The 122,227-nt window shown below is 40.4% G+C and overlaps 1 protein-coding gene, 1 long non-coding RNA gene and 1 other non-coding gene across 4 annotated transcripts; 2 read left to right on the plus strand and 1 right to left on the minus strand.

Annotated features, from left to right (window-relative positions):
• The first annotated feature begins 3,532 nt into the window (after window positions 1–3,532).
• Window positions 3,533–10,877, plus strand: LOC137150848 (uncharacterized). Of its 2 annotated transcripts, none has more exons than XR_010919097.1 (3): window positions 3,533–3,623; window positions 9,059–9,360; window positions 10,596–10,877. It is a non-coding gene; the product is annotated as an uncharacterized lncRNA (long non-coding RNA). The 2 variants fall into 2 exon arrangements; XR_010919096.1 differs by having other exon boundaries at window positions 3,581–3,623; window positions 8,938–9,360.
• A 5,620-nt stretch (window positions 10,878–16,497) lies between these two features.
• On the minus strand, window positions 16,498–120,577 carry DCDC2C (doublecortin domain containing 2C). The gene is made up of 13 exons (XM_067544883.1): window positions 120,279–120,577; window positions 117,361–117,412; window positions 103,381–103,457; window positions 97,982–98,113; window positions 93,532–93,669; window positions 85,781–85,826; window positions 63,781–63,946; window positions 58,957–59,057; window positions 47,091–47,153; window positions 42,888–42,929; window positions 31,902–31,971; window positions 19,356–19,490; window positions 16,498–16,624 (listed from the first exon to the last, which is right to left on the minus strand). The coding sequence occupies exons 1-12, from the start codon at window positions 120,575–120,577 to the stop codon at window positions 19,396–19,398; spliced, it is 1,281 nt and encodes a 426-aa protein (XP_067400984.1). The 3' UTR covers window positions 16,498–16,624; window positions 19,356–19,395.
• On the plus strand, window positions 39,693–39,795 carry LOC137150867 (U6 spliceosomal RNA). The gene has a single exon (XR_010919103.1). It is a non-coding gene; the product is annotated as a U6 spliceosomal RNA (small nuclear RNA).
• Window positions 120,578–122,227: the final 1,650 nt, after the last annotated feature.

Here is a 122,227-nt window from a genome sequence, read left to right on the forward strand (position 1 = left end):
AAGCGTAGAGGTCACCCCAGTCACTAGCCCTGAAGAGCCCAGACTATCAGTTGGAGCCCCCAAGACCCAAACATTTACTCCTATTGCTTTGAACTGTAATTGCTTACTTTTCTGCCAGCCTAGTAAAATACCCTTACACTTAGCTACGTGTCTGAGTGGTTACTGGGACCCACCAGGGCTAGTGCCTACAAGGCCTAGCTGCTGAAGCACCAACAGTGCTTCCTCTGAGTCATGGAACACCTGGCAAGCAACTGGAATCTTAGGAGTTTGGTGTATGGAGCTAACCTAATAATTACAATTTTTTACTCATGATTTTTGAGCCCTTGGTGTTGGCAATACTGGCTATTTATCCACAGGACAGAATCAAGGCCACTGCATTATTTCCACAGCATCCCATGAATCCACATGATGTAGACAAATACTAAACATTGCATGTAAATCAGATTTTGCATTAATTTATGGACATAATTTGCCTTTTTTCCTCAACAGTATCACACCAAATAATGGGGGATAAGGGGAGATTTTCTAATTCTAGACACATGTTCACATCACATCCATTTGGGAAATTCCGATAACTCGCAAATGGAGAACACGTAGATCTTGTTGGGGGGTAGGAACATACCAGACACTCCTAATTTAGCATCTGGCCCTGCACCTGAGAAAATTACTGAAATTCAATGACATAACAATTATACACAGTCTCATTGAAGCTAACGGTTATTGCAGAAATGCATAATCCCAATAGAAGGCTGTACCAGCAGACGTTGTACTAAATCTGCAGATAAAGCATTGTTTTTATACCTGTACTAAAATCTTTTAAATAAATGTGCAGCTTGTGAGATCAGAAATGAGCATTTTGAATGCTGGAGTGACAAATGGAAGCCTCATTGTTAAAGCCTGGGTCAAAGAGACAGTTCACCACAATCGTCATCCCAATTACTATCACACACGGCAGTACTCCCAGCCTGATAGATAGACAGAACAAGCTGCAAAGTGTGAACAATCATTTTCTCGAATGAGGCATGTCCGAAATTGGCTGAAAGAAAAAAAATTCCTCTCAGTTATATTACCTTTTTTCTAATTCTGTGCAGTATACCGAAACTGAACTATCACACAATAGACTCTGGACAACATGGCTATTATTGAAAAGTACAAAGATAAAGAGCTCAAACTTCCCTTTAAATTAACTTTTGTCACTTTGGGAATGAGCACTGTCAAATGAGATTCTGTTGTAACATGAATTTTAAAGTAAACTATATCATATTTTCTGAGGAAAAAACAAGGCACTCAGAAAGTTCTAAATAAAATCTTGTAGTGTAGTTTCAGGTTTTCAAATAAAATGGTAGTATACCCTATTTTACCATCACAGATTTTACCACCTCATATTCTCCCATAGTTTAGTATACACAGATCAGCTAACAAATCTATAGACAAGTGTTTCTCAATTGGTTGATCGTGACCCTCAGGAGATCACTAAAGAGTGTTGAAAATTGTATTACATTCTAGAGCAAAGAAAAATCTCACTTTTCTATTCCCCTCACACTTTTATCCCTCAAGGTCAATATTCTGTCATCCTCTTGAAACACACACAAATTATATAGGCCTGTCATTGACACATTTTTTACTCTTACATTTACAGTAAACCTTTTCAACACTCTTTAGTGATCTCCTTACAGTAAATGTAAGAGGGTCATGAACATTTTTGATTTTGAATAAGGGATTGCCAGCCTGAAAAGGTTGAGAAACACTGCAGTAGACCATCTCTATTATGCCTATATTTCTGCAGCTTCCAAATTCCTGCATTTTCTCTTAGTCACTGAAACTAAAAGATAAAAACAGACTAGTACTTACCAGTATGAATTTTTCCTGTGTATGGAATGTGGGAACCTCATCAAATGTGACATGACACAGTAATTTTAAATATAAATTCTTTTCAAGTAAAATACCATTACTATTACATTTTCATTCTGAAACCTTATTGGTTTGACATGTTATCTAGATAAAAGAAGAGGAAACAAACCAGTCTGGAAAAAAACGGCAACTTCTGAAACCAGATGTGTTGACTGCTGCAAGTATGGAAATAAAGTGCTACTCATGCAGTTCACTAATTATGTTAGGTATTAAATCTCATAAAATAGTAACGTGTAAACTGAGGCTAGAGAACAAAAAGAAAAACATACTTGCAAAAAGAGATGGTAAAAGCAAAGTTAATTATAAGCAGAAGAAATATATAAGGTCTCTGAGAATTTTTATACCTCATTATATACAAGTGAAAGCCAAAATAATAAAGATCAGATCAACATGTGCTAATTTACCTACTCTCTTACTAAAGACCTTGGATGAGATCATCAACCCCATCCCCTCAGCCCTTTACACCACCTTAAGAGGGCCAAAGCAGCATAAATGTACCTGAGGTGAAGCACAAAATCTCAGACCTAGAGAAAAGCATAGATAGACCTGATGCAAAAGAGATTGTAATAACTAAGACCCCAAAATGATTAGTTATTGCTATTTTAGAATTGGCCGGGCATCCAGGCTTTTTAGAAAAGATAGGACAGAGAGCAGAGAGAATAAAAAAATATCAAATCTAACAGGGTTTCTTCAGACTTTCCAAATAGACCAAGACTCAGAGTTTCTGCAGCCTTTCACAAGAGTGTACTACCAGTGCAACTAAAGAGACTTTCCTTTTAACCTGCATGTGGATGAATGAATTGAGATATAAAAATATTAAGATATTATATTATGTTGCCAAATATAGTAAAGGGAAAAATAGGGAACCAGGCTGAAGAAACAATTGTGATTAAATGGAGTTGTATGTGTAACAGGGAAGTTGACTATAAGTGATACAGCTTTGGGCAACATATTGCAAACTTTTATTACAGGGTTTACTCAATGAGCAGTTCTGTTAGGAAAAGAAAGATGATGCATTCATACTGATTTCTTTTAGTTTAGTGACAAAATGAAGATGTAAGGTTGATGTTTGCAATCAGGCACGCTTACACTATCAAATTAGTGAAATACACGTGTGCTAAAAGAGGCAGTAACTTAAAGGAACCAAAACAAAATAGTATGTAAGAACACTTGATCACAGAGTGGAATAATCAGAAATGTAACTGTTGGGGGAATAAGGCACAGATGTAGCTCAGCCATAGATACAAAGGTCCCACCATTGCTGTTAATACAAGGAGAACAGAAATGGAATATTTATATAGCTGTTCCGGCCTGCTGGAGAACAACAGTTCTTGAAGTGACTTTGCATTGTATAATGGACAGTTAAAACAAGTTCAAAGAATGTGGAAAAACTTTGTATAAATGATATGACCTTTAAACAGGACATTTCAGCAGCTAGCAGAGTGTTGATGGAGTATGACAGGGTGCTGGCAGAGCACTGAGGGTTAAGCCAGCCCCCTGCCCCTGGAGCCCTAATTAAATGGGGAATGGAACCAGCTGAATGAGCCTGGGGGGGGCGGGGCCCGGGGAGGCACCTAATGAGAAGCAGCTGTGAGGCATATTAGACAGGCCTTATAGCAGGGGGACACCCACTAGGCTGACTAGAGGCTCACTAAAAGAAGGAAGTAGGAGCTGTAGCTGGAAGGGGTGAGAGGGAGAAACCTCAGGTAGAGGTGAGCTGCCCTGATCTAGTGATTGAGCCTGAGTAGCCCCAGGCCAGAGACTGTTGCTGTAAATAGTTGGTGGTGGGAAGACAAGACTGTAAATAAAGAGTACTAGTAGGAGTATGAAGCTGTATCTGCATGTGGTTTGTGGAAGAAGCCTGTAGCAGCAAGAGGGAAGCATGGACCCCTCTACACGTGGGGTCTTGTCTGGGACCAGAAGCCAGCGAACATGGTTAGTAGTGCAAAGATGGAGGAGACCCTGTAATGGCTGGTGAAACAGCAGAAACAGATGCAGCAGGCTATGCAAAATTTCCAGCAGTCGGAGAGACAGGCCTTGCTCACCTGGTAGGCTCACCAGCAGAAAAGCCTGCAGGATTTTATTCTGGAGCAGACCAGTGCTAGCAGCAGCTACGGTAGCAAATGGTGAGCCCTGCGGTGTGGGATGGCAGGCCCCCTCCTCAGTCTGGGACTATGTAAGAGGGGCCCAGCAGATGACCTGGATGCCTTCCTGGGTACACTTCAGTGAGTAGCCATGGCTGCGGGGCGGGACAGAGCCATCTGGACCCTACGGTTGGCACCGTACTTGGCCAATGAAGCTCAGGCAGCTTATATGGCCTTAAATGAGGAGCAAGCTAGGGACTGAGGCGGTAAGAGCAGTCGTCCTTGATAGGGTCAGCCTGTCGGCTGAAAATCCCACCAGAAGATGCAAGTGGCTGGGAGTGTGCGGCCCCAAGCCTTTGCCCAGAGACTTATGGACTGGGGCACCCACTGGCTGAGACCTGAGGTCCACACCAAAGGGAAGGTAATGGACATGATAGTCCTCGAACAATTTTTACATAGCCTGCTGGAAAGTGTGCAGGTGTGGGTTAGGTGGTATCTACCAGGGACAGTAGATGTGGCAGTCAAACTCACAGAAGCGTACGTGGAGACAGATTTGCCCCAGAGGGAAGGTCCACTGGACCAGGGCAGGACTGGAAGCCCAGGGCTCTAACCCTCGGGAAGGGCCTGGAGTGGAAAAGGGAGGAGCCCTGAGCAGCTGCAAGTGGAGCCAGGGCAGCTGGTCTGCTGGTAATGTGGATGGCCAGGGCATAAGAAAAATGGCTTCCCCCCCTCCCCAGATGACGTGGCTTTGCTGAATTTTGTGGTTGCACTAAGGTTGGAGGGCGAGCCAAGGCCCTGAAGTTGTCCACCATCCCTGTGAGGATGGGGAGAAAGTCCCCCAGGGGTCCGGTGGATACGACCACTGCTTGCTTGCTTGTTTGAGGGGGGCTGCTGAAGCCACAATGGATACTCTCGGGGAGGAGAAGACAGCTCGAAATGTATCCCATGGGGCCAGGAAGTCCTGCGTGGTGGCCCAAGTGTCCCTGGAGATGCAGGGCAGATTCTACTGGAAGTGGGTTGAGGTAGTAAAGGGCCTACGATACCCAGTAGTGCTAGGCATGGACTGGTGCCCTTTCCCTAGAGGGAAAATCAACCAGAGGGTGAAAAGGGGAGAGGTTCCCAGAAGGAGGGGAGAGCCTCAGGAGTTAAGGAACCCCGACAAAGACCCTAGACAGCAGAGCATGGAAGAAAAGGAGACTGGGAGAATGGCTAACCCAGGTCCTGTGGAAAAGGGAGATGGGCTAGCGCACCCCTACCAGTGCAACCCCTGATGGGTGGCCCCGAGAAGCCTGAGATCCTGGAAGTCCTGGGGGAGGTCAGGATGGAACCTGAACTCCCTCAGAGATGGGGGGCAAAAGGGGGAGAGCAGGGTAGTGATTGGTGTGACAACCTATGGGGGCAGCTGCAGAGTTGTGGGGCCACCTGGCCCCCATGCAATGCACTTTCTGCAGCTGTGGGGTAAAAGAACAAAAAAAGGTAGCCCCTGCAAGTCACCCCATAGAGGGGGTGGCCCTTCTCTGCTCGAATCCTCCAGGGAGAGGACAGATGGGGCAGGGATTAGTGAACCTGGCAGTTCATAAGCAGGGAGATGTGTGACAGGGCTGGCAGAGCACTGATGGTTAAGACAAGCCCCTGCCACTGGAGTCCTAATTAAACTGGAAATGGAACCAGCTGAGTGAGCCTGCAGGGTCTGGGCTAACGAGGAGCAGCTCATTAGACAGGCCCTATAAAAGCTATAGGAAGGAGCTCAGGGGCTGACCAGAGGCTCACTGAAGGAAGGAAATAGGAGCAGTAGCCAGAAGAGGTGAGAGGCCTTCCTGAGAGGGAGAAACTGGAGGTGAGCTGCCCTGATCTGGTGGCGGAGACTGTGGCCCCTGACTTGGGATTGTATCTGTACATAGTTGGTGGTGGGAAGACAAACCTGAATGAAGAGCACTAGTGGGAGCACAAAGCTGCATCTGTATGTGGTTTGTGGGAGAAGAATCCCGGAGCAGCATGGGGGAAGCATGGACCCCTTTACATGGAGAAACTGCAACTTGACCAAGCATAGCATGTAAGGTTGGCTATGGGATGTTCCACAAAGGAGTCCATGGAAAGTATTTGTGGAGATAAATTGCTGACTGAAGCAAACCAGCCAGTGTTCAATGTATTTCCTAAGGTGGTTGTACCAAGAGCTATGGCCTAACACGTTTTACACAAGCTAGTGTGCAAGATGTTTTGCACCAAGATTCTGGAAAATTCTAACCCCAGTTGCAAGAACTCCAAGATGATGCCTTGTTCCCTGATTGGATGGTGAAAAGACTATTCTCATTTTGGCTGGATATTACAAATATTTAGCAGAACTATGGGTCACCATCTGACTGGTCTGCGACAGCATCTCCAGGAAGAGGAACTAAGTTGGACCACCCAGAAGAAATGGGATAAAAGGGCTTGTCCCCTTCATCCCATTGTTTCCCAAAAGCCAAACAAACTTGGAAGACTGACATTCTGAGCCAACCACTTGGGAGTTCTGGTGACATCAAGTACCTGAGACAGTTAAAGGTGTCTATCCATTTTCCAGCATTTTGGGTGCCTGCTAGTGCACCAAGAAAAGTCTCTAGTCATGTCCATCCTCCAATCCACCTGTGTGCAATGTCAGCTTCTGTTGATAATAATAACTGAGCTGATGGCTAAGCAAATATCTGGTTATCAGGAATACAGACTCTCTTGGGTGACAACCCAAATCAGTTAACTGACCATCTCCTGAAACTGGGTACCTGGTTATGCATGGGCTGGGATGGGACAGGAACAGGAAGCTTTATACTCAGTGGTGTCCAATCAGCAGTCTGCTGTTAGTCATCTCACCCTGCTGAGTCAGTGGGTGTAGCTTCTCCTGGTGGAATATTAGCAACAGTACCCTTAACTTGGGGTTTTGTGGTACAGCAGATAAGGTGCTTACTTTGCAGCACTCTAGGCCTGAGTTGGAGACTTAATGCCTGATGCAGACAACTTTTCAAGTTCTTTATGCGTGCAGAGATGAAAGAAGTATGCAAGCCTCTTGAATATCACTCAGTTTACACAATTTATCCTAAACATAGCTATGTTAATCGGATCTTGGGGTTAATAAACTTGGTGGGAAGTAAAGTTAAAAGGCTGACTGCTATAGATCCACGGGTATGGAGACCTTACTGAACCGGTATATAAGCAATTGTCTTGTGCTTTAATTTTGGGTTGCTTTTCCTCTATTAGCAACAGCAGAGCTCATAACCAGTTGGCACAAGTGAGGCCTTATTCTGAGGGACATTTAGTCAAAAGTCTAAACAAAGTCCCTTCCCAAAATAGTGGTTAAGCATCAGTTATTTTCTATTATATTTGATTCTGAAAACCTGGATGGTTATCAACCAATTTTTTTGTTAGCAAAATTGTAGTCCAATACTATTTTTACCTCTTTATAGCCTATACTAATAGATGCTTTTGTTAAGGATAGTTACTGAAACTGAAAATATCCTAGGGTGTAAAACAAATTTTACCTTTCTTATCTTGCTTACAATGTTCATAGTGTAATTAAGATAACATAGATTATTGTAGGCATGCAATCAGGTCCTTATGGATTTTCAAGCTTGCAAATTTGTCTGACACATTCCCAGAATCCTCTCAGGTCCCTAATCCATAGGTGAAGACCGTGCTTTGGCAGATTTGAAAGTCAACAAAGACATTTATTTTGTCCCTTAGACCTTTTTCCTTAAGCGTTTGCCCAGGTACTCTGTGTTCTGCACTAGCTGCGTGTTTCTGTTATTTGGATCCAGAAATCCCTAAATGGCTTCACGCTGTCTGACTTGAAGGAATGCCTCATCCCCTGTGCCATATTACTACAGATAAATGGAAGCTCTCAAGTTTGATCACTCCCCGTTTAAAAGACAGGGAGCTAATAGCAAAATGTTCTCCGTGTAGGGTTGTCTGCTCTTGCAGCAGGGTCTGCAGGTCTGGGCTCAAACCAAGCAGGGAGCTGCTCCATAGCAATCTATTTACCAAGAGTGTGGCATGTGCTGTCTAAGCACCAGCCAACATAAGGGGTGGCATGGAAGCTGCAATGCCCTAGGAGTAGCAACAGAGGCATGGTGATTTAAAGTAACAAACCATAAATAGACACCCATCAATCAAGGACTACAAAGCTCCCTACCATCCATCAAGCCCCTCCTTCTCCAAAGGCCTTGGGGCTTAACACTGCCTTTGCCTTATGCAATGGAAATGCAGGGAAGCAAAGAGGAGGGAGAGAAGCTGCCCTTGGTTGAGCCATGAAATGGCTCCCCAGACTCTCAGCCCTGTGATCAGGGAGAGAACATGGCTGCACCTTATCTGCTCCATGGAACAAATGGGCAGAGAAGGGCAGTTACGCAGTAGATAGGGGTCTTTTTTTATATATTTTAAAAATATATATAAGCTTGAATATACTGTGTCCATTTTCACAGAGTTTAAGGCCAGAAGGGACCACTCAATCACCTAGTTTGACCTCAATGAAGGTACAGAGAACAGAAGTGACTTGCCCAGGGTTACGCAGCAAATCAGTGGCAGAGCCAGCAATAGAATCCAGGACTGCTGACTCTCAGCCTAATGACCTATATGCAGCACCACATATTGCTAGTTCAGTAAATGAAATTCAGATATGCTGCCCAGCATATTTTCTGACATAGGGATACTCAGAGTTAGCCTTTGAGTCCTGTGGCACAGAAGTTATGGCCCCCCTTTTTTATTTAAAAGTGAAAATAGCTCTAAATAATAAATAAAAGTATACTGACATGAACTGATCCCTATGACTGAAAGGAGAAAGTAACTGGGCTCCATTTCTGCAGCAGAAAGCTAGGAAGACATAAAATACCACACACGGTTGTAACATAAAACTGAGTTGCTAAGTTTGGTATGTATTCCAACACATCATTTCTCCCACTCTCTCTAAAATCTTTAGGCCAGCCCTGTGTATAGCAGTGTGACTCTGGTGAACAGGAATCCGTTATAGTTAGTGTTTTGCAGGAATGGGCAGCAAACACTTGTTTCGAAGCTGAATTCAAGGTCTGTTCTGGGTACAGGACAAGAATCCAGAGGTTGGAATTTTCTGCTGCTTCTCTGAGCAACAGAAATGAACATACCCAACCATCTGCTGGTGAATTCCTGCTGTTTGATGCCAGTTCTGGCAAGGCCCAGCCTGGGGACACAGTGCATCCTCCAGCATTTTAACCAAGCATCCTGTGAACTTGGGAGGGACCTGCATGGCTGTGTGTGCAGTGGGAAGGGCTCCCTTTTCCCAGCCTTGCACTCCAGCATACCCCAGGGCAGGAATTAGCCCTCAGTTTGTAAAGACTTTCAGCATATTTGAAGAGGACAGCACAAGGTAAAATGTATTTTTATTTATTTAGAACACCACACACTCAATTGGTATCCACTGACATAGCTGAAGTAAATAGAGCTGCACTGATTTACTGCAGCTGACCACTGTGTTAATTCTGGGGGAAATCAATAGATCAAACAGCAAACTTCCCTATTTTATTTGCTTGTTTTTTTACTACTTCTACATACTACAGCATTACTTAGAAATGATGTGAAACTTCCTAGTGCAACTCAATATCACAACTATCAATACTTTAATAAGCCAGAGAGTCATAATTCCAAATTCCACTTTGGAAATCACTTGAAGCTATTTTGATAATTTGGTTTCTAGAGGAAATAATTTTTCCTGACCTGTTGGCAATTACTGCACGAAGGTAGAGAGGTTTAGGCTGGACCACTGGGATTTGCTATAGTGCACTTCAATCTTGGTGAAGATCTATGCTATGAACAGTTTCTGAGAAATTTCTCAAGAGATGTCAACTAAGCATGCCAAAGGCTAACCTCTTCTTTTGTGATTTGTGACTTCTATTTGCATGATTTCACACTTAATCCACTGTGTGGACTGTCAAATGGATGATGTAACTCAGAATTAGCAGTCTAGTGTGTGAAGATTGATTGGAAAAGCCTAGAAATCAATTTAAGGTGACACTCACATGAAAGCTGAAGCTTAATTTTCTGAATGAAACCAGATATACTCAGCAAAGTGTAGTTTTAGTCCTATTTTTTTTCATTAACAAGTAGTATCTCTTGTCATATTCAGAGGTAGCTCTTTGACCTACTTATGCCCATATATATTAATCACTTGTAAAGGTAATATAAATTTTCCTTATTTTACACTTGTTGGACTTTTACAAACAGTACTGCATTTTAAATCCCTCAAGACTTTAAAAGGCTAATAAGGCACCTATAATCTAAATAACACAGCAAAATTCCTTCCCTTCCTAAACTAAACTTCTCCCTTGAGTCTAGTCCTATAAGAGGATGAGCACCTTCATAAAGTCACTGGTAGCTCAGTACTCAGAAGATTTGGCCCCTTTCTCCAAATTCACTCATTGCTCAAAAATAGGTACAGCATCTGTAATACAACTGTATCTACAGCTGTTCATTCAAAATGTTTTATGCCACTTATTATACTCAAATTATTAGCAACTGCCACAGAGGATATTCCAAATGACTGGTATGTGTGGTTTTTTTTTTTAATTTATTTTATTTCTACAAGAATCTGACTTTCTTTTGCAGCTCAAAGATGTGTAGGACTTGCAACAACGGAGCTTATGTGAAAAGGTCAGCTAGTGTTTCACATTTTCCATCTGTGTGTAGTTTTCTCTGCTATTTTCAATATTTGCTAAACTGGGAGTTAAAATTGTGAAGAAGGTTAAAATGATGGATCTGCATTCTCATGAGTTTAGCTATAGCATCAATGCACTTCATTTCAAATATAAGGTGAAACATGACAACTGATATGTAGAAATTGTCTTTAATACTAGTGGGAAATGTCATTTATCAAATAAAGCAGTGTTTTATAACTCCATGTCCACTTATGTGCCTTGAGTGACAATAGCTGATTAGCATCACAGCTCAGAAAGAACTCCTGTAATTCACTTAGGAGGAGCTAAATGGTTACTAGGAGTATAAAGGTTTTCTTAATATTTGGAAGTTCTTGCATATTTTTAATTATATCAAAAGATGTCCCTCCCTGCTGAATGTTATTCTTATTATAATATCAGTTTGTCTTTAAATTACATGTACAAAAAAGAATCCAAATTCTATAATAGGTATAATGGCAAGGAACAGATAATTTATATGACCCAGGAAAGAAGTCTATCTTTGCTGTAATCTACTGATGATTTAACAGGACTGGGAATCATGACTCAAAGGTCTCAACCCTAATTTAACACTGTTTTCTCTAGAGCTAACACTAAGCATGTATCAATAATATAAGGAAAATAATCCAAACCTATTAGATCAATAGATGAGCCAGAGCTGCAAAATTCAGATCTGCAGTTTGAGAATTCCCAAATGGCAGGAGTGTTGGGTTCCAGAGTTTTGGTTTAGTCAGTTTTAGAGAATGGAACCATTCATTGTAGTTTGAATGTGTGATCTGGACCACGTGCACCAAAGTTCAGTGATGCTCAGATCAAATGGCCTGGTTTGGACCCATCTCTAATTAATCATTTTAGGGTGACCTAAACTTAGAGCATTTTCAGATTTCAAATCTTTATTTTTTTTTAAATTTATTAGTCTAAAGGACAAAGTTGGAAATGCAGAACATCAGCTGATGTAAATTGGCATAGTTGCATTGACTTACTTGGTGTTGCACCAATTTACACCAGCTGAGCCTCTCATTCATGGTATTTTAAAAAGGAGTAATTCTACCTCTCTGCCCTTCACTCTGCACACTACTTGTCCTAGTCTGTTTTACATGTTTTGTTGAATGACATACCCTTGATTCTGAATCTAGGATTGGCATATAATATTTGAAAAATGGACAGCATTAAGATAAATATTGGGTTGTGATTCTCTGGCTTCTGTTGGAATGCTGGGCCCAACTCAATCCCTTCAGCGAAGAACAAGTTCTCTCTAACTCTCTTGCACTCAGTCCCTGGCATCATTCCAGAGGAACTCAACTGCCTTAATGGTTCAGAGAGATGCACAGTAGCATTGTCAGGGAGAGGACCACACACCAATGCAGCCATTACTGTACTCTGAAACAAAGCATGGCCTGTGCTGCCTTCCTTTCTGCCCTGCTGGTTTCTGTCCAATACCCTCTGCAGAAGAGTTTGGGGACCCTGAGCACCACCCCACCCTTCTTAACAAATATAGCAGTGTCAGCAGCAGCGTTATGGTTAAACTTGTTTTTCAAGGATGTTTCACGCTTTTTATGAAATCTGGGAAGGTGACCATATTAGCCCTGACCATATCTCATTACTCATTTTTAAATGTTTTCATTTATAGATAAGCATGTTCTGTTTTTAATGTGGCTGGTACATGTATAAAATGTTTAAATCACATTAAACATACTCAAAATATAAAATCCTTTATGTTGGTACCTGGCACCAACCATATCAACCAACTGTATCAAACTCTAGCTCTCGCTATCAAGGGAGATTGCTCTTCATGAAAGGATGATCTCATGGGTGCGTCAAATGAAGTTGCATAATTAGTAAATATCTTCTTCATCTGTTACTTGCAACTTGAGAGCTCTTCTCATCTTTGATAGCATTAAGACTAACATCTCATTGTTTACATTACTTCAGTCAATATGCTTACTAGCTTACCCAGTTTCTCTCTCTCTCCCTCTCTCCCTCCCACTAAACAGATTCTAACCAAAAAACTGCAGAGTCAGCTTTTCCATGCAAGATCATGCTGTGTGTGTGTGTGTGTGTGTGTGTGTGTGTGTGCGCGCGCGTGTGTGTGTGTGTATGTGTATATATATGTGTGTGTGTGTGTGTGTGTGTGTGTATATATATATATAGTGTAGCTGGAAGCTACACATCAATGCTTCCCTGTTCAGTGCTCTGTAGTTATGTCATTTGCACCTTTCTTTTTCTAAGTGAATTTGTTCTTGTGTTTTGTTTTTTTCTTTGCTGAAGCACGAGGTGACCTTGTGATTTAAAGAAATTTGTCTTGACCATGAGACATTATCCTGTATTCCATTTTCTTGCGAGAGTTTATGAAGGTTAAACCTAATAAGCTCCAGAAATATAAAACTTCACAAGTTAGAATGTGAATGCTCCTGTATGTCATGCACACAGATGAAAGGGCTGACAGCTACTTAAGGGGCTATGCAGCCCAGAGTTGAAGCACCAGCTTCTGGTTTTAGAGCTATTTTTAATATGCTGTAACGGGATACATTTAATTAGACCAGTGTCCGTACTTTATTCTTCACTGTATATTTTGAAGTTAGTATTGTTTTTCAAAAACTAAATTTCAGCTTACTAGAAAAGAAAATTGCTTACCACTAATAACGCTTGTGAAGATATCACATGACTTAGACTCTCGGTCGGTTCTGTTGGAAGCACCCTGTCCAAGAATTCTCCTACCTTTTAGGACTCTAGTAGTTGAGCCTCCACCTGAATCCCTCCATTCCAATTGGCAATGTCTAGGTCCCCCTTAAAACTATCCAGTAAGTTCTTGAACATATAGGAAGCAAAAATTCCCCTGAATACACAGTGGAAACAAACACTCAAGAGCTATCTGACAGGATGAATAAAAAATAACATAGAGTATAATGTAGGTTATCATGGGGGTGAGTGGAAGTCTTGTGTAGTCTTCAAAAGAAAAACAATTACACGTGAACAATTTTCTTTACTTGAAAGACAGGCTAGATTTTTGCATTACACTCCAGCCCTCTCACACCAGGGGAGCACTACAAAGGAACCAGCGTCTAACCATAATTCACCAACTAAGAATTCCCCTAATGGGAGGGAACTCTTCAGTGGAGGAATGCTGGCAGAACCATTTCCTGCCCCAGCTGTGCTGATTGCAGTGTAGAGGGTGCTGGGGGAGGGAGACAGTGTGGTGGAATTCTTCTCCATTTTTATGCTGATCATCCATTGGCATAAGGGTTAGCACTTAGGTCCCTTAGGATTTGCACTTTCCCCCTCTATAGTAGAAGGATTTGTGGAATACAATGAACACAGTGGGCCTTGGTTTCCTTTATCTCTGTATACTGACCTGAACCTTTTCACCAATATCCTTCTCCAGAAAAAAGGGAGGTGGTCTAGCTTCTGCACCTCATATGAATAATACATGTATGCAACCATGGATATCTAATTCAAAACAGTTCTTGCCACCATAATTCCTGCAGCAAAGGTTGCCAAACCAATACCCTGCAAAGCCCTCTTTTCCATCTCCTGTCTTACTTCTTGGGAAGAGAATTAATTAGTGCAAGCACTAGTCTATTATATATTATAGTAACACCAAGGAACCCCATTGTTCTAGCAGCTGTACAGACCAGACAGCCAAAGTAGCTTACAATGTAATTATAAGGCAAGAGACAACATGTGGATACAGCCAGACTGACAGGAGAGTACAAGGGAACAATAGAGGTCAGCATTATGGGCAGTAGTGTCAGCACACCAGCAGCCTAGCCATTGTCAGGTTTTTATTCTGAAGTTTGAACCATCCTTTAGACATAAAAACCTGGCACTTCCCAGCCCTCAATCCCAGCATTGCACTGATACGCTCTCCTTCCATTAGAATCCAGTGTGATGGCCGGTGCTCACTGGCTGCATTGCCTTGTGTTTACAGGGTTAGGCCTTCAGTTGCCACAACGCTACCCTTCCCCCCCCCCACCAATCCACCTTTATACCTGGTGTCAGCCTGTCTTTTTCTTTGTTTGGGCTGGAGTCTACCCTCGGGCCGGGTTATCCATTCAATCCTATCTCTTCTCAGTGTGGCAGAGCACCTAGGAAGATAGAGGCATGGTTATTGACCCCTCCCCCCCCAACACACACACACACAAGAATCCAACCCCGGCCAGAGGTTTCAAAAGGAATGTATCCTCTCCCTCCTCCCCACCTGGGGAGAGTATAGAGTGTAAAGGGTTTTCTGCCCTTTTTAATGAGGGTGGGGAGGGGGAAAGTTGGTAGGGGAGCCTGGGCCCTCCCACTCAGCCAAGTTCCAGCCCAGAGCCCTCTAAGGGTTAGTAAATAGCCAGCAACCCAGAGCCCCTTAAGGCTGCCCCTGGGCTACTTACTAACACCCACATTGTTGTCCAAGTCTTGCAGTCTGTCCCAAAACAATAACAGAACAAGGTCTGTGAATCTTCAGTCCATCTGGGCTCAGCAGATAGGCTCTTCTCCTCCAGGAGAAAGTTTCTGCAGTATCCTGCCTCAGGAACTCTCAGGGCAGCTCCTCCTCCCCATCTTGCCAGCCCCCTTCTGAGCTGTCTGGCTCCCTCTTAAGCTCCACCTCCAGCTGGAGCATGCTTTGCAGGTGTGGCTGGGCAGGGTTAGGTGGGCTCAGAGTTGCTCTTTAGTCTTCAGTTCTAGTGGGGGGGTTGTATACCCCATCACACTCAGAAACAAATGTGAAGGTTCGAGTATGCCATCAATTTGGCTTTTCCCTCTGGGTGTGAAAACGTAATACATGTTCTCTCATGCTGTTCTCCAAATACTAAGCACACAGGCCCTGATTCAGGAAAGGATGGTTCAGGACAGCACATACGCATGTGCTTAAGTGCTGTCCTGAATCAGGGCCTTAGTCACAGACAGCGCAAGAAGTAAGAGTAATATTGACTAAGTTGTTCCAAATCTTTCATCTCATGCATGTTAGTTCTCAATCAGAATTAGGCTGGCACTACATCAAACATTTGTATTTCATGGAAGAACAGTTACAGGTTCATGAATACTGCATTGTGTAAAGATAGGGCTAAAAACTGCTGCTTATCATTAGGGAAAATGTGGGTAGGAAAGGATTTTCTATGCAGGAAACAACAGATATTTCATGTTCATGTTGTACAGAAGTCTGTCTCCTGCTGATATGAATGCTAGGCTGCAAGCACATTTTTGATCAAGTTTAGTAATTAAATTTAGCAGCAAATATGTTTTCTTATCAGGTTTGAGAATTTTTTGCTACCTCAGTGATTTATGTCATGTTGACCTCAGATCAAGGCTGGTATTTTTAATTTAACTGAGGTGAAATTCCTTCATTTTCTAAAGGAATATAGCTTATTGATGATTCTTTAAATTTCCTTGTTATGTTGGGACTGACTTGAAATAAATTGGATAGTTTCTGAAATGCTATTCTGTTTTTTATAAAGGTCATCGCACCACAGCAAAGGATCAGCATGTCATTCTGCTTTAGTATGTGACTGTTATTACTTTATTCTACCTAATTTAATCATCAAATTTATTCATCTCATGAGATGGTAATTTTCTTGCAAGTGCAATTATATTGCAGAGCATGCCTGCTGATTAGGCAGAAACAGAGAAATAACTCATCAGAAAATTACAAAAAGAATTAATCATCAACAACATGTATAGTAAAGATCACTTAGTGATTGCCATGTACTGTAAACACCTTCATTCTCAAATGTACCCAAGGCTTAATAGGTAGCAGTATACATACCCAATGAGTAAGTAAAGATCATGTAACCACTCATTAAAGATTTACATTTCTAATTGTGCAAGAAAGATGGGAGAATTTATTGCTTGTTTCTTTATAAGGAACTGTCTTAACTGATGGTGTGGAAAATAGTCCCCTGTAGTAAACATGATATTTCATGAGTTGCAAACTATGTCCTGGCCTGCAACATTAAAATCCTGAAACAGAAAAATGAAAAGATAATGTCAAAACACAGATGACTGTTGTTGTTTCTTGCTAGTACAGATGTCCCCCAAAATATGCTAGATGTTATATAGACCCACAGGATGACATAGTCCCTACAAACAGGTATTTACAGTCTAAGGCCTTGATCTAACTAACTTATACATGTGCTTAACTTTATGCATTGTGAACAGTTCCATTGACTTCAGTTGGACTACTCAGAGTTCCTAAAATTAAACACATGTGAAAGTTGTTGTGGAACTGGGGCTTAAGGCTCTGGTTCTGAAGGTGACAGTACACAAGCAGACTATCACATGCTCACACAGCCCGGCTGAAGTCAGTGGGGCTCTGCAACAGCACATTATGCTATAAAGTGCAGGTGAGCAGCCTAACAAAATGTACGTGAAAGTGTGCAAACAACTGTAAAGCCCTGAAAAGTTAATCTAATTTACTTATTAAAAATACCCGTTTAAAATAGTTTGACATTTAAAGTTCAATCCTGATCTGAGATATAGTTCGTTGACAGATAAATAAAGCTCATTGGCACCTGTGTAGTATCTTTTGTTCAAGGATCTCGAAATCATATACAAAAGTAAGTATTATTACCATCTTTTTACACACAAGTGAGGTGCACACACCCAGGTCCACATAACAAGTTCATAGCTTAATCAGTAGTAGAACCCAAGGTCTTTAGACTCCTAGTCCACTGCTAACACTAGACACCTCCGTCTCGCTCATTGGCCATATGAATTTGCAAACACTGTAGCTAGTTTCACAAGTTATATTGTGATGCACTATTATGATTAATCAATCAGGACTGACTACTTAATGTTTAAATCAAATTTGCTTATCCCCATTTCCCCTCCCCCCCCCCCACAGCTGCTTAAGAGTTTCACTTTTAAGTGCTATTTATTAATTTATTTACATTTATACACACACTATAAAAAGTGGTTTTATGCTGCCTGTAGATTTCCCCATGGAATTTAAGCTTTTGGTTTAGGATTTACTACCTGGAAAACCACCTCTGTCCCCACATCTCACTATCATAGTGGATGTCAGCAGAGGCACTTGAGCTGTCATATGCTCTAGGAGTCCTTCCCACAAATCAAAGAGACTCACCACTAAAATAACACTCCAGTATCCCTAAACAGAAGCAATATTATTCAGTATAGCCCATAATCAGCAAGCTAGACAACTTGAAAGCTCAAACCACCCTCCCTGTCCAACAATTCACCAGCCTCACAATTCACCTCCTTTTTTCAAAAAAGATGAAAGATTAGTTTTGCAGCATACCTTAGCGGTCTTCAAATCTGTGCTACTATGGATCCATGGAGGTTCCTAAGTCCTGAGGCCTCTTTATAAATGGCCTGCCAACAGTACCCTCTTGTTATATCATCAGGGCATCAGCTCAAGCATCTTTACTGATTTACAACATGAACATATGGTTGGGATGGTGGTGTGTTAGGTCGGTAGACACTAAGCCATTTAGGGCTCTATAGATCAAAACCAGTACTTTAAACTCCACCTGAAAAGCCACAGACAGCATAAAGCCACCCTCAGGCCCCCACTTAGATTCTGTGTGGAGGAGAACTTGAGGATCAGGCCAGTGTCTAGCAGCTATTGTGAGATGACTGTAGTACAGCTATAGCTATTTCACCTTCCCATCCTCAGGAACAGCTTTGCAAACAGGGCAGTAGACAAGCTGAATCAATGGATGGTACCTCAGGAACAGCACTGTAAACAGGATACTAGACAAGCTGAATCAATGGATGGTACCAGATATGATGGGATCCTCAAGAAAAAGGTAAGGGAAATCCATGCCCTGAACCAGTTATTTTAGCAGTAATAATATGGATCAAACACCAGGGTTTTATATCATATAGTTATTACATTTATGGTACAAAACAAAGTACTACATTTACCATGCAAAATATATTTCCTTCGTTTAGTCAAGAAAGTTCAAACTGGAAAGACACATTTTTAACGAGCAGGATAATTAACTATTGGAACATCTTCGTACAGAATGCAGTGACCTTTCCAACACTTGGATTCTTGAAAGCGAGACAGGATGGCTTTGTAAAAGGTATGCGCTTCTTCAGTCACAAGTTATGAGCTGGATGAAGTTCTATAACCTAACCTGTGTTATGCAGACTAGACTATCATGGTCCCTTCTGGCCTCAAATCTATAAGTTTACTGTGAAATTAAAAAACTGCCTTCAAAACATTTGGGTCCCAAATCCGTTTAGGAATAAAGGAACGCTTTCCTTTGATCAACGTACAAATGCCATAGCCTTAAGGCAAGTCTAAACTTAAAACACTGCAGCAGCACATCTGCACTCCTGTAGCATTTCAGTGAAGAAGCTGCTATGCTGTTGAGAGAGCTTCTCCTGTTGGCGTAGTCAACCCACCTCCCTGGGAGGCGGTAGCTACGTCAATGGGAGAAGCTGTCTACACCAGGGATTAGGTCGATATAACTGCATCACTTGGGGAGATGTGGATTTTTCATAACCTTGAGCGACATAAGTATACCAATGTAAGTTTATAGTGTAGACCTGGCCTTATATTCCAGAATACATTTAATTCATTCTCATTATTAGGGATCTTTAATCTCCAGTTTCTACTGCTTTTAAAAAATCTTAGAGTCAATTGTTTCAATCCCGTTCATTTTGCAAATCAGAAAGGAATAATATGGGGGGGAAATTAAGTATTGTCATATCACATTCATACCTCTATAACACAACATGACATGACATTTGAAATCATCTCTTTATGTTCCTTTTTTCTCATTAATTTGTTCTGGTATGCGTTTCTCTGCAGGCTGTTTTTGTTCTTCTTGTTTTTGTTTGGATTCTCCATTTTTGTCTACAAAATAAACGTCATAAAACATTTTATAATCAGATTCTTTGTTTTCCTTTATAATAAATACAAATTTTTACTGAACTAAGCTATATGCTTTCTAAACTACATAAAACACTATATAAATACTAATTTATGGCTTCATTAAAGTAACCAGTACTCTTGCAAGAAATAACATTTGTAGCTCCAGGAAAAGTAAGTGAAAACAACTTCCATGTTAAATAAGCATACATCAGCGTTCATTAGACATGATGGACTCAATTCTGTCCCCAGATATATACATAGATCTCCTACTAATGTCAATAAGATATCCACATGTCCACTTGAAAGCAGAATGTGGTTGGATTAATTTATTTCTTCCTCTCATTCTTCATTGGCAGCCCCTCCTCTGGCCTATGTTTCTTCTGTCCCCTGCTTTGCAGTTAGGAAAAGAGCAGCTGGGATTTCTTCTCTTCCTCTCCAGATAGGCCAGTGTAGTAGCACTGGGATACAAGGGTGTTTTTGTCTATGAAAGAAAAGGGGGAGAGGGGGGCAGACTACTCACATCTCCAAGAGCAGGAAAGCCTAAGTACAGCTTCTTCCAGCAGAATAGTCGTAGGTGACAAATATATGATTTACAATTTAATAAATAAACAAACAAATAAATCACCTAAAAGCGATGAATAACCACTGCCATCTAGTCACCTAATCCACTGTTATCTACCTAGTCTATTCCCCTGTCATCACTTTAAGGACAGCTGTTTTTATGGTCAGATTCAGTAACAAATCTTGTCCTTTCATGGTGCAGAGGCCCAGGCAAGATATAATCTTTCAGAACATGTATGGCCTTCTGTAGGTCCGAAGCTGGGAGGAGTTTTTATTGAATGATAGTTTGAGCATACATGGTTTTTGTGTGTTCTGTGCTACTGTGAAAGAAAATGGCAAGAGGTGATTTTTTTCCTTCTGCAGAAGATCTGTCAAGGCAACTACTAAGAATATACAACAAAACTAATACACTTTAAAGTGATTCACTTGTGTGCTTAGAGAGCAGACAGATTCACTGAAAATAGTAGCACAATTAGTCATAGTTGATCACAGTTGTTACAAAATAGCTGAGCTAATCATGAACATAACATAAAACTATATTTAAAAAGGAAGACAAAAAAGCAATAACAAAAACATACGTTCATCAGACATGAAATATATACAGTGCATTGTATATGTAGTATGCATACATACACAAACACAAAAATACACACAGGACACATACTGTTTACACATACAATTCCACTTCCACAGTAAAAAAAATGTGAGCACACTTTTTTTGTTACTACATTCATGACATGTTCCTCTGATCAATTATCTACTTAAACCAAGTCAACCAAAGAACTGAAAAGGTATGAAATCTACATTTGAGAACAACCACTAATGGTGCACGTTCCATAATACACTATTTAGCACATTTGATACATCAATAACGCTATAAACACAGAGAACAATTTTGCAATGGTATTGCAAACCAACCCATTTTACCACTAGTAGCTAAAGCTGTGCAAATAATGGATTTTTCAGTTTGCTGGCAATTCCAAAAAAAAAAGAAAATCAGACTGCACTGAAAATGAAATTTTCAGCAAACTGAATAGTCAAAAACAATTGTTTCAGTTGAAATAAAAAAATGTATTTAGATTTCAAGTGAAGGGGGGGTTTGCATTTGCGGGTTTTTTAATAAAACTTGAAGGAAATTTCTAAAAAGTTGTTTTGAACCAAAAAAATCTAAATGTTTTGTAAATGTCAAAATGAAACAAAATGTTTCAACTTTGGTGGGGGAGTTAAGTTTTGTTTTGTTTTCAACATGAACAATGACGAAATGTTTCCATATCACCAAATCTGCATATTTCATGAAAAAAGTTTCAGCCCTAAAACTTTACCCAGCTCCATTAGTAGCCTGATCTTGCATTTCTTGGTCACCAAAAACCATCACTGGAAGCAGTGAGAGTTCTGAGTGCAGAAAGAATTCAGGTTCAGACCCTCTAGGAGTTCCATACAAGAAAGAGCTTTGGAAATAGAACAGATTGTGTACAATATATATTGGTAGCTGAACTCTATCAAATCCTGTATCACAAAAGTAAAAAATCAAATAGGCAAATGAAATCCAGTTCAGCAAAAAAGACTGTGACTCAGTACAGAAAATGACAGAAACACCAACTCAGCAATATTAAGGTGTTTTCAGAAAGATACACAATAAGTTTTACTGTAAACCCTACTCCTCCCCATTTACTATGTAGAGCAGGATTCTATCGGGGGAAAATGCAATAAGACTGTAAGTACATCTTTGCAGACATGTGAATTAAGAAAAGCAGCACTAGATAGGGTCTCCTTAATCACCGAATCTGGAAGTAACACAGAATCTGTAAACAGACAAAAAACAAAGTGTATAATGCTGTTATCCTCACAACATTGCTCTACGAGTGTGAAAAATGGACCTGTTATCAATGGCACATGAAAAAGCTTGACAGTTTCCATTTCTGACACAAAGAACAGCTGCTTGGCATCAAATGGCAGGATTGGATTTCTAACAAAGAAGTTTTGGCAAAAGCTAGTTTGGTTGATATTGACACTCATTTGATTTGTGCCCAACTGTAATGGACTGGTCATATAATTCATATGCCTGAGACCTGTCTACCAAAACAAATACAATATTCCAAATTAAGCTCTGGCAACTGTAAATGTGGAAGGAAGATGAAATGCTTCAAAGATACTCTGAAACAAAATCTGCTCAAGACATATATTTCTGACTTGATCTTCAAGCAATTGGCAGCTGACCAGGAATCATGTTGCACAGCTGGAAGCACAGCGCCAAGTATAGAATCAATGGGCAGCACCATCAACACAACCAGGCAATGGCTCTGTGGTCAGTGCAGTAAATGTTGTTCTTTCCAAACTGGTCTATGGATCTATACAAAGACCCCTTAATATTAACTATGATTATCAATGTCACCCTCAAAATCAGGATGACTCGATTAAAGAAATTGTACAATTCTCTGAACGTCAGAAAACAGCTAGTATTTCACACATACGGTTCTCATATTCAAAATTGACTTTTTTGGCCAGAAATATTTAATAGCCTCTCCACACATTAGAAATTAATATCCCTGTCAGGATCATTATATGACTTTGTCCTTCCAAATGAATACATCCTCACCATTGACAAAATGGCTCATAATAGCCTTGGCAGTAGCAAAAATAATAATTCTCATGAAAAGGTGAAACAGTGAAGGTCTATCTCACACTGAATAGCTAATAGCTAGAATACAGCATAGTAGTAAATATCACACTATTGGAAGAAAAAGAGGAAGACAGTTCAGAATGGATTAGATGAATGAAATAATTACCTAAGGCAAGCATTAAAACAGCCCTCTTGCTGTAAGTAAAAACCTGAGTCTGCTGCCCTGACAAGGAAATAAATCTCTGCATCACAGCCACAGTCATCAAATGTAACAAATTATTATTTTGAATATAAAAATAATATATGACCCTATGTCTCTGCAAATTTCTCTATCATGAAGCAATTACAGAATATATTATAAAGGCACAACTTTGCATGTACCTGATGTATACCAGTCAGGTGAACACATAACTGCATCTTTAAAAAGGTGCTTCTAAAAAAAACCCCAAATATTTATTTTTACTAACATATATTTTATAATTCATATAATTAAAATACAATACAATTAATAACAAACTCTATTTCCAGATGTGTCTTCCAGTGATGTATGTTTAAGTAATAAAAGGTTAAAATGTTGTAATACTTATACATATTAACTTTGCAAAAAGAAAGCATAGGCACAGTGTGCTACTGCTATACTATGAAATTATAAAGGATATACACACAGTATTCTAAATCAGATATGAACGTGATACGATATGGAAAGGCTGCATGAAACAACTGATTCAGCAGTTTATTTAAGCACTTGCTTAAGTTCCATTGACTTAAATGGGACTAAAGCACATGCTTAAAGTTAAGTGTACATTTTCTGCTTTATTGAGTCAGGGTCTCAAATAGCAGTAACATTGGATAGGATACCAAGTGAATGAGGTAATATCTGTTATTGGACCAACTTCTGTTGATGAAAGAGAGAAGCTTTAGAGCGACAGAATTAAATTCAGTCCCATGGCAAGGGCAGCGTCTTTTGAAATCTGCACACTAAAGACCATCTGTAGAAATGGCATAGAATGATAGTATTCAGTATAGAAATAGATTACTGCCATAATTCCCTTTCAATAGCAAGGATAATATCTAGAGATTTAACTAAATTATTAAATATGAAAGTAAAAAGGCTCCAATATGTTGTGATCTACCGTTCACTGAAAACTAAGTACTCATCTGCTGCACCTATCCAGAAATAAATAGTGCTAGTGTATTAACCAACATCTTTTAATTATTAAATTTCACTTCTAAATTAATAAAATGAAAATTACAGAATTTTCACAACATATATCCTAAGCACCGAACAAAGAAGCAGTTCTACAATATAATATAGCTGAGTGTAGTGTCCAGTTATAGAATAATTATTGTTCCAGGGCCAAATTTTTCCTTGGTGTAAATCCATAGATGCTAAAGCTCCATAGATAAAACAGATTGGAAATCAGGCTCCTGACAGCTATGAAAAAGCCAGGAAATGAGATTGCAGGAATTGGTAGCTGTACATACAGAGAGAACATTTTTCCAGTAACTAAATGACACGGTGTTCTAGTAAAATGGTTGTTTCATGATAAGAACTTGAATACATCTCTTTTTTCTGCACCTAGCAAATAACAAACTCAGTTGCTGCTAAAAGGACATTATCATAACGTTCTCCATGACATACTCATTCCTACAGTTCAAATGATATGAGTTACCTGACAGTAGCTACTCTAAAAGAGGTGGATGACAAGAGAAACAACACAAAACCTGTACTTACTGGGAACTATTCCTTATTCCTTCCTCCCTGCCTCCCTGCCCGCACCCTGCCCTCTGCAGCTGATGACAGTCATAAAGTCATTTGGTGAGACTGGTCAAAATCAGAGACTCCCTTTGTCTGATTACTTGGATGGCTGAAATATTTGAGAATTATCATTCAAAAAATTAAGGTGACCTGGCCAACATTAATCTTTATCCAGTTATTTGTAGATTAAAATGAAAACAGAATACAGATGAGGTAGGTAAGAATTATCAACATTTGAAAGGTGAAGTAACAGACAGAGGGTCTAAGTCTGAGCTCATTTACAACTCAGGTGGAGTCAGTAAAATCAATAAAGTTGTAAAATAAAATTAGAATTTGATCTAGTGTGACTCACACAAAATTGTATGAGTCAACAATTGAAGTGGGATTACTCAGTATCCCCTTGTCTCAGTGCTCTGCTCAAATCTCTGTAATACAATGCCTCTCAGAAGAACCGAAACACATCTCTTCTCTCTGCAACCAGTACATCTAAGTACTAAACTGAGCTTTAAAACAGGAAGTCTATGATGTTAATCTTTATCACAGCGCCTACCAAAGACAGTATGCAATACAGGGAGCAGCCTGGTATATTCCCGGTATATCGAGTTAATGGAAAGATGGGAAGTCAGAGCTAGAGAACAATATAATTTATTGTGCTGTGAGAAGGCTGCTTCAGCATGTCAGAAGTAGATGTCAAAATAGACAGGATTTAAATTAATCAGAAAGCCACAATGAACTTTTAAAATTAAAAAATTGTTGATCGCAAGGCAAGTCAATTTAATCAGTCTTTTTGCATGTTCCGTTGATTATCCGCAACATTTTCTCACTGTTTGTTGTACCCAGATACTCACATATTTGAATTTGTAAATTAAATGATAATCAATGATCAAACAGATTAGCCTGATTTGAAATCTGAAAGGGTGCTCAGAACAAATCAATTCTTTCACTGTGTCTTGGTCTACACTAGATGCCTTTGCCGTACAGTAATATATCTTAAGGCTGTGATTTTTCTTTTTATGACATTTTTATACCAGCAAAAGCCCTAGTGTAGATGTAGTTATACCAGCGAAAATGTAATTTTGCTGCTATAGTTTATTTTGTTCGGAGAATTTGTATAAACTATACCAGCAAAGCACTCTTTTCCTGGTATCAATTGCATCTACACTTGGAACGTTTGCTGGTATAATTATAGAGGTATAATGATACGGACAAACCTTTCTAGTATAGACAAGGCCTAAATTTAATCACAGCAGTAACTTTAAAATCATTGTAATTTTGTCTTCTGATTTGTCTAACAGCTAAGTGAGTTTTGAAAATTAAACAAGATGGCTCAAATTTTCAAAAATGTGCAAAAATTTGTGTAAAAATACATGAACTATTGCATGCCTATCCTGAATGTACATTTGCTGTGATTGTGCACATAAATCGCTAGTTACATGCATAAATGGCAACTGGCACATACAAGGAGGTGCATGTGATGGGGTGTCCTTCCCACACAAGGCCTGAGGGTTAAGGTGGCTAGCTGTGCCAGTTAATTCCCCAGGCTGCACCTGGAGGAGGAGCCAAGAAGCAGGGATTAATTAGATGAGGCTCAGATGGACAGGAACAGGAGGGGATCCGGGGAAGGAGTCTGCAGTCACTCCTGGGAGAAGGGAGGTGTTTGGGACTATAAAGGATAATCCACAGTTACTCCCTGGGAGTCTGAGCTGGCAAACCCAAAGAGTGGGGAGAGCCAGAAAGGTAGGAAAGGCTCAAGGGAAAAGCAGCATGGTGTGGGATAGGGCAGACCTTGACTGCTGATAAGAGGGTCCCTGAGCTGAGACCGGCGTAGAGGGTGGACCCGGGTTCCCCTACCAGCCACTGGGAAAGAGGCATAGACCAGGCAGTGGAGAGCAGACTGCCTGGAAAAGTTTGCCCTGAAAGACTTTGATACCTTGGAAAGGGAGGACGCACAGTGACCTTGCCGAAGGGCCAAGTCATGAAGAAGGGGCACCTGGAGTTGCAGAGATGAGTGGAAAAACTGTCAAAGAAGAGAATAGCATCTGGAAAGAGCTAATCCCCAGAGTAGCCTGGAGGAGGCGCCCTAACAGTGAGTGGACCCCATGACAGTGCACACATGACTTTTGTAAAGGGAAATCATGCCTCACCAATCTATTTGAACTTTTCAGAATGTCAGCAAATGTGTGGACAAGGGTGATCCAGTTTGATAACATCACTCAAAGGGTCTTAAGCAAAGTAAGCAGTCATGGGATAAGAGGGAAGGTCCTCTCATGCATCAGTAACTGACAAAAGATAGGAAACAGAGTAAGAATAAATTATCAGTTTTCATAGTGAAGATAGGTAAATAGTGGGGGTCCTCCAAGGATATATACTGGAATCAGTGCTGTTCAATGTATTCATTAATGATCTGGAAAAGGGATAAGCAGTGAGGTGGCGAAGTTTGCAGAAGATACAAAATTATTCACGATAGTCAAGTCCAAAGCTGACTGTGAAGAGTTACAAAGGAATCTCACAAAACTGTATGACTGGGCAACAAAGTGGCAGATGAAAATCAGTGTTGATAAATGCAAAGTAATGCACATTGGAAAACATAATCCCAACTATACATACAAAATGGTGGGATCTAAATTAGCTTCTTCTAGCATTTTCAGTGCTTGCCAAGCCACCCAACAGCAGCTTCATCAGCTAAATTAGCTGTAACCACTCAAGAAAGAAATCTTGGAGTCACTGTGAATATTTCTTTGAAAACATCTGCTTAATGTGCAACAGCAGTCAAAAAAGCTAACAGAGTGTTAGGAACCATTGGGAAAGAGAGAGATAACAAGACAGAAAATATCTTAATACCACTATGTAAATCCATGGCACACACACACACCTTTAATACTGTATGCAGTTCTGGTTGCCCCATCTCAAAAAACTATATTAGATTTGGAAAAAGTACAGAGAAGGGCAATAAAACTGGTTAGGGATATGGAGCAGCTTCCACATGAGGAGAGATTAAAAGGACTAGGACTATACATTTTAGAAAAGAGACTATCAAGGGGGCATATGATAGAAGTCTATAAAATCATTAATGGTGTGGAGAAAGTGAATAAGGAAGTGTTTTTCACTCCTCCACATAACCAAGAACCAAGGGTTATGCAATAAAATTAATAGAGAGCAGGTTTAAAACAAACATAAGGAAGAACTTCTTCACAAAATACACAGTCAATCTGTGGAACTCATTTTTAGGGATTTTGTGAAGGCCAAAGTATAACGGGGTTCAAAGTTGAATTAGATAAAGTCATGGAGGACAGGTCCATTAATGGCTATTAGCCAATATGGTCAGGGATGAAACCCCATGCTCTGGGTGTCCTATGACTCTGCTTGCCAGAAGCTGGGACTGGGCAGCATTTGATAATTTCACTGTTCTGTTCATTCCCTCTGAAGCATCTGGCACTGGCCACTGTCAGAAAATAGGAGTCTGGGTTAGATGGACCACTGGCCATTCTTATGTTCTTAAGTTCACAATTCCAAGTGCATTTTGCCATGCCTCTTATGATAAGATTTAAATAAAATCCTTTCAGTTTATTGCAGAGAACATCCATTGAAACTGTTTTATAGCTAAGTTTAATATATTAAAAAGGTGGAAGTTCAGAGTTCACATCTGTTTATGAAAGGAAGTGTGAGCATGAGGTCTAAATACAAAATAGGATCTATTATGTCTTCAGTTCTACTCCTTACTCTGTATCATCCTAATCAATGCCCACGCTATCCGGTAGACTTCTATTTAATAGTTAATGTTGTTGTTGTCCTTTATGATCAACGATGATGCTGACGATGCTTTTACGTCTTGTGAGTATGGTTGTGGCTAAAAAGACTGATGTGTAAGTGGCAGTCCTTTCTACATGAAGTCCATAGGTAGCTTGTTGACAAGCTTGTTGACAAGGAAGGGATTATAGTCAGTGCCTGCTGAGTCTGCTGAGGTTTACAACTCTGCCTGTGTGCTTTAAGATCCATACAGCAGTTAATCTTGAACTGTGTAACTCCATCATTGACCACAGCTTGGCAGCATGATCTGTCAGTTGCTGATGACTCCAAGCTATTAACATTGAACTGTTTCAAGTTATGCTTCAGTGTGTCCTTGAAGCATTTCTTCTGCTGCTTCATATGCAGTTACACACTTTCTGTTCATGGGACAGCAACTGCTTTGGCATTCTGGTGTCATCTATCCTCGACACACAACCAGCCCAGAGCAACTGCGATGCAATAAGCATGGCTTCAATTCCAGTGGAGTGACTACATTCCAGAATCTCTTTAGTGGCAACTTTATCCTGCCATATTTGATGCAGGGTACAGCACACAGATGTTGTAAATGGTATTATTCTAGCAGCTTAATGTGATGCCTATAACAGGTCCAGGTCTCACAACCATGCAAGTCGGACAGCACAACCACTTTATAGACTTTTAATTTAGGGTGAAGCTTGATAACATGTTGCTGCCAGATTGCTTTATAATCTGACAAATGATTAACTGTCCTTGTTGATACAACTTGTCAGCTCCTTGATTACAGTAACATCATTCAACAATATACTACCAAGGTAGCAGAAATCTGTAACAGCATTCAGCTGTGTTTTGTTGATGGTGACTTTTGGTTTCATGTAGGGTTTCCCTGCCACAGGGTGATACATGACCTCTGTCTTTTTCAGATTGATTGTCAGTCTGTATCTTTCTGCAGACTCTGCGAATCTGTCCATAATCAATTGTATATCTTCTAAAATATGTATCTCTAGAGCACAGTCATCGGCATACACCAGGTCATAAACAATTGCCTTGAAGACCTTCATGGAAGATTGCAGCTTGTTCAGATTAAATAATTTTCATGAGGATTGGAAATATATCCTGACACCAGAATTCAAGTCTGTTGTAGCATCATCAACCATTGCTGCATAGAAGAGATTGACCAAGAGTGGAACAGTAACGCAGTCATGATTAATACCATTAGTGATTGGAAACGGGTCAGACAGAATACCATCTACACAGACTTGACCAAGCATTCCATCATGAAATAGTCACAGAATGTTGGTAAATTTTTCTGGACAACCAAACTTACATAACAATTGCCTGATGGTGTTGAATGCTTTAGCCAGGTCAATAGTGACAATGTAAAAGGTCCTCTTGCTGTTCTCTGCATTTCTTCTGCATCTGATGGGCTACCAATATCAAGTCTGCTATACCTCATGTTAGTCCAAAACCACATTGTGATTCTGGTAGCATGGGATTAGCAATGTTGCATAGCAGATGATCAAAGAGTACTTTAGTCAGAACTTTTCCAGCCCTGGAGAGTAATGAGATACCTCAATAGTTATCACAGTCAGAATTTTCACTTTTCCTCTTGTATAGGGTGACAATAGTGGTGTCTTTGAAATCTTGTGGTACATCTTCAGTCCTCCATGTATTGAGAAATAGTCCATGAGGTCACCTCAGCAAGATCTATCCTCCATACTTGCTTATTTCTGCAGGAATGCCCTCAGATACAGGAGACCTGAAATTATTTGTGGCACTGACTGCAGTGTTGACTTCGTCAAGAGACTAGGATATTGGCTGATCAACTACTCTTGTTAGTGTCTCATCTATGATGTTAGATGATGTGTTCAAAAGGTCACTGAAATGCTGTTGCCATCCCTGAAGGATTTCTCCTTTGTCAGTAGTCAGTGTTAGGCTGTCCACACTCTTCCCAGGCACTGTAGTGGTATGTGTGGGGAAATATATGTCTTGCAAAGCAGCACTGAAGTCTTTGTTCTCATGACAGTCAGCATGGCCCTGGATTTCATCTGTCTTGGCATTCAACCATTGATTCTGCATGTCTCTAAGATTAGATTGGATCTCATGACACAGATTCTTGTATGTTATAATTGTGTCTATAGGGACATGGGATGCAAGAATTTGAGGATGAGTAGCTGTTGAATTTCTGGACCATTCTTGTCAAACCAATCTTGATGATATTTTGCTATACCCATGGTAGTGAGAGCAGCTTGATGTACAGTGTCATAAAAAGTAGCTCACTTGCTATTTATATTAGCGCTAGTAGTCAAGCCAGCACAGTCAGACAAAGCTGCAGTAATTTTATTACAAAGCTCCGCTTGTGTAGCTTCATCTTGGAATTGCTTTTTGTCAAGCAGTCTGATTGGCTTAGAAGATGACTTGCAACACACTGGTCGACTTACTAGTAACAGTTTGGCAAGGGTCATGTGCTGGCCTCTTCAGCAGTCTGACCTGTGCATGGTTGCAGTGATTTTACATTCTGTCGAATAGATCTCACCGATGGATGATGATGTGTTCAATAAGATCCCATTGTTTGGATCTTGGGTGCATCCATGACCTTTTTTTTTGGTCTGGTAGGTGGAAAAAGGTATTCATGATCACTAGTTGCCACTTGACACAGTCACTAAGTAGCAGAGTTCCATTGCTATTCTCTTTCCCAGTACCGTGCTGTCAGATGGCAAGCTGCCAGATCACAATATTACTACCAACCCTTGTATTAAAGTCCCCCATGATAATCAGTTCATCTGACAGTGATGTAGACACAATAAGTTTGTCGAAGTCACTATAGAACTTTTCTTTGTCATTGTCAACATTTGCCATGGTAGAAGTATAAGTGTTAATGATGGTAACATACCACTTATGTTTCAATGGCAACCATAGAACCATAAGACCATCACTTATGCCTTTAGATAGAGTTTCTAACTTGGAAACACTGGAGTTGCTAATGGCAAAGTCAACACCCAATTGCCATGGCTCTGAAGATGGTTGACCTCACCAAAAGAATGTGTACCCTGCACCAATCTGTGAATTGCCCTTTGTCAGAGAATCTGGTTTCACTGAGTTCCAGAGAGGTAGCCTATGGAGTGGCTATGTACCAGCAAGAAGGACTTATGCAGTTGGCCTCCTAATCACCTAAACAAGGCGAGCTGGCAGCCAATGATGATAGCAGTAGAATCACTACCCTGATCACTGGAACTAGAAACTTCACACAGGCCTGGGCCACTAACCATGCTGTGGCATTATCCAACCTATTAGCTATATGAGACAGCATACAAATAAATTTGAAATAAAGTTGGCTAAAAAATTGACAAAGAGCAAATTCACAATTTAGCAGTAAGGGAAAACTGGTGGTAAGTTCTCGTTTAGTTTCATTTATATTTATACCTACATCAGCCCGTATCATGTATAAGTATCATCAAGATACTTATACATATGGACTTGCAACTCAACTTTCAAATTTGCTGATTCAAGAGATTCCTAATCTATATCAGAGTATGAAACCTATAATCAGGGATTTGACTGAGAGTGTTTCTGCAGGAAGGTGAAAGTCTACTACATCTAACACAAAATTAGGATGATTGCATTAGTTTTCTGTTGTAAATTTGTCTTGTGCATGAGTCCTTCCTAATCCATCCATAACTGCATAACATACCTTTAGATTCTGCAGGCTTTTTGAGAAACAATCCAAACATATTTTTGAAGCTCCATTCTTTCTTCTTTTCCTGAAATACAAATTATCAGTATTTTTCTATGCAACAGGTTTAGAGAGTGTGACAGATTGTTTTAATCTTTTCTTATAAATCAGCTAAAATGTATAAAATGGCTACAAGAAAACAAGGGGTGACTTGCTGGCAGTCTATAAATATTGGAAACATATAAAAGGCCAAATTCAAAGACAACTTAAATTCTTTTCTTGGACATACAAATGCAATTCCCACTGAAGTCAGTGTGAATGTCCAGAACATTTCCAAAGGAAGAATTTGTCTCAAAAGATAAGAGAATTATTTGGGTGTAACTCGGAGTAATGTGATAGACTCATGGAAGACTACATATAATTAAAAACTTGCACCCAGGGAGCTTTTGACCATTAAGCTGTAAAAACTCTCAAGGGAATACTGTAAGATTTATTAATTAGATCATTTAATAACATAGTGGGTAAAAGGTTATTAAAAATATGCAGTAGATAACAATCCTACATTGGCAAGAAGATAAACTGGATAACTTAATAGGTCTTTTCCACTTCTAACTCTCAACGGTTATATTTTGACCTCATTTATTTATTTACATCTGTGCAACTTCACTAAGTGCAACAGATTTCATGAAGTACATGTCAGGGAAGTATTTGGCCCTGTGATTCTATGGTTGGTCACCAGAAACAAGTTCAGTCAGAACAAGCTAATGGAAACACTTGTTCAATGCATTGGTTCTGATATATTTTTAACCCATATCTAAGAAAGGAATATTAGCAACTCACCACCTTCTAAGCAGCAGTCTAAATCAAGGATGTATGGGTAAATTAAGCATAATTTTAAATATTATTAACCTAAACTGCAGGTGTGCCCCGAGTGTAAACCAAGTACATTTTTATACCTTTATGCTGACATCTGTGGAATACTACATATTTGAATGACTAGATTGTTCTAATCTATGGTGCAGTATCTCAGCTTTCATCAGCTTTAAATCAGTTCAATACTTTAAATTAATATTTTATGAATACCTGTTAAGACACACATAGCTACATTTTTAAATATTGAAAAGATGTAGTTAAATAAACTGTGGGACTGACAAAGAACATTAAAGGAAAACAATATTTAAAATAATTAACAATTCAACAAAAATTGAATTCTGCTCTGAAAGGTTAAATTCTGCTCTGATTTGTACCCCCTAATCCCCAGTGATATCTTGGGGCTATCGGGTCTCTAAATTAAAACAGATATCGATCCAGTATATCTAAAATAGAAGGTATTTTATATACTATCACTGGAATCCTGGAAGTCAAAACAAATTTTGACTTGAATGTATAAAAGTATACATTGAGCCACATTTTATTTCATTACAGGTCCTGTACCCACCCTATATATGCATACAGGTAGATAAACAAATTCTTTATTAGCTGCATGTGTCATGGAAATTACTAAAAAAAATATTCTATGGTTGTGTGACAGAAACAATTTTGCTTATAAAATGTGTATTTCCTATATTCATCTTTCACTGTTAATTACAGCTAGAACATGAGCATAAAAATGTTGGAATTGTGTAAAACAAAAGAAAGTTTAGAAAACTAAAAAAAATCAAAATGATTTGAAAATATTATTTGTGTTATTATGGCACCTAGGAGCCCAGGTTATGGACTAGGACCTCACTATGCTAGGCACTGCACAAATGCAGAATAAAAAGATGATCCCTGCCCCTAAAGGCTGACAATCTAAGTATATCCCTCAGTAATTTGATTTGTAGGAAACAGAGCAAAGGATTACAACCTTGTAGCCGGGAGGGGTGGTCCCCCTCTGAGGAGGACCCAGAGAGGGAGCCAGACCCACCCTGGCTGACAGAGGCCTGCCCCAGGGAGAGCCCTGACCGGAAGCAAGGGGGCGGGTCTAGGCCTTTAAAGGCCCCAGTGGCCCCACCTGACCGGAAGCAGGGGGGCAGAGCTAGGCCTTTAAGAGCCAGGCCGGTGAGCTCAGTTGGAGGGAGGCGGCTGAAGGGGAAGGACATGTCTCCTCTGGAGCTCCTAGCCAAGGCCGGGCCGGGGAGCCGGGCTGAGAGGGAGTGGCCGGCCTTAAACCCAGCCTGGGGATCGACCGAGGCCTCCCTCAGGTATCCTACGGCCTGGGAGTTGGAGGGCCCACCAGAGACCCCCACGGCCTGGGATCCGGAAGAAGGCCCGTCGGGGCTCCCCGCAGACTACGAGCTGGAGGAGAACCCCCCGGAGACACCTGGGGCTTGGGGGCCAGAACCAGACCTGCCAGAGCAGTGCCAAGCCTGGGACCCCGAGAACCTACCGGCCCTGCCCGAGGAGGGCCTGGTGCATAGACTGCTTCCCTTGCCAGCTCTGCCCGAGGAGGGCCTGGTGCATAGACTGCTTCCCTTGCCAGCCCTGCCCGAAGGGCCTGGTGCATAGACTGCTACCTTGCCAGCCCTGCCTGAGGGCCTGGCCATAGACTGAGTGCCCTGAAAAGGGCACAAGACTGCTCCCGGTGAGGGGTAGCCGGGAGGGGTGGTCCCCCTCTGAGGAGGACCCAGAGAGGGGAAAACCCGGACGCTGCTCCCCGGTTCCAGGGGCACGTCCACAAACCTGTTTTCATTTATACAGTATCTGTCTACCCATGGGTTTTCTAAAGGCACCCATCACCATGGGCCAAGATTTTCAAAAGTGACTACTGATTTTAGGTGCCTCACTTTTGAGACATCTTAAAGAGGTCTGATTCTCCAAAAGTTCTGAGCACCAACACTCTGAAAATTAGTCCCTCTTAAGGTGTTTCAAACTGGGCACCCAAAAATCAGAGCACCCAAAATTACCTAGCCACTTTTCAGTCTTGGATATGGTAAATTTTAATTTCCATCTATACTTCATACTGCAGTCGTGTTTTAACCAGGCAATGAAACAACCATGTTGTAACTGCATCCATTGGCTCAGTTGTAGATTGGACAGGCCCAAAGTGCAATCCACTAAGATTTCTCAGGTGGTCCATCCACAGGTAGCAAGAATTTCTTTCCTGAGTTCTCCCAAACGCATGCTGTATCTGATTTATGTGCAGAGAGCTGTGCATAAGCATCTTACCCAAACTCTCTCAATTCCTGTGTTCATAATTTCTACAGCCTAGAAAATGTTCTTAAAATGAAATAAATAAATTGGAGAGGAAGCATTGCATTGAATGTGTTCTCCTCCACTGTGACTTCATGATCATCTTCAGAACAACAGCTTGGCTAAAAGTCTTAGAAATACATTAATCTTTTCCCTCTTTTTCTTTCAAGATTTTTACAGTATTGACGAACTCATCAACTGCTATTGGCAGAAGTAAGTTTACCCAATTCTGTTTCTCCCACTGTGGCTTGATGTGCCCATTCAGTTCTGCAACACTAATCAAAAACCTCACATTTTAGTTTTAGATCTTTTAGTTTCAAGAGATTATTGTTTTCTGTGTTGCTCTGGAAATGTAGAGGTTTTCCTTTCAAGCAGTGCTCGCACTAAGGAAGAAAAGTGATTGGACTACAGTAACAACAATAAAAAAATCTTAATAATATAGCTACTCCTCCCATGCATATATTTTTTCAACCATCAGCAGTAAGAAGTGGTATATAGCATAATCTCTTATACTCCCTGAACCATATATATCAACCCATGTTTCCCACAGGCTTTAGAATCAATTGTTTCTCTTTAAATATTTTCATTTTATATGATAGTCTAATTCATTGTTGCATTAATACTTCATATTCCTTTACAGACGATATGCTAATGAATACAGATAAAAACCTAAATGGATAGATAAGACAATTAAAACTTTAGTTTTGAATGTTCTCTCCGTTGTTTTCTTGTTTAGCATTATTGATGACTGATGCTTTGTTTATGCGACTTCGAGGTGATTAATGGTGACCTTCTCTAGGTAGGAAGTACTAAAATACTTAATTGTAGCCACAGAACAGTATAAAGAGAATAAGTGGAGAAAAAAGTTTGAAGATACTGTGTGAGCAACATATTAGAAAATCAATAAACTGAATCAATATGGCTTTGATTTTTTTAATCACAAAACTTCTAAGTGAGAGACACTGATCAAACAATTTGAGCTTTATTGGCAGTTCTAGCAATATTAATTAAAGAGAAATCCTATGCTAGTAGACTGAAAAAACAACAAAAAACAATAAATTGTTATTGTTTTTTTACATATATTTAAGTCCCATAACTTGTTTAAAGCAATGTAAGCAGCTGTATGCACTGAAAATATTGCCAGTGCAAATATCTAATGTTCAGTTTAGGATTTTTATGAGAGGGAAAATAATAATTTCTCCCCAATACTTGTCACTTTTAGCTGAGAGTCTCAAAACACATTTCAAACATTAACTTTCACAATCTTTAGACACACAAAAAGTTGGGGAGGATTTAATACAAAGAAAAAAGATTTATAATAAGAAAACTATGAAATCCTTTTGGGCGTTAAATTTTAAACATCAAACGTCACATTTTGCTCTAAGTTACATGCCTGCAAACCTATTTCAAATGTACATTTCTCTATTGTTTAAGATTGATTCTGTCATTTTTAATCCTATTAATGCAGTTTTAACAAGTGTTTTCTATATTATCTGATGATACTGCCTCTTAACAATGATTTGTACATTTCTCCTAAGTGTTAGCCAAGTTTGAATGCCAAAATTTCCATAGGGGACAGACAGCATGTATGATAATGTCTCTACTATAGTGAATAGCATTAAACAGATCGTTCCTGGAAATATCACAATGATTCACTGTGATGGGGCACACTCACCTCTCGTGAGTGCCTCCTGTTGGTTGGGTGCGAACCTGCACACTCTCTCTGTGCTTCCAGTGCCCCCTGCGGGATGTTAACCTCATCAGGTGGGTCTTCAGTTGCCCAGCCCTCTGGCCAAGTCAGACACAGTCTCTATGCACAAACAAACTCCTTCTGGGGTAAAAGGCCCAAGAGGGCCTGTCCCTGTGCCCTTGTTAGTCTTTAGTCCTGTTCCTGGACTCCTTAGCTAGCTTTAGGTCCGTGCCTTCTGTGCTAGCTTTAGGTCTATGCCTGCCCGGTTTAGAGCAATGCTCCCAGGGCTTCTCCCTTGGAGACTCTTTGTCTTATCAGTTTTTATTAGCCCAGCTCTCCAGCCAGGTCACTGCTTCAAATTCAGTCTGCTTCCCAAGGTAACAAAGTCCAATAAATGGTTGGCCCTCTGCAGGGTCTTTGGCCCCGAGAGTCCTTTAAATTACAGCGCTGTGCTTGGGTTTCTACATGAAACTTGTCCCCTTTTCAGGGTTTTGACCATTTTGCAAGAGGGAGGACCCGGGTCCACGCACTAGGACCCAACAAATAGCAGTCACGTGCTGCTTCCTTTAGCTCTGTTGTTGCTGGTATTCCCTGGGCCGCTTCCCACATAACCCCTTTCTCTTCACCCATCTGGTCCCAGCTAGCAACTGATCTGCTCAGGCCCTGCAGCTCCTTTTAACTGAAACTGCTGCACTCTGATTGGTTGCTTCCCTGCAGCTTCTCTAAGGTAGGCCTGGAGGGCACACCTTCACTGCTTCTTTTCTGGGGTGGGGTATGGTAGGACCATGAGGCCTCCAGCAGGGGCCTCAAAAGGCCTGGTACACTCCATCACGTTCATGCTCAGGTTCTACAGTATGTTCCTGATGCTGATCATTGGTAATGCAAGATAAGGCTTCCAAATGTTGATGCACTGCACCTTACAAAAATTGTTCAAGTATTATGTATCAGCTACTTCACCTAGTCATCAAAATGTGATTGGCTGTAACCAATGGCACACTGAAATCTCTTCCTGTTAATGAATTTAAAGAAAAGGTGCATGAATTAGCTAATGTTTGTAAAGCAAAGATGAGCTAATTCATTATGCTAAGTATTATTGTGTGTATTTAGAGATATCCCTTGTGCCAGATATGGCAACTTCTTGAAATATCTTTGGGAGATCTTACTATATTAAGTTTATGTGTCATTGTGGGCCAGGGATCATATGTAATTCCACAAGGGAGGGTAACCACAGTCTTCCAGGAACTAAGAACAGTGTTTGGGGAGAGGCGGGGGTGATCTGGCATATTCACTCCGATTGTAACATCTCCAGAGAGTATCACCTCCTGCGGAGGTTCATCTACACTAGTTCAAATTGGATTCTCCAGAGGCCAGCAGACAAAGAAAGGACTTTTAGATAAGTAGTTTGAGTTTAAACTGACTCAGCACCTTCCATCTGATACAACAAACAGACAGAACCTTCTGTGCAGGAGGGGGGAAGTCTTAGGAAAAGGTTGGAAGGGCTGACGCTTGCCAGAGCCTGAGGTTGGAATTGGGATGATATACAGTAAGCATTTTTTAAACAAGTTTTCTCTGGAACGATTTCCCCTTAAGAATAAATGTGCTAGCTTATGTAGAGCTGTGTGTTAACTTATAACTGCTGGCAATTGCAGCTTTCCATACCCTTCAAAGAGAAAGCGAAGTGTAGACGCTGGCCTATTTAGGCAGCCTAGCTTGCTGGGAATATCACAGTGTAGGCAGCCAGCTGTGCAGCCTGGAGAAATCCCCAGTCAGAAGGGAGAGACACTCCCAAGAGAGGTAATGACTGAGGATACTTGATCCTACAGTGGGTGCCTTTGAGGGACCAGAGAGGGGGAATACAGGTATAGTTGCCTTCAACTGTGAAACCCCCTGTTGAAAAGTAAAACTTTGCTCTGGTGGGAGGCAGTGGATCAACTGGATGGAGACTGGTTCAAATGAAATCTGTCATGTAGTTTTTTGGCTTTTGTGCCCATTCCAACACAAAACAAAAATTAAGACAAACTCCATTATGGAAGCTTTGTGTTTGTTTCTTGGTGCACAGCTACGCTAAAGCTGGCAGATTTGTATAGGGGTTTCCTCTGAGGGCACAGAACCACCATACATAACAGACCTACACCCTTATCTCTGAAGAAAAAGGAGGCATAGCCAAGGCATCCCTTCATATCAGCAAATCCCCAATTGCAAGAACAGCCCCTGGGGGTGATAGGTGGCACACACATATTAGAGCAGACAAACACTGAGAAGGCTGAGAGTTGGAAGCTGAAAATGTGAACTAAAGTCCCCTTTGCCCTCCATCCCATGGTACTGCATTGATCAATTGTATTTTGTAAGGCTTTTCTTAGATAGCAATGCTATATAAGGTTATTGCTTTTCACAATGCGCTGCAATAAAGGCTCAGCTGTGCAGATAGATTAGACTAATTTAGATGGATAAAATTAGACTAGCAGGGTGCGAGCGCCTGAATTTTGGTGTGCGCTTGCATTTAGCCCGATGCTGTGCCCTGTTTCGGATGACTGATCACTCAATGAAGCAGCAAATAAACGACATATTTCTTCAGCTCAATAATATGTCTGTGAACCTGCATGTTCTGGGTAACAGGGAAAAGAACCAGTCAACAGTCTGTAGTGTGGACCAGACCTGAGACCAAGAGCCATTCTGCACCAGATTAAGGTGAAGAGAGGCTGCTGCAGAGGCAAGGTAGATAAAGGGCTGGAGGACCCTACTTGCCTGCTTACCTACCAGCCGAACACAAATGATTCCCCCAAGGACTCCCAAGGGAAGGCTAAGCTAGTGAAGGACATTGCTTTTAGGAGGTTTTATTATTGTGTATGATCTGTGCTCCCCTGTACTTTATCTGTTAAGTAATGAGCATAAAGGTGATAGATTGTACACAGAACAGGTACGTGTTTTGTCAGTTTCACAACTACGGCTTGTGTCAGCAGCAAATACACTAACATTGGAACGATACAGAGAAAATTAGCATGGCCCCTGGCCAAGAAGGACATGCACATTCATGAAGTGTTCCATAACTATTACCCGCCCCTGAGAGTGTTAAACTGTAAGCCAAAAGCTTCTGACCTTTTTCAGTGGAGTACTGAGAGAGTGGTGTGTTTAAGTACTGGGGACTCTGAAGGATCAGCGTTGCACCCAGGGGGGTGAGGCGGCTGCACCTCAGATTCCAACACGTGGAGGGGGTGCTAGATAAAAGGTCTGCGCCCTGACAGTGTGCCTAAGATTGAGAGCAATGGCTAGACTCTGTTCAGGCTCCAGGAACTTGAAACACCCTGGGGATCCAGAGCACAAGGGCTTGGATTCCCTTCCCAGCACAGTCCTAGTGAGTTGCCAAGAAGGGGCACTTGCTAGCATCTGTGGCACTGTCCCCTAATGGTCCCCAGCCTACACTACTCCCTACACATCCCATTCCCCCAAATTGCTGCAGGCCAAGCAATCTCTGCCCCCACCTCCACACTCTTGCAGCTGCCTACATATGTCAAAGGCAGCAGCTTCATGGGATGCCCAGCTCAGCCTATAGAAATAATGAAGAGTATGACCTCTAGTCTAAGTTTGTATAACAAACCTATCACTGAGGTATCTGAACAGTGGAGTCCCGCTACCCAGTGGAAGCACAGAAAGGCCTCAGGGAGTTCCCAGTGATCAAGAGGAGTGCACCTAATGCTACACCCCTAAATTAAATGTAGTATGCTCACCCTGCCCTGCCGCCTCCTGTCCTGACCACTGGGGCCCAAGAAAAGAACACAGGGATAATTATTATAACCAGCTGCTACACAGGGGACACAAGTGACAGATGGAAGTCTCTTTGCATCTTTCATGTGTATTTATACAGTGGTCAGACATAATCTGGTCTTGAATATATGGAATTTCTGGCCATATAGAAAGATCAAAGATAAGAAATAAAGGTGCTGCAGGTGGAAACTGCAGAATTTACAGAGTTTACATAACTTCTTGCAAATCTCTTTTTCTGAGTCCTACAGAGAAAATGTACTTTCCCACTATAAAACAACAACAACAACAAAATAAAACAACCAGAGAGCAGATTTCAATCATTGCATTTCAGGACAGCTAACAGTATGTATATAAAATGGCAAAATCCCTGTTGCACAACACACACACATAATGGATTGGTGTCCAAACTCACCTTCCTGGGATTTGCCTTTAAGTCTAAATATTCTCCAAAGATTGACTTATTCCTAAGGTTTGTCCCCCACAGAATCCGTCAGTCTCTACCCCTATTTGAAGATCCAATTTCTTTGCTGCCTGCAACATTACCCTTTCCATGGCCATGAATGAGATTCATCATGACCCTGAAAATCGTCTGTAAATCAGGAGATCAGACGTGTGCTCTAAGTTTCTCTCCAACACAGCAGTCCCTGAGTTAGCCCACTTGATCTTCTTTGTAATGGGAAGACAGTGTAATGGAGTTAAACTGATGGAAAACTGATGTATCAGAGTGGAGAATCTGACCTAGCATACTCTTACTCAATCTATCTGTTCCTTGATTATAATCTGAGTCATATCTGCTTAGTATGACAAAAATAAGTTTGTATTACCTTTTACTTTAATTAGTACCGAAGAGCCAATACAGCTATGGGGAATGACCTGGACTATATTCTGCTTTATGGATCAACAGCAGAATCTCTAATTTTGAGCCCATTCCTGCAAACCTTACCCTAAGAGTAATATTATTTAAATCAATGTGACTGTTCATATGAGTGAGGAGTAATCACATGAGTAAAGGTTTGCAGAATCAGGGCCTGAATTCCAATGTAGAATCTTTATTTTTAGTGATGTTGCAAAAAGGAGTTTGACTTTCAGATATCAGGCTAAGTGTGCAAAACTGGCAATTAGATAAACATCCTTTTCATTTGTAAATTGAGAAAATGTATTCTGAAAGTCACCAACGGGCAATAAACATGGAACTCCATGATGCCACTTTTTCAGAGTTCAACCCCATTTTAAGTTTAAAAAACGGAGAGAAAAATATAATAACATAAGAACAGACATAGTGGGTCAGACCAATGGTCCATCTAGCCCAATATCCTGTCTCTGACAGTGGTCAGTGCTAGATATTTCAGATGGAATGAACAGAACAGGGCAATTTCAAGTGATCCATCCCCTGTCAGTTGGAGGTTTAGGGACTCCATAAGCATGAGATTGCATCACTGACTTTCTTGGCTAATAGCCATCAATGGACCTATCCTCCATGAACTAAACACACTGCTGCTAATAACAGCAACAATATTTTAGTTGCTTATAGCAAGAGCTGGATTTTTTGTCCCACTGGGAAATTTCAACATTTTGAAATTAGTTTCTGTTTTAAATTGGAACAGAAAGTCAAAATATCATTAAGGATCATTAATAAATAATAATAATAATTCATAATAATCCCCAGATAAAAATAGTCTCAAAAGGTCTGAATCTAAGATGTCAGAAGAAAAAAATATTGACATTTTCCATCAGAATGAAACAATTTGACATTTCATTTAAAAATGCTGGCTCAAAATGAAATTTTTAGTTATGAGTCTCCTAATTGCAAAATCAAAAAAAGTTGAATTGTGTTTATGAATATATACATTTTCACCCCAAACTACCAGAAATATTGTCACAGACTTTTAGTAGTAACTGCATATTCCTCATATAGTTTGATAATCTTCCAGTGGGACTTGAAAAGTCTATTTTAGTATGTGATAAAGATAATCTTACACAACAAAAGTTTTTGCAAATCTATTATAATTCTTTGTATTACTAGTCATGGACAAGGACCCTGTTGTGCTAGTGTTGTGCAATCGGAACAAAAAGATGGTCCCTGCCCCAAGGAGTTTACAATCTATAAGCAATCAAGCTGTCATTCTACCCCAGACAGGGCTAGACTGAACAACTTATGTTGGTGGGTACTTACTCAAATAGTCCATGGTTACTCATTTAAGTATGGTCACCAGCATTATCTAGCCCACGGTAATTAGGAGTGCTATTGCACTTAAGATATGATGTTTTCTAGTTGAACTATTGCTCATTAGACAGTTAGAAATACATATACATTTCCTCCTAACCTATAGTACTCTACTCATATGTTTCATATTTCCTTTCCCATTCTTTTTTATACAAACCTTTTTTTCAACATCCTCATATGGACTGCCATCTTTCTCAACCTATAAAAAAATATAACAATCAGTCCCTTGCACTTTCAGTTTCAATACCATTACTTAACACGTACCACTCCTTTTTTTATTTCAATTTTAATCTCATACATTGAGAACGTATAAAGAATAGTCCTGACACGCATACCTTTTCCTTTATTGTAAGTTCTTTTAAAAATCAAATTGATTTCTTTTCTGTATTTTAATGACCTGAACAGTGTTTGTACATTTTTGCTAAAAGTAAGTTTTAAGCATCAGTTATGCAAGGTACACAGTGCTTGCAGAATTACAAACCCAAACAAGTTGAATCTTTTTTTCCAGGAGGAATATATTGACATGATTACAAGCACTCAGCTATACTAACATTTTGGATCAATATGCCAAACTATAAATGTTTTTTTCATTTAAATATTTTCAATTTTTTAATCATTATACAAGGGGTTGAGTTCCGCTTTCTTATATGCAGGCACAATTCACTTTGTGTTCAATTCTAAGGGCAGAGTATGGCTCTCAGGGCAAGACTGGCACTAGCCCTTTGAAGGTGTGTGTAACTGTAGAAGGGGAGAAGAGCCACAAGTACTTCATCCTCTTCTCAAGCAGAAGCATTCTATAATCTTAGCCTTGAGCTCATCCTGTGAACAGCCTGCTAGAGTCTCGTGTCTCAGGCCATGATTGTGGGGTTGGAAGGGACTAAAGAGAAGTTATTGTCTTCTCTCCCCACATCTGCAAATAGCTAGGAGCTAGGCAGGTGCAGACTGCAGAGTGGAACATACATTATACCCTTTCAAAGAGTGTAGCAAGAGCCACACTTTGCTCCCCTGACATTCCTGGCAAAATTGCACCCTAAGAGAGGCTTAAAGCTGCAATATGGATCTAAAAGTGTAAAACTGGAACTTGGTATAAAAAGGTATTTAAAAAATAATCTATTACAACTATATTAGAAGCAGTACAACAATGGTAGTATAGTATATTGAAATGATGATCAGACGCAGACATACAAAACTTAAAGTCCTTACTAAGCTTTTACTTATTATTTTCTCAGACAAAAATATAAATACTTGTGGCTTTGATCTGTTATGACTATTAAAGGTCATATAAAGGTGCAGAAACACTCCATGTTTCTTCAAAAATCTTTGTTGTTCCTCTTAAATAGTATGTTATCCCTTCAAGTGGAACAAGGTCATTCATTTCATTATTTCAATCTTCAGTATTCAGACTGATAGAGGATTTTCAGTTTTTTGCAAATGTTCTTTTCATAAATGAAGATATTCTTACTGAGAACTGTTCTGGATGAACATTGAAACCTCTAACAATTTTCAGATTTATTCATTTACATGTATATATTTGCTAATCAGAGCACTCCTTTGGTATCAGATCTTTCAGTAGATTTGTATTTAAAATTATATTTAGCTTCCTCTTCCCAGTATCTGTTTTTGGGCAGTGCTACAATAAATCAAGAAAACTTTCCTTTCCTTCCACGCAATGCCAATAAACAACTAACTCCCATATGCCGACTTCATCTGAGTTATTACCGAAATAAGAGAGTCTCTATATTTCATTTGTGTGTGACCTGCACACTTGGAATGATAAAACAAAAACAAAAACAAAAAAACACTATTATGTAGTTATTGTCTGTTGCCGGCAGAACCAAACTCCTAGGTCCATGTTCCCTGCTCATGATTTGGGTCTTATCATCGTTTTGACAGTGACTTCAAGTTCAAAGTCCAAAATTTGTAAAATAGGGTGCTTAAAGTCAGGCTCCTCAATCCATATTAAGACATCCAAATAAGGATTATAGGACCCTAACCTTAAGTACTCGTTTTTTAAAATCTTGGACTCAGCCATTAAATTTCCTTAGTAGCAGAGGACAGTGCAACTCCCAGCTTCTAAGTCATTACAAGTAGCAACCGCCTCAACCCTAATATTTTATTTTTCCACTAAATAAAAGAATCAAATAATGAAAAAAAAAATCTCCCAGTTCCAGTTAGGAAGGAGTGTGTATCTACCACATATAGTAACTTCAACAAATACATTCAGAACAAAAGCTTTCAGGATCCAGATACCATAGTTGACCTCAGTTTTCACCATTGTTTCTTGCGATCACTGTGGTTTGCAAGCTACCTCCTCCCCCCGCCCCCCACTCCTCATTAGTTCATGGAATTATTTATTTTTTATTATTTGTGATATTATCAATCCCTGTTCCAATACTGATTAACTCTGTGTTTTAGGCATATCATTTTGCATCTTTGTTCCTCCCATACAAACTCTAGATAATGCCTTACTCAAAGGCTCACTGTGATCATTAACTGATGTTTGTAAGTTATTTTGAAAATGAAAAGCACTATGTGAGATCTTATTATGAGAATAATATCTAGTTTTGTATTAGGTCTTTAAAATAATCTCCTACCAGATTACTAACAGTATGTCCAGTTCTCTAGGTAGAGATTATAAACTGGATATAAATCTATTGCAGGGGATATGTGTTAGTAAACAATATGATATACCATTATTGGGCATATTCTTACAAATAGTTATTTTAGAGGTTCCTTTCTAATTACTCTTTGGAATCTGGGATCAAAGCAACTTACTGCATTACTGAACCATTTAGTTATCTATTATTTATGTTGCAAAGGGCACAGTGCCTTCAGACCAGCTCTTGGCTTACTTTCAGCACTGAAACAAAAACAGAAGCAAATCTGGGTTTAATACAGGCGTGAACCATTTTGACTAAATGATTTTGATTACTAACACTTTTCTTCTTTTTATTCCTTTTTTCTATCCTTTAATTAATCTGAGAAAACTGTCTTGTACAACATCACACACCTAGGGCCTATCATAAAGAATATGATTTTTGAGTGCACTCAGCCTTAATTCAAAGTAAAGCTATCCAACCAAAATCTTGCAGTTATCACAACTGTGGCAGACCAGCCTTCGTCTGTACAGGTTGGTGAACTTTGGAGCCAGCATACATTGCCTTTCACAGCTGCTCTGGGCTTGAGAGTGGCAGAATTTGTGTGCATTAAGCTCTAGGTGCTGAATATTCTTTGATTCAGAAGTTCTTAAGGCATATTAAAGACACTAATTATGCAAATTTCACAACACACTTGTGAGGTAGATACTATTACATATATTTTACAGATGGCTAAAGCAAGGCACAAAGACCTTGGTCACACTGCCAATTAATGGGAGAATTAGGAAGTGAACCTCAGAATCCTTTGTGCAGTGTTCTGTTCTAATTACTAGGCCACACTGACTCCCTTTTGCGTTTTATAATGCCCAAAGGGGAAAGCATTGACACAGCAGCAATGCTTGGCAGGTTAACAATTCCCTTATAATGAAAAACTATGTACAGGGTGAAATACTGGCCTTACTGAACTCCATTGACTTCAATGGGACTAGGATTTCTGCCACAGTGTGTATTACATATGGTTTACAGTTAGCACTTTCTCTTAAAATCTTTTAAAAATAAAATATGAGTAAAAATCTAGGCCAAGATTTTAAAAAACAAGTGTCTAATGTTAGGTTCCTAAATCCAAATTTAGGGACAAAAATACATGGCCTGATTTTCAAGAGTACACAACATCCAGCTGCTTCCATTGACTTCTATGGAGCTGCTGGATGCTCAGGACTTTGGAAAATCAAACTACTTATTAAAGTGCCTAAATATGGACATAGGAACCTAACTTTATGCACTTGGTTTTGAAAATCAGGGTCATATTAAACTGCTACAAATGTATTGCATTTTAATTTATGGTACAGATGGGTTAAGGAAGTGGTGTTTATGCCTAGATTAGATATAAAGCCAGGTTCAAGCCTCAGGCAAGGCTGGTTTAATGGCACTAAAATTTTACCAACTGTTATTGTAAAACTGCAGTCCCAAATGACAGAAATCTATTTAGTTCAGATGATCCTGCAAGATTTTCACTAGCTTTGAATAATGTATATCTCATGAGATCAGATGTTCTAGCGAGATTTCAGTGGCAACAAAACCCAAACAAGAAAATAGATCCATCCCAGTTCTGAATACAACCTAGGACATCAATTGGTTTGGATCTCAGAATAAAATATAAGTGATTCACATTCAACCCTGAAATTCAAAAAAGATTAGATTCAAGGGTTCTTGCTCTAGTCCACTATTAATTTACAGCTTTATACACATTCCTCCTTACTAACCTCATCAGCAGGACTACTGGTAGGTGCCACAATTTCTTCTTCTTGGACAATCTGAGCTGGAACCTAGATGAAAAAAAATCAAATTAACAGACAGAATTTGCATCCTCATTACTAACTACTTTTCCATTACATTTGTTTTGGTTTCAATTTCATTTTAACATACATTTTAAAAGAAAATTTTAACCTACCTTGAAATAATGGAAGATATAGAAATATTAGTTTCATAATCATGCTTCAAAATATGTACACAAAACATTTATGTACTTGTTAAAAAACAGAGGCCCTGATCCAGCAGACTTTCCTAAAGACGAAATTTCCTTTGCCTTCAGGACTGAGTATGAATTTCAATGGGACTTATGCGTAAGTTATGGCTGAAGGATTTGACTCAAAGTATTTAAATAACAAAATATGTATACTTCATATCAGTAAAAGAAAGTCAGTTCATAAATAATTTATTTGAACTCATATTAACGTTAATGTTTGAAAGTGATTTAGCACAACCACAGGGAATGAGTGTCACATTTACAATACTAAAAGCATTATAACCTCTTTCCATAGTGCTGAATTTAGCTAATATTTAGCTTAGTAGAAGGTTACTGAGTAAACAAGCCATTTAAGGAAGTTTACAAAATAGCATAATTATAACAATCTCTATACAGTTTACATAAATTTAAATCAGCATTAGACTGAATTTGGAATAAATAATCTTCAAAAAGTAATTCTAACAATGAAAAGGAAAAATCTCTTTTCTATAGTTTCAGTATTTTAACAAAGTAAACTCTCTTTTCCTGCTGTACAATGAGGATATAAATTAAACACTCTGGGCCACAATCTGCACTTCTTTCTCACATAAATAGTTATATTGACTTTGTTGGCACTAACATGACTAAAGCAAACAGCATTCGATCCATTGTCATGACACCCTTGAAATGTTAGAACATCACTTTCTCCATGGAAACATAGATATTTTACTTCACAAATACAAGCTTAGGAGTATTGTATTACAAGGTGCTTTGGAATTTTAAAACAAGAATTACTGTAAACACTAAGGGAACAAAGTGAATGAAAGGGACTAGGGGCAGAGTCAAAAAAATTTGCCTAGGATGGTTTGTGAGAGTGGAAAGCTGCAAATGCTCTGCAAAAACTAGAAGAATTTCATTTTGGCTTGATGGAGTAAATACATTTTGATAAACTACCTGACTAAATATATTCTAAAAAAAGTGTAAGAGAAGGAAAACAATTAACAGTCAGAGTAATACAAAGTAGCTTTAGAGTAGAAATAGCCTTAGATGAATTGATTTTCCAGGCAAAGAAAAATGTTGATGCATCTCCTACAACCTATCTCCCCAACCAAACAAAAATAAACCATAATTTTATACAATAAATATAAAATCATATCCATGGGAGCAATCCCTACAAGACTACTTGACAAATAGAAAAAAGTAATTGTATTTACTGCTTGCTGTCTCTTGCCCTCTCATTTATACACACATTCTATTCTTTTATATCATATTTCATTTCTTTCTTTCTGTTTTCCTCTCTATCTTTTATTATTTCTGTTTCCATAGCCTCTATTTCCTTCAGGCCCTTATCATTTTTCTCCCTCTAGGGCTATCCCTATATCTTCTCATCTCTTTCCATCCCATGTCTCCCTGAACCACCAACTCTCCATGTCTCTCTTTCTTTACCCTTTGCCCTTCTCTGATTCTTCCTACTCCATTTCCTAGAAGCTTAACTATGCCTTTTCCCAGGATACCGCCCAGTAAAGCACTAAGTCCTCTAGCCTTATAGTTAATTAGGCATAGATTATTGGGATGGGGGTTTCAAAAGGGTTAATTTCCCAAAACTGAGAAAAATTATGGGCAAAACTAATTGGGAGGATTAATTTAGATAGAAATACATGAATGAAAATTGGGAGCTCTTTAAGATGAGTTTCCTAGATGGCCAAAAAGCCACAATTCCAAAGTCATGAAAGAGGACAACTCTGGCTAAAAGCACTCCCAGGTTCAGTATAAAAATGAAATCAGCAATGGGAAATAAAAAGCAATATATAACAAATGAAGAAAGGGGGAAATAGCTAGCAAACAATATGAATTAGACACTTTGAAGTGTGGAAAATTGATATGGGAAGCTGAAGGCATTAGGGAAAAATGCGTGGCTGATAAGGCTAAGGACAATAGCAAGGAGTTTCATTAAGTATATTAGGAACATAAGAAATCCTAGCAATGGTATAGCCCTATTGCTAGATGGAGATGACAAAACTGTTAATAATGGTGTAGGAAAAGGGAGGATGTACTTATATCACATGAGGATGATGAAGTAATTTCCAGTCCATTAGTAACTGAGGAGGATACCAGACAACATCATCTACCAGGGTTAAACATTTTAAAATCAACAGGCCTAGATAACTTGCACCAAAGTCCTAAAAGAGCTGGCTGAGGAGATCTCTGGCCCACGGATGTTAATTTTTAATAAATCTTAGAAGACCAGGGAAATTCCAGAAGACCAAGAGCACTCATGTTGAAAGTGTCAATATTCAAAAAGAGAAAGCAGGATGACCCAGGTAAATATAGGTCAGTTAACCCAACACCAGGAAAAATAATGGAAAAGCTGATACAAGATTTAATTGATAAAGAATTAAAAGAAAAGAATATAATTAATGCCCATCAACATGATTTTATGGAAAATATGTCTTTCTTGTCAAACAAACCTGGTATCATTCTTTGGTGAGACAGCAAATTTGGTTGATAAAGGTAACTGCATAGAGAGCAGTGACTCTGACAAGGATTTAGTGGGCCACAGTAGACAAGCAACTCAACACAAGCCCTCAGAGTGATGCTGTGGAAAAAAGCTATTGAGATCCTTGGATGTATAAACAGGGGGGTAGGAAGTAAAAGGAGGCACATGGTTTTACATCACATACAGCATTAGGAAGACCAATATTTGAATATTGCTTATAGTTCTGCCATCCATATTTCAAAAAGGATGTTGAAAAAATCAGAGAAGGTACAGAAAATTGCCACATAATTGATTCAAGGACTGGAGAAAATGCCTTAAAGTGAGACATTTAAAGAACTCAAATTCTTTATTAAAAAAATAAAAAAGATTGAGATGTTACTTGATTACAGTTTACATATACTTTCATGAGGAGAAAACACCAGACTCTGCTCTGTCAGAGAAAGGCATAAACAAGAACCAAATAACTGGAAGCTGAAACCAGACAAATTCAAATTAGAAGTTAGGCACATATTTTTAACTCTCAGAGTGATTAACCATTGATACACACTACTAAGAGAAGTAGTGGATTTTCCACCTTTTGATGTTATCAAATCAAGTTATTTGGCTCAATGCTAAGTAACCCGGTGAAATGTAAAGGCCTATTGTATACAAGGGGTAAGATTAGATGATCTAATGGTACCGTCTGGCCTTAAACTCTATGAAACTATGAAGAATCAGAAAGAAATGACGACAGTCCAGGTTAGCTGTATCTGAAATAGCATCACATACCACCAAGAGTAGAGATGTATCCAATATTACCTGCCCTAAGAATCAGAATAATGAAGATCAAAGATACTTCAAATAGAGGACTGCCTAAAGCCAAGACCATGCCTTCTAGATGTTTCCTCTTCCTCTAATCAGCGTCTCCTCCATCTTATCGAGGCTCCTTTTACACCAGTTTGCTCCCAACTACTTCACCACATTTGTCAGACTGATGACACTGCAAAACAAAAAATTCTCACTATTTCCCCTGAAGTCTTGACATACATATTGAAGCGGATGGTTGGCAAGTTGGAACCCTGCAGTATTCTGCTTGAGAGAGACCTTGGTAAACTAAAATATGCCTTCATTCTACTCTTTAGCACCTGTCAAAGAGGAAAGAAAGTCCACTGAAGGGTTATCTTCCTAAAAGGTCCCACAGGCAAAGTCATCAAAGCCTAGTAGTTAGTATCAAAGGCTGCTGATCGCTTTTGATCCTCATCAGCACACACACCATTGCTAGAGAGATACTGCCATCAACAAAATCATCTGTGCACTGTACCCACAGCTAAAACAAAACTGATAATGATCCGCAACATTTGCACATTCAAAATACAACTGGAGCTATTCAAACAACATCTTTCCAATAACCTCCAAAAAATGAAAAGGTAAGAGACTAAGACTGTTAACATCATAGATGTTTTTTTGAGTGAGGCCTCATTAATGGCAGCTGACAACCTGCCATGTTGAATACTCTTTTTCAGAAATATGATCTAAAATTAAAATATATTTTAAATATTTTAATGTTTAAAGCTATGCAATTTGATTAAAAAGTGCTTTATGACTAACTATAGTAAAATGCATGCTCAGCATACGCAATTATTTAAAAATATGAATAAAATAAGTAGTTTGGAGTGTTTGTATTTGCTGCTCATAAACTCCTTGAGACATAGGTCTTGTCTACACTATATAGGATTTTCTAGTATAGCTATACCAAAAGAGCTATTGCTGCAAATTCCCCTAGTATAGAGCCAGCCTATTTTATTTTAGTTCTTTTGCCAGTATAGCTTATACCAGTTTCCTGGGGCGGGGGGGAGGGGAGGGAAGACTTTGTTGCTATTATCACTGTGTCTACACTTCTAACTTCTAATTGCCAGCTTTGCTGCCAAAACTTTTAAGTGTAGACCAGGCCACAAACAAAGTTTTCCTACGTTTTTAAACAAAGCCTAGCACAAAAGGAGTCCCAAACCTGATTGATGATAGCTTTCCATCTACACCATAGTGATAAAAGTCCTGTTTTCTTCAGTGGACCAGGATTTGACTCCAAGTACTTTAGCTTTAAAAGGTGCAATATCAATCTGAAATTGTCGGTTAAGTGTGTTGAAAGTTGTTTCAGGTACTACAAGGGCACCTGAGTACCCCTGCCAATTGTTGTGGTTTAGAGCCATATTTATTTTAAAAATAGATTTCTCTCTTCTGTTGCTGTGTAAAAGATTCCAAAAAAAAAAAAAAAAGAGGGAAGTGACTAACTAATGGACTACACAGTGGAGACAATGAAAATTAACTTTACACAATGGGCTGTGAAATAACTGGGGCCTTATCTTTCCATTTGTCAAATACTGATGAACCGGACATAACCAGTTTTATTTCTTATCCCTTGTCACCACAAACTATTCTGTAAGTCGTGAAATAGTGTAAATGTACAGGGTGAATCATTTTTGAAATTGCAAGACAAGCCTTTGAGACTTGAGAGCTGCACTGGAGAGCTCCACTTACAGGTTTTCAAAAGAAGTACAGAGAAGCATGCTCACTGACAGCTGCTCACAACTTCCAGGCAGCTCTATGCTTGCTCATGTCCTTAACGGAAGAAATGCCTCCAGGCACTGTTATTTGTATGGTATAGCTCCTTCTTCCTCCCTGCCACTAGAGTTGGTTCTATTTCCAAGACCTTAATTTGGCCTTTAACGCCTAACTTATAAAAGTTGGAGAGATGTAGCATCGTGCAACATGCACAGACATATAACATGGCTCAGTAGCAAAGAAATTAACAGAAGCAACTGCAAAAATTAGTTAATCTGTGGAATCATAAAATAAGGTAAAATTTAAGATTCATGAGCATTCTGAAACATCTGGTTCACAAAGCTGACCAACTGTACTATATCTTACTACAGAGGACAGGATAGAAGTTGATAAAGTACAGGTAGGAACTGAAGAGAAACAGTCAAAAGAAAGAGTCCCATTCAGTTACATCACATAAAGGCAGACAACTAAATATTGATAATTTTATAAGTGCTTATATATTAATGCTAGAAATCTAAATATTAAGAACTTGAGAGCCCTGGTATTAAATTAGGATATTGACATAATAAGCACCACAGAAACTTTCTGGAACAATCATAATCAATGGGACATGATAATACCAGGGTACAAAATATATAGGAATGATGAGTAGGTCAAGCTGGTTGGGGAGTGGCATTATGTGTGAAAGAACAAAAGAGTTAAATATAGTAAAAATCTTAAAACAAATTACCATAGAATCTCTACAGAGAGACATTCCAACTAGGAATACATGACTGACCACCTGACCAGGATGGTGATGGTGATTGTGAAATGCTCAATGAGGAGATTAGAGAGGCTACAAACACAGAAAACTCAGTAATAATGGAGGATTTCAACTATCCCCATTTTGACTGTGTACATGTGTAGGAAGGCGCTGTGTCCTCCCCCGGAGCGAGGACCCGAGGAAGGGCCACAGCGACCGGGCTGGACAGGAGGAGACCCGATGGACAAGTGTGTCCAGCACCCAAACAGCCGGGCTGTGATAGGGCCGGCAGGCCAGCTTGCCCGGCAACGCAAGTGCCAGGCAGGGATAGGACCACACAAGCTGCCCAATCAGCTGCAGTGGGGCGGAGCCTCTCAAGAAAGGGGCAGTATAAGAGACCGGCCCCAGAGCTGAGTCTGGAGAAGACCGCCGCCAGAGGTAGACGTGCTGCCCCACCGGCTGAGGCCTAGGCCAGAGCCGAGACTCCGACCATCCCAGGCCTGGGGACTGGGTAGGGCCTTCTCGTAGCTGGACCAGGCAACCCGGCCAGAGAGACTGGGCTGAGATACCCGAACCACGGGACTGGACAACGTCCCCTGAACCCCAGGACTGGGCCGAGCCCCCTGAGCAACCCGGGTGGACGATACCCCCGGACGCCAGATGGGACCTGGAGGAGCTGCCGGCTGCCGAGCCCCTAGAGTCGGGGCAGTACTTGGACGAGCTGCCTGAGGCCGCGCTCTCTCCTGAGCCCTATGACCTAGAGGAGCTGCCTCTCGCCGAGGAGCTCCCCGCATTGCTGCCGGTGGACGAGGAGGGACTGGCGGGCCTGAGGAGTCAGGTACACGGGGATACGGGGAGGAAGTAGCCCTGGGGCAGCCGTAGACAGTGGCTGAGTCTGTGGCAACCCTGTCGGCGTGTTGCGGTAGGAGTCCCACCAACTCAGTGGCAACGCCTTTGCCACTACTAGGGCCCTGGGCTGGGACGCAGTGGAGATGGGTGGGCCTGAGTCCCCCCCCCCCCCCGCTTCCCTAGCCACCCCATGGAGAGCCTCATCCTCGCTACCGCACCAAAGAGCAGGACCACTGACTGCCTGCCCTGCCTAAGGGCCGGAGCAGTTAACTGTGTGCTTGCTCGCCCTGCCTGAGGGCCAGGGGCAATAGACTGCTCGCCCGCCCTGCCTGAGGGCCAGGGGCGATAGACTGCTTGCTCGCCCGCCCTGCCTGAGGACTGGGCCAAGACCCACAAGACAGCAAACCGCTCCCCCTTTAGGAAGGCACTGTGGCCTCCTCCGGAGCGAGGACCCGAGGAAGGGTCGCAGCAACCAGATCGGATCTAACGGCCTTCCAACAACATGTCACCTCAAGACAGGATGCAAAGACAGAATTTCTAGACAGCACTAATGACTGCTTCTTGGAGCAGCTGGAAACCACAAGGGGAGAGGCAATTCTTCATTTAGTCCTAAATAGAGCACAGTGTCATGTCCAAGAAATGAATATAGCTGAACTGCTCAATAATAGTGACCATAATGTAATTAAATTTAACATCCTTGGAGGACACCAAAGAAGCCCACCACAGTAGCCCAGCTTCAGAAAGGGGAACTGCACAATAAAGAGGAAGCTGGTTAAATGGAAATTAAAAGATACAGTCACAAAAGTGAAATGCCTGCAAACTGAATGGAAACTTTTTAAAGACCGTAATAGAGGCTCAATTTAAATGTATACCCCAAATTAAAAAACACAGTAAGAGGACCAAAAAAGTGCCACCATGGCTAAACAAACTACAAGATGTGGCTTGAGACAAAAAAGGGCATCATTTAAAAATGAGAATTTAAATACTACTAAGGAAAATAGAAAGATGCATAAACTCTAGCACGTCAAGTGTAAAACTATAATTAGGCAAGCCAAAAAGAATTTGAAGAGCAACTAGCAAGAGACACAAAAACTAACATCAGAAGCAGGTAGCCTGCCAAACAATCAGTGGGACCACTGGACAAGCATGGTGCTAAAGAAAGACAATGCCATTGTGGAGAAGCTAAATTAATTATTTGTATTTAGTCTTCACTGCAGAGGATGTGAGGGAGATTCTCACATTTCAGCTGTTCTTTTTATGTTACAAATCTGAGGAGCTGTCCTAGACTGAGGTGTCAGAAGGAAGTGTTGTTACAAATTGATACATTAAACAGTAATAAGTCACCAAGACCAGATGGTATTCACCCAAATGTTCTGAAGGAACTCAAATACGAAACTGAAGAACTATTAACTGTGGTAAGTAACCGATTGCTTCAACCAGTCTCTGTACCAGATGACTGGCAGATAGTTAATATAATGCCGATTTTTTTTAAAAAGCTCCAAAGGTGATCTTGGCAGTTACAGGCCAGTAAGCCTAACTTCAGACAAATTGGTTAAAACAATAGTAAAGAATAGAATTATCAGACACATGGAGAAACAGGGTATGTTGGGAAAAAGTCAACATGGCTTTTTAAAGGGACATCATTCCTCACCTATCTATGACAATTCTTTGAGGGTGTCAACAAGCATGTGGACAAGGCTGATCCAGTTGATATAGGATTTTCAGAAAGTCTTTGCAAGTCCTACACCAAAGGCCCTTAAATAAAGTAAGCAATCATAGGCTAAGATGGAAGCAATCAGGCATTAGTAACTTATGGAAACAGACAGTAGGAATAAATTGTCAGTTTTCATTGTGGAGAGAAGTAAATATCAGGGCCCTTCAAAGATCTGTACTGGGACCAGTGCTGTTCAACATATTCATTAATTATCTGGAAAAAGAGATAAAACAGTGAGGTTGCAAAGTTTGCAGATGATACAAAATTACTCAAGATAGCTAACTCCAAAGCTAATTATGAAGTCACAAAGGGATCTCAGAAAACTGGGTGATTGGGCAACAAAATTAGCTGTTATCACTCAAGAAAGAAATCTTGGAGACATTGTGAGTATTACTCTGAAAACATCTACTCGGTGTGCAGCAGTAGTCAAAAAAGAATGTTAGGAACCATTAGGAAAGGGACAGGTAATAAAACAGAAAATATAATATCACTATATATATTCACAAGAACCAGTGGTCACCAGTCACGCTAGGTTTAAAACAAAATAAGTAAGTACTTCTTCACACAATGCACTGTCAACCTGTGCAACTAGTTGCCAGGGGATTTTGTGAAGGCCAAAAATATAACTGGATTCAAAAAAGAATTAGAAAAGTTCATGGAGAACAGATCCATCGATGGCTATTAGCCAAGATGGTTAGGGACACAATCTCAGGCTCTGGGTGTCTCTAAACCTCTAACTGCCAGAAACTGGGACTGAATGACAAGGGATGAATCAGTCGATAATTGCCCAGTTCTATTTATTCTCTCTAAAGCATCTGGCACTAGCCACTGTTGACCGACTATGGCCATTCTTATGTTCTTAATAAACCTTAAAGTGCCAGAGTTTACAGAGGGGAATCTTTCTTTTTTTTAAAGAACAAGTTACATTTCTATTTCTGTGCTGAATACCACCATAGCTTGGGGCACACAAAGTTTCTAGAGCAGTGGTTCTTAACCTTTCCAAACTACTGTACCCCTGAAGCCTGAGTCCCACCCCCACGGGGCTGAGGCATGTAACTTAGTTTCATGGCGCCCCTGTGGCTCCAGGCAATTGCCTTTCTTGCCACCCCCAATACCAGCTCTGCACTTGCGACCCCTCTAAACCCCCAGGTTGAGAAACACTGTTCTAGAGTGAACCCAGTCTTGCTGGCCAAAAGAGAACTGTACTGATATCTGGTCTGTTAAGGAGAAATGGGACAGGGAAGTTGGAAAATTGTAATTCTGACTACTTGATTTGCTACTGACCAATACCAATCTGGGGTGGCAAGCTTCCAGTTGATGATGGCCATCTGTTTCCGAATGGTTTGGGGAATATTAATGACAATGTGCCACAGCTGCAGTTCTGGGGTGAGCCCAGCACAGACTGAGGAAAGTGCCTGTGACAGAATGCTGGACGCTAACATGTGAGCCAGGACTCTGATCACTTAGTGTATGTTTCTGCTGCAATGTAAACCCTAGGTTTAAACTTAGGGTTAAGCCTAACTCCGCTTCCATCTACACACAAATTGCACTAACCCAGGGCTCAGACCTAGAGTCCCAGGACCCCACAGGGGTGGAGGGTCTGATCCTGAGTCAAGCTGGGACCCAGAGTTCAAGCCCTTTTGTAGTGTAGATGCAGTCCCACTGGACTCATGCTCTGGGACTCCACCAAAAGTATTCCACAATCCTATGGAACAACTTTCATTGTCCTCTCGACAGCCAAGTTTGGTGTATAGTCAAGTTTTCCCACACTGCACCACATAAAAAGGGCTAAAGTGGCCATATTTTGGTAGGGAAGTAGGAAGTCTGGGATATGGGGGGTTGGACTCGTGCACATATAATGCAGTGTAAGGATCCAGAGCTCAACAATTCCTAACCTGGGGTTACAAATGAGTGTAGATGCTCAAACCCTAGGTTAATAAACCCATTGTCTGCTAACTCAAGTTCTACTAACCCTGAGCTTACATTCAGAGTAGACATACCCTTTGGCACAATGAGGTCCCCTGGAGAAGGCTGATTGGAGATATGCAAGCTAATTACCAAATCAGGCTAGGAGGGTTGATAAACCAACTAGCCCATCAGCTGAGGGGTATAAGACACAGGAAGGAAGGGAGTTGGGAGAGAACTTGGGCAAGTTGAGTGTGTTCAGATATCTCAAGGAAGGGAGACCTCTGACCTGGTGGGAAAGGGATAAATGTAGAGAAGCACTGTATGCAATATTGTGGCATGGGGCTGCATTCCCATATTGGTGATGGAAATGTAAATAAATCACATGAAGTTGCAACTCAAAGTGGAGAGGTTCTAGAGGCATCTGAGGACAGGAATGGAGCACACCCCGTTACAGTGCCCTCTGTCATCCTCAGATTGTGCCACCACCACTGATCACCCCAGGTCTCCCTTTCCCCCAAGTCAACACATATTTCTCAAGTCCAAAAATAGCACTGAATTGAGCTCAGCAGCTCCAAGAAAAGATCATCCACAGACAGCTGTTCTGTGTCATCCTCCACTTCCTCCTTCCACTGCTGCTGGTACAGCCGATGTTGCAGCTGCCAAAAGTACTTGGCATATGGATTCCAAAGCCTCAGTCACTCAAATAAACATCCACCAGTCTCTGTGTATTGGCAGTTGTCAGCATTGCAACTTGGAGCACTATTCCATCCATGACAGCAGACACAAAATGCCGGATGCTTTGAAAACGGAACAGGTTCGTCCACAAGAGATGAATCATGAGATGGCAGGAAAGGAATCACAGCCACTGTTGAGCTTATCCCCAAGTCCCACAGTTCCACTTACTCCCAGACAACTTTTGCGATGAGTCCCACAAAACAGAGTGAGAGAAGTCTCAGAATGCATATAGACCAGCAGCCTTATTTAAGGCTTGCTGATTTTTTCATTAAGACTAATAGAGATGATATGTGCTTCGATATGTATAATTCAGCAAGCTATAAGGAAAGAGGAAGATCATACACCAAATTGGTTCACTTCTTCTATCTTTAATTCAGATGTGAAGGTTTTACAGACTACTAGCTTAGTCAGGTCTCACTAATTTTTCCAATATAATAGTTACAGTAACTTAAACAAAGAGCTGCTTTTGCCCAGAGACTCCAGGAAATCTATTACTCTATATCTCCTTTTTTTCCTATCAAAGATAGACAAAGGAAGGGAGCGGATATGCTAATTAAATTCTTATTCCCTCTTTTAAAGGGCCAAAAGTATTTTATACTAAATAATTTATTAGAGGGCAATAATTTTGCCCTGAAATTTACCTGATCGATAGGCATCTCCACTTTCAGATTTTTGTCTTCTTGTACCTCTGATGCCCCTTGAACTTCTCCCCGGGGTTTATGAGCTTTAAAAATACTTGGTGCTGCAAAGTAATGGAAAACTTTAGTTTTAAAATTCTGTTTGTACACCTCCATGAACGTCACATTTGCTTGTTCATCAAATTCATGCTTAGGATGATTAAAATTCAGTATTTTTCTTGGTATTTATATGATAAGAAACATTAATCTTGTCTTTATTTTCAAAAGTTGCACAACCTAACCAGTTTCTGTCCAGTAAACTAAAACTATTACAGAAACAGACTAAAAATGTTGAATTATCAGTCTTCATGCCATAGAAGAGTAAAGGGCAATCAAACAGCCAAAATATAATTTCTTCTTATATTTTTTAATTTATATTTATTACGTTTTATTTCTTAATAAAAAGCAAGAATACACATTCAGAAGTTTGAGACAGAATGAAGACCATCAATTTGCATAATTTAATTTTAATATTAATATTAAAGAATGCAGAGGCCCTGATTAACCGTACTGTAATAGGTGCTGTACAAATATAAGTAGGCACATGGACACAACCCTCTGTTTAATGAGCTTACAATCTAAGGCTATGTCTTCACTGACGGCGGCAAATTCGCCACCGTCAGATCGACTCCTCTGGATCGACTGAGCGGTCAGTGAAGAACCGCTCAGTCCATCTAGAAATCGACATATTAAAACCACCTTCTCAAGTGGCGTAGCACTGAGTCAACGGGAATGCGGTTCCTGTCGGCGCAGTGCAGTGAAGACAGCGCTCAGAACAGAAGCAGAGAAGTCGACAGGAGTTACGCAAGTTTTTTGCGTAGCTTGCGTAACTCTGGTCGACTGCCGCCAAATCTCGGAAGTAAGTGAAAACAAGCCCTAAGAAATGTTTAGAAGAAACTTCCATAGAAAGAGAGGTAGGCAGGTGGACACAATCCCCATGTGAGGATCTGTGGCTCTGGAGCCCAGGTCTGCTGGTTCCGTCCATACTACTATCCAACAGTTCTAGTGAAGCAGGGAACAACAGACTATGAGCCCTACAGATTCAAGCACCTACAGAGGTCCTGACTGGAAAAGCCTACTGTGTTCCCTGATTGGCCCAGGAATGCTATTTAAGGCCTACGGTAAACACCTGGAGGTTGTTTGTGCAACTACTTGGGTCCCTGGCTTGCTGTTGCAAACAGATCCATTGCACACTCCTGATAACTTACCTTGCTCATGGTTCCTGACCCCAGCCCTGCCCTTGATACCTGACCTCGCTCCTGGTCCCCTGCTCTGCTTCTAATGCCTCGCCCTGCCTCAATTTCACTAACCCTAATTCAGCTGGCTCACTTGGCTCCAACTTGGTGCAGCTCATTGACCTCAGCTATGCCCTGATCTTACGGCATGGCACTGATACAGATTGCTACTTCTGGCCTTGTCCCTCTAGACTGACATCAGACCATGTTTTCAAGTCCCCTCCAACCGAGGCCTTAGCCTCAACCACAATCCCATAGCTGGGGCTCAGAAATGGGTGACCAACTGACTTGGACATTGTGTGGAAATTACGGATTAAGAAGCCTATCTATATGTACCTATAGGGCTTTAAACTAGTTTTGACGGGGGACGGGGACCTAAGCCCGAAGGTTAGTGGGGAAGAGGGACACTGCAAGGAAGCAGAAGGAGGAGGGGGCAGCAGGGGAGGTCTCCCGATTCATACTGTGAAAGTAGGCCAGTCGGCTACTTATCTCAAGTGCCTGTACACAAATGCAAGAAGCCTGGGAAACAAGCAAGAGGAACTGGAAGTCCTGGCACAGTCAAGAAACTACGACATGATTGGAATAACTGAGACTTGGTGGAATAACTCTCACGATTGGAGCGCTGTCATGGATGGGTATAAACTGTTCAGGAAGGACAGGCAGGGGCGAAAGGGGGAGGAGTTGCACTGTATGTAAGAGAGCACTATGACTGCTCTGAGCTCCAGTATGAAACTGGAGATAAGTCAGTTGAGTGTCTCTGGGTTAAGCTTAGAAGCAAGAACAATAAGCGTGATGTCGTGGTGGGTGTCTGTTACAGACCACCAGACCAGGAGGATGAGGTAGATGAGGCTTTCTTTACTCAACTGGGGAAAGTTTCCAGTTCACAGGGCCTGATTCTCATGGGAGACTTCAATCACCCTGACATCTGCTGGAAGAGCAATACAGCAGAGCACAAACAATCCAGGAAGTTTTTGGAGAGTGTCGCTGACAATTTCCTGGTGCAAGTGCTGGAGCAACCAACTAGGGGCCGTGCTTCTCTTGACCTGCTGCTCACAAACAGGGAAGATTTGGTAGGGGAAGTAGAAGTGGGTGGCAACCTAGGCAGCAGTGACCATGAGATGGTCGAGTTCAGGATCCTGATGAAAGGAAGAAAGGGGAACAGCAGGATACGGACCATGGACTTCAGAAAAGCGGACTTTGATTCCCTCAGGGAACTGATGGGCAGGATTCCCTGGGAGGCTAATATGAGGGGGAAAGGAACCCAAGAGAGCTGGCTGTATTTTAAGGAGACCTTATTGAGGGCACAAGAGCAAACCATCCCGATGTGCAGAAAGAATAGCAAATATGGTAGGCGTCCAGCTTGGCTTAACAAAGAAGTCTTTGGCGAACTTAAACGCAAAAAAGAAGCTTACAAGAAGTGGAAGCTTGGTCAGATGACTAGGGAGGATTATATAAACACTGCTCGAACGTGCAGGAATGAAATGAGGAAGGCCAAAGCACAATTGGAGTTGCAGCTAGCAAGGGACGTGAAGGGGAACAAAAAGGGTTTCTACAGGCATGTTGCCAACAAGAGGAAGATTCGGGAAAGTGTAGGCCCCTTAAAGAAAGAGGGAGGCGACCTAGTGACGGAGGATGTGGAGAAAGCTGAGGTACTCAATGCCTTTTTTGCCTCTGTCTTCACAGACAAGATCAGCTCCCAGACTGCTGTACTGGGTGGCACAGAATGGGAAGGAGGCAAACATCCCGCAGTGCTGAAGGAACAGGTTCAAGACTATTTAGAAGGATTGGACATTCACAAGTCCATGGGGCCGGATGCAATGCACCCGAGGGTGCTGAGGGAGTTGGCTGAGGTGATTTCAGAGCCATTGGCTATTATCTTTGAAAGCTCGTGGCAACAGGGGGAGGTCCCTGAGGACTGGAAAAAAGCAAATATAGTGCCCATCTTCAAAAAAGGAGGAAAGAGGATCCGGGGAACTACAGACCGGTCAGCCTCACCTCAATCCCTGGAAAGATCATGGAGCAGGTCCTTAAGGAATCCATTTTAAGGCACTTGGAAGAGAGGAAGGTGATCAGGAACAGTCAACACGGATTCACCAAGGGAAAGTCATGCCTGACCAACCTGATTGCTTTCTATGATGAGGTGACTGGCTCTGTGGATGTGGGGAAGGCGGTGGATGTGATATACCTTGACTTTAGCAAAGCTTTTGATACAGTTTCTCACAGTATTCTTATCAGCAAGTTAAAGAAGTATGGGTTGGATGAATGGACTATAAAATGGATAGAGAACTGGCTAGAGCATAGGGCTCAACGAGTAGTGATCAATGGCTCCATGTCTAGCTGGCAACCGGTCACAAGCGGAGTTCCCCAGGGGTCGGTCCTGGGGCCGGTTTTGTTCAACATCTTTATTAATGATCTGGAGGATGGGGTAGATTGCACCCTCAGCAAGTTTGCGGACGACACTAAGCTGGGGGGAGTGGTAGATACCCTGCAAGGTAGGGATAGGATACAGAGTGACCTAAACAAACTGGAGGATTGGGCCAAAAAGAAATCTAATGAGGTTCAACAAAGAAAAGTGCAGAGTCCTCCACTTAGGAAGAAAGAATCCCATGCACAGCTATAGACTGGGGACCGACGAGCTGGGCAGCAGCTCTGCAGAAAAGGACCTGGGGGTAACAGTGGATAAAAAGCTGGATATGAGTCAGCACTGTGCCCTGGTTGGCAAGAAGGCCAATGGCATATTGGGCTGCATTAGGAGGGGCATTGCTAGCAGGTCACGGGAAGTGATTATTCCCCTCTATTCGGCATTGGTGAGGCCGCATTTAGAATATTGTGTCCAGTTTTGGGCCCCCCAATACAAAAAGGATGTGGACAAGTTGGAGAGAGTCCAGCGGAGGGCAACAAAAATGATTAGGGGGCTGGAGCACAGGACTTATGAGGAGAGGCTGAGGGAACTGGGCTTGTTTAGTCTGCAAAAGAGAAGAGTGAGGGGGGATTTGATAGCGGCCTTTAACTACCTGAAAGGGGGTTCTAGGGAGGATGGGGCTAGGCTGTTCTCGGTGGTGGCAGATGACAGAACAAGGAGCAACGGTCTCAAGTTGCAGGGAGGGAGGTCTAGGTTGGACATTAGGAAAAAGTTTTTTACTAGGAGGGTGGTGAAGCACTGGAATGGGTTACCTAGGGAGGTGGTGGAATCTCCATCCTTAGAGGTTTTTAAGCTGCGGCTTGACAAAGCCCTGGTTGGGATGATATAGCAGAGGTTAGTCCTGCTTTGAGAAGGGGGTTGGACTAGATGACCTCCTGAGGTCCCTTCCAACTCTAATATTCTATGATTCTATATTTTAAAATATTGGTTGGCGTGCTTTCTTTGTATTACTTCCAAAGGAGCAATAAATATTTTCATTTCTCTGCTCCTCATACATTATATTTAATAAAAACATTTCAGCAACCATTCTATAGACTTTTAAAAAAACGGGAAAATGGAAATAGTTCATCAAAACAAAATTCTGAAGCCATAACTATTGCCTTATACAACAGATGCAGTATTTCATGTTACCCTTATCAGATGCCAGGGGTGTAGCCCTTTCAGGTCTTGCCTTCTTGACGTCTTTGCTTTCTTTGGCATAAAAAACTGAGTGCGCTTTTCCATCTGCTGGTTTGGGACTTTTGGGTGATTTTGCTGAAGGTCTACATGAAGGTTGACTTGCACTGTGTTTCTCTGACTTAAATGAAACATTAAACAGAACATCCAAATGATTAACAGTGTCTTATATATTAACATATATTAACTATGCCCAAATAATCCGTTTGCAACTGTGAACACTCAGCATTAACAACAATGCAGTTCAGCATCCATCATGCATATTTGTGTTATTGCTTTAGTTTCTTGAAAGGCCTTTTGACTTTGCAAAGGCTGGAAAACAGCAGTAGCCCTTCCACTTGCATTCTTGCACTGCTGCTGTTAAAGGGCTGAACCATGAGCAACAACTGGAATTGGTAGGTTAAAAGGATTCAATAGTATTAAAAAATTACTAAATGGCTTTCATCAATTTTTACTGCAATATAAAGGTTATTTTTATTAGCCTATAATGCCTTTTTCCATAACCAGACCATGACTTTTCCTATAATTTACAATGACAGAGAAGTAATCCAAATCATGATTATTGCTGTTTTAATGTAGATTTTCATATCGTTATAGTTGTTGTCATTTTAGATGCATGTGTCTAAAAATGATGACTATGCTTTTTTCAAAGAAGCTGCTGGGTTCCTGTGTGTGGGTCAGCTCAGGAAGGATGCTCATTAGACTTCCACTGTAGGCAGGGACATAACATTGAGAAGTTGTACTTACATATGTATAGACAATAAACACATCTTTATGAGACTTCTAAGACAGCAGTCCTTATGTGGCGATAGCATGAAGATACCAGGAAAGACTAACCAGACTTGCAAGTAAAGCTGGTTGGAAAGTTTGATCGAACAATTTTCTGTCAAAAAGAACATTTTGTGAGAATGCATAGTTTTTAATGAGTTTTTCAACAGGAAAAAGTTAAAAAAATTTATTTTGATCTTCTCATTTCAGTTTGATAAAATCACGTTTCATTTGATACGGTAAAATGTTTTATTTTAACTATCATTTTGATTCATTGCATTTAGACTTTTATATTATATATAATATAGAAGTGTTCACATTAATGTTTTAATATAAAAATCTAAATTAAATGAGTCAAATTGATTAGATGAAATAAAACATTGTTACTGTAGTAACATATTTTTATCTAAATGAAATGATTCACCATTATCAAAATGAAATGTTTCAAAAGTTCCAAACAAACTTTTTTTTGGAATTTCATGTCATGGGAAACTTGAAAGTTTAGTTTTTGCTTTAGGGTCCAATTTGGAACAAAAAAAACTTTTCAAAATGTTGGCATTTCCCACAGAATGGAAGTTCCAGTTCCTAACCAGCTCTATTTGCAACCCTCTCAGTTTAGCCACTTTAAACAGACAACCCATCAACTTGTCCTGGACCAGCTTTGCTAAAGCAAACAAACACTAGTAAAAAAACAAACAAAATAGCACATTTATTAGCAAGCGTTAAGGTGTGGAGCTACTCTGCAAAGCTACTATGAAAATGGTATTAGGGGTTCCAGGTTAAAAATCACCAAATGACTTCTAGAGCAAATTCACATAAGACGTGGTAGTAATAGGGGACTTTAAAGCAGCAAAAACACAAAATGTCCAATAAGTTCTTGGAATGTACTGAGGACAACCTTTTGTTTCAGAAGATGGGGGATGTAACAAGAGGGACAGGTATTTTAGACATGATTATGACAGGGAGGAACCGGTTGCAGATCTGAAGGCAATTTGAGTGAAAGTAATAATGAAATGATAGATTTCATGAGTCTAAGAAAAGAAAGGAGTAAGAAGTGTGGAATAAATACAATGGACTTGTAGGTGCAGCAGTGCCCCCTGTGCCTGGGATTGGAGCTCTTCATCAGCAGTGGCCGTCAGACCACACATGCGCATCTCCCCGCTCTTGTACTGTGCACAGGACGTATATATAGCGCTGTGTGGCCCAACCACCCCCAGTTCCTCCTCTGCCACAGAGCGTATGTTTTCGGCTCTGATGCAGAGGGGAGAAGTGTAGATAGTGAAGCACCCATAGGGACGCACATCTCTAAGAACCTCAGTTACTGCATGGGGTGAGTAACTTTCTCTTCTTCTTCTTTGAGTGATTCCCTATCGGTGCTCCACTTGTAGGTGACTAGAAAGCAGTGCCCCTAATTGGAAGGCTAGGGCTTCAGAGCAACACTTACTGCCGCTGATAGGACATCATGTCCTATGAGAGTGTCTGCTGTGGTGTCATGTGTAATAGCATAGTGACAGGCAAAAGTGTCTGTTGATGCCCATATGGCCGCTTTGCAAATGTCAGCATTGGAGGCGTTATTGAGAAAAGCTATTGACGTGGCTAGTGAGCATGTGGAATGTGCTCTAATTGTAGTGGAAGGTTGTTTGTTGTGGAGTTTGTAAGATAAATGTATACATTGTGAGATCCATTTGGAAAGCCATTGTTTAGAGATGGCTGTGCCTCTGGATCTTTTGGTGGTTGAGAGGAATAACCATGGAGATTTTTGGAAAGGTTTTGTCCTGTCCATGTAGAACGCTAATGTTCATCTCACATCTAGGAAGTGTAGAGCTGCCTCCTGTTGGTTACTGTGGGGCTTCGGGAAGTTGATTGTGCATTGGTTGATTGTGATGGAAGGATGATGGAACCTTGGGTAAAAATCTTGGATGTGGTTTTTACATAACTGTCTTTATAAAACAGTGTGCATGGTGGATATGCCATAAGGGCCACAATTTCACTGACTCATCAGGCAGAAGTGATGGTGACAAGAAATGCCATTTTCATTGATAAATGCACATGAGAGCAGGTACCCAGTGGTTCAAATGGGGGTCTAGTCAAAGAACATAAGACAAGGATGAGGTCGCAGACCGGGGTCAGATCTCATATGTGGGAATAAAGATTCTGGACACCCCTTTGTGAGTGGGGTGTGAGGACAGAATGACTGTCTATGTGGCAGTAAAAAATAGTGATTGCCACCACATGTACTTGAATGGAACTGGTGGATAATCCTGATTGTATAAAGTGTAACATGTAGTCCAGGATAAGTGATAGGGGAGCACATGTTGTGTTGATTTGATGGGAGGTGCATCAGCATTGAGATCTAGTCCATTTGTGAACGTAAGTGTGTCTAGTCATTTTGCCCCTCCTATTCAAAAGTATCTGTTTGACTGCGTCTGAACAGGTTATTTCCAAATCCCAGAACCACAGAGGAGCCAGGCTTTGAGATGGATTATCTATGTATTGGGATGGAGGATGATGCATCCTCTGTCCTGTGAAAGGAGCCGTAGAATTTGATGAAGGGAGGGAAGTCAACATACCATCATCTGAGGGAAGTAAATACACCAGATCTGTCGTGGCTATGTTGGAACTATATGGAAGACAAGAGCTTGGTCATCCTGTATTTTGCGAAGTACTAAGACTAGAAGGGGGAAGGGAGGGAAGGCATAGATGCATCCCATCTGTTGAGGAATGCATCTCCCAGCATTTCACGTCCCAGTCCCACTCTGAAACAGAATTGAGGGCAGTGGGCATTTTGTGGTTTGGCAAAAAGATCTATGGTGGGGCAAGCCCAATGGTTGAAGATGAGCTGAAGGACTCACATATTCAGTTCCCACTCGTGATCATGTGAGAATCTCCTGCTCAGTGTGTCCACGGTGGTTTTCTGGTGTCCAGGGAGGTATGCGGCAGAGATGGTGATGGATGGTTGGATACACTAGTTCCATAATTTCAATGCCTCCGAGCACAAAGAGTAGGACCTCACTCTGCCTTGCCTGTTGATGTAAAACATGCAGGCGAGGTTGTCCGTCATAACTCTGACATTCGAGTAGAGAGAGGAAATGTCGGTAGGCATTGCAGACTGCTCATAATTCTAGAAGGCTCTTGTGGATTCAGTTAATAACCATCTGCACTGCATTATGTGATTGTGAAGATGTGCTTCCCAACCGATTAGGGAGGCATCGGTTGTGAGGATCATGGTCGGTGGTAGTTGAAGGAAAGGAATTCTGATACGCATTCCTGGGCTGTGTCCACCAAAGTAGTGAGTCCTTGACTCTCATCAGCATGGATAGGAGTTAGTGGAGGCTGTGTTTATGCGGGTGATATACTGTACAGAGCCATGCCTGAAGACACTGCATATGTAATCTTGCATGTCTGACCACAAAAGTGGCCGCTGCCACGTGGCCTGGCAGTTGGAGGCACATTTTGGCAGAGATCTGGGCGCAGACCTGTATGGTGGATACCAGATGTACTACAGCTGAGAATCTGTGAGGTGATAGGAAGGCTCTGACTTGTATGGCATCCAATTGTGCGCCAAAGAATTCCAGGTGTTGTAATGGCATTGGAGTGGACTTTTCTAAGTTCACAAGAAGGCTCAGCTTCGTAAACAGGTCCATTGTTATGCAGATGGCTCAGAAAGTGTCAATCTTGGATGTGGCCTTGAGAAGACAGTCCAAATATGGAAAGATGACAATGCCTTGTTTCTTAGGCAGGCAGTGGCTACTGCAAAGACCTTGGAGAACACCCAAGGGGCCATCAACAGTCCAAAAGGCAGTACCTTGTACAGGTAATGGTCATCACCTACTATGAATCAGAGAAATCATCTGTGGGCAGGGTGTACAGTGATATGAAAATATGCGCTGAAGGTCAAGGGTCAAGAACCAGACCCCAGTTCCAGTGCTGGGATAATAGTGGAGAGGGTAACCATCTTAAAGCGTTGCAGTTTGATGAATTTGTTTAAATTGTGAAGGTCCAGGTTAGGTCACCAACCACCAGATTTCTTTTGGATCAGAAACCCTGTCCCTGTGTTTGAAAGGGACTGGTTCTATGACTCCCAGTTGTAGAATATGATTTATTTCTCCCCATAGAATGAGTTCATGAGAGGGGTCCCTGAGGAGGAACAGGGAGGGGAGGTATCAAGGCAGGATAGATAGGAAAGGAATAGAGTATCCTTCCTTGACTACCTCTAAAACCCTCTTGTCCGAGCTGATTAGTCTCTATGATGGGGAAAATGGAGCTAGTTGGTTGTCAAACTGGTGGGATATCGAAGATGGTTGGAATGACTGAAAGAGGGGGAGGCTTCTCAGGGTCTCGACCACACCTTCATAATTGTTGCTTAAAGGTGCATAAAGGTATCCTCCTCCGGAGTGGGCTGTCTATGTTTTGAGGGAGGCCTTTGTTTTCGGCACTGGATGTCATAGTGCCATTGAGGAGTATGCTGTGGTGGTTCCAATCATAGGGGGAGGTGATATTTCCCAGGAGTCTCTTTGGTGCTTGCATATAAATGCCGAGAGATCAAAGAGCAGCTTGGGAGTCTTTAAAGGAGTGCAGAAAATTGTCCGGGCACTCCGAAAATTGCTTTTGGCCTTCAAAGGGTCAGTCTTTTACGGTAGTTTGTATCTCCTTAGGAAAACCCAAGAGGTGGAGCCATGATGCATGCCACATGACCACAGCAATTGCAATGGAGTGTGCAGTGCTATCTGCAGAGTCTAACGAGGCTTGTAGGGCTGTACGGGCCAGGAGGTGTCCCATCTGAAATTGCTCTTTCTTGGCCTCTGGAAAGTAATGACAGAGCTCCTCCAACTTGGCAGTAGTTTAAACAGTAGTTTAAGTAGTTGTATTTTGCCATCAGAGCTTCATAGTTCGAAATTCAAAATTGGAGCATGGCTGATGACTATCCTTTGAACCTAAATAAGTCTAAGTGTTTCCAATCTTTGTCTCAATGGCTAAAACAGATTGGCATTGATGGTGTTTCTCTTGCACCACACTGACCATCAGAGAATTTGGGTTGGAGTGCGAGAATAGGAATTTTGCATCTTTCGCCAAAACATAGTATTTTTTGTCAGCACCTTTGCAAGTTGGAGGGATGGATTCCGGGGTATGCCAGAGAACTTTCACTGGGTTGAGAAGAGTCTCATTGATCAGTAGTCTGATCTTAGAAGAAGAGGATATGTACAGGTTGTCAAGCAGTTTATGCTGCTGGTCCTTAACTCCCTCCAAAGGAATCTGCAGCGAGTCTGCAATCCTGCAGAATAACTCTTGAAAATGTCTGAAGTCTTTGGCAATTGTAGAGAGGGAAGGCATTATAGCCTCATCAGGGGAAGAGGAAGAGAAATCTAATGTTGGAGGAACTTCCTGTTCCTCCTCCTGTTCTTCCTCCTCAGTTGGTACCAGCAGAGGTTCCATCTGTGGTGGGTGACAGACCAATGGAGAAGGGAGAGGTGTAGGTCTCCGGCATTGCTCTATGAGGGGTTTCCTGAATTGTGCTCTGTACATGGCCAAAGGGTCTCAATATCAACAGTGTGGATGGAGTGGAATATGTGGGTGCATCTATGGTGGTCGGTACCAAATCTGTGGACCAGACATAGATTGTGCATAGTGAGGATGAGAAGCTGGAACTTCTCTGGTAGATGAGGGTGCCATAGAGGCATCCTTCTCATCACTGGGGAAGGGAGGTGCTGTCCTTGGGGGAGAAAGGAAGCAGTGTCATGAGTCTGGAGTGAAAGGTGGAAGTGGGGGGAGGTCCCATCTAAGGAGTGGTGACTCAGGAGTGTCAGACACCAGCAGGTCTTTAGGATATTTGAAGTCTTGTGGAGGAGTAAAAAAAATCAGCAGTGCCAGCGTACGACTCAGTGCCGAAGAAGGGATGTGTTCCCCCGAAGAGTCAGTAGATGCAGCAAGAGACTTTGCCAGTGCCGATGACTTTGCCAATGCCAATTACTTGGCCAGTGATGACAGTTTCATTGTGTCTAGGGCTTTCTCTGTGTTGACAGCTTCATTGGTGTCAAAAAGGATGCCAGTGCTGGCAGTTTTGTCAGTGCTGTAGCTCCTGAAGTCGGCCTGTCTCGGTCTCCAGAGCTGAAAGACGGTGCTGAGAGTTGTCGGTCTGCCTGGTTAGGGTCTTTAGATCATTGCTTTGTGCCGGTGTCAAACGTACTCAGATGGACCCTGGAGCTATGTCCCCTGTCAGATGATGTTCAGGCAACTGACCTCGCAGGGAACGGAGTTCTGGTGGGCTGTGCCTCAAGTGTGAGGAGGGAGTTCATTTCTTTTTGTCCAAGCAAGATAGAGAAGATGTTGTCTTCAAAGGGCATGGAAAATGAGGACAGGCAGATGACCTGGCAGAGTGTGAGGGCCTTACAGGAGGGGAGTCCAGGCCCAGGTCTTATGCAGGCTGCAGAGATTTCTCCAGAAAGAGAAATTGTAACTTAATGTCTCAGTCCTTTCTGTTTCTGGTGTCAGGCCATGGCAGTTGGAACACTTTGTGGGATGTGTTCCTCTTCCAGACAACAAATACACTGCGTATGGCTATCCGTTACTGGGAAGGCAGCCCACAAGAGACACACCTCTTAAACCTGGGAGATCCGGGCATAAGGGTGGGAGAACAAAGTTCTTGGCTGGAAAGGGCAGGAAGCGGGGAAATGAAAATCTAAGCTATGAAGTAATGATAAATGTAAAGTGAAAACAATTTTTTTTAAGATAGAAGAAGAAGAGAAGAAGATACTAACTACACTACAACTAACATATAAGGCATTATCTATTAAGGGAACAGGAGAAGCAGGCTCTGCTGTGGATTCCATCCCAGACCAAAGGTGGTGGAGAAAGAACTGAGGGCGGTCGGACTGCACAGTGCCATATATACATCCTGTGCACGGCACGAGAAGGGAGAGGTGCATACGTGCAGTCAGACAGGCACTGCTGATGAAGATCTCTGATCCCAGGCAAGAGGCACTGCTGCATCTACAAGTGGAGCACCCATAGGCACATCACTCAAAGAACTGTATTTAGGAAAGAAAAAAAATCAAAATGAACTACAGAATGGGGAATAACTTGCTAAGCAGTAGTCCTTCTGAAAAGGATCTAGAAGCTATAGTGGATCACAAATTGAATATGAGTCAACAATGTAAGGCAGTTGAGAAAAAAGCCAATATCATTCTGGGGTGTATCAACAGGAGTGTTGCATGTAAGACAAAGGAGGCAACTGTCCCACTCTTCTGTGAACTGGTGAGGCCTCAGCTTGAGTACCGTCTCTGGTTCTAGGTTGTTAAAAAGAACAATGATCAGTGCTCCATGTCCACTGAAGATAGGACAAGTAGTAATTAGCTTCATCTGCGGCAAGCAAGATTTAGCTTAGTGTGAAGAGGAACACCCACCACCAATGCCGCCTAGTGGTCAGGAAGGGATGTGGCAGGTTGATTTTCGCCCCAGCATTCACCTTTCTTATTATTGATCCACCCTGCAGTGGTCTGTCCTTTCAGTGATTCAGTCCTCCGGCCAAGTCACATTTTCCAGTCCACCCCTTTCAAGGTATATATAAAGTCCAATAACAGGAAGGTCTTCCAGATTAATCAAGGGATACAGGGATTCCCCCTTGGGTTTGGGTCTTGTCATCTGAACTCTTGCATCTTTAGGGTCTTCCCCCAATTAGTTCCCCACCAAGAGATGGACTTCCATAACTGTCCCTCTTTTGGGGTTGGTAAGGGATCCCACACCGACTCTTTCCATCAGGTCCTAGTCCAAAGCCCAATGTTAGACAGCTAAGTCCTGCACCTTCAGGTGCTATGCAGCTACCTCCCTGGATCACTTCCTACCAGTCCCCTCTCTTCCCACAGGGTAGAATAAAGAATTAAACACAAAAACAAAGTCTTTGACATTCAAAGAGTCACAGGTCCTTTCTTGGTAGGCTTGGTCACATCACTATAGCCACGCCTCAAGGAGCAAGAGTTCCTTCCCACGAGCTCAGAGTGTAGATCAGCTCACTTCCACTGTCTGTTTGCCACTGAGCCAGGAATATCGGAACCTCAGTAGAAGTGGGAGGACCACAAGGCCCCATCCCCCTCTGCGGCTCTGCCTTCTACTCCTCCACTTCCCCTCGAGGCCCCGCCCCCTGGACAGGCCAGAAGCTGAAGCCAGGCCATAGTAAGAGCCACCCAGAGAACCCGAGCTGCTGTGGGAGCACTGGACCCTCCACCTGCCCTGGGCAGCACACCGTGGCGGGAGTGGGGACACGGGCCAAGGGATGCTCTGCGCCTGCCTGAGGCTTGCAATTTGGGGGGCCAACACAGTTCCAGCTACTCTGCTACCCTTTCTAAGCTCATACTCCAGCCTGTTCAGGCTTTGCAGGTGCAGAGGGGCAGGCCTCCTGGGCCCACGGAGCTCCATAACCTCTTCCTCTCCAATCTGGAGTTTGTATACCCCTTCATACTTAGGTATTAGGAAAAAACTTTCTAACTATAAAGGATAGTTAAATTCTGGAATAGACTTTCAAGGGAGGTTTTGGAATCCTCATCACTGGAGGTTTTTAAGAACAGATAAGACTAAAACCTCTCAAGGAAGATCTAGGTATAGTTGGTCCTGCCTCAGCGCAGAGGGCTGAACTAGATGACCTCTCAAGGTCCCTTTCAACCCTACATTTCTATGATTGAAATTCACTTTGTTTGCAAGCAGAATTATGGTTATTGTAATTGTTAGCTCTGAAAACTCAAGATGGGGTTTCATAGGCAAGCTGGGAGGGAGGTTTCTTCTACTTTAAATAGTGCTTTCAATGGGGTGTAACCAGTGACAGAATTTGAGTCTGCAATTGGAATTTTGGTCAAAATTTTCAAACTTTGTTGCCCAAATCCCAAAAAAGTGGCCTGATTTTCATAAGTGCTCCCAGAGGTTGGTACTTTGGAGGTTGTTTTCACTGCCAAAAATGGTGTGTTTTAACTTGAGTTAGATATCTTGCTGCAAAATTCCTGTCATAACATACTGTTGTATTTACCTCTATGTACCTGGCTGAAGTAAATTCCAGGTGGGGAATACAGGGTTGACCTCAATTAGCTACACTGAAATAAAAACTACCTGTTCCTTGACTCCACTTGGATTTTATAGCAAGACAGCTAATCAAGTTAGCTATATCATTCTAAAAATGCACATTTTTCAATAGTGAAGACAGCCTGAAAATCCAGCCACTTTTATTTGGGTGCCTAAACATGAATTTATATGCCTAATTTTAAGGACTCAAGTTTGAAAATTTCAGCTTTAGTTAATGATGTGGTTGATGATTTGGGAGCCAGAACAGAACTTACTTCCCATTGCTATATTGACTTTGTGATAATCACCTTTCTTCTTTCAAGTGGCATTCACATATGTATGTATTAGTTTACTGCAAACTGTTTTTTTTTTTAAATTGTTTAAACTAAAACATCTAACATAAAAGTCAACATTTTCTTCTCATCTGATTTCTTATAGATTTCTTATATTTCTTCACTGTAGAGTCTGCAAGCATAGAGGTGCTTACGACCTTTAACATAACAGATATACTGTTACTTTACTTAGACATGAAAAATGTTTCACTAAAATTATATTTTTAGATTATTTTAAAGCAAATGATTACAAAAGAATATATGATTTGTTAAATTACACATTAGAGAACAGGTCCAGAAAAAGTTTTCTATACTTATTAGTGGTAATGGACTGTACATAATCTGGAGGTACTCATCCAAACCAGATTCAAAAGATAGTAAAGCATATTAAGTATTCTGTAGCAATGTGTTACGTTGCTCCAGATGCTGCACTTTAGTTCTCTGATGTAACTACAGCACCCTGTCAACTATTTTAATTTGTTACCTATCCTTTCTTATGCTTGTATCAACATCATTTTTATCTTTTCGGAGGGGGGGAGAAGAGAGATCAGGGAATGATTGGTTGGTAAGTTAACTAGGAACTTGTTTATAGGAAACTACTGTGACCAAGAGTGATATCTTAAAAAGTGCTCTTCAGTTTGGTGGTCCAAATATTCCCTATTATTGCACCAGGAATTTATCTCAGTATATCATCAGCTTCCAACAGAAACTTGTCATTGCAATTTATTATAGGTACATGTGTGTCTGTGCACATGTATGAGGTGCATATATATTTCAAAGTTCCATCACCTCAACCCAATCCCTTACACTAGTGGAACAAGAATCTTTCTCAAACATAATAAAAAAGAGAAATGTTAATAGAGGATGTTGGCTACTGCTGCTGCTATGAATCCAAATAAATACTTTTCAGATTTTATAATATCTACCCAATCTAAATTACAACTTTAGATTCTGGTTCTTTTACTGTTAGTATCATCAGTACTGCTGTTACATTGATCATTGTTACTACAAAGATCAGCATCACTTAAGAGATTGTCTAACAAAATAATACTTGTGAAATGACAAAGTGATGTCAATGTTGGTTGCAATTTAAGTCACTGGAATTACTCATATTAGTAAGTGCTGCAAGATTGGGCAACAACATGTCATAGAATCATAGAGTTGGAAGGGACCTCAGGAGGTCATTTAGTCCAACCCCCTGCTCAAAGCAGGACTAACCTCAGTTAAATAATCCCAGCAAGGGTTTTGTCAAGCCGCAGCTTAAAAACCTCTAAAGATGGAGATTCCACCACCTCCCTAGGTAACCCATTCCAGTGCTTCACCACCCTCCTAGTGAAAAACTTTTTCCTAATGTCCAACCTAGACCTCCCCCCCTGCAACTTGAGACCATTGCTCCTTGTTCTGTCGTCTGCCACCACTGAGAACAGCCTAGCTCCATCCTCCCTGGAACCCCCTTTCACGTAGTTAAAGGCTGCTATCAAATCCCCCCTCATTCTTCTCTTCTGCAGGCTAAACAAGCCTAGTTCCCTCAGCCTCAACTCATACGTCTTGTGCTCCAGCCCCCTAATCATTTTTGTTGCCCTCCGCTGTACTCTCTCCAACATGTCCACATCCTTGTAGTGGGGGGCCCAAAACTGGACACAATACTCCAAATGTGGCCTCACCAATGCCGAATAGAGGGGAATAATCACTTCCCGCAATCTGCTGGCAATGCTCCCACTAATGCAGCCCAATATGCTATTAGCCTTCTTGGCAACCAGGGCACACTGCTGGCTCATATCCAGCTTTTTATCCACTGTTACCCCCAGGTCCTTTTCTGCAGAACTGCTGCCTAGCTCGTCAGTCCCCAGTCTGTAGCTGTGCATCGGATTCTTCCGTCCTAAGTGCAGGACTCTGCACTTGTCCTTGTTGAACTTCATCAGATTTCTTTTGGCCCAATCCTCCAGTTTGTTTAGATCCTTCTGTATCCTATCCCTACCTTCCAGGGTATCCACCACTCCCCCCAGCTTAGTGTCATCTGCAAACTTGCTGACGGTGCAATCTACCCCATCTTCCAGATCATTAATGAAGATGTTGAACAAAACCGGCCCCAGGACCGACCCCTGGGGCACTCCACTTGTGACCGGTTGCCAGCTAGACATGGAGCCATTGATCACTACTTGTTGAGCCCTATGCTCTAGCCAGTTCTCAATCCATTTTATAGTCCATTCATCCAACCCATACTTTTTTAACTTGCTGATAAGACTGTCATCAAAAGATAGCGTCGACTAACAATATTGTACAGGGTACATTTGCTCATTTAATTTCAGACCAAATAATGCACAGATTACTATATGTGGCTAATGGATAATTGGGCTACGCAACATGCATGGAGAACTGAAAAGAAACTGAATTTAAAATATTTATTTTAGAATATATTTGTAAATTTTATTGTCTAATTTCCTAAGTATACATTCACTTTTAATTTTGTTACAGGTAAGATGTCAAAAATGGCCTAAATGGTCATGTTCAACACTACCACAAACAGGCAAGTTTCCACTGAAGTCCTTTCACACATAGATCTGTCCCTGTGTTGAAGTCAGGGGGACAACTCACAACAGTAAGCTCTAAGCCCAGTAATAAGTGTCTGCAGAACAAGACTCTTATAGGAGATGTATAGCAGTACATGTGTCTTTTAGGTTAAACCTATATTGCCTTAAGAATCCATAAAAATATACATGTTTAGAATACAGAATCTTTCTCTTCTTGCTTACAGATTCAGTCCATACTGGACTGGAAGCGACTGAATCTCTTTAATATCTGATGTCTGTTCCATGGCCTATCTGAAATTAGCAAGTAGTCTCAGTTCATTTCCTAGTGAAGTATCAGAATTGATGCTAATTGTCACCCCATTTAGTAGCCATAATCCAAGACATAGATCAGCATGGGGTTTGAACTACTTTCTCATTTCTAGATGTAGTTTGTCAGTTGGGTAGAATTATGCTAGTAGAGGTAGTGCAGGGAAGATTTCATCGCAATTATCCACACTGTACTTATTTTATACATAGTGTCTTCAGTTTACATTGCTTTACATAAGAACATAAGTATGGCCATACTGGGTCAGACTAAAGGTCCATCTAGCCCTGTGTTCTGTCTTCTGACAGTGGCTGGTCCCAGATGCTTCAGAGGGAGTGAACAGAACAGGGCAATTTATTGAGTGATCCACACCCAGACATTCAGCTTTTGCTTTTAGGAGCTCTTAATTCACTTAAAAATACACACCATTTAACCTATCCATATTCAGAAGTTACAATTATAGAAAATAAAAGAAAGCACTAAACATGCAGCATTCTATTACAAATACCATACTTATTTATTAATAACACTTATTTCAAGAAACCTAGTTACATTTCAGTATGATTATAATAGATTAGAAAACTCAAATACTAAAAAAACAGTTTCCCAAGACAGTCGTGGATGAACTATATAGCCACTTAAATGAACAGTGGCAGCCTGTTCTGAAGTTAATCCATCTCTGCATACAAAATGACTGAAAGTGCATGCAAAAGACATTTTGCTGTTTTCTCAAGTGAATCTCATCAGACCAGAGGAGTCTGTGTTTTCCATCATAGCACACATATCTAATCTGAACATGTATTAAAATGGAAGATTTGCTAACGTTTGAACTCTGGTATTGCTTCTTTATGATGTTGATTAATGACCGGAATGTTTCACATTTATCGTGAGATACTGCCTTGTCCCTGAAACTACTAACCTAAAATGTCAAGTATGAAGCATGTGTTCTTCACTGAACTTTATTTACATTTTAGGCTTCATTTATTAAACTTCAGTGTTTAAATCAGCATGTCCCTGCTATGTACAAAAAAATTCGCAAAAAATTAAATCTTACCAGTACCTTAATCTTTCATTGGTTACATAATTTTTTCTCTTCAGTTTACGAATAAACTAATTGTTTTTAATGCAGAAGTCTCATATTAACAAGCTTTATTGCATTTAATTTATGTATTCAATAGTTACAAACTTAAAAAATCTTTCTCTTTAGTAGTTGGAATAGTGAATACAACCTCACATGTTTAAACATGGTAAATTCTTATTGCATGTGTAATAATACAAAATATATCCTATAGTTCACATCTTTTTTCATTATGTTAGAAATTTCCATTCAAGTGTACATCACATGAAAGTTGAAAGGTTGGTTTTGATATGTAACTTCAGATATTCATCCATCTGAATCAAATAAGCAATCAAGCTACACTTTAACACATTGCACTCATTTATGATACTGTAGCTTATCTATAAATCACTAACACTGTAGTAAGGTCACATTTCTGCTACTCTTTCAAAACTTCTTCCAATTCATTATAGCTGGATGAATATAACTCTACTATAAAACTGAAAAAAGAATCAGATACATAGAAAGTGAAGTAGATAAAAACATTGCTCAAATTAAATTTGCTCACATTAAGATTCATTCTATATTTGAATTACACAAAAATAAAGATCATCTGCCAGAAAAGAGTGTAAATAAATATTTCCTAAGCACTTATTGTCCAACGTTTACTATAATATTCATTAAATACTTTTACTTACCTTGGCGGTTTATCCCATGACTGATCTACCAAATACGAATACATGGGTGCAAGCACACATGCAGATCTTTATTAAAGCTATACACAAACATACCACAGGCTTATGTACATTCTATTTGTTTCCTACATTATAAAAATAGCTACAATGCCTCCCCTGGCAGCATTACCTTCCTGCAATATTGATAATCAAACTGTAGTATGCCTACCCTAATTTAGTATGATTTTTTTTACCTTGATCCATACTTTTACAGCCACACACATTTCACAGCACAGCATTTCTCATTCCTTCACCATAAGGGCTCAGCCCTTATAACTGAGGCCTAACCTCCTCCTTTGCACTAATTATTCAAATAAAAGATATTATCTTCCTATAGGAAACCCACTTTAATAACTCAGAGGCAGAGAAATTTAGGAGGAGTGGATGGGAGAAGGGGTGTTTAATAATTTCTTCTCCACTGCCAAAGATGTAGCAATATCCTTTCATAAAAGATGCAAATTACAAATTTTAGGTGTTAGTAAAGATGAGGAGGTAGATTTTTGCTGGTGCCTGCTAAGTGCTCTTATATTATATAAACCTTAATTAATGTATATGGACCCAATAAAGACAATCCAAGTTTTTTGTCCAAATTAATTAATATTCCGCTAGAATCAATCATGGCAAGAGATTTTAATGAGGTATTGAATCCCTTTTTAGACAAGTCAGTAACTCCAGTGTACACAGTCATATGCTAGAAATATTATAAGATTATACAGAAGTATAGAGGTTAAAAAATGTATGGTGGTTACAGAACCCTACAATGAAGGATTTCACTTTTTTTCTTCCCCACGTTCCCCATAATCATGAATAGATTTCTTCCTGATTTCTATGAATCTGGTGGACTCAGTGCTTTACAATGAAATCAAGTCTATCATGATCTCTGTTCATGCACCAGTGATACTACGATTTTTCCCTCCCAAGACAAACTGGATTCATAAAAGCTGGAGAATGAATTCCTCTCTTTTGAAAGATAAACATTTTCAGAACCATGTCACAGAAGAAACTAAGGTTTTTCTTCAAAACAAAATGACATACCAGAGATATCCCAATCAATTCTATAGGATACACTGAAAGCATTTATTAGGAGTAGGTTCATTTCCTGCTCAGCAGGTAGAAAGAAGGCTAGCAAGACTCAGTTATTGGAATTAACTGAACTACTTAAGGCTATGGATTTAAATTGTGCAAATTACCCCATCCAAGAAAATCTTTAATAATTGATTAATCTAACATATGAAGTAAACAGACTGACTTCAGCTCAAACTGAAATTTGCTCTTTTTAGATTCAAACAAACATACTGGGAAAAAGCAGGGAAAATTCTCTCATACAGATTAAAAGTGAGAGGTCAAAAGTCCCGAGCAGCATCACTCAAATTAGAACAAAGGCCAGTTATTACTATTAAAAAGAGATCAATGATCAATTTTTGAAATTCTACCAGGCTCTTTACAATAATGATTTGCCACCTGATCCAGAAGAACTGAATAATTTTGTTAGAACTGTTAACTTCACACAAATCTCAGAAGAGCAGCAGGCCAGGCTGGCCTCTCTATTGCAATCAGAAGAAATCAAAGCTATGGAGGAAATAAGTATGGGTAAGACCACTGGCCCTAATGGCCTACCAATAGAATTCTACCAAAATTTCAAAGATATTCTGGCCCCTAAACTGTTGTACGTTTACAAAGATGCCTTAAAGAAAGATATATTACCTCCTACTATGAGGGAAGCCTTAATTACTTACTACTTAAACCTGGTAAGGATGTGCAAATGTCTAACATTTACAGAGCCAGCTCTTTAATCACTACTGGTATAAAAATATTCTAAAAAATATTGGCTAAAATGTTTGAAAAAATAAAGAGTGATTTGGTTCATCCCAATCAAGTGTGTTTTATTAAAATGACATAGTTCAGATAACATATAACAGCTGATTAATGTTATGACATTCCATCAACATTCCTGAAATTCCCATGAAATCCTTTCATTTTATGCAGAAAAAGCTTTTGACAGAGTGAATTGGCAATATCTGTTTCTTACCCTGGATAAATTTGGGTTGGGGAAATCCTTTATTTCATGGATCAAGATGTTCTATTCCAATCCCAATTCTCATATCCTAACAAATAGCACAATTTTCCCGCTCTTTGATATGTTTTAGGAAACTAAACAGGGATGCCCCCTCATGTCCCTCATGTTCAACCAAGCATTAGAACCACTTGCAGAATTAATTAGGGAACCAAGGGATTCAAGGGACTAAAATCAGGGACTCAGGAGACAAAAATCTTTTTATATGCAGATGACATCCTCCTATTTATTAAAAATCCAGATCAATCTATTCCAAATATTGAACAAACAATAGATAACTTTGGTAAATTCTCTGGCTACAAGATAAATTGAGATAAGTCGGAAGCAATGAATGAAGATCTTATTGGATTTAGCTGGCAGTGGCTCTCCTATTGGGACATTTAGATGGAAACAGACACACCTCAGATATTATGGTATCTTGTTCCCTAATTAAATTAAAAACATAGTCAAAGGTAACCTAGCCCCATTAATCATGATTTAAATAGATGGCAGGTACTACCTCTCCCCTTTGAGGGGAAAAACATAATCAAAATGAATGCCCTTCACAGGATCCTTTTTATTCTGAATTCCCTCCTTATCTACATTACTATTTTATTTTATCAAAATTGACACATGTTTAGGTCCTTCTTGTGGTGCGGTGGTAACAAACCCAGAATCTCCTGACAAAGATTACAGCTCCCTGTCAAAACAGGCGGGTTTAGATTTCTAAACTTCACCATCAGGCAGTAATTCTTGGCCAAGAAGCACAGTGGCTCATTCCCTCATGCTGTGGAACCCCAGATTAGCTTCAGATGTAAGAAGAATTGGTTGTTCCTTTACTCCTTTTCAATGCACTGCACTCAGTTTACTACTGAATCCTTAAAGAACAATTACCAAATATTGCGGCAGCCAGAAATACTTGACATACTATGTCTACTAATTTTAAAAATCACCCTCTTCTACAAAGCCTCTATCTGCGATAACTCAAAACTCTTTATAGCGGGTAACCTCGTCATCTGGTCAGATTGGATTAGGAAAGGGATTTTGACCATCTGTCAGTTTATTGAAAATGATACATTTTTCCCTTTTACAATATTAAAAGGAAGGTTCAATCTAGAGACTAAGAAAAAGTGGCAATATGTCCAATTTAAACATGCCATCTCCGATCCGTTTCACCCCAATGCCGGCACTACTCCTACCCACCTGAACTGCTTTCATTGCTCCAAATATTATCTATATTGCCAACATAGATTCCCTAAAAAATAAATGGGAGGAAAACCTATGCACATTATTCTCTGTTAAACAATGGAAACAAGTTTTAGCAAGTGCTCCAAACTGTTCCTTGGATTTCCATTTAAGATTAATCCAGAAGAAACTCATACGGGGCATCCACAGGATCCTTCTCCAACTGTTCAAAAACATGCCACTAAGTCAGATAAATGTAGGCACTATGATTTGGCAGGCACTAAGTTAACCCATATGTTCTGGGAATGCTGTGATACCATGTTTTGGGCAGAACTCAATCGCAGAGTTAATTTTTTCCTATCAAATAAATTTGTGTTACAAGCTAAACAGGTCATCTTAATCCTAATGTGTGTTAATTGGAAGATGAATAACTCTGCAAAACTTTGGCTCAGCAGAGCACTAATAACTGCTAAAAGTCTAGTACTACAAAAATGGAAACAAAGACTGGACCATAGACATGGTAAGCTTAGCCACTATGGAAAGAATTGTATATCACAGCTTTAGAGATACAGGATGCTTTCCTGGCAATATCTGAATGACCCTATTAAATCCTCTTTTTCTCCCCCTCCTCTCTATCCACTTCCTTCCCTCCATGACTTTATCCCCCTCCTCTGAATTTTGCTTCTATTTTTCACCTTATTTTGATAAATTTACTATAGTTTGTTGAATTTTTATAAACAACTTTTGGTTATTTGTCAACTGTGTAATACAGATACATTGATTTCTGTTTTAACCATTCATATTATATACCCGTAATATATTAACCATTAACATTAATATATTACAAAAAGTTTACATTTTATAACAACATAATGTATAATTTGTTAATTTTTTGGTATGTGTATATATATTTTTCATTTAATAAAAAGTTGATAGAAAAACAATTGGTTGTTTTCATCAAGTGTCCCTCAAGTGTACAATAGGACTTATCTTATTCATATTCTATAGATTCTTCTGCCCTGGAATTTCACATCTACCAGATATTTTCAAAACCAGAAAGCATCTCTTCTCATGCTTTACTGACCCAGGTAAACCAATCCATTAATCCCTTCTCCACCCTATCCACATCCATTTTCTTCTGTCATATTAATTCTATTTGAGCTCTTCATAATTCAACATAATCTTGCTTTCCAAAAAGATAATCCCCAATTCTTTTCTTTAGCCTCCATCCACTTAAAGTCACAGCAACAATCCAATGTACAGAAAAATAGTATAATTATTTGCATCCCAGATCTTGGCCAACTCGGTCACTCATGTTTCCATGCCTACCTTCTATGGCCCTAAGAAAGTCCATCAGAATAACAGTAAATGTAACATAATGCATCCCCATTGAAGTCCTGACTTCACTTCATATCTCTGACATTTCATTTTTAGCCCATACACAAATCTTGTTAATATAGGAAAATCATCCCATTTACTTTAAAGAAATCTTTTTAACTTTCAACTTTAGGGCTATTAAATTGTTAAGTTTAGAGAACAGATAAATAGAGAAATTTTAAGTCTGCTGTTTTCTTTGCCATCACCCTCACAGTATGAAATCTTCTGCAACCTCACTGGAGTCCCAAACCTGCTGTGACTTACATCAATGAACTGATGGGAGATGCATAAAGAGTCAGTCACGGAATGACTTGGGCTCTCGTCTCTGAATGCATCACAAGAATCAAAAGGTTTTGTGACATCCTTGCAGGGTTATTTCTTGTTATGGTAACTAGTGTGCAGCAGGAAGTGCCACAGACACAGTATTATCAGAAGGAAACAAACTGGAGGATGAAAAGAGAAAAAAAACAGCTGTGCATAGAATGTTGCCAGTACAAAAATCTCTTTGCAAGTTTACATTAACTCATTTTCGTCATGAAAACATGTTTACTTTTTATATTATAGACTTCCACATGAAGAGAAATTGAAAAGATTAGGGCTGCTATATTTAGAAAAGAAACAAAGAAGAAGGAATATGCTAGAGATACATAAAAAAATAAATGTGCAGAGCAGATATAACGAGTGCTGCTGTCTACCCTGCCTCATTATACAAGAGCAATGGGACATCCAATAAAATTATAAAACCGATAAAAACAAACCAACCATTTTTTACACAACATACAATCAACCTATTGTCACAAGACACCACTGAAACCAAGAGCTTAGTAGAATTCAAAAGATGATAATTTGTTTATATGGATAATGAAAACACACATAGTTACATTAGACAGCATAGAAAATGTATAAGAGATAAAAATTCAGAGAACAAGACAGGCATTAGGACAAAACTTCCTCTATGATTAGGTTATACCACAATTGTCCATCACAGAGTTTCTTGTCCTTTCCTCTGAAGCATCTGGTACTGGTTACTGTCCGAAACAGAATATCAAACTAGATAGATCACTATAGAAATCCTGAGGGGACTAGTGCACCCTCACTATGACTTCAAGGAGTCATCCTGCCTCTTGTGAATTTTAGGAGGTTATTTGGAGGGCTCCTGAATCCACACAAGCCCTAGTAGATTCCTCGGGGAACCCTCATTTGGCTCATTCAGTGGGCCAAAATATCAGCCCCTCTGATCACCTAGCCCTCAAAATCTCTGCTCTTTCAGCACCTCTCATTCCATATCCCTCTGCCCCATGCAGATCTCTAAAAGTCTTCAGAAAGAACTCCTTTCCTATAAACTTTGGGAGGGCTGTAGGGAGATGGACCGGATGACAACAAGGAGCTTAGAAACAGCATAACTAGAGTGCATTACCCACATCTTGCTCACAGAAATTAACACAGGCTTTTCTAAGGCACTCTGGAGAGCCACCAACCTAGCATTCCTCATGAGTAATGTTTTTGTCTGTGTCAGTGAAATGACTTGGACAAACAAGAAATTTATCTATTTTATGGTAGTATCAACAAAGCTTCAATGTATTTCCTGCCTTTTGAACATTTAACCATGTAATCGTGTTTTCTTAACATAATTTTAACAGAATTATTAATCTTTATAAAGCAGCCAAAGCATGCTATGTGCTTTACAAACATAAAATAAGATGAGTTTCCTTCTCAAATTATTATTTGTATTGCAACAGAACTAATTAGTATCAGCAGAGCTGGAACTAGGCATAAGCAAATTAAGCAACTGCTTAGGGCCACACGCAGCTCAAGGGGGTCCTCTATTAACTATGAGTATATGCCGGGGGAGGGCCAAAAATATTCCTGTGCAGGGCCCCCAATGGGCTAGCACTGGCACTGAGTATGAGGTCCTATTGTGCTCTATGCTGTACAAGCAAATAAGTCCACTGATGAGCAGTTACGCACACAAGTAGTCTCTGTTTATCTATGGAAATGAGAGAGTGTTACAATCTAGCTCCTAGGTAGAAATGGTCACTGGTCCTAAATGCCCACAATCTAAACAGAAAACTGACAGTGACATGGATAAAGGAAGCAATACAATTTTTGGTTCATTTGGGGGAGGGGGGGTAACCCTATTCCAAAGCACGAGGACTCTCCTTGTCATAAAATATCTCATTTCTGTACATTTAAATAATGAAACTACTGAATCTTCCACTGGGATTTACAAAAACAATTACATCTAAGATGGGCAGGGCAGCCAAAATAGGGATTTAGTAACACTTTTTCTTGAATTGGATTAGAATGAAAAATTTTAAAAGATTGCTAGTTTTAAAATGAATTAATATATTTGTCTGCATTTAATATACTTGATGTGGCAAAAGCCTAAAATTAAGGCCATTTGAATTGAAATATAAATTACAGCAGATTTCCCATTCTCCATTATGTAATGAGTTATTTTTATCAAACTGTTAACATTAAAATATTTTACTACTTCTAAAATGTTGTTTGTAGAAAAGACATTGTAGAAAAAGTATAAAAATTATTAAAGTAATTTTATTTTTTCACTTACTCTTGCCTTTTTCTTTCTGGGCCTTTTTGGAGACTCACCATATCTGCTAAAAACAAAATATAGTTACCCTAATATGAATATTTGTCAATTTGAAAGTAAAAAATATTACTATCCATGCTAAATCATTTCTTACTATTTTAAACATATTGTAAATGAATACACTTCTTATGAGAGCCTTGAAAACTGAGCTCCTCTTTCCATTTATTGAATAGATACAATATGGGCAGCGGATAATATATTATAAAAGACTACACAGTGGATGCTGGTTATTAGCAATCCTGATAAAGACAACCTTCAGATATTAGCAACATTTTCCCAAGAACCGATCACATCCCATTGACTTTAATATTAATGGAATTCAGATATGAGCAACTATCATGTTGCTTATCAACAACTTTATCAGAAGTGGTTCCACTTGTAATGAATTTCCTGGCTCCAAATGCATTGCAGGACGCGAATGTGTGTGTGTTTTCCAGACCTACATTGCACACATATTACTGCTATACATGCTTTCTGCAGCATTCATAACACACTGAAGCCTGTCCTGCACAGCTGTGCACTTCAGCTTTGTCTCACAACTTCAAACATGTGGACATGTCTCGGCAGTAAAGCTCAGGTTCTAGAGGACCTACGTTAGTCCCAAACTAAGAAGTGCAAGTAGCTGATAAGTTTGGTGTCTCAAATTCTCAAAATTGTTTTGTGAACTCAAAAGAACAGTGATGACACCGGACAAATTGTGATTTTAAAACTGTGTGACATTTTACTTTGTGTGACACACCTGAAACAGTAGCTGCAAGTATACCAAAATTCCTTTTTTATTTACCCATGAATGCCACATAAACAGTGGGCAGGGAAGGAGGATACAGTCTGACTGTTTTACTTCTCTTACTTAACTTATGATTTTACTTCAGCTGCTACACAGAGAAAATTTACATTATTAAAGGAAACTATTATTGTATGTTTGGCTTTATTGTGTTTATTTTTTAACATTGCATCAAACAAACATACAATACAAAAATGTATTTCAATGCCATGCTAATGACTATGGTAAGTACATCCTTGTCCATACCAGCACATGTATACATGCATTTGAAAATGGAGGCCTTTCACTTATTGGCAACTTTTGCATAATAGCAACTTTTTGCTCAGAACCAAGAAGTTGCTTACAACATAGTTTGTAATGTACTGAAATGAGATAGCTTTTATGTGTACCGCAGACTTCTCTTGGCTGGACTGTCAAACCTTCTCACGTATTTGTGACCATGTCTTCCCTTAGTGGTTAGCATACAAAGGACAAGAACCTGAATGCTAATGCAACAGAAGATGTCTTATTAAACCCTGATCCTGCAAACAGTAATTAATTAGTAATTAATTACTAATTAATAAAGAGACATTTGTTTTTAAGGACTTTGCTGTTTAAGTGTCAATCCTTTGAACGGAGGGCTGTATCAGTGTGAACTCAAGGGTAAACGAAGACAGGCAGGTCTGGGGAGTTTTGCAGTGATTATAAATGGGAACCCCTGGTAAACTCTTGTAAATCCTGTAGGGTGGACCACAGTAATTACCCACTTATAAAAGTAAGGCTGGGAATGGTATTGTTAGTATATCCAAACCAACGTAGGGCCTTGTAGGAACACCACATTTCAGCGCAAATGCATATGGGAACAATTTCACACAACGAAAACCACTACAGGACTCTACTGTCTTTTTTCATCTCACATTGTTATTTTTAATTTTATTTATTTTCTCCTTTTCAGGAACTGCCTCCATTCTGGGACATTAATGTGCTGCTTGTGAAATTAATGGAACCACTCTGTGAGCTATTGCCATAATAGGCCCTGAATTCTCTCAATGAAGACTGCATTTGTGGAGAGTTTGCAATATGTAGGCCCCTAATGGGTACCAATCATATTCAGTTTTGTAAGGATAACCTGCTCCTTCCCTCATATTCCACATTCATGTGGAAGGTGATCTCTGTGTTCCAATCAATTTACTAGTATTTTCCTCCAAGACCTATCTCTACTAGAAGAGGATAGGCTACACTTTCTAGCTACTATCCAAACAAAACCAAGTAATTCCACAAAACGCTTAGTTTGTTTATAATACAGGAGCTTAATAATAGAGGTCAGTCTATTTCCATTCAGATATTGTCCAAGTGGATTAGGTTCTGCATATTCTCTTGTTATGAACTCACAGAGATTCTAGTACCAACAGGTGCTAAGGCATATTATACCAGGACCAAGGTAGCCTCCATTGCATATCTCAGAAATGCCCTCTTTGTTGAGATATAAAAGGCTCATACCTTCATGAAGCATTACTCCTTGGATTTAGCCTCAATGATAGATGTTCAGTTTGGGATAGCAGTCTTGCAATCTATTCAAGTAAGGCTTCTAAGACCTACCTCCTTTAGGTCTGGAGATTGTTTTTTAATCATATAAGGTATGGAATTGTTGAAGAACAAAGAATGGTTACTTACGAAGTTAAACTGTGGGGATTTGGGACATATTGCCTGCTTGCATAGATCTATGCTATTTGCAGTCTTTCCCGGTTATTTCAATCTTATACTCGATTCTTCATTTAGTGAAAGGAAATCATATCTTCAGGGGAAGGAGGAGGGAGTAGGGTGCGTATGAAATGCCAGTGGACACTGCCTTCCAAAAAGCTCCAGGTTTATGCAGCAAGGGTGTACACATCACAAACAGGATATCTATGCAGACAATTTTTCAAAAAGCCACAAATACTATTATGACCCAGGGACCTCATGGTGCCAGCTAGCTGAGGATTCAGGGGGTGCATGCAGTTTTATAGCATCCCCTGGGACAGATATATGTATAATAGTTCACCAAAGAATGGCATGTGGGGTCTCTACCAAAAAACTAGTAGCCCACTGGTTGTCATAATTGTTGCAAGATGTTTGTATAGAATTAGTTCAAGAGATATGTAAAATATTAGGTTCCAAAACTGTTGAAACAAAGCTTGTCACCTGAGACGAGATGAGCCTCAGGGCTAACTTAATCAGTATGTAGAACAATGAACATTCATGGAGACAGGTTGGTTTACTGACTGGGCTAGGTGCAGACCTGAGAATTTACGGAGACAAAGGAACCCCAAGACAAACTTCTATGAAGAGGACCTTCTGGAGTAAAAGACAATAGTCTGTAACTGCATTTAAAAAAAAGGAGAAGGGACAAGATTTTATCCTTCACCTAGGAAGCAAGCTGATAGTGTGTGTTTGCCTTATGAAAGTGGGATCACAGCCATGCCTGGCTGTAACATGCCGCAAGGACTTTGGGTAAGCATTGTTCTATAAGACATAAAAAGTACCTAGTTAAATAAGTCTAGGGTCTGGAATGTATGTTATGACTTTATTGTATATGTAACCATTTGTTTCCAATACTTATATTTGCTAAGACCAGAATCTCTATCCTTTGTTAAATAAACAAATATGTTTTCCTTATAAACATATTGTTAAGCAGAGCGGTGAGCTAAGATGGAACTTGTAGTCTTGGGTGTACTGTTCTTTGGGAGCAGCAAATCTATGAATACTGTGAATGTCTAGTGGAGCAGGGGCTGGATATTCCAGGGAGATGCTTGGAGGTTGAAGTGTGCCTATTGCTAACCTGTAAAGAGACAGTGGGGCCTGCACAGGCCTATAGGGGTGTGCTTGTGTTGCCTGTGTCAGTGGAGTTGGGGAGCTGATCCAACAGGCACAGGTGATAGTGAAATGCCTCATTGGTTACCCCCAGGAAGGGTCAAAACTATCCGAAGAAATTGTTTATTAAACAAAGAATGAAGAATGAAGAACAAGTTTTCTAAAAAAGTATCTATTTAGGAAATATATCAACTCAGTATACTGAATGAGTGCACGGTAAGAACTCCACCACGTGGAACTCAGCTATAGGTATCTAATAATACAGACTGCAGAAAAAACCCTTTAGTAAAATAAGCTTATTGACCTTTAAGAATGGGCATCTGAGCTAAATCAAGGCAAATGGGAGTAGATTCAACTATCCACTTTGACAAGTGTTACTTGAAAATGAGTTTCCCTCAGCTTTAACCCAATAAGCCAAAAGGAGATGAGGGAGATTTGTAAAAGTTCCTCACATTGTCAGTGTAGCAGCAAAGAGTTCATTTGACACCAATCTTATGATAAACAGCTTCATAGATTGGGGAATGAACACTAGTAAAAGAATAAATTGGTTCATATAAAAATACACCACTAACTCAGGTAGTAAATTGGGAGGCAGACACAGTGCCTGATCCAAAACTCACTGAAGATAGTAGAATGATTCCCACTGACTTCAGTGGGCTTTGTATGGACCCTTACTACCTACCTTGTCCTTCAGAAAAAACAAAAAAGGCTTACAAGGCCTAAACTTCCTCATGTAGCCAATGTATTGCCCCCCAAATAAAGAATATGAAATGCAAGTGACAAGCATTAATAGGCTCAAAGGAAGCATCTTCTAACTTGTCCAAGACTAAATTAGATCCAGATCATTTACAAAAGCCAAACTGGTAGATAAATATGTAGAAGGTCTTTTAGAAAGTGCCTGACCTACAATTCACAAGGAGTACTTCATATTGCAAGCAATTCTAGGTGAGTTCTGATGGATTAGTCTTCAACCTAGAGGTAGCAATGAAATCCAATTCACAAAAAAATAAGAAGCAACCTACCAGATATCACCCATCCCAGAAAGTTTCTGTTTAAGAGAAGACTAAGAGGCTTTATGGATAAAGAGTTTCTTAGCTTCAAAAGAACTCACATGTGGGAAGGAGTGGACAGAGCTGCTAAAGTGATTACACATTCCTTTTGGAGGAATCCCAAAGGACTGTATTGGGCAGATGCTGTTCCTCATGAGTGTTCTCACTTGTGGAGTCTCACGCAGTTCAAAAATCTTGTTGTGGCCCTTTTGCTCAATGTATATTTAAAGCAACTGGAGGCGATTGTGAGGCATTGTGGTTTACAGAATTACAAATATGCTCATGTAAAGAATACTTACAGCTGAGTTATATCAGCCCTGAACATGACTGTTTCCCTGTACTCTCAGTATCTGACTGAAATAGAAACTTTGGTGAAACTAGAGTCAATTCAGATGAGATATGGATTTCGAGGGGCGGGGGGCCTTGGTAGAGAGAAGTAGAATTGGCAAAGGTTACTGCAATACCTGCAAAATAGGGTCTCTGCCTACATATTTTCAAAGTTGTTTGCAATTTCAGGATTTTACTGCTGTAATTTCTGCTCCTGATAGCAGTGATTACCAGAAACTGGTTATTTCATCTTCAACTGGACAAAGGATTGCATTCTTTTATCACAAATGCAAATCTTGCTACAATTATCTATGCATTTGTCACATCAAGGTTAGGCCAGTGTAATGTCTGTGTGGGTTTACTTTTCAAATTCATTCAGAAGCTTTAGCTAGGGGATAATATATCTGCCCCACTTCTGATAGCCACAGTATAGCTGTGCTCCATATTCTGTGCTGTCTGCCAATTCAATTCCAGGTGAAATTCAAAACACTGATCACTTTCTATAGAGACTTTTTTTCAGTTCAATTAAGGGTGAGCTGGATTCACATATTGAGAGTACGATGACTATCTCAAGTACAATCTTTATATAAAGAGATGTGAGGATTCAGAGATTGCCACCAGAATTTCAAGAACAGAAGACACCAGATCATCTATAATTTACATTTCACCTTATGAATTATGCTTATGAATGACGAGAGGAATCGAAGTTGTTTTTACTGCATTTATCACACTATATCTGAGTACTGGCAGTAAAACTAGATAAAAGTAAATTGGGTGTCCTAAGGTACCAAGCAAATGATTAGAAGTATTGGAACTGGCCATCATCATAGAGAAATGTTGATATAGTGGAGTCCTACCATGTCTCTCTAATTAGCTGAACCCACCACTTAACTGATTTTACTACTAGCTAGAAAGAGATGAATGGTCTTGATCAGGCAATTTCTCTTGGAAGAAAAATTATGCAGGAATAAACTAATGAAATGTGTGCATACTGTACACAGGCCAAGTGCGTTCGGATTAACCCTTTTCTAAGCTCTAACATTCTAACACAACACAGTCATTTGAAAGAAATTTGAATGCTGTATAAGCAATTTCCCAGAAACAGGAGGAAGGCTGCCAAATTAATGGAATCTCGAACAATTCCCAAAAAAGCAAGAACAATAGACTGAAACTGAAGCTGAAACTTCTTTTGTGTATCCAATCTAAGGTCTGAAAGAAAAAGATACGAGTCAACAGACACAAAATGCAGAGGTCCACCGCCTAATTTATATTTCAGTGACCAGTCAACCAAATATATTTTTATAGACTCTGACCGTCACTACAAAGAGAATCTACCAGTCCCCCGAACAGCATGGAAACCCTTTTGGGTGGCTGCTGCCCAAGATGAATTCTGCAATGTGGAGAGCCTTGAGCTGTCTATCTTTCACCATTAGGGTTGTGGAGAAGCTAATATTTAGAGTTGTCATTTTGCATTATACTATATAAAATTTATTAGGCCCTTGTATATTTCCAAATTACAAAATTTCCAAAACATACGGGTAAGTCAACATCAATTCTACTCCTGCTGGCTCTAGGTTCTAACACTCATGACAATAGTTCACAATCTAATAAAAGAAAGCTTGATAAGAACAAACCCACTAAAAATATAAATTTTCCAATATCAAACCTATATGAAGCATTTTATATACAACAGGCAATTTATGGGGAAAAAAATGAAAATCTATGCACTCAGCCAATTAATTAGTCATTGTAAAATAATGCCTGTAATATTTTTGTGACGTACAAAAGTAAAAATGAAGTTGGAAGGACAATAAAAGCAAAAAAGCAGAAGCCATAATGTACCACACGTGAATAAGCTGAACCGCCTGAACCATCCATCCAGTTCCACAATAGGAGAGAAAATGATGGATATTTTTCTTCTCTTGATAATAATGACCATTATAAAACTTGACAGAAAAATTGCTTTAGCAAAGATCGCTAGAAAATCCACAAATATTGCCTGATACTTCAACGGTATTTTCAGTATAGCAATCAGTTCAGAGCAGTCAACAACACACATCCCATAGAGACACTTCACAGAAACTGCTTAACTCAGCAATTCCTGAAAGAAAACTAGTCACTGTTCAGCAATGGGTATTCAGAGCCCTTTAACTGACATCTGCTACAGTCTAGGAAGAGGCTCACAGAAATTCCAAGAAAGAAACTAATTTAATAATTCAATTCAATAAAATTATACTTTTAGCTTTTATTTTAAAAAAGTAAAAGATCTCCAGTTGCTCCAACAATATAACCTGGAACAGTAATGAAAATACATCCTACATATGAATGATACAAAGATAACAATATTTAAATAATGTTTTGGGTGTGTGCGCATGCAGTGCTAAGGCTGAGATTTAAAATAAACAGAATTTAAGAAATTCAGAAATAACTTCACCATAGCAAAGTGCATTATGAAAAGGTCTTTTATAAAGCATCACATACCATAACTCTTTGGTTATCAAAAATCAGAAAATCAAAAAAGCTATCAGCCAGAAACAATAACTATGGACTTTAATCCCACTGAGCACTCTGACTCTGAACCAGCAAAAATCTGAAGACCTATGGGACAACTCGTGCTTAAAATTAAGCACATGCTTAAGTTCTTTGCTGGTTCATGGTCAAAATCTTCAGCATCTTGCACGATCGAGCCCTCCAAATTAAGATTACATTAAGAAAGAGTTTACCGCTGAACTTCTGGTGAAACTCTGGAAGAACGCCAGTATGGCAAAGATTTAAATTTTTCTTTGCCTGCTGCAACATAATAATGATTGTCTTCTAAGCCATCTGAGTCACGCACAGCATGACCATCCAATGTGTACAGCCTTTAAACAAAAGAAATAGAAATAAACATTATGAGGTAACAATGAATAAACTATAATGCAATACTCAGACTTGTAATGCAAGTTTCATGGGTTTTTTCAATGTTCCACGTAGTTGTGTTTCAGGAGAACAGAGGAATTACATACACATATATTAAGTTACTACTTTAATACTACAGGACAATTCAACATTTGATTGCAAAGCCTTAGAAAGCAAATTAAATATTTTTTAAATAAGAATGAGATATTTTATATATTTGGGAGCATCATAGACAGTGCTGTAGGATGTTCAAAAGATATGAACACTTTTATAGCAGCAAGAGTTGTTGACATGTTTTGGACCCCTCAGCAACCTCTATAGGGACGTTGTGACATCAAGCTTGTTATAAAGCTGCAAATCTACAGAACCCTGGCATAACAGTAAAATGTGGGAACTGAGGAAGGCTGAAGAACACTGGATTGATATTTTCAGTTCTTCTCAGCTGCTCCATATCAAGGGGCAGAACAAGATTAGTAATTAGGATATGTGAAGCCAAACCAAGCAACCATCTCCATCAGCACTGGTTCAGTTTCAGCAGCTTTCGTTGGTATGGGCATATCATTAGAATGGAAGACCATTCAAGTCTAAAGTGTATGTACCAAGGAATGCCACTGCACTGCTGGCGATCATGTGTGCACCAGAAGTTTCTGTGGCATAATAAGATTTCCAGTGATGGACATAATCTGAATATTTCTGCCAGTTCACATTAGGGATGTAGCCAAAGGTCAATCATATCCACTTGATATGCAAAGCCATGTCCCGTTGGGCTTTGCCATGATGATGATGATGATGCAATAACAGAAACAGCTACATTTATTGAACAAAAGCTATAGTTAAGGTTGGTATAGGTTCCTATTAAATGCATACACAATAGACCAGATACTCAGTTGGTATACATGGGTCTAGCTAAGTGGAGCTATACCCAATTTCACCAGCTGAGGAGCTGGTCCAATTTTCAAATAATTCCATGTTTTGGCTGAACATATTCATGCTTTGTCTCAGAATGATGGGTTTTCCTATAAAAACAGGGGGAAATCCCTTTAGTCAGTCTGGAGTTATAATATAGTGGAAAAAATTACTCTTATTCTGACCAAGATTTTTTTCATGCACATACTGTAACACAGAAACAGCTGAACCTTGAGGGCCATGAGTTACTTCCCTGAAGGTGCTGCGTATCTCTTGCAAGGAGCTAAGTCAATGGGAGTCGAGGAACTGGAAATTACTCCAGATCTGGCCCTCTAGTTTTAAAGGGAAAGACCCAAGTTCCATTGCAAAAAAGTGCATGAATTTACTCACCTACATTTTTGCATACAGTTACTGCAAAATTTGCAACTCAGGCATTTCCAAACACAGATAGGTAGATGCCTAAATCTAAGAGCACAAGCCTGCATATATTTTTGTGCATGGACCTCAGACATCAAAATTCTGGTGCAGAAAACTCAAACTTAGCATGGAATTAGTCTTCTGTGAAGAGCAGTGCATTCATTGATAGAAAAAAAGTTTTTAATTTGTGTTTATGAATATCTGAAATACTGTAGTGAATATGAATAGCAGGCAATTCAACTAAATCTGAATATGCACACTTCCTCACATGTGAACAGAAGTGTAAATAAGGTAGTGGAGAAAACAAATCAGTTGTGGGTTTTCAGCTATTTGTATCTTTCACAAACATTTCCCTTTAAGGCCTGTAATAGGTTGGCCTGTCCCTTTATGGGCCAAAAGGCCTGAAGCTAGCTTGCCCTGTTCAATCAGCCCACCTCTGCAATAATTAACTGCATCTGAGTCAGAAGGAGCGGAACTAATAGGGTACACCTAGGCCTCATCAAAGTGCTGAGAAGACTCTATTTGCAGGAGGAACCACACCTGGGCTTCAATGGAAGGCATTGAAGTAGTGTCTGGAAGAGGAGCTGGGAAGACAGTCTGGAGAGCAAGCTGAAGAGAAGCCCAAGGAGGATCTAAGGCCCTAACAACCATAATTCTTACTAAAAGCTGGGGATGTACCAGCTGGAAGTGACAGAGGAGGGAAAAGATGTAGGTTTCTTGATTGATCACAGTAAGACTGTGAGCTGTCAATGTGACCTGGCCAGGGAAAGGACTCATGCAATCCTAGGATGCATCAGACAAGGTATTTCCAGTAGAGATAGGGAAGTGTTAATATCACTGTACAAGTCATTGGTGAGACCTCATTTGGAATCCTGAGTGCAATTCTGGGAACCCATGCTTAAGAAAGATGAATTCAAACTGGAACCAGTGCAGAGAAGGACCACTAAGATTATCAAAGGAATGGAGAACCTACCTTATGAGAGGACTTAAGGAGGTTGGCTTGTTTAGCCTACCAAAATGAAGGATGCAGGAAAATATGATTGCTTTCTATAAATACATCAGAGGAATAAACACCAGGGAGAGAGGAGTTATTTAAATTAAGGGCCAATGTTGGCACAAGAACAAATGGATATAAACTGGCCCTCAATAAATTTAGGCTTGAAATTAGACAAAGGTTTCTAATCATCAGAGAAATGAAGTTCTGGAACAGCTTTCCAAGGAGAATAATGGAGGCAAAAAGCCTGACTTGTTTTAAGACTGAGCTCGTTAGGTTTATGAGTGGATGGTATGATGAGATTGCATACAATAGCATATGCAACTTTTATTAGCAAATATCTCCAGCAGTCAGAGATGAAAAACTAGATGGAGAATTACCACAATGAATTCTTTTCTGGGTGTCTGACTAATGGGTCTCACCCATATGCTCAGGGTCTAACAATCACCATATTTGGGATCAGGAAGGAATTTTCCCCCAGGTCAGACTTGCAGAGACCCTGCGGAATTTTCACCTTTCTCTGCAGCATGGGGCACAGGGTCATTTGCTGGTCTGAAGTAAAGTGAATGATGGATTCTCTGGACTTCAAGTTTTTAAACCAAGCTTTGAGGACTTCAGCAACTCAACAAGAGGTTTTGGGCCTATTGCAGGAGAGTGTGAGTTAGGTTCTGTGGCCTACAATGTGCAGGAAGTCAGACTAAATGGTGATGATGGTCCCTTCTGTCTTAAAGTCTGTGAGTCTAACCTTTTGTTTATGTGAACATTTTGGGGGATTTTTGTTACCCCAGAAGGGGATCCGAACCAGACAGGATAGCCAGAGAGCTAGGTTGTGAACAGAAACAGGCTGTTGCAGAGCCAAAGATCAACAGAGGGCACTAGGGGCAAAGACCCCTGCAATACCATGCCCTGACAACAGGGAGAGCTGAGTGAAAGTACTTATAGTTCCAAAACTTTACAGGCTTAACCTAATGGAACATTTTCCTGGGAAGTTAGAGAAGGAATGCTTGAGCTATTTTTTAATTACCATATATGAGGAGGATATATTATAATATACTTTTTGGGTATAACCACTAAAATGGTTTCACAATTTAAAGATGTTTCCTAAGTGGGTGCTTTAAACAGTATGGATTGTCTCTGAAATACTAAATTGGAGAAGGGACATTTTATTTTATTTAAATTCTATGGAGAAGATCTGTGAGACAAAAAGAAAATAAACTTCCCATTAATCTGAAGGGCATCCAAGAGCTTTGAACCCAAAAAATCTAAATTGGGTATATATGCTGAACCGTGTTCTTTCACCCTTATTCATTTGTCTGTATATACAGTGCAAGGTCTTCTGGGCATGATTTGTCTTCTTTTCGTCCTTCTTTTCCATTTCAAAACCCCATAGCACATTGTGATCACTACCAAAAATAAATAATCACTAATAAAACAACAACCCTATCCAAACAGGAAGTCAGCTAAAGTTACACCAGTTATAAATTTGACCCACTATTTCACAATTAAAGCATCAGTTAATCTCATTTTCACCATGTTAACACTAGTGCATTTTATCTTCCTGACTCCATCCCTTCCCTAAAGACTGTTCCTTTTCAAGAGCATAAAAGATGTTTTATGTTAATCTTGTGATCTTCTCCATTAATGGCTGTACTAAATATAGAACATCAGATTTTTAAAGCAAAAAGCTACATAAAGTGGTGTCCTGATGAACCAAACCAACTGCTATGAACATTTATTAAATGTAGATACATAAAAAGGTACTGAAATAAATGCAATAGAAAACAAGTTCTCAGAAACTTGAAAAAGTCCTGTTCTTGATATCCTTTCTTTCATACATAACCAATCAAAATACTAGATTGTCATTATTAACTGGTGTGGCATAGGTATCCTGAAAGAACTCTACATTGCTAGACTCAGGACTTTTGTTAGCTGTATTAAATTACCAGTTGTACTCTTACCTATGAACACCACCAGAGCGAAGAAAGATTTTTTCATTTATTAGTGCAAGGACGCAATTCCAGTTTTTCAGAGTAAACCTGGGTATGATCAATTTCACAGGTGGTATAAGCATATCTCCATTTGTGAAAACACTGCCAAAAGATAAAAATAATATATTTCTTCAGTAGTGAAAGATATGGCAAAAGGAAAAACTAAAAATATCAGTTGGCAACATTGATGTAGTGTAGCCATGTAGATTTCAACAATACATTTTAAATCTTAGTCCTTTTCATAAAACATGAAAACTCGTCCATAAGAATTGTATCTTTTAATATGTTTCTGTCTGACATGACAGTAGAGTCAGTGAAATATGTCCACTTGAAGAAGCCAAGAAGAATATAGCCCTTGAAAATTCAATTACTTTCTCTCCATATCGTCCAAAGATGTCCTCGCAATTCCCAGAGGAAATAATGTACAATCCTTTAAAAGACATAATAGAATCAATTGATTTCTTCATGGCTGCCCATATCAGAAAGCTGTTCCTAGTCAACCTTTATGAGTGGCTGGAATCACTTTTTGGCTGACCCTCACTTTTGAGGAGTCGTCACAGTGAATAACAGACCAATGTTGGTATTTTTAAAAATAATTTTACTCTTTGGGCCTTCAGCGGCCTCCCACTCTGCTGAGAGGGTGGTATTTTACATCAGCAACAGGGAGCAGGGCCAAGAGTAAGCAGAGGCTGACTGCAGAGAATGTTCAGGCTATTGGTGCTGCTTCCAGTAACTCCAGTGGCCCTACAACATTCTGCTGTAGAGGGGAAGGACACACAGAAAAGGATGCATATGCAGAAAAGCAGCATCCCTACAAAATGGACAGAAACTCTGTGGAGTGACAGGGGATGTGTTCCTTTGGTGGAGGAGGAGTGGGCAGTCAAGGTCATCCATATACAGTGTGACATAAGTTCCCTCCTGCTCCCCCTGCATAGCCATATACTAGTACATTGATATTTCTCTGTAGCGCCACACACTCCGTCCAGACTTTTTTGAGGCATAGGTGCGCCTGTCTCTCAAAGAACAAGCTGCTTCTCCTATCCCACCTCTATGCCTTTGTGCTGATTATAAGGGGAGCAATTTCCAGGAGATAATAGGGTTTCTCTCCCTAAAAAGGTTGAGGGGTCCTGCAGGCAAAAGCAGATTGAAACAGGAGGAGAAGTTCTGACCTCCTCACCAAGGAAGAGGACCAGCTCTGGGGGACCCCAGGTTGGCTAAACCAGGGAGTGGAGAGGGAGCATCTCTCTGCTTCAAATCAGCTAAATCAAAAAGACTAAAACTGGTCTATTACTCAATCTGACCCTCTATAAAGCCTGATTGGTGATTTGAACCATGCTTGAATATGTCTTATTATTTCCTTATTACTCTTCATGTTGCCACTAACAATTTTATGAGATTTTATCCCATTAACAAAAATGATTAGTGCAACAATCAAAAACTGACTACATGTTCTTTGTGGACCTGGCTACACTGAAGCACCCAACCGTGCGACCTACCTGGCTCTGCTTAGCATGGTATGGCGCATCCCAGAATGCAAAACTGTGTGAGGCAGAATCATGCTACAACCATGTAACAGGCTCTACACAAGCATTGGCATCAGGTGACTGCAGCCTACACAAAAGCAAGGATGTCAAACCCCTTCTGTGGGGAGAGTTGAGTTCCATTCTTACATATAGTTGGTGGGCTGGAGTATAAACTTGGGGCTGTTTACTACATAAGAGCAGATTTACCCAAAAGCAGATCTCACACAATGTCAATGGGAGATTTGCACAGAGATCACAGATAAGATATGGCCTTTATGTAGCAAATGAATGTTCAGGGTCATATGCTGCTACTCTAACCCACAGTAAATAATACCAACTCCATAAATGTTACTCCTATTAAAACCTTGTTTCCCTTCCCCTTTTTCTCTTCCCTTCTTTCATTCCCTTTCAACTTCAAGCTTATCTACACTACTACTTACTTCAGTATAACTTACGTCGCTCAGAGGTGTGAATAATCCATAAATTACACTACCTAAGTGCCGGTGTAGACAGCACTATGTCGGCAGGAGAGTTTCTCCTCCAGCTGACATACCTACTGCTTCCAGCAGAGGCGGAGTAATTAAGTTGACGGGACAGTTCTCTCCCGTCCTCTTAGTGCCTCTTCACCAGACGCGCTATCGCAACACAGATGCATCGGTGCAGCTGTGCCAGTGTAGCATTTCTAGTGTAGACTAGCCCCATTATAAATGCTTTGTTCAGTTCAGTTTTAAATACCCTATGCACTGGAGCTTCCACCTATCCCTTTGGCTTCTAATTTGTCCCATTATACCTTGTTACTCCAGGAAAATCTGTGCACTATATCTTGTAAATATACAATGAAGTTACACATACTGTACTACAATTTCCTATACAGGTATATACTGTTGAATGACCAATGCTTCTCATGAACACATGAACATGAACAGTACTCTTAAAAAGTATTAAAATAATAATCATAATTCCTGGGATAAATAGTACAGTATGTCAAATTTCAGCCAAGAGCAAGTATTTGTGTCTGGATGCCACTTTAAAACAAAATTTTAAAATAATGAAGTTGGCTTTGAAAGATATTTGGGGCCATCTAGTGGAATTTTCAGTAAATTAATATAAAACACAAGGATCATGCATTAAAACAGTGAATTAGATTTACAAAAAAAAGTGTTGCCAAAGTACATTTTAAATACCATTATTTTCTGAACTATTTTTACAGGAGGACATTAAGTTTTATAGGATAAAATTAATTACAAAATAGCCTACACAAAGGAAAATCTGCCTGTCAGTGAGAAATACAAAACTGTAGAATAATCCCCTGAGGGATGATTTGGAGAGACCAAACATTTAATTAAATTAAATCAGATTAAACAAAGCACCAGAAAACATATTGTCGGGAGCAAACCATGACTGTCATGGCAATGGACTAAATCAGTGGTTCTCAACCAAGGATATGCGTACCGCTGGGGATATATAGAGGTCTTCCATGGGGTACATCAAAACTCACCTAGATATTTGTCTAGTTTTACAACAGGATCTATGTACTGAAACGTAAGTACAATATTTATATTCCAATCAATTTATTTTATAATTATATGGTAAAAGTGAGAAAGTAAGCAATTGTTCACTAATAGTGTGCTGTGACACTTTTGTATTTTTATGTCTGATTTTATAAGCAAGGACTTTTTAAGTGAGGTGAAACTTGGGGTACACAAGACAAATCAGACTCCTGAAAGTCTAAAAAGATAAAGAACTGCGGACTAGATGACCTTTTTTATCTCTAAATTCAGTTCTTTTAATTTACTCATTGAAACATCCAGTGGTTGAGAATTATGTATACAAATAAACACCCTCTTCCTTTCTTTGAAAGAGCTATTCAAATCATACATGATGTCATAAATACCCTTTAGTCTGCATTTTTTAATTTCAACTCTTTTTGGGTTTGACACTGAAATTATTTTAAACTGCTTTAAGGCTATGGAAGATTAAACATTTCAACACTGGGCTGTTAGTTACATTTCCCACCAGGAGCACAATACATCTGGATTCTGAAAACTGCACTGGCTTCCTATTTATCTCTGGGTGCAAATCAGTGGCGTACTGCGAGAGGACGCCAGGGGGGACAGGCCCCCAGGCACCGACCTGCTGGAGGGTGCCGGGCTGGCCCTTCACAACACGCAGGAGCCTCCTGCGCCCCCCGTGTGCAGTGAAGAGCCGGCCCGGCATCCCTCCCCCAGACGGGGCAAGGGCTGAGGCCACCCCGTCCGAGCCGGCGCCAGGCTGGAGCAGCGGGTAAGTGCAGGGGGTGAGGCACGTCAGGCCACCCAGGCCGTTCACAATGGGCAGGTGCCCCTCAGCGCCCCTTCCCTGCATGTCGTGAAGGGCCAGCACACACACACTCCAGGCCAGGGAGTGGTGAGGCTGCCCCATCGGAGCCAGCGCTGGGCTGCAAGAGGAGAGGCAGGCACCGCACGCTGGGTAAGTGCAGGAAGGGGGGCAGCGGAGCCAGGCATGCATTTGCATTTCCCCCAGAAGCCTCATCCTTCCCGCCCCCGCAGGTATAGACCCCCATCCCAAGGGCAGCTGAAGGGCAGTGTCGGGACTCCTCCTGCCCTGCGCAGTGGGGGCGTAAATGTAGGCTTGGCCCCTGGGCACCAGAGATCCTCGGTACACCACTGGTGCAAATTAAAAAGTTATTGGTTTTAGCCTCCAAAGTGTCGTATGTATGGGATCATGATTACCTCAGAAACCACTTCTTTCCCAGCATGATACCATAACAGCTGACGTTATACAAAACTCCTGGGCTAAAAACCTCCTTATTTAACTGAAGGGAGGATGGAAGGCAGGCCATTCTTGGAGTAGGATTCTCAAATGGAGGTGTAAAGTGAATTCTACATTTGCTAGAACCCAAATCTGTTAACTTTAGGTCATGGTGCAACCTTATTTATTTTTCCCAAATTTCTCTTAGGACAGATAAATTGTTGGCTGGGAGTAATGGGAGAGGCTTAATGATTAACTGGAGGGATTCAGAGAATCTTATTACTGTATTTTGGATTTTGTGACTTACTGTAATTGAAATATTTGTACATTCATACAGTGGGAAAAATGGGCATTTTAAAAATTGAAAAAAGCCAGTGTTTCCTTCCCTACGTCTTGTTCTACAGAACTGCACAGGTTCCACTGCCTAAGGAGCATCACGCCTGTAGGGAGGTAGTGCAGCCATACAACATGCTTCCTTATCAACAACATAGGAGGGCAGTATATTTCATCACAGACCGATATCAAGTATGCCCATCCCCTTGGAACTCCCTCCTTCTGTTCCCTTCTGTGAATCTGCTCATTTCTGATCCCTCCATTCATGGTAATTCACTGTTTTAAAAAATCTAAATTATTCTAGTTATTCTCATACCAATTTTTGTTAAATATAACTTTCATCCTAAGTGTCCTTTTACAATATTATCGGTGACATAAAATCTACATTACATAACTCCATAGAATAATGTAATTTTTTTCAAAAAATAGTTTGCTGACAAAAAATAAGTTAATCTATATCATTATAATGAATACAGTGCCTTCTCTCTCTCTCTCCCCCTTTCTCCCCTCCCTCCTTCTACAGTGATAGAGAGATCCAAATTCTGCTCTGTCTCACACGATACAGCTAGCATTTAAATTAACAGGAGCTACACCATGTGTAAATGAATGCTGAATTTGGTCCTTCTGAATTAAGTTTGTTGTACCTGGGCTTCATTATAAACATTTATCTTTCCACTGAACTAGACATTTGGAGTTTTGTATATACTATAGGTGCAGAATATTTAAAACCGTATCTAGAGTTCTGATTCACAACATACTTACTTGATATTGCGTGGCTTATTATAGATCAATTGCCATCTGGAAGGCACACGTATTGAACTGTGAACTACTGGTTTAATCTGCAAGAAAAATAAAACACATTATGCAGGATGTTTAAAACATGTTATTCTTAAAAGTGCTGCTCAGATATATATATGGCAGGCCCAGGTTTTAATGTTATAGAGTCATACTGCCATAGAGTTTAAGGCCAGAAGAGACCAGCAGATCATCTAGTCTGCCCTCTTGTATATCAAAGGCCACCAATACCACTAAACCCAACAACCAAAACTAGACCAAACTATTATAGACTATAAGAGACTAAACTACCATGTCCACAGTCAGTGAACATGAGGCACAGATGTGCACCAGTGATCAAGGCCCCCACAATGGCAGGGAAATGATTACATGAGATAAACCCAGATAATCCTGGCAAGTGACCCACGTCTACATGGTGCAGAAGAAGGCAAAAAAAAATCCCAAGATCATGGCCAATTTGACCTGGGAGAAGATTCTGTCCAGATCCCACTTATGGTGATCAGTTAGACACAATGTATGTGAGCAAAAACCAGCCAGCCAAGCACCTAAGAGAGAGAATGTTTGGTGCCACCTCAGTTCCTTGCCACTCCAGCCAGTGTCCCCATCTCCAGCCATGGCCATCCCTGATGCATGCTTCAGAGGAAGGAAATTTAAAAACACACACACACACAAGACATAAGAGATAAAGACATAAGACATAAACTGGAAGTTAGCCCAGGGCTGCTGGATCCCTGCCTTCTACCATCACAAGCAACCCCATCATACAATCACACTCATAAATCTGTCCAGCTCTCTCTTAAAACAAATTAAGTTGTTTGCCCCCACAACTCCGATTGGGTGGCTGTTCCAGAACCTCATCCCTCTGATGGTTAGAAACTTTCTTCTAATTTCCAGCCTGAATTTTTTTATGGCCCATTTATATTCATTTGTTCTTGTGCCAACACTGTCCTTTAGCTTAAATAGATCTTCACCTTCCCTGATATTTACCTACCTGATGCATTTCTAGTAACCCTTCTCAGCCTTCTTTTTGCTAGACTAAACAAGCAGAGTTCTTCCAGTCTCCTTTCCTAAGATAGGCCCTCTGTTCCCCTGATCATCCTAGTAGCTCTTTTTGGCATCTGTTCCAGTTTGAATTCATCTTTCTTGCACATGGGTGACCAGAACTATACACACTATTCCAAATGAGGTCTTACCAGTGTCTTGTGCAATTACATGAATATTTCTCTATCTCTACTGGAAATGTATCTTCTGATACATCCTAGGATCACATTTGCCTTTTTCACAGTCGCATCTCATTGGTGTCTCATAATCATTCTGCGATTGACACATGCAACCAGATCTCTCGCCTTCTCTATCACTTCCAACTAATTAGCCTCCACCTTGTAGCAAAAATTCTTGTTATAAGAGCCATTTTTATTATGAATTTCATCCCATTTCTGTCACTCTGGTCTTCAAAGTCATCCAGTTCTTCCTGTATAATATTCTAATGCTCCTCTGTATTGACGATGCCTCCCAACTTTGTATCATCAGCAAATTTAATTAGCACACCAAATTTTTGTGCCAAAGTCATTGAAAAATGACCATACAAGTATTTGCATATCGACTGCCAACTGCTTGATTTGAATTCTAGAGCCAGTTTGGGATCCTAACAACATGTGACAGCAAACTAAGGAGACAGTAGGAGTAACCAAGGTCAGTTGGTCTAAAAGAAGTGCCAATCCCAAAGTAACACTAACAGAGCACCCAGTAATATGTATTCAAATTCATAAAACTGCAAGTGTATCAAAACACATATACTATGGCTGGAAACAAAGTGCTAAAAGTCACTAAAAACAATTAAGAAAGGAGTGTGATACATGAAAAAACAGATATATATGGATTAGCACACAAACCCAGATTAACCCAGATACTAATGGCCAAATTCTGCATTAATTTATAACCTATGCAACCCCAATGTAATTAATTATTTTGCAGGGGCTGTAAACCATTGCAGAATTTGTCTTTTCTTCCAACAGTTAGTGAAAAGACAAAAAGACAAAAACTGATTTAATATGCAGGCAATATTCAAAAACTTATGCTTCAACGATTGCTTGTTTGTGTGTCTGTATTTACTAATATCATTGAGCAATAAAATTATGGAATAATCTTCTGCACAATTGTGTCAAAATATGCAAACAGACTGCCAGTCAGTGTTTTGAGTTAATTTCTCTATAACACGTCAGGAATCACCTGTGACCGACTCCTCATTTATTAACATTTAATTTAGTGCAGTAATATTAAGAAGTGTGTCCCTTCCCTTTAAAATACTCCCAATAATGGATTATACTCAGTTTTTAAGTTTTTCTTTAAACAATCAAGTAAAACATTGACAAATATAAAGCATGTTTTGTTGCTTGTGTAGTAATAACATGCAAGCAATTGGCCTCATCTTGCCAACACTTATTACCAAGCACAGTGTTTACTACCATTAGTCCTGCTATCCGTTTCAAGTACTAATATGGCACCCACTACCAAAGTATCTAAGAGCTTCACAGTCTTTAATGTGTTTATCTTCCCAACATCCCTGAAAGACAGGGAAGTGCTACTACCACCTTTTTAGAGGATAACTGAAGTCCAGAAATGCTTGTCTACACAAGAAAGTTATAAGCTAAGGTGTGAATTTAACCCAATATAGTTATAAAAGAATAACTCCCTATGTGGACACATAGGTCTGAAAGTGCCTTTTTTCAGTTTAGCTTGTGTCACTGTGGAAGGGGTTTACGCTAAACCAAAAAAACCCACTCTTATTCTGGGATAAGAGTGTTCATATGTGGATACCACCAGTATATCAGTTTAACAATACTGGTATAACTGTTGTGCCATGTTGTACCAATATTTCAAAAGAATAAATGAGATGACCCAGGTAAATATAGGCCTATCAGCCTGCATCAATCTCTAGCAAAATAATGGAAAGATTAATACAGAATTAAAGAAAGGTAATATAAGGAATGCCAATCAACATGCTTTATAGAAAATAGACCATGACAACATTATTTGAATTTTTTTCTTTATTACATTACATGTTTGGTTAATACAGGTAAAAGTGTTAATGTAATATATTTCGACATTTTTGTCATTTCACTGGGTATCACATGACATTTTGATTAAAAAACTAGAACAGCGCAAAACTAATGTGGCACACATTGAATGTATTCAAAGCTGGCTAACTGATAGGTCTCAAAATGTAACTGAAAACAAGGAATCATCATCAAGTGGGTGTATTTTTAATGGGGTCCAGCAAGGATCACTTCTTGGCCTTATGCTATTTAACATTTTTATCAATGCTGTGGAAGAAAATATAAAATCCTCACTGATGAAGTTTGCAGATTACATAAAAATTGGGGGAGTGGTAAATAATGAAGAGGACAGGTTATTAATATAGAAAGAACTGGATCATTTGATAAGATGGGCGCAAGCAAACAATATGTGTTTTAATATGGCCAATTATAAAGATATACATCTAGGAACAACAAATGCTGCCCATACTTACAGGATAGGGACCTTTAATCTGGGAAGCAGTAACTCTGAAAAAGACTTGGGGTTCATGGTGGATAATCAGTCTAACATAAGATCCCAGTGCGACATTGTGGCCAAACAGGCAAATGCAATCCTCAGATGCATAAAACAGAGGAAGCTTGAGTAGGAGAAGAGACATTATTTTATTTCTGTATTTTGCACTAGTACAACCCCTGCTGGAATACAATGTCCAGTTCTAGTGTCCAATTCAAGAAGGATGTTGACAACTTGGAAAGGGTTCAGAGAAGAGCCATGAAAATAATTAAAAGATTAGAAAACATGCCTTAGAGTGATAAGTAGATTGAGCTCCTTGAGTCTATCTTAACAAAGAGAAGATTAAGGTGTGACTTGATTAAACTCTTCAACTACTTACATGAGAAACAAATATTTGATAACAGGCTCTTCAACATATCAGACAAAGTTATAACATGATCCAATAATTGGAAGTTGAAACTAGACAAATTCAGTTTGGAAATAAGGTGTAAAATTTTAACATTGAAGGTAATGCAATTGAAACAATTTACTAAGTTTTGTGGTGGATTCTCCATCACTGGCAATTTTTAAATCAAGACTAGACGTTTTTTCTAAAAGCTATGCTCTAGGAATTATTTTGGGGAAGTTCTATGGCCTGTGTTAAGTAGCTGTCCAGAGTATTTTGGGGTGGCTAACTGTGGTGGAGTTGGTGAGTGTCTCAAGACATGGAATAATGAATCATGCTTAATAAAATGATGTAGTATACATAAACTGAGATTTATACACTTTTTATTTATGAACAGTTATTTGAGTTATTTTATTACTGTATCTATAATAAAATAAAACAGGTTTAATAGATAAAATGAAACAAGTAATTCCCAAAAATATAAAATGAAAAGTTATAAAACAGTGACCTAGGGCTCTACTTATACATTGATTCTAACAATCATTTCTGGGCTAGCATTACCTTAAGGGCAAAGACCTAAACCAGAAATCACTATGGAATCACTCCTGCAAACACAATGGGACTATTCACATGATTAAGAACCACCCATGTAAGGGTTTGATGGACTGGACCTGTAAGAGATTGGGGCCTGTCTTCTGGCACCCTTTTCCGGCTGGACCCTGGCTTGCTCTTGATGAACCAACACTCTCCCTTGGGGAACCCTGCCTGAAACCTTCTCATTGAGTCCAGGGAAGGTAGTTTCCAGCAGGGTCAGTTTTTGTTGTTTCTCTTTCCTTTTATTTCAGATTGTGATGCTGTCTCACTTGGGGGTGACCATTTATATATTATTGATATCAATGTTGCAAAATTACAATAATTTGTACAAAATATGTCATGTCAGGTACCATTGGAAAGGTTAAAATTTGCTAAGCATGATAATATTGTTTATGTGTATGAATTGTCTTTGTATTGTAAGTTATGGATATGTGTGATATATATCTGTATCCAAACACTTATGCTGTGCTACTGGGTTCACACCCCCCCCCCAGACAGATTAGTGTCAGCATTGATGACTCATTGAGGGCCATTACCTTTACAATGAGCCCAGGGAGAGAAACCAGGATGGCACCTATGAGTATCAAGACATGTAGGGACATGCCTGTGGTCAGGAGGACTGCAAGTGTCTTTCCTTGCCCGTGTACTGTGGGCTTATGTTTGAAACAAGCCACATGGCAGACCAGAGACTATAAAATGCAGTCCCACCATCTCCATCTTGTCTTCATTCCTGCTTCCTACCTCTGGATCAACTCATCTACAACTGAAGCTGTGAAACAAAGGACTGAGACCCATTTAGGTATTGAATGTATACCAGAGGAACCGTGCAAGCCTGAAAACCCCACAATCCTGCTGGGAATCTGATATATATGGACTTCAAAGTCATTTGTATGTATCTGATTGTGTTGAGCATTTAACATTTCTCTTCTCATTTCTTTCTTTTCTTTTATAGTAAACCTTTTGTTTCATAGGATTCTCTGGCAGCGTGATATTTTGGGTAAGATGCAAATTTATATTGATTTGATAATATTGCTGACCCTTTGGGGATCAAGAGAACATTTTTGGTAAAGGGAATAGAGTTTTAATAACTTAGCTTTTTACTGGACCTAGTTGCTAATTGGGGGCCAGAGACTGAAATGCAATAAAGGGGGCTGTGTAACTTCTTCTTTTAGCTTTTTGATAACCAGTATGGGGGATCAGAAGCAGTTTGTGACTGGCTGGTGAATCTAACTGCAGTGTTAGCCACCAGTTTGGGAGAATCTGCTCTCCTTTTGCAGCCTGCCCTCATGTTGGCATTTTCTGGTCAGCTATCTAGGCACAGAAGGGTTAAACAAGTCTCCTCAACCCACAAGATCAAAACTTCCCCAAATCTGTCCCTCACCCCTCTCTAAGTTCCTCATCCCAAAGTTCCTGACTTTTATCTCGGTACCCTTTGTTAATGGGACTTCCCCACAGTCTCCTTTCTGTCCATTTTTGTTTCTCGAAAAATTTTCTCCCAGCAGTAATTCCAGGCTCTGGCAAATATTGCAGCTCCTTCTCTCTATTTCCTGCTGCTCCTTTTATGATGATCAGCCAGTTAAGCTGCAGGTCTTTTCCCAGGTGCAACAGGTGGGGCTAATCAGCCAGCTAGTCAGCTGCTCGTCTCTGACCTCAGTCAAATGGTATCCCTTATAACTTCACATATGGCCCCCCTTTCAGTGGGTCTGTCAGGGCACTCACCACAGAGCCCCAGTCTTCTTCAATTCATGAAAGAAATTCAGATGGTCCTTCCCAGGCTGATGCTCTATTCAAAACTGAAAAGGCTGTAAGACTAAGTACCAATGTGTCACAGAGGCAGTCAAGTCCTTCAGGGTTCAGAGACACCTTAGTGTCACATGATCCGTGACCAAGACAAAGGGTGTTCCAATCAGGTAGTATCTCAGTGCCTTTACAACCCAATATATGGCCAGGCATTCCTTCTTGAGGACAGAGTATTGAGTTTCCAGGTCTAGGAAATGTATTTATATATGTAAAGGATAGGGTGCTTTTGTCCAGGGAAGATTTGGGATAACACAGCATCCATGGCACAGTGCGAAGTGTCTATCTTTAGAATAAATTCTCACGAGAAATTGAGGATGTGTATAACCGACACATTGCAAAGAATCTGTTGAATACTCCAAAATGCTTGGTCATGCTGGGGGGATTACAAAACTTGTCGAGAAACTGATTTTTTAACAAATTCAGTAAGAGGTGCAGCTAATAGGGTGAAGTTGGGCACAATCTTCTATAGTACGCAGCTAGGTGTACAAAGGCCCAGACCTGGTTTTTTTGTTCGAGTATGGGAGTGTTTACTAGGTCCTCAACCTTGTCCATGAAGGATTATACCTTAAGCTTCCCTACTAACTACCCCAAATACTTTGTTTCCCATTTTCCCACCTTGCACTTCTTTGGATTTGCTGTTAAATGGGCCTCTCATAGGACTTGAAGGATAGCTCCTAGGTTCTGGAAGTGGGTGGGCCAGTCCTGACTCTAAATAACTACATCATTTAGGTAGGACGCAGCATAGCCATGATAAGGCCATAACACCTGGTCCATCAGTCTTTGAAAGGTGCATGCAATCCAAAGGGCATGGTAACAAATTGGAATAGGTCTACCTGGGTAGAAAAAGATTTTTTTTTCTTGGCAGTCAGGAGAAAGGAGAATTTATCAGTAGCCCTTAGTTAGATCTAACGTTGTGATAAAGCGGGATTGAGCAAGAGGAACCAGTAGATCATCCACTCATGGCACTGGATATACATCAAATTCAGAAATGGCATTTATCTGACAGAAATCTACACAAAATCAGATGGTCCCATCCAGCTTTGGTACCAAAACCACAAGACTACATGAGAGGCTACAGGAGTCCTCAGTTACTCCCAATCTTAACATTTCCTGTACTTTCTGAACTATCAGGGGGTTCACACCTTCTCGGATAGGATATGACTTCCCGGGGGCTTGGCCTCCAGCCCTATATCGGTGTGGTGAGTTACTAAGGAAGTTTGTCCCAGTAGTGGGGAGAACACCTCCTTGGAGGCTCTCAGGAAGTTGTTTACTTGTCTCCTCTGCCCAATAGACAGCCCCACCCCAAGTGGCACTTCCTCTATCTGCCTTCACCTGTCTTAGCAAGTTGAGGACCCAGATCCTCTGCCCCATCTCCAGGTGGACAAAGAGGCTTTCCTGGACCTTCCAGAGTTTTAACAGATTTATATGATAAATCTCTTTTTGGTTTCATCAGTCTAGGCAATAAATTTTGTAATCTACTGGCCCAACCCAACAGGAAACTCCATTTAGGCCATGCCATTTGGGCAGGAGCTTGCTCTCTGAGCTGGTATGGGGTAGGAGCATTCATTCCCTCGATTGGAATTCTCTGCCTCTAGCCCCTTAATTATACTGTCACATTCCATCATGAGGCATTCCCTGTTGGATGTGCTTAGGTTGTCTGTCGCAATAACATACCAGAGACACTTCATGGGAGGGCAATGGTGGTCCCTGGAGGCCTGGGACTTTGGGGCTCCTGTTCTGGCTGTGGGGTACCATGAGTGGGGCAAAATTTCAGTTGTTTGAAGCAGACCATTATAGCAACTCTCACTAGATTGGTAAGTTCTCTCTCGCTGCCTTTCTTAAGTGTGGCTAGCTGACCAGGAGACTGGCCTTCCCATTCCTAGCTTACAAGAACCCCAGAACCTCAGAGGTAATTCAGCCTCCAAAAACCACTCAGCTGTCTCAACCACCTCCACAGTGGATGTGGGCCAAAACTGTCAAACCCAGGTTGGTGCCACCAAATGGAGAATTTGTAAATATCATTCTAGGACAACATTGTCCATGAGCCCCACCACCGTCTTGGCCTCTGGGTTTAGCCACTGGGTAGCCAAGTTCCAAAGCCATTGAGCTACTGCCCAGCAGCACATCCCATTAAGGAATGGCTCCAACAGAAATGTCTTTCAATATGCTTCTGTAGAAAGATCAGGACAGTCCATAATGGCTGCCTTTAGCATTGCATAGGATTGTGCCTCATCTACACTCAGGGACCAATATGCTGCTTGGGCCTCGCCAGTGAAGTATAGGGCCAGTTATGCTGCCTGGGAACTCTTCTCCCAGCCCAAGGTGGTCAGGTAGGCCTCCAGGTCATCAGTGCTGCCCATCTTGATCAAGATGAGGCTGGGTGAAGCTTCAGGGCGTGACCCACCTCTGTGGCTGTTTCTGTCTCCCAAGAGCTGCTGTCAGAGTAAGCGGGCCACATCTATGTGGCATGATCTGTTCCACTCCTGCTCAGCCAGTGGAGCTTCCTGCAGACATTGCTGGGAGGCCAGGAGTACCTTCTGTAACTGGTGGTTCCTTATGTTTTCCACCTGCTGTTGATTCACCATCATTTGGAGTTTCTCCTCCATGACCCTTCTTCATGAAGGGTTCATATCTACAGGTCCCTGCTCAGGCATCATATGTAAGAGATTGAGGCCTGTCTTATAACACCTTCTTCCAGCTGGATCCCAGCTTCCTCTTGCTGACACAGTGAGTTCCCTGGAGGAATTCTGTCTGGAATCTTCCACTGAGTCCAGGGAAGGCAGTTACCATCAAGGTCAGTTGTTGTGGTTTCTTTTTTCTTTTATTTCAAGTCTCCTCAACAAACAAGATCAAAACTTCCCCAAGTCTGTCCCTAACCTCTCACATTTCCTCATTCCTAAATTCCTGGCTTTTATCTCAGAGGGTTTTGATAATAGAACTTCCCCCATAGTCTTCCTTCTGTCCGTTTTTGTTTCTAGGAACAATTCCTCCCAGCAGTAACTCCAGCCACTGGCAGGTATTGCAGTTCTTCACCCCCATTTCCTGCTACTCCTTTTATGAGGATCAGCCAGTTAAACTGCAGGTCTTTTCCCAGGTGCAGCAGATGGGCCTAATCATCCACCCAGCCAGTGAAAATGAATTAAAAAAATTAAGAGGGAACCTCAGGCAACCTTTATGTAAAGAAGAAATTCCTTTAAAATGAATTTTAAAAGCACAGTATACCTATCATATAACCTATTAAAATCAAAGTCTCTAAAGTACCACAGTAAAATACATTTAAAATCACATTTTATTTATTGGGAGGAAAAGGTTTTCAGTAAACTCCCTTGGGCTCCTGAGCCACAAATTCAAGCCCGTGTTAATGAGAACTTCGGAGTCTAATTTGGACAGCAGCATTTCTACTTTTACAGCTGTTTGTGACATATCTTTTATTCTAAGTGAGCTTTGACAGCAGAGAGACTGATAGAAAACACAGGTGAGCAAGTTACACCCTTTGCTGTATTTTCTCACTTTCTTCCCATCAATAGTCTAGGATCCAAATTCTACCTGCTAATGCATGCAGATGAAGGCAGAGATTGGACCCTAAGTTTATGTAGTCAGCAATGAGGACAGAACAAATGGCTCTGTGTAAAATGTGTGGGCCAAATTCTGCTCTTGGTTACGTAAGTGTAAAGCTGGAGTAATGCCATTGGCTTAAATGGAGTTATTTTGGATTTACACTAGTGAAACTGAGAGCAGAATTTGATCCTATCATCTTTAAAATTTGGGAGTTAATGAAAGTACAGCCAGTGTAAGAGACTGGGATTGTTTACACACAATAATAATACATTTTGAGCTAATTAAAGAGCACTGTTGCTATGCTCCAAAAAGAGACCCTTTGAGCTAGAAAGATGGTAGCTGCCATGTAGTTTGAGGACGAGGGGATTAAAAAGTGGAAAAAATCACTGAAGCAGCAGTTAACACATGCTATATATATCTTGGGCTGTGATGGCACACAGAGGCAGTGGGGGAGAGGGGGTTGGAAGGCTAAATATGACACAAGATTACAGGAAATTTCTATTTTCTTGTACAAGACCAACCCTCTCCCCTTTAATATTTTTGTTAAAAGTCCTCTAAGAGAGTCCTTCACTGAAGAAGCCTGTGCTATAAATGTTTATCATCTTAGACTTTTCTATACCACTCATCGTTTTCATATCTAAGCACAGGATCCTTCACTGGAAGAACTGTCTGTCCCGCTCCTGCTTTTGCACATTGCCAGCAGCACTAGTGGGAGCCCTAGGGTAGAACTGATTCACTAAAAAGATACATTTTCAGTTAAAGGAGTAGTTTTAAGGCAACCAATATATTTTCGCTACATTTCACAGCAAATGTATCAATGAATGTAATAATTTACTACTGAAAACCTTTGTTTTCATTTTAAATCCAAGGATATCTCAAAATGTAGATGTTTATCTGAACCTTTCCAGTTTGATCTTTGTGAGGCTAAATCCTGCTTACCTTGCTTTAAATTCCAGGACAAGGTTTATGCACCACTAAAGAACTACTTGAAGGGCTAAACTGGGAATTAAGCAATGCACAGGCTTTCTGTGGACCCTCTGTACTGGCATAATTTCACCCATTATGAATAAGGCAAAATAAAATGGCCATAGAGGTAAACGCAGCCTGGATGTAGCAACACAAATATATATGCTATAGGTCCAGTTTTCAAAGCTGCACACCTAAGGGTGTCCAGCTTAACAATTGTACATTCAAATTGACTCTGGTCTCAAATGCCTATTTTGTTATCATATTCCATATTGTCATCTATTGCATACAAAAACATTTAATAACATAAACATAACATAAACCTAAACATTTAGGTTAGGTTACAAAGTCAAGTGCTCAAAAGTTAGGAAATGTCAGTTTTACAGTTGTCCATACAACTTGAATTCTGCCCACTTATACATCTAATCTATGCACTGAATGAGGCAGGGGTCATGTAGGGATTAAAAAAGGATGGGATAATGTAATTAAATAGGCATACATGCAAAAGGGCCAAATTAAGGTTGCACAAGCAACTGTAAATTTGGCATTTCCTAACTTTTGAGTGCTTAACTTTGCAATCTAATAACACCCTTTTAATATTTTTCCCCACCCCACCTCAGCCCACCGCTCCCTGCACCTTATTTTTAAATGCAGTTTCCTGTAGGAGTGGGCATAAAGACAAAGATCAAAACAAACATATGTTGTGTACAATTATAACAACCTCCCCATCATGCACCATTAGCACGGTTTGAACCCTGAGCCTTCAGCACAGACTACTATCACTTCAACTACAGGACCAACTACATTAACTAGCAGCAGGGGAAGGCTCTTATCCCAGAGCTGGAGGAATGAGTTCCTGGGGCAATATACAGCCTGGTTCTCCTGCTTTCCCACCTCATGTTTCTCCTGGTCCATGTGGTACCCCCCAGGACAGAGTGATGTGCTGTTGGGACTATTTGCTGGGTCTGGGAATGTCATGAAGGAAACCCAGATAGGCTTTTTCTCCCACCCTCTACATACAAGTACATACTAGTACTAGAAGGTGTTAACAATTCTGAAAGAAAAAGTTGAAAGAATCCTTTATAATTCAAAGTGTTAGGCAAACTTAATATTAATGGTAGTTACCAGCTCCTCCTGTAGATATTTGTTGAGCACTGATAGTGTGCTCAGTACTGCATAAAATGAAAAAGAAAGATGTAATCCCCCTCATCCCAAAGGTTTTACAATCTAAATAAAAACCTGCATGCATTTGTAACAGCCCCAGTGGAGAACGGGGCACCCCAACTTACACACAAAGTGACAAACCTGAACTCTACTTGTTCTGTGTGATGTAGACCTTGCTAGGGTCATGAAGGTTCTGATTCTAAGCTAAGCAGCATGTTGAGGAGTTTAGAATATTAGGGTGATCTGGAATTCTGTCGCCAAGGTGATGGAGAGACTGAAGAGGTGAAGAGAGACTTTTAAAATACACCAGGCCATTTAATTTGTCTGTGGATTGGACTTTTCCATCCTTTTTAGTCAAGGTCAAGGTAAGCACACTTTCTGAAGCTAGAGATGTGCAGGCATTTGTTTGCATGTGACCAGAAGATATTTGTATCTTGAAAAAATTCTGACAGTGGGCTTGATCCTGCCACTTTCTCCTGTGAATATTTCTCACCACATTTCAAATGGCATCCAAGATCATCAAGGGAAGTTTCCCAGAAGGCTCTAAAGGCTTGGAGGCCCTCCAAGCACTGATAAATTAATCATAGATCCCTTTGATCTCTGTATCTGTGTCCTGGCTGGCAGGGACCCAAGGCCCAAAAGAACCTATTTACGGATCCATCTGGGGGGCAACTTTTTGGAGAAGAGGGGGCTAGGAGGTTCAAGAGATGGGGATTCGTGTGTCAGTGTGAGTTAACACCATCTGCCCTATTGTGTCTGAATTTAGCATGCTACCACACTATGCACTCACTGTGTGTGATGCCAAAGCCCATAATGCAAAATACAGTAGCATGATAAATTCAAAACACAAGATACAGGAAAGAGGGCTGCATGTGTTTTCAGCATGAGCACTAAGGCTACTTGGCCCAACAGATGATTAAAACATGAAACATCAGCTGTCATATTTCCAACTCCCCTATCTTAAAGGAGATTCCCCAGTCTCTAGAGGTGGTAGAGGGTAGAGACTAAGAATTAATCACATAAAGATTTGCAAGTTTGAAACCAAAATCACCATTTAATAGCTTTGCATAATCTCCCTTTAATTTTTTCTAGATTTCAATCATTTCTGCATCACTTTCATAGAAGATGTGAGGTAAAGAAAAATTTAATATGGATATGGGTTAAGCCTTTTTATTTTCATCTCCGGATGAAAATCCTTAACCCTATATTTATGGGCTATTTTTGTAACAGAAATGAACATCCCTTATATTCTAGCTAGAGATTGATTGCATTATTTATAAAGCATTGTTATTAATCAATATGTCATCTGAAATTCACACTATCTCAAGTACAATTAGTTGCACATCCTATAAAAAAATAGAAGGTGCAATAATTACTGTCTGTTTGGTAAAGATTCAGAAAATTTGTTCTTTTATGGCAGTCTACGTAATGGAGAACATAGTGAGACAGACAAGAAAAGCCATGGCAAACTGCAAGTGTGCTGTGTATCTCAAAAGTAAGCAGGAATCTAAAATTTGGGACAATGGATTTCAGGCACATGTCTTGTGCGTCATGAGTGTCATGATTATACAATATCTTCTACTATAATATTGCAAATTAAATCTTTTTTAATTACTTATTTATTTAGGAAGTTTTAACAGGTTTACAAATCCTTGCCATGTAAATATCAGATACAAAACAATAATCACTACAGCAATGAACCTTTGTTTACAGAAACACATATATAGATTGAAATGGGGCTAAGTGTTGAAGAAATTATGGTGAGAGAGATTTCATAGACATGTCCGGTCATTAGAGATTATTAGGATGCAATATTTTATTCATTTATTTTGCTTCCAAATTTTCCTTATGAAAGAAACAAAGATCCAGCCAATTAATGGCTACCTCTTGACAATATGTTAAAATGGTAGTTTTAAGAGTTAAATACTTACCACCTCTATCTTCTTTCGTCTTTGTGGTCTTTTTATGCCTATATGAATATAACTGCAGGAGGGGGGGAAAGGAAAATTAGATAAAACACAATCATCTGTTTCAATAAGTTAGTAATTTCATAAAACATTTTGGCCTAGTTGTGACACCCTTAATTAGTGACAAAATGATTGCAGATTTGGTCAGTTTTAGCATATTTTATAAATTGGAAGGATGGTCTTACGGTTTACGCACTGAACTGGGACTCAGCATATTTGGATTCATTCCATGACTCTGCAACAGACTTCTTGTGTGCAAGTCACTTAATCTTTGGACCTTCACTCCCCATTTATAAAGAGGGGCTAATACTCCCCTCTTTCTAGACTTTGTCTGTCTTGTCTATTTATTTTAGATTGTAAACTCTAAGGGACAGAGACTGGCTCTTAATGTGTGTATGTACAGTGCACAACACAACAGGACTTCAATTTATTTTGGGGTCTCTGGACACTACCAGAATGGAAATAATGACTTCACTCTATGTTATTTTTAAGATGCTGATATTGTAAATTTAAAGGAACACTGCTGAGTTATTAGTTTTCCTGCAAAGATCCTCCCCATGGTCTTGAGTAGGAATTGAGAATGCTCAACACCACTCCAGAAGATTCTTCAGCAGTTTGTAGGATTGGGCCCTAAATTTGAACTATTTTATTTTAAAACTGTTATAAAATCCCATATGGAGTCCAAATATGATATTTTTTATTTGTTTTGTGGTATTTTGTTTTGATTTGTTTTGTATTATTACATCTTCTTCTCCATTGCCAAGTTTTGTTCAAAAAGCAGCTATGATTTGGAAGAAATAAACAAAAATGTTCATGGTCCCACTGACGGCCTTATTATGGCAGCAGTTAATTTACATTTCCAGAACTATGTCAGACTCAGATCTTTGGGCTTGATAAGAAACTACATAAACTGATTTCTGTTAAAAACTACTTGAATTTCAGTTTCACGTTCAAAATATAAAGAAAAATAATCAGCAGTGCTCAGTTATGTCCCTTTCAGTTACTTGCTGTTGGAACAACAAATATTTAATTACTAAGTTTTGTTCATGCACAAATATCCATGCAAAATATGGGTATTCATAAAAACAGCAGCTAATCTCTATGCATTTCTGCAAACATATGTGTTCACAAATGTTTGTTTTAAAAAAAAAAAAGCACAATCAAGGGCATAAACACGTTCTAATCAAACAAGAATTCAAATAAATGTTTTTGAGCACTGCTTTGCAGCATTCAAGCAGCCCCATATCTACCCAGGAATAACTTCCAGTTTCCCCAAACAGCAGCAACAACAGCTGGTGCATGAAATTGACATGATTCCTGACTGTTTATCTGCTGAGGCAAAGTTTTTCAGTGAAGCTGACTGGAACCTTGTTAATTTCACTCTATTGTCCCTTGGCAAAACCATGAGACACAGCAGAGTTGTTTGCACATTTGGAACCACAACTCCATCATTTCCCCATTCAAGCTCAAGATAGAGTATCAGATCCTAGAAGCTGCAGTATCTGCAAGATGGCCCTTCAGTATTGTAATTTACTATTCATGTCAATACCTCTGCCCTCACTGTGGTTGAATGCAAACTTTGTCTTACTGCTATTAATGGAGATTCTCTTTAAGCCTACGTGTGGGGACTTAGTCTTGTAGAGTAGGACAATATGTTGTATCCTCACCATTTTCTTATAGTTACAAATGGCCATAACCTGTATCATAATGACAACAGTAAAATCTTAAGTGGACATGAATTTATTAAAGCATAGAAGATGTGGGCAACCTCCATCTGCACCACTGCCAGTCCAATTTCTTGGCTAGGTAAAGTGGTAGGCACTCTCCTGTTATTAGCAATTTGCCCTTTCACTACCAATTACAAAGGCTGGCAGATAATCATGTTGTAATACCTTTAAACTGCAGTAATTTGCACCTTTCCTTTCAACATCATCCCATACCCACCCTTCCCTGAGTGCATTTTATGTGGGAAAAAAAGATGTGCTCTTTTAAGTCGTGTTAGCAAACGTGTAACTAACCCATGATAAAATCCTAGTATAGACAAGGAAGTTAGTAGTTTTCACGTCAGTAGGCTGAGTTAAACACTATGGAGGACCCTTGGATTTATCTTGACCCATTAATTCATGTTGAACCTACAAATGCCTGGTCTTCACTAGGATTTTACCACGTTAGTTACGTTAAAAACACACCTTTGTTCCTGTTGAGGACAAGGCCTAAGTGCTGGCACCACTTGCTTTGAAACTGTCTTCTCTAGATGGGTCACTTTCAGTTTACAGGTGGGTAAAGAAATGTGCAATTATATGTAATTATAACAAGTTAACACTTAACAAGGCAAGCTATGTTTCACTATTTATGCTTTGTTTACTTTTTGCATTTTTCTCAGCTTGGACAAGGAAAACTCAATATAGTCAGTTTCACATTTATTCACAGTCAGTTTCAGGTTCTGGTGCAGCAACATTTTGATTGCAAACCCTGCAGAGGAATGTTGAGCTGTTTAAAACCAACTGTTTCCATTAACATATATGTTTTTCATTTTTACTTTTGGAAAAACATCTATTGGCTTCGGTTTAGCAATGTAGTCCAGTGGATATGAGGGCAGTGCTGCAGGACTCAGGAAAGCGATAATGCATTCCTGCCTCCCAAAGACTTACTACCTAACCATACATAGGTAACTCACTTCTTTGTGCGATGTTTCAGGTTTTCGTGGTTTGTCTATTTAAAAGGGGAGCTCTTTGGGGCAGGGACTGTCTCTTACTATGTATTTGTACAGCGCCTAGCACAATGGATCCTTGATCGGCTAGAGTTTCTAGGAACTCCGGTAAGAATAAAAGATTGCTTTTACAAAATTTAAACGTTGAGCCAGATTTACGCCTTATACTTACTCCAGTTTTTTAAACTTTTCCCGCCCAGCGGCCACGTATTTGCCTCCCTGCTTTAGGTCGGCCAGGTTTCGGACGTGGTGCCCTTCCTGGGGGGTGTATAGGCTCCTCACCCCAAAGGGCACCTCCACCCCTTCGTTCAGCTGGGCTATCAGTGCCTCGAAAGTCCTCACGTAACGATGGTGGACCACGAACTTCCTGCCCAGGTAGAAGGGGTCCCCGTTGCGATACACCAGCACCGTGCAGGCCGGGGTCACCCCCGCCAGGCTGTAGCTGGCCCGGGGGCGTGGCGATGCCACCATGGTCCCTGGGGGAAGGTGGGCTGGGAGGGGCAGGCGAGGCTAATACATACAATAACGCCCCGTCCCCCAGCCAGGGCACGGGTCGGGGGAGCTCTTCAGAGACGCTGTCTGGGCTCCGGAGCTGCACGAGGCACCAGCTGGGGCTGCTCCCCAGGCCTCCTACTTCATAGCGTCCCCAGTGCAGGCGGCCCGCCCCGGCCCAGCCAGCCCCCACCCCCGGATCGCGGCTGTCCCAAGCCGGCCCTTTCTCCCGGCCCCGCATGGGGCTGACGTGCCCCGCGGGGATTGTGATCCCCGCCTCCGCGGGCAGGGGGCAAGCCGGGCCCCGGGGCATTGACTGGTCTCCCCGGCAACCGTCGGAGCGGGGGAAGGGGGCCGCCACTGCACCGGAATCAGGATCGCCCGGCCGGGGGAAGGCGGGGCTCTGCGGGGCTCACAACCCGCCCCGGTCTCCCCCAGTCTCTCCTTCCTCACTGGCCTCCTGCTCGCCCCCATCCCAAACACCCCCTCAGGTCACTCAGATTTCCCCCCAGCGCAGTCTGCCCTGCATCAGACACCCTTGCTTCCTCCCCCAGTTACATCACCTCCTGATCCCACGCCCCATCATTTCACTCCCTTCTCTCATCCCATCAAATCCCCTTCCTTCTTCCCCACCTCCTATCACTTCACCACCTTCTCAGAAATCCCCTCAGTCTCTCCTTTCTCCATAGCACAAAATTTCCTCAAGCACTCTTCCCTCCCTTCTGCTGCTTACTATTCTCCCTTCAAGCCACCTTAAACTCAGGACTGTCCTTGCTCCCTTCCCTGCTTTATTGCCCTTCTGAAAGCCCAGGAAGCTCCCTTTGGCAACAAGCAAATTGGCAAAATTCTTGTTCTTAGAAAACACCTCAGTCTAGTTAAAGAGGAAACTGGTAGAAGACCCATTTTAAAGCCATTCCACAATGTATGACTTAGCCATGTCTGACTCTGTAAACCATCTCTCCTCTCAAGGAGGAATAAGATGGCATGCCATTCCTTGCCAGCATTTTAGCAGCTGTCCCAAAGGGGGGAAAAAGCCATTTTAAAAAATAATACAATCACTTCTCTGGTTCCCCAGCTGCAAAACCTTAACTGCTGCTACTTTAAATACATAATTTCAGTTTGTGATTGACCATTTGTTACCAGTTTTAGAATTATTTTCAGGTTCATTTAGGATTTTCTCATGCATCTCTTGTCTGGGATTTATTGGTGGGAAATTCTCACTCTATGACACTGTGAATGAGGGAAATTTGTAGGATGAAAGTTGAAATGTATTGAAAAAAATCTCATTTATTGGGCAGAATTTATAAATTGCTTTAAAATTAATTTAATATTAGGGACTCTGCCTCCAAATGATATTAATACCTAGCTGAAATATGTATGATTTTTTGTTTGTTTGTTTACATTAGTCATTAATATACTCTCGTTTAGTTTTCAAGGAAGGCTATTTCTTTTAAGTTATGGTGCTGATTGAGATCAACTGACTTTTTGGAAGTCACACAGAGCAGTGAGAAAACAGAAATTGCTGACCTTTGAACCCAAGAACCTACCAGTTACTTCTCATTTGCAGCAAATCTCAGTTTTTTTCATATGAGGTTGCTTGTTTTGGTTAAGAGAGTTCTTTTAACCCAT

This window comes from Emydura macquarii, unplaced genomic scaffold (genome assembly GCF_026122565.2).
Source record: "Emydura macquarii macquarii isolate MOO-44397 ecotype Brisbane River unplaced genomic scaffold, CSIRO-AGI_Emac_v2 contig_1027, whole genome shotgun sequence".
NCBI lineage: Eukaryota > Metazoa > Chordata > Testudines > Chelidae > Emydura > Emydura macquarii.

Excerpts from the sequence above, each read along its gene's own strand:
- DCDC2C (XM_067544883.1), bottom strand. The coding sequence starts at position 120,577 with ATGGTGGCATCGCCACGCCCCCGGGCCAGCTACAGCCTGGCGGGGGTG. Across the intron at positions 85,827-93,531 it reads GTTTCACCAGAAGTTCAGCG|CAGATATGGTGAGTCTCCAA; the intron begins GTAAACTCTTTC and ends TTTTGTTTTTAG. Across the intron at positions 31,972-42,887 it reads ATGAGGATGTTGAAAAAAAG|GAAAAGAAGAAAGAATGGAG; the intron begins GTTTGTATAAAA and ends TTTGTATTTCAG.